The sequence below is a fragment of the Bos grunniens genome, chromosome 20 (genome assembly GCF_055505025.1).
Source record: "Bos grunniens cultivar Pamir isolate PY7600 chromosome 20, Bosgru_T2T1.0, whole genome shotgun sequence".
Lineage (NCBI taxonomy): Eukaryota > Metazoa > Chordata > Mammalia > Artiodactyla > Bovidae > Bos > Bos grunniens.
In genome coordinates, this window is record NC_141184.1 from 2,898,456 (window position 1) to 3,042,634 (window position 144,179).

The following is a 144,179-nucleotide window of genomic DNA, read 5'->3' on the forward strand; positions in this document are numbered from 1 at the left end:
CACACACCCTCCCCTCCAGTCCCGCAATGGCCTTGGGAAGCCAGGCAAGGGAGTCTAGTGTGCAGCCCCACCTAGCTGGCACCATGTTTAAATACCGTAACCATCAGTGACCCCTGGTCAATGGTGGGCTTCCACATGTGGGCATGGGAGAGAGAAAAGAAGACCCCTAGGACTCCTCGTGTGGCCCCCCCATCATCATGCACGTTTCCTGTAGTGGTGGACTCAGGGAGGGCTGAAGGAAGGCCACGCAGGAACCCAGAGAGGAGCAGAGCCCAGAGGTAGTCCGGAGAAGAGGCTGTGCTGGCAAAAATAATTCCGTCTGTTTCTACCGAGATGTGAGTCTTCAAAGACCCTTGACATCCTACCTTACCTTGCTTGGGTCTAAAGCTCCCGTGACCTTAAGTCCGGATTTCCAAGGCCAGGGAGCTAAGGCAGGCAAAGCAGGACATGGTCACCAGGAGGAGCCTTCCCTGTGACGGGGACTCATGGTGACAGGGGGCCGCTGCCCCCAGCACTGCCAACTCCTGGCGTCTCTGCACACACCAGGGCCTCCCGTCTGTGTCCGTCTGTCCACTTCCAGCCTTGAGGGGTCTGCTTATTTAAATATCTTTGTGAAGATGAGATATCAAGGAGTTCTGCCAGCAAACAGACCCTCATGGGCCTTTTCCCCCTTATCCAGCAACAGAGATTCAAGCATGAGCAGAAGTGTCTGAAAAACATTTGTAACGATTTCAAGATCAGGTGCCTTTATTCATGTCATGTTGGAGAAGCTAATGGCCAGGGCAGTGGCCCTGCTTACAAATCCCGCTGCTTTTACTTCCCTGCAAAGTCTTACTTTCTGGTTTAACTGGCAGTCATCTTTGTTTTCGTGGCTTCCCCAGTGGCTTAGACGGTAAAGGATCTGCCTGTGATGCAGGAGACCTGGGTTCCATCCCTGGGTCAGTATGATCCCCTGTGAAAGGGCATGGCAACCCACTCCAGTACTCTTACCTGGAGAATCCCGTGGAGAGAGGAGCCTGGCAGACCACAGCTCGTGGGGTTGCAGAGTCAGTCATGACTGAGCGACTATTCACTTTCTTTCATCGCATTGCAGGCTGTTCCACATTGCCTATGAATGGACGTTTGGGACACTGATGGAAGAAACAGACCGCTGGGCTTCTGTCTCCTCTGCTTGTGCTGTTCTTGCAGAAAGCCCAGCAGTTCTGTCTCCATCAAGAAGGTCAAAGGCTGCAAGGTGGTGAGACTGCCTTCCACAGTCTCTGGCCACCATGGAGACAGGGCTGGAATGTCAGGATATTCCTCCAAGGCTGGCTGGGTTGGGCCCTGGCTGGTGGAGCTGTCAGTCACCTGGAGAACAGAAGAGGTGTGTCCACCCAAGGCTCAGGTGAGACCCAGGAGGCAGGAGAGTCAGCAGCCCTAGGTACAGTGAGGAGGGGAAGACCACAGGAGGCCTGGAAAGAAGGCTTAGCTCTGCAGGGCCCCGGCAGATGCGCCTTCACCTGCAGGGGTGCTCAGGTGTGCCCTGCAGACTTCTTGGTTCCATTTTGTATGGCTCTAGAAAATTGCCTTAAATGTTTTCCAGGTATTAGCAAATAAAAAAAGCAACTCATGAGCAGGAGAATGGGCTGTTTGGTGAGCAGCAAAGATCCCTACACACTCAGAGGAAACCCCTTCTCAGTGTTACCCCCTTGGAGTTACACAGGCAATTTCAAGACCATGGATCAAAGCCATCGGGCAAAGTTACACTGAAATTCATATCCAAACAGGATGTTTTTAACAAACGGTGCTATGTGTCTTCTAGATGCCAAGATAAGGACCACCAAGCGCCATCCACCCACCCTTCTCTACTGAATCATCTGTCAGAGGAAAAGCATATCAGAAAACATCATATATTTTAGGAAAACTTTTATTAAAACACCCAGCAGTTAAAAGTGAAAAAAAGAAAGGTAGTCAATTTCCACTGAACTGAAACGACTTCTTTCTCAAGTGTGATAAGACCAGGACCTTTTGCCCAAAACCCTTACAAAGATTTCCAGTTTCCCATTTTCCCAGGAAAGGATTTCTTGCTTTTACTCAGAATTCCTTGGTTTTATTTTGAAAATTTTAAAAAAGGAGGAGAGGATACTTTCTGAATGAGCACCAAGGCGATTTCATTATCGATTCATATGCCACATGCACACTGCCATTTTAAGTGTGCGGGCTCCGTGGCCTTTTCGGCGACAATTCCAGCATCCTTCCCTCCTCTTCCTCTCTCCTGCCCTAAGGTCTCTGTGGTGTGACAAAGGGGAGACAACATCTCCCTCCCCCAGGTACTGGCCCACTCAGCCTGGTGGCGCCCCCGCCCCCGAGGTCCCGGGGAGGCCAGGCTATCACTTTCTGCCACAAACAGGGTCACCTCTCGGCCGGTTCTCTCCCGAGCCCCGCTGTTTAGAGTGAAGAAGAAGTTCAGAGCTGTTGAATGATGATAGGGGTGGGGAATTAAAAATAAAAAAAAGAAAGGAAGAAAGAAAGAAAGAAATTAAGTGCCAGCAACAACCACAAAATACAAGGTGGAGCGGGTGTGGGAGAAAATGATTCCTGAAGAATGTGAGAAAGATAAATAGGGTCCGGACTTGGTTTCATTGTCAGGAGCACTCTGGGGTTATTTGAAGCTCTTATTTATGCTCTGTAAGCAGAACAATACTGGAGAAGAAATGATTAAATACCGGCTCTGTGAGCCGTAGACGTCTCATTGTGGCGCTGGGCTCGCCACTGGGTGGTTTTGATAAAGGCAATATGAGTTGATAACTGATACAGTTTGCAGGGAGTCATCTGGGGCTGCTGACAGCTCCAGCCCTTTAATAAAATCATTAGAATGTAAATGTTTTTATTGCGGAATAAAGAGCCTCCAGCGAAGTTGACACCGCTCTCCCTCTGCTGAATGGGAGCGCCGATTAGCATTCAAATGATATCATGATGGGCTGGTTATCTTTATTAAAATTTTTCAAATCGAGTCTTCATTTTGCATGATTGAGTTTTAAACAAATGCAATATCCAGTCGGCTGGCGAGCTGGCCTGAACACTCCTGAAATAATTAAAGTGTTCCTTTTCTTTTTTTTTTAAACATGTGTTTCATAAGAAATGAATTGGATTTGCTATTTTAATATGACAATATCTAGTTAGCTTTGCATAAAAACAGGGATGTTATAGCATAATTATTGAAAGTGTACAGCTTTTAAACATATGTTTCATAAGGCCGAATTCAATTTTCTGAAATATGACAATACCAGTAACTGGGTGAAGTGTGAAATCAAGAGATGGTTGATTATTGAGATCAATCCCACAAAAATCTTCCTCGTGGATGGCAGCCCACTGCGCTCATCTATGGTGCTTCCAGAAGAAGGAAGTCTCTTTTCCTTGAACAGTTTCACTGTCCGCAGCTCCGATGGAAGGAAGGGCCTCTGCATGGACTTTGATCACAGGCTCTTGGTCATGGAGGCACTGATTACCCAGAACAAATGAAACCCTCATTAAGATGAAGAGACTCTTGGGGCTGAGAGCAAAATGGTGCTGCTCATGGTGGGATTCCTCTGTTGATGGAGGCAGGGCAGGTCCGTCTCACTTGACATCTCTGGCCGTCCTTTGCCCTAAGTCTGGGCATCCCTTCTCTACCTGACCATTCTTAAAAGTCATATTGTGCTATGGGTGCTCAGTCACTCAGTCATGTCTGATTTTTTGCAATCCTGTGGATAGTAACCTGCCAGACTCCTCTGTTCATGGGGATTCTCCAGGCAAGACTTCTGGAGTGGGTTGCCATTTCCTTCTCCAAGAGATCTTCCCAACCCAGGGATTGGACTCAGGTCTCCCACATTGCAGACAGATTCTTAACAGTCTGAGCCACCAGGGAAGCCACAAGATTTGTTAGCAAGACAACCATGAGTAGTTCTTGGTTATAAAGAGCCAAGACAAAAAAAAATATTCCTTAAAAGTATGACCCTGGAGTAATCGAATATCTTCTAAAAGGGAGATAGCTACAGAGCTCATCTCCTCTGTGTGTGTATGTGTGTGTATGTGTGTATGTCTGTGTATGTGTGTGTGTATGTGTGTGTGTGTGTATGTGTGTGTGTGTGTGTGTGTGTGTGTGTGTGTGTATGCTCAGTTGTGTCTGACTCATTGCGGCCCCATGGACTGTAGCCCACCAGGCTCCTCTGTCCATGGGATTCTCCAGGCAAGAATACTGGAGTGGGTTGACATTTCTACTCTAGGAAATCTCCCCAAACCTGGGGTCGAGTGCACATCTCTGTGTCCCCTGCACTGGCAGGCAGATTATTTACCACTAGCGCCACCTGGGGAACCTTCTCTCCTGTAAGAGAGACCATCTGAAGGCATGCTGTGGGTTGTCTTCAGCATAGCAAGGGGAAAGATAAGACCTTTCCACTTCATGTGAACTGCTTTTGCTATTTTTTAAAAATAAAAACATATATTGAAATAAATTACAACATATTTTGTCAATCTATATTACCATATTAGCAGACTCTGAATTTTGTAATAATATCTTTCTAACCAGGGTATAAATGATGAATGAGATGATTTTATTTAATATGTAAACCCATATTAGTATACCTAATAAGGTCAATATATAAATAATGTTAAGAATTTATTAAAATTGACATTAAGTTCTGAATTTGTATATACACAATGACTTAATATTTCTATGTCATAATTTTAGAACAGAATGTTGAACATTCAGGGCAAATTGAAATGACTCTTTTTCTCACAAAATCACTATTATAGAAAAGTCAGGATAGAAAACAATTATTCTGAAAGGTCATAAGGAAAGGTCCACATTTTGGAGCAGGAACTGTTTTAGAGGAAATATTATTTTCTTGGAAAAGGCAGAACCAAGAATGATCCATAACCTCGACTGGAGAACAGCTGGTGTGTTCAGCTGGGGCTTCCCACCTCACAGAGAGAAAGGCAGGGCCCAGAGGAAGAGGATCCCAGAAGAGATGGGATTCAGCAAGTCCTCTGTGGCCGGGCCCTCAGTGAGGATCCCCCAGCTCGTTAGCAAGTCAAATGGAAACTGAGAAATACAGTTCTGATGTGATAAGTGAAAAATGACCTTCCCTCTAAAAGTCTGACTCTGATGGAGGAAGTAGAAATTGAAGCAGAAGGCAACACTTCAAAATAGGCTGCAGAGGAGTTGCAAAACAGATAAACTCTAATAAAACAGTGTAACACCCATCAGGGATCATCTGGACTGAAAGTCCTTAACCCCAGAGCACTCAGACCCCATGTTCTAGTGTCTGACCATAAAGTGATAAACAAGTAATTCCACTTGGACTTCAGTTCAGTTCAGTCGCTCAGTCGTGTCCAACTCTTTGAGACCCCATGGACTGCAGCACGCCAGGCCTCCCTGTCCATCACCAACTCCCAGAGTCTACCCAAACTCATGTCCATTGAGTTGGTGATGCCATCCAACCATCTCGTCCTCTGTCGTCCCCTTCTCCTCCCACCTTCAATCTTTCCCAGCATCAGGGTCTTTTCGAATGAGTCAGCTCTTCACATCAGGTGGACAAAGTATTGGAGCTTTAGCTTCAATATCAGTCCTTCCAGTGAACACTCAGGACGCTGGGACTTGTTTTCTAAAATAAGACCAGTGACAGTATCCACAATACCTAAGCTCACAGATTCTGAGCCTTCCTTGCCAAAATACCCCCATGAGGAACTCTGGTTCTTCAAGCCTCACATGCAGCCTTTTCTAAAACCTCCTTCTAGCTCCGTGCATATGCCCTGAACATTCAGAGCAAATCAAAATGACTCTTTTTCTCACCAAATCACTATCACAGAAAAGTCAGGATAGAAAACAATTGAAACACGTATAATATCATATATGAAATGAATCGCCAGTCCAGGTTCGATGCATGATACTGGATGCTTGGGGCTGGTGCACTGAGATGACCCAGAGGGATGGTACGGGGAGGGAGGAGGGAGGGGGGTTCGGGATGGGGAACACGTGTATACCTGTGGTGGATTCATGTTGATGTATGGCAAAACCAATACAATATTGTAAAGTAATTAACCTCCAATTAAAATAAATACATTTATATTAAAAAAAAAACACAATTATTCCGAAAGGTAACATACCAATGGTAATTCACTATAGGGGGTCTTTGACTCAAGACCACTGGTGTATGTATGGATCTTATTTTAGGAATCTTGATTCTTTTCATTTACTCAGAGTTTTAGGGGAGCAAATATCTACAAAAAACTGGAATTTAGAAAGCTTCCTCTGATCCATGGGCAAAGAGAATCAGGCATGCCACTGTGCTCCTATAGTACCCTGGCTACTAGGGCCCAAGAAGTAGTGACTCAGTCCCAAACACCTGGCATCGGGAGGGCTGCGCGCCTGGCATCAGGAGGGCCGTGCGCCTGGCATCAGGAGGTCCACGCATCTGGCATCAGGAGAAAGCTAGAGAACCAAGAAAGAGACCCAGGAAAGAAAATTTCCTCCAACAGAAAAGAGGTGCTTGTTCCCTTCAGATTTTTTTTTTTTTTTGCCTTGAAGTACAGTATGCAGGATCTTTGCTCCCTGACCAGGAATTGAACCCATGTACCCTGCATTGTGAATGGACTGCCAGGGAAGTCCCTCTCAGACTATGTTATTTCTTCAAAGGTGAAGGTATCTAGAAAGGATTCACTGTGGTTAACCTGACAACAGAAATCTGAGCCCGCCGTCATCCATGGGTGTGACTTTCTCACGCAATGCTGTGGCTGTGGGCACTGTTCCAGGATCACAAGCTCCCTCCTCTGGAGGTGCCAGAGGAATGGGCAACAGGTCAACTGGCTGAGTCAGAAGGACCATTACGATTCTGGTCAGCAGAGTCTGTGATCATTTTAAACAGTGTCTCCAAATGTTGTTCGTTTCGTGTTTTATTTAAGGGGATGCTGGTGGTTTGATATCTTCTTTACCCTGAGAATGGAAGGATTGGAAGCCACACAAGTGGGCACCTGGCCCTTGAAGGTGGACCTTGAAGGGAGAGGGAACTTATGTGCTTCTGAGCTGGAGGAAAGGCAATCCAGAACTCATTGCAACGTCTCATTTTATTTGTATTTCTTCTGTTAACACACATGATAACCATACATTTGAGGCTAAAAATCAGGAGGTACAGCCATGTACATGATGTATGCACCCCACCCCATTTCCAGGTCTCACAAAAAAGATTCTAATGAGAAAGGCCCATTTCTTCTACCTGAGCCCCAGACGGCCTCCAAACGAGTGTCAGATTTTCCATCTTGATGTCATCAGATGTGGGCAGTCTCAGTAGTGACAACACTAGACAAACTGTCAGGGGAAGGAGGAAGGGATATTTTTTTTTCCCTCTCTAGCAGCTGGACTTAAAAAAGAAGACAGGCATGAAATTTGTGGGTAGATCTGTTTCAACAATGGCAAGAACTACCAATTGTGTAATCCAATTTCAACAGGGGATTTCTCTTTATCTTAATAACTAGTGAAATGGGTGGACTTCAAATTTCATTTCACTTTGGAAACACGCCTGACGTTTTGGAGATGTTTATCCCAAACTCAGCCAGCTATATAAACCTCTCCAGGCCCTAAGATCTTTCTGGGAATTGCACCAAAGCAGATTTTTTTTTTTTTTTTTTGTGAGATTTCTAATACTTCCGGCTTCTGGAACAGTCTCCCTCCTAATCCTTCAGTAATTCAGCCTCTAATCCAGACCAGAAGAAAGAATACAGACCATTCTGGAAAACAAAAATAATGAACCTGTAAGAACCTGTGTCTAAAGTCCAGATAAAGTTTTGAGGAAGTTCTAACTGTCTATAAATCCCACATCTCTTTCTAAACTTCAGTGAAATCCTTTTCCCAGTGTCTCTGGGCTTAAGCCTCACAGCATTAGGAAAAGGATATGTCCCAACATGGCCAGATTCTTCAGAAAAAAAGGAAGGCTCGACTGAGCGACTAATCTGATCTGATCTGATCTGATCTGATGAATAAGCATGAATCTTTACATTCAGGTTGCTATTTTTGCAAAGTGTTTCTTCATCTTCTGCCATCTTTTCCAGTTCCGGAGATGAGTGTTCTATCCAGCTTTCCCGGTTCCCCCGGGAAGTTCACTTTGTCACGTGGAAAGGAATATTAAAAACATATTCTGCATGTCAGTCATTTCTCATGACAGGTTTCATGAGAATTTCAGGTTTCTTTGCCAGAACTGCGCTTAATTTCGAGGTGTTTTCAAGTCTTCGCTGACTTAATTGTGTCCAAAGGCATAAGAATGTTGAAAGTGCAAAGTTGTACAAGTACCAGTGAGGCTGGAGTTTACGTAATTGGAAGCAGCAAGGAAACTGACGGTCCCACAGGACAGGGGTGGATCACTGGGCAACAAGAACAGATCTGAAGGCCAGGCTTGGAGAATGTGAGGCTGTGCCGTCCACCAGATGCTGCGGGAAATGGAGGGGTGTGGACAGAGCCGCCCTCATCACCCCTAGTCAGTTCTGGGAGCCCAGACTATTGAGGGCTATGCTATCCACCTTGTTTCTAGGAGTTGTGGGCTTCCCAGTTGGCACCAGTGGTAAAGAACCTGCCTGCCAGTGCAGGAGACATAACAGATGCAGGTTTGATCTCAGGGGTTGGGAAGATCCCCTGGAGAAGGGAATGGCTACTCACTCCAGTATTCTTGCCTAGAGAATCCATGGACAGAGGAGACTGACAGGCTATGGGGCTGCAGAGAGTCAGACACAACTGAAGCAACTTTGCCCAGAATCCTGGGAGCTGCCAGGGGCCCTGGGGAAGGTCACAGGAGGTCTCCAGGGAGATGAAGCTGGATCGCCTCGGGGAAGCATCCTCCAGGAGGAGAGGCTTAGCTCCAATAAATTCTGACCAGGTGACATTAACAACAGGGCATCTAGGAAGTAGCCTGATACCTTCCCAGTCACGCTGGACCTGCAAAAAAATGCAGTAGATACACACACACATGTCCACATGTACCCATACAAACGGACTCAAGAAAGACCTCTGAGTCACCTAAGTTTAAGAAGAGGTGCCTGAAAATTTGAAGTCTGGCTACTCTTGTTCAGTTGCTCAGTCAAGTCTGACTCTTTGTGGCCCCATGGACTGCAGCATATCAGGCTTCCAAGTCCTTCACCATCTCCCAGCGTTTGCTCAAACTCATGTCCATAGAGTCGATGATGCCATTCAACCATCTCATCCTGTCGCCCCCTTCTCCTCCTGTGAGTCTGGAATGCTTATATATAACAGAAAACTCACCATTTTAATCATTTGGTAGCATCAAGTGTATCCTCATGATCATGCAGCTATCATCACACTCCCCAACCTCTTTGTCTTGCAAAACTGAATCTCTGTCCCCACTAAACGCTAACTCCTCACCCGTGATGCCACAGCCCATGGGGTCCACCTTCTACTTTCCGTCTCTGAATCAGACAACTCTGAGGACCTCACATGGGTGGCATTATGTAGTATTTGTCCTTTTGTGTCCACCTTCCTTCATTTAGTGTAATATTTTCAAGGCTCACTCATATTGCAATATACCTAAGTGATTCATTCCCTTTTAAGGCTGAATAATATCCCAACCCTGAATATTCATTGGAACTCTAATACTTTGGCCACCTGATGCAAAGAACTGACTCACTGGAAAAGACCCTGATACTGGGAAAGATTGAGGGTAGGAGGAGAAGAGGGTGACAGAGGATTATGAGATGGTTGGATGGCATCACTGACTCAATGGACATGAGTTTGAGCAAACTCTGGGAGATAGTGAAGGACAGGGAAGCCTGGTGTGCTGGAGTCCATGGAGTTGGACACCAACTCCTAAGAGCTGGACCCGAGTTAATGACTGAAAAACAAAAACAATATTCTACTGTACGTACATAGCACAATTTGGAACCACTCATCTGTCAGTGGATGCCTGGGTTACTTCCACACTGGGCTATGCTGAGTAATGCAGCTGTGACCACAAAGCTTTACACCCACAGCAAATGTTTGGGCTTACCTCCCTATCCAGGCTCCTCACCTCCCTCTAAGAGGATACCACATCCTGAAGTCACTTGACACCTTTCTCAATAACTTATTGAAATTGTCAACTTATGTATGTATCCATCAATTTGCATAATATTTTGTGTACTTTCAAACAAGCAATCTATTTCCCAGTTTTCCACAAGATTCAGTAAGCACATACTTGTGTTTTAAACAATGAGAAGGAGGAAAAGAAAACCAGTATTTTAGCAAAATTTAGTTGAGTTGAGGTATGATTTCTACTAATGGTGCCCATAATTATTTTTGTTTTTATTTTAATTTCCTCCAACGATCTTTTTTGGTACCAGGGACATAGTAAACTTGAAATTAATTGTGAATAGAAGTTTTCAAAGTATATTTTCTTTTCTTTTTTTTTTTGCAGATCGAGGGTTTCATGCTGAGCCAGGCTCTTTAAGAAGGAAGGCATCAGGGCGGCACGCTGTGAAGACACCCCATTTCAGTTACCGAGATCCTCGCTGCAATCAGAGATCTGAGGCTGAACTCTGCAGGGCTTTCTCTGTCACACATCAACCCATCTGCAGGCTGGGTGTCTGTGGGTTGGCTGTCCAGACACTCCCTGGGTCAGGTGGGCAGTGCCTGTACCATGAGGCAGCCCTGGACTGGGCATCCCGCAGGCAGGTGGGGGAGCAAGACAGGGCAGCCGTGTCAGGGGCTTGGCTCCTCCAAGGAGGCCGCAGTGCTGCTGGAGACCACACGTAGATGGTCACCGTCCAGCCACAGGTCACAGCGAGGCCCAGCCTGGGCGGGGCAAGGAAGCTGTGCTCTTGCCCAGCCATGATCCTGGAGGAAACGGGGGTGGGGGTCGGGCTCAGGAAGGCGGAACAGACAGGGAAAGCGGGACCCGGGACTCCTCCCACCCAGGGAGCCTCCTCCAGTCACCCCTGTGGTCTGCGGTGTGTTTGAGCTTCCTGCAGGTCTGGGTTTCTCCAGAGCAGCCGTGCTCTGCTGTGTGCCAGTGCTTTCAGAGGACTCCCGGATCCCCAGCTTCCATTTATCCTTTCCCTTTCGCTCTCCTTTTTCCTGTCCTTTTTGTGGTTCTCCTGGTTCAGTAAGGTCCCCGAATGATATATGGATAAGTCAAGGGATGTGTATGTCGCATCGGGACAGCGGAAGCCCGATGGTTCTTCCTTGCCATGCCTAGTCAATCTGACCCTGGGAAAAGTCACACAAACAGCCCTCCGAGGATGGCCCCTCGGACACTGGATGTCCAGGAGCCTTATGAGATTCTGGTCCAGAGGTCAAAGAGAAGAACCAGGCATACCGAGTCATGGCTGCAGAGACAAGGACGCTCGGTCCACACCCAGGTCAGTTACAAATAGAGCCAACTCTGCCTGACCCCACCCAAAGAGCCGTTCACTGTCCCTAAAATTCTGCTTCCCAGAAAAAGCCTGCCCTGTCAAGCACCGAACACAACAACATGTGAGCGAGAAAGAAGAGTTTGCTGTTTCATGTTAAAAGGGGCAGATATTCTACTTTTGATTCAGAAAGGAAATGTGCTGAGGGCGAAGTCAGAGTGCAGCTGAAGCAAAGCCTGGGGACAGCTTACGGGATGGGATTTGAACGCGGCTGGAGAATGGAAACAGATGTTGTGCTTCACGAAGGAGGAAAGAAAAAAAAAACGGGCTTGCATTTTGGGTCAAAGCGGCAGCAGGCTAACACCTGGATGGAGGATCTCCAAAAGAAAATGTGCCATTGTGTCTGAACCTGGGAAGGATGCAGCGAGGGGAAAAGATGGCTGATGGTCGCCCAGGGTAACAGGATGCAGGAAAGCCCCGCCCAGTTCCCAGTGGAAGAAAGGACCACGGGCAGCTCCACGCTGTCGCCTGTGATGGGAAGACACATGGGATGAGAGGACCATGGCGGGGCAGCTGGGATGCCCGGTGCATATTTTTTTTAATGCCTGGAGATCCTGGAACATGAACATCCCACTCTCTACCCCACCCGCCAGACCCCAATCTCCAGCCCCACCCCACCCCCGCCCTTGCATATTTAAACTCTCCCCTGCTTGGGCAAGTCAAGCGGCAATTTCTTTTTCAAGTTTGAAAGCTGCTTTGCCTTCACTCATCTGTCACTGCTGTCATCAGGCTCCGAGTGTTTCACCTGCAGCTTGCAATGTGCTGACTCAGGGCCTTTGATCCCAGGCACGTCAAAAGGAGCTTGATCCCGAGAGTAATTTTGCAAAGAAAAGTGTCCCGGGGGAAAGGTTGAGGCTATGCCTCTGTTCTTAACCCTGCTTCCAGAAGGAATTAGAAGCCGGTGCTCCCACTTAGTGTGCCTCTCGGGGGGAAAGAATCCCTTCTGATATCTGAGCAGGATGCAGCGGATGCTTCGGAGATGAACTGGAGCGTCACCACATGGCTGCCAGAGACGCAGCCTGAGTGGCCCAGATGGTGAGCAGATCAGAGCCATCTTCCGGTCTCTCCGTCCATGGCCGCATTTCCTGTGCATCTCTGCTGCCCATCAGTGGGTAGAACTCTTTCTCGAGTGGTGTCTTGGCACGTGGGAGTGAGGTTGAGGCTCTTTGGAGGCCCCTGTTGGCTTTGTGTAAGGCGTGTGAAGCCTTTGCCTGCAAAGCTCTCAGTGGCTGCCTTTGTCCTGCTGGTGTGGAAAGAACCTGTTCTCCATGAAATAAACAAGGGTGATCAAAGCCGGGAGAAGCGAGGCATCTGCCTCCGTTTTGCTCTGCCTCTGCAGGGGGTAACTGAAGACCACCCCAGTACTCTTTCTTGGGAAGCCACATGGACAGAGGAGCCTGGTGGGCTACAGCCCACGGGGCTACGAAGAGTTGGACACAACTTAGTGCCTAAACAATGACAGCAGCAATCGAAGGGCACACATCCCTCAGCTGCGAGGAGAAAGGTCATCTTTCCATCTCTCCCCAGCAGCCCTTGTCAGCTCCTAGCCCAGGGTACCCCATCCCCATAGATAGGAAAATCCTGGGAACCGCTTGGCAGTGCTGACCCCCACCCCCAGCAGAACTGACTTGCTCCTGCAGCCCAGGATCCAGGCCTCATCTAGGCAGCATCCATCACTCAGGAAGGGATCTCAAGGGGTTAGCAGTCATTCTGGACATCAGTTCAACCACATACTCCATTCTTGTATTGAAAACAATAACAAAATGCTCGTGTTGTATCAGCCATGATGACTGAAGCACTTTTTCCCATTTTCTGTATCAAGTCTGGACTCTTCCACGTGGTTCTAGGTTAAAACAGCCATCTGACACATTGGTTGCTGTTGTTCAGTTACTAAGTCATGTGTTCGACTGGTTTTGTTCTTCATTATCTCCTGGAGTTTGCTTAAACTCATGTTCATTGAGTCGGTGACGCTATCTAACTGTCTCATCCTCTGTCGTCCCCTTCTCCTCCTGCCCTCAATCTTTCCCAGCATCAGGGTCTTTCCCAATGAGTCGACTCTTCACATCAGGTGGCCAAAGTATTGGAGCTTCAGTTTCAGTACCCCAGTTCTTCCAATGAATATTCAGGACCGATTTCCTTTAGGATTGACTGGTTTGATCTCCTTGCGGTCCAGGGGACTTTCAAGAGTCTTCATTTGAAAGCATCAATTCTTTGGCCCTCAACCTTTTTTATGGTCCAAGTCTCACATCCACAAATGACTACTGGAAAAAACATAGCTTTGACTATATGGATCTTTGTTAGCAAAGTGATGTCTCTGCTTTTAATATGCTGATAGGGAAGCCTGGTGTGCTGCAGTCCACAAAGAGCTGGACATGACTAAGCTACTATACTGAACAGAACTAGGTTTTCATAGCTTATCTAAGAGCACACTGGTACTCTTAGATAAATCATCTCAGATATCTGAACAACCTAACACATTGAATTTGACTGAAACAAAGAACTGGCTTGCAGCTGGATGGATGGGATCCCAGTATAAATCCGTGGGCCCAGGGACTAAGGCAGGCAGCCCCGTGCAGGACAGCTGACCACTCGCTATGAGATAGACCAGCTCTGGATGCTTCTGCTGGGCCAGCCATGACTCAAAGGCAGCTGCAGTGGTTTTGTGAATGAGGAAAGTGGGCTTAGAGTCTGAGATTCAAGTCCAGACCCACCAGGGTCCAGAAAAAGAGCTAGAGTGTCACCAGCTCCCTGGAGACAATTGCCTGTGTTAGTCTTAAAGACAAAAGGCTGACAGCCTTTCAGGATTAAGTCCGGGCACACTTGCAGCTGTGACTGCCTCCCCATTCTCTCTAACTCAGGTCCCCCCGAAACATATGGGGTACCTGCTAGGAGGAAACGAGGGAAGGGAACGTGCCCTGAGAGGCGTGTGGCCCTGGCAGAAGATTCTGGAAAGAGTGGCCACCAGCCCCCGAGAGCCTGGCCCTGGCCTCACCAGCTCCCACTGTGTCTGCAGGCCACATACCCTCAGCTCCCTGCCTCCCGGGCCCACGGGCCTGGGAGCCCAGGCCTCTCCCAAAACACAGGGGCCAAACCCTGATTATTTTAACCATTAGCCCCAGAGTGTCGGAACACACATTTCATAACAAATAAAATGGTTTAAGATTTAGGGGCTCAAAGTTTTTCTCTCATCAGTTCTTGCAAATCCCAAGCTGTCGCAGATGCAAGGCTCTCAAGAGGGTTCCTTTGACTTAATAACCTTCTGTTTCAGTGGCTTTGCTGACCCCACACTGTACCCCGTTAATTCTCATCCCAACTCCTCTCTTCCTTCCACATGAGGCTGCCTGAGTAGCACCTGGCTGGGGGGAGGTGGGTGCGTGGGTCTTTAGGCTTCACCAACACCGAGAAGAGACAGGGAGCCTTCAAGGGGGAAGCTGACCAAAGACGAACGCTCCCGGTGTCTGGATCCTCCCGCAGAAACAAGGAGCCCCGGTTCTCCCTGGGGTCGCGTGGGTACCACTCACAAGCAGAGCACGAGACCCGCTCCTGGCGGGCCTCGGGTAGCTGGGCTTGGCCACACTCGGTATCTGGTGACCTGCGGGGAAGTGCTCATTTGACCCGAGTCAGGAGTGGCCACAGGAACCCAAGACAAAGAGGAAGGTAAATTGGCAGCCAAACAGCGCAACAGAGCCGCTCACAGCGCTCAAGGGGACTCCAGGGACCAGCCAATCCGAGCGAGAAGAATGGCGCCACTCGGAGCGCAGCAAGATTAATCACCGCGCAATGCAGATGCAGTGCGTTAGGTGAGAAGATAAATGTGTAAAAAGCTGTGTCAAAACCCATGGTGTGGCCCGCACGGCACTTCAGGGTCAGTAATTGAACTTCACTCTAATTATCCTGGGGAGATAATATTAACTTACAGGCGGGCGCGAGCCGGCGAGCCCATAACTCATCACTGGCTGGGCGGCTCATCGCAGTGTGTTATTGAAATATGATGGCTCCATTTTTATCCTGTCATAATGACAACTGATGCGCTTATTTCCTTCCTCTGCGCCTCTAGGGGATGATGAAATAGTAAGCAAACATTCCTTCTGGTGAAGGAGCGGCACTTTATCACGCTGGCCTCAGCTCTGAAAAAGCACTTGCGGACTCAGAACCGATTTCCCCGGAGCAGGAGCTGCCCCTGGGTCGGTCCCCTTGCAAGCCCTGGGGGGTCGGGGGGTGGGTACCACTCTCAGCCACCTTGGCTTCCCTCTCCACTCCAAAGCGTGACTCTCCTACTCATTTCTGGGAATTCTGAAGCATCCAGGCCTCTTTAATTTACGGGTGTTGCAGGGTGGAGTGTTTGGGGAGGAGCAGAGATTTATTAAAAACGGGACTCGGTATTATTGCTCTGTTTACCCGTCAGGCTTCAGAAGTCAACGTCCCCACCCCCCTCTGTATTTGCCACTTTTTTTTTTTAATTTGTTCCCCTTGGTGATATCTTATTTTCATTTGCTTCATAGAGTTGGGCTTGCATCCTGGGACGTGTTCTTCATCAGTGACAAAGGCAGGGATAAAGCCCTCTGCCTCAAACTTTAAGATAAAGTCCCACAAAATTCCAAGGAAACAGTGCTTTTCTGGTTTATTTGGAATAAGACTGAAAGTATATTTTAGCAAATTTGGAAGAGGGGAAATCCATTCTAAAATTCAGAAGTGTTGAGAAGTGGGAGAAACCAGAAGCTCCCTCCTTGGCTCTGGGGAAAGTTGAGGGTAGCTAAGAGTCCGTGGAGACTGACCCCTAAAGAGATGCGTGAGCCGACATTCAGCTCTAATTAGGAAACATACGTGGGTTGGGGCGGCAGGGGCCTTGGTGGAGAGGCTGCTGGGAAGACGAGGTGCTGGGAGAGGCATGGTGGCCCGGCCTCTTTGAAAAGCTGTTCACAAGTAGGAAATTCACGGGGATTTTCTTTCTCAGGGAGATGCTGGTAAATCAAGGCTTTCAGAAGCCCTCCGCCCTCCTTCTGGGGAAGTTTATCCACAGTTCCACTGTTTGCTATTTTAATTGAGAACAGAAAGCCAGTGCAGAAATCAGGATCTCAGGGCAAAAAGGAGGTTTGTCTAAACTCATCTCCACTTGATCCTTACCTGCTGCCCCCTGGAGCAGTGGCGGGGCTCCTCGGGGAGCAGGGTCTGGCCTGCTGCCATTGGTCGGACAGAGGTGGGACTCTCCCCAGGGACCTCTCCCTTGGGGACACGTTTGCTGCCATTGTTTGGTCTTAAAAAGAGACTGCGAGAAAGCTCTTGATGAGGAGAAAATGCAGTTTCATACCGATCGCGGTGCTTTAGTTTCTGTCTTGTGGATCCTAGCCCGGGGTTGCAGGGTGGGGGTGTGAGTGGACTATACAAGATTGAGGGGGCTTTTTTTAAGAGAATTCCCAGGCCAGACCAAGCCGGACGCTGCCCGTGTATTTAGAGCTGCTGGGAAGGCAGCGTGAGCTCAATGACATCGAAAGCTGCTTGGACCCTGGAAGGCATCCATCAGGTTTCATGGTCACTGCAGAAAGAGGCTCTCTGCGCTCCATCATTCCTGTTCCTGGAGTACATGGTCAGAAGGACATCGTTCAGTCACAGTCACCGCGTGTCGGCTTTCACGGGGATGAAGGACTTTCCATGTGTTCCTCTTTGGGTTTTCTGGTCAGCCATCACCTTAGCACAGGGATGAACACACAGAGCAGGGAACCTGGGAGCTGCAGGTGAGACCTGCCAGAAGCTCTAGGCTTCATCCCAGAAAGCAGACGCAAATGCTGGTAGTAACACGGACGGCAGGCTCAGATCAAGAGTCCACGTGCGGATCAGAGAGGCACATCTTTCTGTGAAGGAACAGAAGCCTGGGGGTGAGGGGGCATTTATAACCTGGGTCCATGGCTCCACCCAGGCTGTGGGATTTTGCTTGACATTTGAGTATCAACACTAAGGGAACAGCACTTGAACTTGAACAAATCTACTCACAGGAACTGTCAATTCCACTTAAGCAGCCCAAAGTTATCCCAAATTCTGTTGACTTAAAGTCGCCTTCCCAGTCTCTTAAAGATTATTTTAAAGCATCCGCTTTCTTTAGCGATGTCTCAGGCAGCCAGGAAGACAAAACAGCTCTTTAAAAAGACATCAGGTCCGCATTTACATGAAAGATCATGACAGCCGGGTAAAGCACGACTGTCTGTAAAGCGTTATATATTTTAAAGGTCCTCATAATTTATGTTTCAAAATTTTCTTCCCGCACATTTGCAGTGTATAATGGAAGTTTCCTGTGACGTTTCTAAAGGAGCAGTTCTGATCTGCCAGCTAAATGGTATGCAGTGTTCTATAAATTCCGGTCTGAAATTGGCTCTAATGTGCAAGCATTTCTGAGACAGATTTTTCTCCAAGAAAAACTGAAAGGAAATGTGCAAAGGTATAATCTGTTACGACTGTGTTAAGGATGTGCCTGGAACATTTTTACTCTTGGAGTACTCGGGATAGCAGATAGGAGGACATTTATTTGGCAGTTTATTCTATTAAGTATAGACTTTTTTTTTTAGTTTATATATACTTTAGCCAATGACTTCAGGCTACTTAGTGGGTCATATCGGGCAGTTTGTAACTTAAAATTTTGTTCAAGAAGGGGGTGGCAGAGGATGAGATGGTTAGATAGCATCACTGACTCAATGGATATGAGTCTGAGCAAACTCCAGGAGATAGTGAAGGACAGGGAAGCAACGCATGCTGCAGTCCTTTGGGTCGCCAAGAGTCGGGCGCGACTTGGTGACTAAAGAACAGCAGCAACTAACTGTTAACTGAGATCACGTCCCTGCTCATGTCCTGCCTCCGTCACTGTAGCTGAGGTCAGATCACTGGGGTAAGGGCGTGCTTCAGCCCCCTTGCAGGTAAACACGACCAGGTGGCTAAGTTCCGATGCATAGAGTCAGCGTTGTGCGGCAGCTCTGGGGACTGTCCTTCATGAAGGGGGCTTACGTCCTCCGCATCTCCTACCTCTTGCTTCCTGCTTGCCCCTCGGAGTGATCTGACCACAAGCGTGCCTTCCAGAAATCACGGTGGGCCCAGCCCAGGGCACAAAGGGACCGCCAAGGCCTGCTGTGTACCGTTACCACGCAAGCGTTTGTGGATATCATTTCTTTATCCGGTCCTCTGCCGAGAGGCACTTAGGCTGATCCCACATCTCGGGTCCTGTAAATAAGGCTGCGATAAACATGGGAGTACCATATCTATCTCTTTGAGATCAGGGTTTCATTTCCTTTGGACATAGACCCAGAAGTGGGATAAGTTAGACACAATCAATGTAACCAGTATGGAGAGGGAAGGGAGAGGGCTATAAAGGGCGGGGGAATAAGAGTTACAAGCTCTTAGGTATGAAATTAGCTCAGCTGGAATTCCATCACCTCCACTATCAAATCCAGGAGACAGTGAAGGGCAGGGGAGCCTGGTATGTTGTAGTTCCTGTGATCACAAAGAGTCAGACATGACTTAGCCACTGAACCACAACATAAACAACAAGATATAACATAAGTTTCAAAGATACATTATACAACATGGGGAACGCAGCTAATATTTCGTAAGGACTGACTGCAAATGGACTATAAACTTCAAACATATAAATCACTATAGTGTACACTTGTAACTTGTAAAATATTGTATAGAAACTATACTTCAACTAAAAATTTTAAAAAGAGAAAGTTAATAAATTAACCTATACATTTTTTTTAAGTGCAGAACCCAAATTCCCCCAGTCTAAAGAAACTGATCGTTAAGCGTGATGTGCCTTCCTTGACCTGGACAGGCTTCAGGAGGCAGTGCGGTCCCCAGCTGAGCTCCTGACAGGTCCAGGTAACATCCGAAATGTGTGAATAAGATGCCAGCAACCTCACCTGTCTCCAGCAGGAATATCACACTGTGTTCTACAACGCTCTTGCCCATCTTCGTGATGCCGCCTACAACGGATTATTTTCTTCCCATGTTTTTCCCATTGAATAGGTTCTTGGAGGTGGACTGGCCATGGTTCACTGAGCGTCAGCACCCTGCTTCCGATTTATTAGCCAAATTTGCGATAGCAAGAAATAGAGGGATGCGCACACTTCCCAGGCGGTACTAGTGGTAAAGAACCCACCTGCCAATGCAGGAGACATAAGAGACTAGGGTTTGGTCCCTGAGTCAGGAAGATCTCCTGGAGTAGGAAATGGCAACCCACTCCAGTATTTTTGCCTGGGAAATCCCATGGACATAGCAGCCTGGTAGGCTAAAGTCCAAGGGGTTGCAAAAAGTTGGACACAACCGAAGTGACTTAGCACGCACATATACACACGCCCAAACATTTATGTTTGTTGATAATTGTACAGATTTTCTACATCTGTTTTCAATTCTTTCACAGCCAAAATTTTAGCAAAGCTCTCATCTGTAAACATCCAAGAGAAAAATCCAAGTTTATGGGTGGGGTCAGGAATCAGGACGTGGCTGAAGGTCCCTGTGAACAGGGGCGAGGTCGCCTCTGCTGCTCTGTCTATAGCTCCGGGCCCTAGGCAGGTACACAGCAGGTTCCTGGGAGATCTCAGTTCAGTGAATGAAGGCACGGCTTGATGAACCACTCAGCCACTCTGCTGAGCTCATCATGCATTAGAAAGCGTGTAGGGAAATACTTAGATGGGTTGGCCTGACCAGGCTTCAGTGAGGTTGCTTGAGTGGCATCCTACTGCCTAGGTGGCAACTGTTCCAAACGCAAAAGCAAACGCAGGTTTAGGCATTTCTGTACCCTCATTTGGGCTACCCAGGTGGCTCAGTGTTATAGAGCCCACCTATAGAGCAGGACACCCGACCTGGGTGTGATCCCTGGGTGGGGACGATCCCCTGGAGGAGGGGCTGGCTACCCACTCTGGTATTCTTACCTAGAGAAGCCCATGGACAGAGGAGCCTGGTGGGCTACAATTTATGGGTCACAAAGAGTCAGACACGACTCAGCTGCCATAACTTCTCAATTTACCCTCTTTTAACTGAATGCATGATTGGCACTAGATTCTGGGACCTCTCTCAGACAGATGTTGAAGTCACTTTGTTACAAATTCATAAAATGCAAGATCTTGCCATCATTCAGTTCAGTCCCACGCAGTCACTCAGTCATAGTCATCTCTCTGTGAACCCATGGCCTGTAGCACCAGGCCTCCTTGTCCATCACCAACTCCTGAAGTTCACTCAACTCATGTCCATTGAGTCAGTGATTCCATCCAACCATCTCATCCTCTGTTGTCCCCTTCTCCTCTTGCCTTCAATCTTTCCCAGCATCAGGGTCTTTTCAAATGAGTCAGTTCTTTGAATCAGGTGGCCAAGGTATTGGAGTTTCAGCTTCAGCATCAGTCCTTCCAATGAGTATTCAGGATTAATTTCCTTTAGGATGGACTGGTTGGATCACCTTGCAGTCCAAGGGACTCTCAGCAGTCTCTTACAACACCACAGTTCAAAAGCATCAATTCTTCAGTGCTTCTGTCGTTAAGCGAATTCAAATGTAGAACCATCCCTCTTTTACCTTTCCCCAGTGTGCCAAATATTGAGAAAATAATTATCCTAAAATTGTTATAATTATTTAGAAACCACAATGAAACTAGAAAATGACATGACAGTTCAGGAGAAAAAATGTAGCTTGAAAATTGGCATTTAACAATGACAAATAGCTTTCCATTAAAATTAATTCTATTAATCTACAAAAATGTGTTATATGTCAATTATATGCTCCATTAAACTTTCTCAAAGGTAAGAATATCCAATCCAATGAATATCTCAAAATCAGTTAGAAAAATAAAATAAAAATATAAAGTGAAGAGTGCATGAAGCAACATTTACAATGTTTACAGCACAGCTCAGTTGGTAAAGAATTTGCCTGCAGTGCAGGAGACCCAAGTTCGATTCCTGGGTCGGGAAGAATCCCTGGAGAAGGGATAGGCTACCCACTCCAGTATTCTTGGGCTTCCCTGGTGGCTCAGCTGGTTAAGAATCTGCCTGCAATGTGGGATATCTAGGTTCAATCCCTGGGTTGGGAAGATCCCCTGGAGAAGGGAAAGGCTACCCACTCCAGTATTCTGGCCTGGAGAATTCCATGGACTGTATAGTCCATGGGATCACAAAGAGTTGGACACCACTGACTGACTTTCACTTTCAGCCACTCTTAAATATGGCCCAGTCACTCAAAGCAAAGCACTCTTGAAGAAGTTATGGGTCACACAGGAGAAGTGCAGCTGTGGTCCTTGCTTGGAATTTGTACTCTGTTGAGTAGGGAGAGGAGACCCCAAGATGAATTTTGGAACAAGAAATGCTTGATGCCAAAAGACAGTTACGGATAAAGTCTTGGGAAGATTTGATGAGCACGAGCTGAGACTGTCAGGACTTCTGTAAGCAACCTCGAGGGTGAAGGTTAAGGGTTCACAGAGCAATCAGAACCCGAGGTAAACCTTGAAGGAAGGGAAAGGTTTAGACACAGACACGGGGCTGATGAAGATCATAGACAAAGGCTCAGACTGTGGACTAAACTGGTTCCCAGAAGCAGGGTCAGAGGCAAGAGTTTGGGGTGTGGCCCCAGGAGGAACCAATCAGAAAGGGAGGAAGGAAGAGGGGATTCATTACCAGGAAACCAGGGGGGCGCTGCTGGGGGCACTGAGAGGTCAGGAGGGCGATCCCCTGGGGAAGGGAGCCAGGGTTCCCCTCTGACTCCGTCTGGTTACAGGACAGGGGCCGGGTACGGCTCCCGGGTGCTAATTACACCGCACGTCCAGCTTCCCTGGGCCCTGCAGACAGAGAAGGTCCTTGGGCAGACTGTGCCCAAGGCAAGAACAAGCTCCACTTAAGAGACGAGCTGGTGCAGAGGGGCAACAGGCAGGGCATCCGTGGGGGCGGCAGCAGCCATGAACAGAAACAAAATCCAAGTCTTTGGGAAGATTCCCTTGTGGAAAGAATATGGAAAATGACTTTTTAAAAGTAAGGGGAATTTTTCGTTATTGTTTTTAGATGAAGACACATAATTCTGGGGATGGCCATCTTTTCTGTCTTTATGGTTTGCCTGGAACTCAGATTGTATGTTACTAGAAATGTTAACAGTATAAGAAAAATCAACAGAATCTAGAGAAGTTCCCAGACTCCAAACTCTGTATATCATCGAGAGTATATAATGTAAGGATTACCAGGTTCGGAAAAGCACAGGGGATAAGGATCCATCATTGGAAAAGAATCCACAGCATCCCCACAGAAGACGGAGATGTTGGAAAGAGCAGATAGAGATGCTGAAAGACCGATTGCGCTTATGTTCAGGCATTCACGGGGAAAGGTAGACAGAACGGGAAAGCAGAGAAGGAATCTTAGCAGAGAAATGTAAACTGTTCTGGCAAGGAGTCAAATGCTTTCTGGGGACCTAGAAATCAACGCTTGGCAACACAGAATTAATCACTCATTTTCCAACAGACACTTAGCCCAAGTCTGTTTAATGCCGAGCATTACTGGGGACCGCGAGACACAGAGATATCGGATGGTTTGCACTCTGGTGGGAAGGCAGCTAATACATAACCACATAAATATAAAGTACAATGTCAGGCAATAATTACGTGTGCCGTAGGAAAAATAAACAGGGGTGAAGGGATAGAGGTTTTCAAGGGATGCTATTCCAAATCTCAGTTTCCTGGAGGCAGAACAAGCCTTCCCTCCCAGGTCCATCAGGCTGGCGCGGCAGGAAGGGCAGAAAAAGCCACAGACAGAGCTGGCGACAGAGGACCGGCTCCTGACTTACTGCTGAGCCATGGAGTGGAGGGTCCCCATCGTCTCCACCCCCAAGGCCCGTTTTCCTCTCCTCTCCTCCCCGGCTGGCTGGGACAGAGGCCATGTCCTGTCCCCCGTCAGGAGGGGAAGGCTTGGGGGAAGCCAGCCAAGGTGGGTCACATGCGCTGCAAAGCCAGTAAGGGGAAAGCAGGTGGAGGGAAACATGGATGTGCCACACGGCGACCAGGAACGGGAGGGCCAAGTTCTCTAATCAAAGGACGGATGTGTTAGTTTGCAAGAAGTAAAGTCAAGGTCATTTACTTCGGTGTCATTGCAAACATTTTTTTCTTTCTTTTTTTCCCCCTTTTTTCTTAATGAGGAACAGGTGTAGGCATTCGGAAGGAAATTCGTCCTTATGGTGTCTGACTCATCGCAGAGTCGGACATGACTGAGTGACTAACACTAACAGTACTCGTCCTTATGGCGAAAAGAGACGTCAGTTTCAAGCATTGTGCAGTGAAGTGGGCTAAGCCAAGAACCGAAGTGTCTCCTCCCTTCTCAGGAGACCCAATTTTTCCTCCCCTCTCTTCCCTGCCCCCTCCGCACTGTGAGCCCCTCTCCAACACACAAGCACATGTAGGGCCTCCTATCACTGAAGCCCGAAATTGTGCAAGAGGTGAGGCCAGTTGGTGGAGATCAGTTGCTGCCCAAAAGGTCAAATATCGGGGGAACGGGGCTTAGACACCAAGAAGGGGAAAGAGGAAAGGGAAGGAGGCTGGGCAGGAAAGAATCACCTGGATTTGACCACAGTGTCTACAGTCTTCAGACACCTCAGAGCATCCACAGTCTTGCCCAGGCTCCAGAACACGTGAGCAGAGCCGTCTCTGGAGGGGGATGGCGTCCCCATCCCAACCTCAGCATCAAATGCCGGTGTTGGGGAGGAAACACAGAGATTCACCTTCTGGACTTGGTCCTTCATGGAGAACAGCAAGAGAATGTCTGTGGGACAGAGAATAGAGAGTCATGTGAGTAATTTAATAGAGCCCCCCATGTGTCAGCTGCACTCCACTCCCCGGGGACAAGGCATCACCTGGAGCTCAACTTCAGGTGCGACTCGCAGAAGCCAGCCCCACACAGCCAGACCTCTGCTGTGCGCAGCTGTGCACGACGCCCCCACCTGGGCTCTGCTAAGGACCAGGGGAGCTGGCTCACCTCACAAGGCCGTCAGGCAATGCCAGCCAGCTCAGGGCAGCGGTTGCCGGGGGCAGGGGGGTGTTGGGGGCAGGATGCTGAGGGCAGGGTTGGGACGAGGAGGGGGCTTCCCGGAATGCTCGCAGCAGCAGAGGTGAAAAGCAGCTCCTTTTTGTGAGCAGGGACTGAGATACCAAGCAAGGACTCTCACAACAGGCCGGGAAGCAGACAGGTTTCCTCACACAACTTACTGGAGGAGGGTGGGAAAAAAAATGATCTTGCTCTTTGGGAAGGCCTGGGAACTAAGCAGCATGGCCCCGAAGCTTGCATTCATTGAGTCAACTGATAACGACAGAGATCTGACATGAATTGTTTTGCAGAATTAATGAAATGGTGGGCAGCGGAGCCGGCAGGGCAGGGGGTGCTCCTGGTTCACCCCTGGGCAGGAGTGACTGTCGCAAAGGCCACTGATGCTGAGTGCTGTCGTGCCGTGTCAGACATGTCAGACAGGCCCTCTGAACTTGAACCCCGATACCCAGCCAGCCTCCCCCACTCACTGGATGAAACAACCTAAAACCCGGCCGCACCTGGTTCCCTGCAGGAGTTCCTTCACGAGGGACGCAGGAAGCGCCATCCTACGTCCTGAGCGTCGCCTGGCATCCTCCAGGGTCAGTGTTGGTCAGTGTCACCCGAGTCACATGCAGGCTCAGCATCTCGGCCTCAGAGTACAAGGCCACGGCCGGCTTCACGGGCCTCATGCTAGAGGGTCAGTATTGTTCTCTCTTTTTTTTTTAACCTTAAACAAAATCTTGAACTTTTCATTTTGTACTAGGTATAGCTGATTAACAATGTTGGGATAATTTCAGGTGGACAGCAAAGGGACTCAGCCACACACATACATGGATCCATTCTCCCCCAGGCCTCTGTCTCCTCCAGGCTGCCATGTAACACTGAGTAGAATTCCCTGAGCCATACAGTGGGGCTTCCCTGGTGGCTCAGCTGGTAAAGAATCCGCCTGCAGTGCGGGAGACCTGGGTTCAATCCCTGGGTTGGGAAGATCCCCTGGAGAAGGGAATGGCTACCCACTCCAGTATTCTGACCTGGAGAATTCTACAGATTGTACAGTCCATGCAAAGAGTTGGACACGACTGAGTGACTTTCACTTCACATGCCATAGGTCTTTGTTGGTTATCCATTTTATACAGCAGAGTGTACACATCCACCCCAAATTCCCTATCTATCCCTTGTCCTCAGTAACCATGAGTTTGTTCTCTAAGTCTATGAGTCTCTTTGTGTTTTGAGAGTTAATTTGTAACGTGTCTTTTTAGATTCCCCATAGAAGGGACGCCTTTGGATACTTCTCTTCTCTGACTCACTTCCCTCAGTATGACACTCTAGGTCCACTATGTTGTACGGATGGCTGGAATCTCTGCATTATCCTGAGGGCCCAGTGTCGATTAGTGTCATCTGGCTCCCACTCCAAGGTCAGTACTGGTTTGTACCCACAGTCTTTAGGTGAGAATTCCTCTTTTCATTTGCCTGTCTGATTGCAGCCTTGAGGGAATGACTTACATAATTTTAAAACCTGTAGTGAAGTCTACTTGGAATCCACGAGTGCAGAGCGATTAATAGAACTCTCTCACCCATTAAGGACTATGAGGGATTTGAAGTTTGCTTGGACCTGCCTGTTGAAGGTGAGTTAAAATGACGGAGGAGAAAGAAAAGATTGTAAAACAGAAGAAAAGGCATTGGAATCTTAGATGACCATGTTATCTTGTCTGCCTGGGGTGACTGAAGAATTACCAGTGGTAGGAAACCCAAAACAGTCTTGGCGGGGAGATCCCCAAGTCTCCCCATGAGCCTCTGGCCTGCAGAGGCCAGCATGCGATGCAATACCAGCTCTCGCAGAAGGAAAACCCCATCCTGGGGCCAGCCTTCCGCTCTGCTTTCTCCCTGATGTAAGAAGTTCTCTGTAGTCCTTAAAGTATTGTTTTACATCTCTCTAGTTACTTTCGTAGGAATGGAACCTACCTACTTAGCAATCTGAATTGCTGAATTCAATCAGCAATCAGGCTGAGTCAGTGTTAAACCAATTTGGTGTTACTGAGGGTTCTTGACTCATCATATCCCCATGCACCCTGTTCTATTCCCCACCACGGATCAAACCCAGGTCCTGCATTGCAGGAAGATTCTTTAATGTCTGAGCCGTCAGGGAAGCCCTATGAATACCGTAGAATTTATGAAAAGGAGTTGCTCTGCTTCAAACCGTGAAGTCACAAAACAAGAAAGAGTGCTAGAAAATACGGCTTTTATTATCCGGTTCCACATATGCTTCATCCCATCTTAATCAGACTGGTCCGCGTACAAAGTGGCGTCACACTGACCTGTCAGCCACAGCCTGATGGTGTGCGAGGAACCAGCACACGTTTAATCCGGGGTCCCAGGGTGCTGCCTGGCTGGGGTAAGCAACGCAGCCTGCCTGTCTCAGTCAAGTTCTTTAGATAAGGGGGTGTTCCAAGGGTTAACTGTGCCAGGTGGAACACAGCACCCACAAAGCCTGCAGACTCCACCTGCAGGGCAGGGGGAGCACTCAGTGGATGGTGCTGTGGTGGCTGGAGGCTGGGTGCTCCTCTAGCACCAGAAGTGTGGTCGAGAGCTGTGCACTTCAGTGGGGTTAGATCCTGCACTACCCTCCTCCCTGCCGACCTAGTGCACTGACGTCTGTTTAAACTGGGTCCCCCTGCCTCACTGGCCCACTGTGCTCAGGACTGAGGCCATATAGTCCCAGGCCATCCCTGCTGAAGACTGAGTGAGTGAATGAATGCAGGAAGACTCACTTCCTATAGCTTTGAATTTGTAACTTTCGTGCACCATTCACTTTCCACAACAGAATCTCCTGTCGCTGTAACACCCCTTCCAAGCCGCATTTTGTTTTAGATTTCAGAAGACTGTTGTTAAGTCGTTCAGTTGTATCCATGATCCCATGGACTGCAGCAAACCAGGCTTCCCTGTCCTTCATCGTCTCCTGGAGTTTGCTCAAACTCATGTCCATTGAGTCAGTGATGCCATCCAACTACCTCATCCTCTGTCACCCCCTTCTCCTCCTGTCCTCAATCTTTCCCAGCCTTAGGGTCTTTTCTAATGAGTCAGCTCTTCGCACCAGGTGACCAGAATATTGGAGTTCCAGCTTTACATCAGTCCTTCCAATGAGTAATTCAGGGTTGGTTTCCTTTGAGATGGACTGTTTTGATCTCCTTGCTGTCCAAAGGACTCTCAAAAGTCTTCTCCAACCACTGTTCAAAAGCATCAGTTCTTTGGTGTTCAGCCTTCATTATGGTCCAATTCTCACATCTATACATGATTACTGGAAAAAACATAGCTTTGACTATACAAACCTTTGTTGGCAAAGTGATATTTCTGCTTTTTAATATCTCCATATTTTGAAATGTCTTTGTGACATTATGGAATAGGCGGGACCAAAAGGAAGACAATGAGGTGCCTTCACACTGGTTACTAAGCGCACTCAGACCTCTCGGATCTCACTCGTTTCACACTGGTTACTAAGCGCACTCAGACCTCTCGGATCTCACTCGTTTCACACTGGTTACTAAGCGCACTCAGACCTCTCGGATCTCACTCGTTTCACACTGGTTACTAAGCGCACTCAGACCTCTCGGATCTCACTTGTTGTTGTTCATTCCCGCAGTTGTGTCCAACTCTTCCTGATCCCAGGGACTGCAGCACACCAGGCTGCCACGTCCTTCACCATCTCCCAGAGCTTGATCAAACTCATGTCCATCGAGCTGGTGATGGCATACAACCATTTCATCCTCTGTCATCCCCTTCTCCTCTTGTCTTCAATTTTTCCCAGCATCAGGGTCTTTTCAAATGAGTCAGCTCTTCTTATCATTGGAATGCATCATATCACAATGCATTGGACCTTCAACATCAGTTCTTCCAATGAATATTCAGGAATGATTTCCTTTAGGATGGACTGGTTGGATCTCCTTGCAGTCCAAGGGACTCTCAAGAGTCTTCTCCAACACCACAGTTCAAAAGCATCAATTCTTTGACACTCAGCTTTCTTTATAGTCCAACTCTCACATCCATACATGACTACCGGAAAGTCATAGCTTTGACTAGATGGACCTTTGTTGGCAAAGCAATGTCTTTGCTTTTTAATATGCTGTCTAGGTTTGTCATAGATTTTCTTCCAAGGGGCAAGTGTCTTTTAATTTCATGGCTGTAGGCATCATCTGGAGTGATTTTGGATCCCAAGAAATGAAAGTCTGTCACTGTTTCCACTGTTTCCCCATCTATTTCCCATGAAGTGCTGGGACCCAATGCTCTGATCATTTTTTGAATGTGGAGTTTTAAGCCACTTTTTTCACTCTCCTCTTTCACTTTCATCAAGAGACTCTTTAGTTGCTTTCTGACCTCAGAGGACTCAGAAAAGAAGAAAAATGTTACAGTTGAGTAAAACATTGTTTTATTCCCACCCATTCTAATTTTTGAAAAGTTTCTGGCAGTATCTTTGAAAAATATACTCACATCCTAAACAAAGCTCTGAAAAAAACTAGTAACCCAATATGACTGAGAGCAGCCTGGATATTAAATGCCAAATATACAGGTTAATTATGGGAATCCTGACAAAACCTTAAACTGTGCTTGGAGAGGGGAGGGAAGACTGCTTTTTTTTGACATGAAAATGGCTCAGAAGTCTTGACTCTGTCAAATCACAGATGCTCTGAATGGCCTGGAACACATATGCCCTTAGTAATTCTCCTGTGGCACTGGGGGGCTTGCTTTTTTCAAGTTTAAATACTGCTGGTTTTTCAGACATGGTATAAATTTTGTTTTCCACCTTTGCTGCTGTTCAGTGACTAAGTCATGGTCAACTCCTTGTGACCTCATGAACTACAGCATACCTGGTTTCCCTGTTATTGCTATCACCCTGAGTTTGTTCAAATTCATGTCCTTTGGGTCAGTGATGCCATCCAACTATCTCATCCTCGGTTGCCCCCCTTTTCCTCCTGCCTTCAATCTTTGCCAGCATCAGGGTCTTTTCCAATGAATTGATTTTTCACATCAAGTGGACAGAGTATTGAAAGTTTAGCTTCATCAGTCCTTGAAATGAATATTCAGGGTTGATTCCAAAACTACCGTATCCGCTGTTACCCTAGGTTGTACGGACTGGTTTCGTTAAACACTGTATCCTGACAAACGATGAAGCACTTGTTAGGACCTGGTTTTCTTTGTGACCCTGTGTCATATTAGCCAAATACATCACCAGATGCATCGGGGCCCAGGTGCCTGTCAGGGCACAGGCCCAGGTGACTCCCCTGGACTGAGTCACTTACCACTGCTGTTGTTGCTAGAAATACCTCAGCATCACACATCTCTGCAGTGAGGCGGCTTAACATTGCTTTGCAAAGTAAATGGCCATTTTTGTGTGTAAAACTGCCATCAACAGGGCAGCCTGTGACCCAGTCTTACTAACCAATGCTCTCTAGCAATCAGACAGCCTTAGGATTGTTTCAGTGAAGCGGAAAAAGTGGGGATTCTGTCCACTTATTATTGCAGTTTGAAAAACTTACGTGTGAAATGTCAAATAGCCTGTGCTACATTCCTCATCCTTATGTCCAACACACATCCGCGTGACAATTCACTTAATTTCAGGAGTGTATTCTTCTGTTCCTGGAATCGAGTAATTTCAACAATTAGCTCCACAAATGACTAATTTGGGGTCTCCAAAGAGAGAGATGGAGCAGAGATTTACTGGGCATCCTGAGATCTAAACAACAAGTCCAACAGGCATTTTTAAAGTCCGTAAATCTAATTAGAGTGTGTGCACACTTTACTATTCACAATAGTCAAGACATGGGAACAACCTAAATGGAGGGATAGATAAAAGATGCAGTGTATATATATACATAAACTGGTATAAATGTATATGCAGTAAAAAAATATATATATGAAAGTGTATGAGAGTGTTGGTCATTTTAGGATTAAACCCTATTTATATATGTCTCTCTCTCTATATATATATACACACACACACATATGAAAGTGTTAGTTGCTCAGTTGTGTCTGATTCTTTGTGACCCCATGGACTGTAGTTCACCAGGCTCCTCTGTCCATGGAATTTTCCAGGTAGGAATACTGGAGTGGGTTGCCATTTCCTTCTCCAGGGATCTTCTCAACCCAGGAATTGAACTTGAGTTTCTCATATTGCAGGCAGATTCTTAACATCTGAGCTACCAGGGAATCTCCTATATATATATTATTATTTTAATATTTGTATTTATTATATATTTTCACGACTCGGAAACTGAACTGTAACAACAACTATATATAATGGAATATTACTCAGCCATGGAAAAAAATGAAAAAATGCCATTTTCAGCAACATGGATAGGACTAGAGACTATCATGCTAAATGAAGCAAGTCAAAGAGAAAGACAAAAACTGCATGATATCATGTGGATCTAAAATAGGACACAACCGAACTTATTAGTGAAGCAGAAACAGACTCAGGGACACAGATAATGTGGACTTGTGGTGACCAAGAGGGAGGGGCTTCCGAGCGGAATGTGGTTAGCAGATGTAAGCTACTACATACAGAACAGATCAATAACACGGCATAGGGAACGATATTCAATATTTTGTGATAAACCGTAATGGAAAAGAAAAAAATATATATGTATATATACATAACTGCATCACTTTGCTGTATAGCAGAAATTAATACAACGTTAATCACCTATGCTTTAATAAAACGAGAAGGAAGCTTCAGTCCAATAAAAAGGAAGAACACTTCTATGTTAAAGTACAAAGAAAAGAACGTGTGCACTTTTTGAAGCTTGGAAGTCTGAATAATGAAGACTCATCTTGTGACTCTTTAGCAAGTGGACTCGTGGATTTGCCAGGTGAAGCTGGTGACAGAGGATTCCCTCCTCACTCCTCTGAGGGGATGAGTGAGAGATGGGCCAGGAGGAAGGAGGCACTCCCTTGCACGGTGCTGGCCCAGCGTCAGGACAGTGGCGCAAACACCCACATCTGAGCTTCCTTCTGCGGTGTAGAGACGCAGGGCTAATGGGTCCCTTCCCTCTCTCAGCATCCTGGGGGAAGCAGAGGGCCCTGCACACCATCTTCCTGTCCTGTCTCGTCCTCACTGCTTCACAGTGTCTTTGCAGCCTCTTTTTTAAATTAATTTTTTATTGAAGGATAATTGCTTTATGGAATCTTGCTGTTTTCTGTCAAACCTCAACATGAATCAGCCATAGGTATACATATATCCCCTCCCTTTTGAAACTCCCTCCCATCTTCCTCCCCTCTTTGCAACTTCTCATTGCAATCTCATCTGTGGCACTTGAAGGAAATGCAAATTAAAACCTAAGTGTTTTTGACACTGCCATGTAGCTTCCTCGCATTTTATACATCGTGGAGGCTGACTCACTTCATTCAGCAGAACTAAACATGACTTAGAGATGAGGAGACTGGCCTCGGAAACCAGGATGGAGAGATGAAGGAGCACTTCTCGATGTGCCTCTTCGAGGACATGTCAGAAGTCAGCATCTGTGTCTTGACCCATCATTTGAGCACCCATCGCTGAAAATTCTGGAACCTGCATTTTAGAGAATGGGTTTATTGTTCTTGCTGTTCAATCACTAAGTCGTGTCTGACTCTGTGACTCTATGGACTGCAGCATGCTAGGCTTCCCTGTCCTTCACTATCTGCTGGAGTTTGCTCAAAATCATGTCCATTAAGTCAATGATGCCATCCAACCATCTCATCCTCTGTCTCCTCCTTCTTCTCCACCTTCTCTGCCCTCATGCTTTCCCAGCATCAAGGTTTTGCCAGTGAGTTGGCTCTTCACATCAGTTGGCCAAAGTATTGGAGCTTCAGCTTTAGAACCAGTCCTGCTAATGAATATTCAGGGTTGATTTCCTTTGGGATTGAATGTTTTGATCTCCTGGCAGTCCAAGGGGCTCTCAAGAGTCTTCTCCAGCACCACAGATTGAAAGCATCAGTTCTTTGGTGCTCAGCCTTCTTTATGGTCCAGTTCTCACATCCACACATGACTATAGCTTTGACTGTACAGACCTTTGTCCCCAAAGTGATGTGTGTCTGCTTTTTAATATGCTGTCTAGGTTTGTCGTAGCTCTTCTTCCAAGGAGCAATTGTCTTTTAATTTCGTGGCTGCAGTCACCATCCACGGGGATTTTGGAGTCCAAGAAAATGAAATCTGACACTTTTTGGAGACTTTCCCCATGTAAGAGAGTGGGTTTAACTAGGAACCCATAGATAATGATTCAGTCCTTTCACATCTGGAAGTCTGTAGCATTTTCAGAGGTGAGCTATGTCCTTGAACAAAGAAAGCGAATCATCTGTGACCACAGGATGTGTTTCTTCTCCTGGAGATAAGGTGAGTCTTTGAGCACCAAGGCTCTGTTGGGTCCTGAGCCCGCTGGGCTCCTGGAGGCCCTGACATCTGGGTCAGTCACATTGTGTGACATCAGGTCAGCTCTCTGGTGATGGGGAGAGCAGTACCGCCCCTCCAAACAAGGGCCATAATATGAAATAGAAACAGCTCCTTCATTTCATATAAAGCTTTTACACTATAGGCTGGGGAATGCGTTTTATTAGTTTATTACCCACCTGGCACTTCAGACAGCCTCACCCCCTGTACCGCAGACAGCAATTAAACAGGAAACTCTCCGAGGATCACTTTAAGAAATGAATGTTCGGATGCAGATAAATGAAGGTGAGATAAATAAATGTTATGCATATACAGCCCTGCGTGTGTGTGTGTGTGTCCTTTCCTAACGCATGGACATGTGCAGATGTGCACACACAAAATACGTTTTAAAATGAAATGGCGTGGGACTCATCTTGGGGTCAGCATGCCAGTTTCCTTCTGTGAACTCTTGAGGCAAAGGCAATAATGTGATTGTATGGCTTATACTTTAGGGATGAGTGATTTGCCTGTTTATAAGGATAGGCGAATCACGTGTTCTATGCCAGTGCCCCGCCTCACTTCAGGGGCTTTCTGCCCATAGAGGGGAACCCGCCCAGCTTAAAGACATGGATCTAGACACTGGGACCCACACCCTTGGGCTTCCCTGGTGGCTCAGGTGGTACAGAATCTGCCTGCAATGCAGGATGCCCAGGCCTGATCCCAGGGTTGGTAAGATTCTCTGGAGAAGGAATGACAACCCACGCCAGGATTCTTGCCTGGAGAATTCCATGGACAGAGGAGACTAGAGGGCTACAGTCCATGGGGTCACAAAGAGTCAGACAGGACTGAGCGACACTCACTTTCCCCACCCACATGCTCAGTACGAGGAAGGCTGGTGCGGCACTCACGTGGTCCATGAACCTCTCCCAGGCTAGAAAATGCTTCTGATGTCTAGGATTTCTCTGCAATTTCATGATACGTTAAGCTAGAATTTCAGAAAGGAGAAAATAAAATAGATTTACTATGTGCTATAATTGGGCCCAGCTTTCAACCCCTTACTTCTGAGAATGAATAGCATGTATCTTTCCCAGTGAAACTAAGGATAAAACCCAGACCTCCTGAAACATCAGTTCCTCCTTTTACCTGAACTGAAGTTCACCTTTCTCCCCCAGGCTGTTATTCCAGAAAGGAGTATTGATCAAACGGTTTTAGTACCAAATTGGTTCACTCAACTCTAGAGACATAAGAGTTGCATCTCTATGAAAAACACCAAACTCTCATGAATTAAATGCATTTTTATGCAAAAGTATAATTACTATGAAAAAAGCCCAAATGAAAGTAGTTTTGTGTCTTTGCTGTATTTTTTCTTAGACAATCTCAATAAATTAAGTCATTATTTAAAAGTCCTATTTTTAATGTAAGAATTTTATCTATTCTCCATCGCTAAAACTTATTTACATTATTTATAAATGAATTTCAAAGGTATTTTACTTTGCAGGGCTAAAAAAATACTCAAAACAATTATCCCCCAGGTATAGTTTCTGAATATTATTCTATAAATAAATTTATATTTATTAATATTTTCCATAGCTAATAGTTACTTTTAGAGAACTTCTTTTAATAGTAGCTATTATTAGCAATAGGAAAAAAAGTTGAAAATTAAGAGTTTTTTTTTTTCTGAGAATTTCTATGTAAAATATGTACATACATTTATGAATTAACTCAGGTGAAACCCTGACTGGAAACACAGGGGACGTTTTTATGCCTTCTTTAGTTCTTTTCATTCAGTGAGGAGTCGTTTTTCATATTGCTTTGGGGATGAAAGAGAGAAAGAGATGAAGGAAAGAGATGGAGTGAGAGGGTGGAGAGGGGAAGAGTGATCAATGGGGGTGAAGCGATTGAAAAACGGCCAGTTGACGAGCTTATCTTTCTGGGTATGCAGAATGGAGTAGACGCGATCACGGCCGTATTTCACTCACGTCGGGATTACTCAGATTGCTTCAAAAGCCTGAGGCTCCTGTAGTGAAGCTGCCTTGCATCGGGTGGTTGCAGGACCACCTGCCCAGGCGAGGATGGTTTGGGTGGAAGCTGCTCAGATTTACCATCATCCCATCTAAAGAGCTGGAAGGAGGTGTTAACCACTCTCCAGACATTTTCCACAGAAGGGAACTTCCGGGACCAGCTTGCTTTGCTCCAGCTATGAGGTACATGGGCCAGCAATGGCCTCAAAGATTAGCTCCTCGGAGAGCTCACAGAAACCCAGATGAAATGGCCTGTGGGAATTCAGCGCCTCCCATGGAGCCCAGGACGGACGCGTGTGGATGAAAACATCTGTATTTGTGGTGGACGAGAAGGAAGTAGGCAGTAGCGGGCCGGCAATACCAGCCCTGGGGCCTGCCTGGGCTGAGGTCCCCCCAGGGGAGGTTCGTGGGGAAGGCTTCTGACTCTGTTTCTTCTCTGCACCCCCTGCTCCCACTTCTAATCCTGCTTCCTCTCTGTCTTCCTCTCCCTCTCCCCATCCCCCTTCTAAGTCCTCCGTCTCTTCTTCTTCTTCCCTCCTCTCCTCTCTTGGGCTCCTCCGTCCAATTCTTTAAACTCGAATTTAGAAAAAAAGAATCGTGAAAGGGCGGATAAGTGTTTGTAAAAATGCCCTCCTTCAATCTGGGGAGGGGGGACGCTTGGTCCATTTGCTCACGCTCTGCCATGTTGTGCCCTTTCCGGAAGCTCTAACACCCGCACCTGATGCTGTCCCCGCCGTGCTGAGTCCCTGCACGTCACCGGACAGGTAGGTGACGGGTCGGTGGTGGGTAGATACGGTGAGGGCCTCCCCAGCGGCCCTATCTAGGAATACACTACAGTTTAGCAAAACAAGCCCATGAAACACTCTCGACTATAAGCAAATGCAGTCTTAAAATACTTTAGTTCTATAATCCCATAAATTACCATCTAGTATAATGATGAAAATTAAATGGTGAACCATAGTTAATATGTATTTACCAATTTGTAAGTAAAAAGGTATGGATCCATTGCAGTGTCACAGCTTTCACTCAATAATAGACTGCTAACCCATAGCTCTGACGAAATCCATATCTATCTCATTTCCATAATGTTTTCCAATGATTTCAGGAGCAAGAACAGTGACAATGTCAGTGTTTTTCTTTTTTTCAGATAATGTGCAATCAGTATTTCCTAGATTATATAATATATTCTAAGTGTGATCCTTCCAACACATGTATACCTGTGGCAGATTCATTTGGATATTTGGCAAAACTAATACAATTATGTAAAGTTTAAAAATAAAATAAAATTAAAAAAAATAAAAAAATTGTCTACATTGGGATTTTTTCAAATATGTAGATGGAAAAGAGTGGGACCAATGTATCTTATTCAGAAGAAACACTGAAGTGGAATGTGGTATTGACATAGAGACTATGCCTTTCTACCCAGTTAGGGAAGGGGTGTAGACATTTTATAGGAAAGGAAAAAAAATTCACATGATTCGTTGCTAACTGTGGAAGTCTTGTTGAATTTTATTTAGTCCAGAACTCTAATAAATTGGAGTCCATTTAAAATTAGTGAAATCGTTATCTTTCTCTAGCTGACTTACTTAACGTATATGATAATGTCTAGGTCCATCTGTGCACGTGTGATGAGCTGCTTCAATAGTGTCAGACTCTTTGCAACCTCATGGACTGTAGCCCACCAGGCTCCTCCATCCATGGGATTCTCCAGGCAAGAATATTGGAGTGGGATGCCATTTCCTCCTCCAGGGGATCTTCCTGACCCAGTGATCGAACCCTTGTCTCTGGTATCTCCTGCATTGCAGGTGGATTCTTTACCCACTGATCTACCCGGGAAGACCCTAGATCCATCCATCTTAAGTCAAGTGACAGTATTTCATGATTTTTATGGCTGAGTAGTATCCCACTGTGTACGTGCACCACATGTGTACCCATTCACCTGCTGGCGGACACTTAGGTTGCTTCCATGTAAACAGTGCTGCAATGAAATGAACACTGGGGCGCGTGTGTCTTTCTGAATGATGGTTTTCTCTAGATATATGCCTACAAGTGGGATTCCTGGTCACACCGTAGTTCTACTTTTTTAAAGCCGCCTCCATACTGTGCCCCATAGTAGCTGCACCAGTTTACATCCCCACCAGAAGTGTAGGAGGATTCCCCTTTTCTCCACTCCTTCTCCAGTATTTGTTGTTTGTAGACCTCAGCGCATGCAGCTCAATATTGCAAAAGAAAATCCAATCAAAAAATGAGCTGAAGATCTAAGTAGACATTTCTCCAAACCGTTTCCCTACATCTTGTGTGTTGAAGCCCTGACTTCCCATATGGCTGGACTTGGTGATGGGCTCTCTCAGGAGGGAATTTGGCTTAGAGGTGGGCCCTGATTCTATGGGCTTCCCAGGTCGCACTGCTGGTAAAGAACCCACTAGCCAATGCAGGAGACACAGTAGACGGTTGTTCGATCTCTTGGTCAGGAAGATCCCCTGGAGAAGGAAATGGCAACCCACCCCAGTATTCTTGCCTGGAGAATCCCATAAACAGAGGAGCCTGGTAGACTACAGTCCATGGAGTAGCAAAGAATTGGACACGACTGAAGAACTTACACACACGCACTGATCCTGTAGAATTAGTGTGCTTGTAAGAAGAGAAGAGCGCTCTCTCTCCAGGCCCCCAAGGACAGGCCCTGAGAAGGCACAGTGAGAAGCTGGCAGTCTGAAAGCCAGGGAGAGAGCCATCTTCAGAAACCCAACTGCAGTGGAACCTAGATCTGGGCCACTAGTCTGTAGAACTGTGAGCACGTGGGTTTCTGTTGTTCGAGCCGTTCCGTCTGAGGCGTTTTTTATGGCAACCCGAGCAGCCCAGTATAGTGAACATCCACACTGTTATTCTTGCTGCTTACCCGTCCCTTGCCCTGGGGCGTAAGACCATCGTTGGCAGAGATCTGAATCTTATCTGCTAATCGACGAATCCCCAGCATCAAGATCCCCTGGACGAGGAAATGGCAACCCACTCCAGTGTTCTTGCCTGGGAAATCCTATGGACAGAGGAGCCCAGTGGGCTACAGTCCATGGGGTCATGAAGAGTCAGACACGACTGACTAACACGCACAATCATTGTTTATTCATTTTTCTTTACTTTCAAAAATAAATGATTGTGAGTTCCCTGTGAGGGAGGCTGTGGGGGGACTTTTCTGTGATGATGAGTGGGAACAGGTGAGCAGGGCCCTATGCAGGTGACCTCGGAAGACAGGAGCAGAGGGCAGGCAGGCGAGGGCTGCGGTCACTCTGGTCAGCACCCTTTTGGTCCAGCTAATAAATGAAGGCCTGCCTTCCAGACACAGACAGAAGGCTGAGAGGTGAGGAAGGGGCCCTTCAGCCCCGCCCAGGTCTCAGGAGGGCTGCCCAGAGGGGCACCTGACCCTTTAGTGATAGGTACAGATGGTGACATATCGTCACACGCAATCAACAAACCCCCAAAAGCAAGGGTGCTGACCAGCACGTCCCCAGGAAAGGTGGTCTCCAGAGGAGTTTTACTACATTCTGAACCTGAGTCTTCCAAGACAACCAGAACTTTACAGACAGACCAAATCTGTGCTACAGACGGAAATCGCCACCATGACCCCCGTTAGTGGTAAACGGGTGGAACCTCAGCATACAGCTGTCTTCCCCCATAATAATTACCTCATTTCAGCAGTAATGGCCGTTCCCCTGCATGTCCCTGCGATTTTTGTCCTGGGGGCTTGTCGGTGTCCATTACTTGGTTAGTATCGTCATGGCCACTCGAGCACTGCACTTCTCAGGAATGGCCTTTGGCTGCCAGAGCTTAGTGACTATTGATTTCCTAGCTGGATGAGGCTGGGGAGGGAAGAGAGGAACTGTGAGTCTGACTCATCACCACGTACTGCTGAGGCAGAGACTCTGAAGCTCACGCCAGGCTCGCACAGCCTCTGCCCTTCTCCGGGTAGAGGAAACTTAGGAGCTTGTGGCCAGAGCCCCAGAGTGCCCACGTGGTGCCGCCGCATCAGCCTGAGTGGTTTGGAGGTGGGAGTGACTGCGGCTGGGGCTCTCAGAGGGGCGGCTGCGTAGAGCCAGGGAAACGGGGAGCTCAGGAGAGCTTGAGACTGTTGATCACCTGTGGTTGTCTGTGACCAGCGCCGGCTGGTGCAACTCGCACCGACCATCCAAGGAACGTCCCATCACTTGACGTATCTGCTTTGAAGAGGGGCTTCCTGTAGATGTGTGGACGTCACACTCGTCTGAAGGGCCTGGAATTGTGGACTTCCCTCCAGTCTCAAGCACAAGTACAACACTAACAGAGCTAAGACAAGCTGTTTATCCTTTGAGACCTTGCGTTCACTCCTTCACGTAAACGCCACACGGAAGGTGTCAGTACTGTGCGGTTGTTCAGAGGAAGAAACTGACGACCTCGTGACAAATACTGGACACAGATCCAGAATGTTCCATCCCTCTCCCTTGTGTACTGGGGCCGGGAGTGTGGTGAAGGCAGAGCTGGTTGCCTCATGCTCCTGGATAAAAGCTGTCGTGTGGCACAGCTGAGCTGACAGCGCAGCGCCAAGGCTGGGGCGCTGCTGCAGCCTGCCTGCCTCTGGCTCGTCCACGCTCGGCCCGGAATTTCCCTGCTGGGGGCTCGGCAACCGTATTGGAAAATGGAAGAGCGTCTATGGAGAAGGAGAGGAAACTGAGCTGAAGTCGCTCAGTCGTGGTCCGACCCCATGGACTGTAGCCTGTCAGGCTCCTCAGTCCATGGAGTTTTCCAGGCAAGAGTACTGGAGTGGGTTTCTATTCCCTTCTCCAGGGAATCTTCCCAACCCAGGGATCAAACCCAGGTCTCCTACACTGCAGACAGACACTTTACTGTCTGAGCCACCAGGGAAGGAGAGAACATACCCACATTTGTTCAAATGGGTGGAAACCTCTGCCCCACCAGGAGGCAGGCAGGGCAGAGTCCTCGTGTGTCATTGGGAACCTGTGAAGGGCTGGCCTCTAAAGTCCGAGGAGAATTCTCCATCACATGCTGATTTCCTCCACAATGACAGTGCTCAGGATTTTAAAAACGCAGTGTGCAGACTACATGTTTCACTCGGCGTGAAAATAGCACATGTGAGAGGGGTACAGCCCATCTCCGGTCAGAAGAGCGTACGTAGGGAATCAAGACGCAATAGTGGGAGATGCATAGACACTGAGGCCCGTTAACCCAGGCCCATGGGCAGACGGTGAAGGCCAGTGGTGCGGAGCTGTGAGAGTGGGCTTCAAGGTCGGGGGTGAGACCAGCTCCCTTGTCTGGTGGGTTTCTACCAGACGCCCAGGGAACTAAAGCGTGTGTGACTGACAGGATGAGAAGCAGGGGCTGGCCAGCCACACCCCAGCCCACCCCACACCCTGGGTGAGCTCTGAGTGTTCCAGAAGCCTGCCATCAGGAGGGCAGTAAGCACAGAGCTCGGGGATGTGGGCCTGGGGGGCGCGGCAGGCTCCCCCGCTTCCCGATTGACCTGCCGACATCCCAGCTGTCTTGGCAGAGACTGGGAGCCATTCGAGGCTGGACGGAACGCGTCTGTCTGAGACGGGAGCAAGCCCAGCCTGAGCAAGCCTTTAAAAGACGCCCACGGCAGCCAGGGCTACACCCACCCCTCGATGTGCCATCACAGTCACTGATGAGGAAAGTCGTTCTGACATGTTCAAGATCCTTGACATCCAGTCTCCTCTTGGGTCCTGAGGCATTTGCTCCTAGGAGGGGGAGAGAGACACTGACGCAGCCAGGATGACATAAAGCAGGACCTTCCTGGGGCATAAATCTCCACAAGAAGCTGGGGCGAATTCACTGGGTTTCATCACAGGGCTTTTTTCACTTTTTAAAACCCCTGTTACTTTCATGATTAAGGTGCTTTCTCCTGACCTTGGGGCCAGTCAGGAATCAGTATGTAGCTTTACAATGATTTCAGCTTCAAAACATTTGACCTTTGAATATGCTCATCATTTATCCTATTATGCAAAGACCTTCCCAACTTCATGACACATGACTCTGGGGCTGACTACTAGGCAAGCACTCGTAGGATAAAGAGGAAGAGAAAGATTAAGGCCCGATGGCATTAGCAGTAATCAGACTGAAATATTTCTCACTGAACTCTAGTCCATCATAAACAACACGCTGTAGTTAACTGTGGAAGGAGGAGGGTGAAAATATTCAACATCCACAAAAACAGAAGGGCTGAAGGTACTAAAATACCTGTTCTGTTAATTATCTAAGAAGCCACTGTTTTCCATAAGATACTGTTTAAAATATGGTAATGATGACCTTACGTGCAAGACAGCAAAAGAGACACAGATATGAAGAACAGACTTTTGGACTCTGGGAGAAGGCAAGCGTGGGATGATTTGAGTGAATAGCATTGAAACGTGTGTATTACCTTATGTGAAATGAATGACCGGTCCAAGTTGGATGGATGTAACAGCACTCAAAGCCAGTGCACTGGGATGACCCAGAGGGATGGGATGGGGAGGGAGGTGGGAGGGGGTTCAGGATGGGGGACACATGTACACCCATTGCAGATTCATGGTAATGTGTGGCTAAGAAATCTAGCTGGCATGTAGAAGGCACTCAAGAAACCTGTGCTGATTTTGATGACCTTCTGGATGACCTTCTTACTAAATGCATATCTTGCTGCTGGAGACAAGACATACACTGTCCCCAACAGGTAACTGCTTACTAGCTCTGTTACATAGAACAAAGTTAATCAATCATAGCATTCAAGTTCATTCATATTTACCAGTGGCCAGATACACCCAATCACCCTCAAACTGAAGGAAAAAGTCTACAGTTGGCAGTTTAATAAATCTCAGTGCTCCGTCGCTCAGCTTTGCGACCCTGTGGACTGTAGCCCTCCAGGCTCCTTTGTCCATGGGGTTTCCCAGACAAGAACACTGGAGTGGGTTCCAATTTCCTTCTCCAGAGGACACTCCTAACCGTGGGATCAAACCCACATCTGCTTGGCAGGCAGGTTCTTTAACCACTGCACTGCCTGGGAAGCCGTTATAAACCTTAACTACCAGATTTTCTGAAGTTGTTCTTCGCTTCCGATCTATCAGAATTTTCTCCAGGAGGATACGTTCACATACAAATCAGCTTGTTAAATTAACACGTTGCCTCAGAAGACAACTGGATCCTCAGACCAGACTCCAGAGGGAAGGTGGGTGTGAGGGGTCCTGAGGGGTGAGGAGACCCAACGCCACCCTGAATGTTCTGGGGGGAAATGGGTGCCTTGACTTCCCTGAAAAGTGAAGGGTGAGGAAACCCATCAACCTTGGGGGAAAATAGGATTTGTGAAAGGCTAAGCCCAGCTGGTAGGTGGGGAGGCTGATTTAAGAAGCCAGCCAGCCTGCGGTGGAAGAGAAAAAATTGTGAGGAATAAAATCATACTGAAAGGTCACTGGGATATGAAAGAAGGGAGGGGCTCATTTTTTTTTTTTTTGGAATGGTTCAAATTCCTGAAACAGAGTGACCCATCAGAGGATACTGCCAAATACCAAGTCTAAGCCACCACATCACCATGAGTCAGGAGTGGAGTCACTGTGAATACCGATCATCTCCATTTTCCTTTCCTGACCTTCAACGTTTGCTTGTTTACGATCTTTTTTTTTTTTTTCTGATCACCTGAGCTAGTGAAAATGAAAATGTGCAGAGCAGCATTAAGTCATATTTTCCTCACGAACATCACATGGAGATTGCTGTGATAACAGGTGAAGCCAAGATTGAAAACTGATCGGAAAAATGCAACCAAAAATACCACATCTGCACAAAACACTTTAAAATGCCAAACATTTCCCGGAGACCCAATAATTGAAAAATAGAGTACAAAAGACATCTGTCATGATGTTTTTAAAGATGAAACATTTGCAATCCCATTCCGATCTGTGTCTGCGGTTGGGCATCCCTTAGTCTGAAGCCAGGAGAGGCAGAATACACCTTTATATTAACAGAATTCGACTTTTTAAGATCATCGCCTCTACTATTTCATTTCTTTATAAATTTTGACTGTATATTGGACTAAATTGATTCACAGTGTTGTGCACAACATTTCAGTTGTGCAACACAATTTCAGGTGTGCAACAAAATGATTCAGTCCTACTTACACACGTGTCTATTGTTTTTCAATTCTTTTCCCATTTAGGTTATTGCAGACTAGTGAGCAGAGTACCCTGTGCTATGCCCAAGGTCCTTGTTTAAACTCACCACAGTATTGCTACATGTCATTCTCAGCATTGAGAGCAGTGAGCCCCCAGGAGGGCACATCCTGGGATGCCCAGTGGAGTCCAGCCTTGGACAAAATAGCAGCAGAACCAGTAAGAGATGAACCACGTGTCTCTGAAATGGTGTCAGTGGGGACGAAGTGCACACCACTTCTTAGGCAAAGGTTGGCAGGGAGTGTAGGTTCTCAGCCAGCCCCGAGCCTTTTTCTCCTCCAGGTCCATCCAGGGTGAACATCTCATGTTAGTCCAGGCACTGGCTTTGCCTCTCAGGTGTTTGTTGGAAAGATTGCTGTCCAGGTAGAGGGTCATGGACTCTTTAAAATCAAGTCTCCACCTTGCCTCACATTCATATTCTTTTATTAAGTTGATTTATCCCAGTGGTTCTTGCAAAGGCAGTTCTGACCAGTACTGCGGCCACTATTATGGGGTTGGATTGCTCCTCCGGAAGAAGCGCTAACCTCCCAAGCCCCAGTGCTCTGACCTTATTTGGAAGTAGGGTCTATGCAGATGATATAGTTATGATGGGGTCATTACTCTGGGTCCCTTATCCAGTAGGTCTGGTGTCCCCATGAGAATGGGAAATTTGGGTCCAGACATGCGCACAGGGAGGATGTCACACAAAAATTGGAGCTCTACAGCCACGAGCCAGGGGACCCCATGGGTGGCCAGCAAACCAGCAGAAGCCAGACTGGGGTTAGGTCCTCCACAGAGCCTTCAGCCTGGCACGCCCTGTAGACACCTTGACCTGGGACTGTGGGCCCTAGAACTATGGGAGGATAAGCTTACGTGGGACTTGTTAACTAATAGCCACCCCAGGGAACAGCTGCCATGCTGTGTGAGAAAACTCACTTCTAGTGTTAGACGGCTTCATCCTGTGAGGAGAGTGTCCTTGGGACACCCCAGCTGTTTTGGCCTGCTGACTATGACCTGCACCCAGGATGGGAGCGAAAACTCAATAAGCTGATCGAACCTGTCTCGGGGCGTGTGCTCAGTCACTTTAGTCGTATCCGACTGTTTGCGACCCTGTGGGCTGTATAGCCCGCCAGGCTCCTCCATCCATGGGATTCTCCAGGCATGAATACTGGAGTGGGTTGCCATGCCCTTCTTCACCCTGTCTTGGGATCACTGGTCAAACCCCTCAACTTCCCAGGAAGTCTGTATGGAACAGAAACACCACCGAATCCCTCCTTCTCATCCAGAAAGAGCCCCTAATGGCCTCAGCATCATTCACCTTCCATAGCACCGGGGACACCAGCCTCCTGAGAAACTCAGTCCCCACATTAGATCCTAAGAGAAGGAGGGCTTTCACTTGCTGGAAAGCACCTCTGGCTCGTGAAAGGTCACTGTTGTGCGGTCACCTTCAGAGGGCGGTCGAGTTGCCATAAGCAGAGAGGACACCGGTAGGGGGTGGGGGTTCTCGGGGCGCTGAAGGACCTCGACTGTGGGGGCTTTTCTTAAACTGCAGGATGCACACACAGCACTCCTCCCGGCCCAGAATTTGTCAACAAGGTCCATGACAGGCAAGCTGGGAGGTCTCACTTCATTCATAATTGAGGGTTACTTGATTGTAAAGTCATGTTTGAGACTCACACATGAGAGGATGGGTTCCAAAGCTCCGAATCCCTTTAGGGCGCCATCTCTGACTGTCCTCAGCCAGGGAGATGAGTGTGACATCTGTAAACTTCGGGACGCACATGTGTCCATGTACAGGAATGTCAGGGTGTGGCAAGCTCTCGCTGCCCCATGATCAGGACTTGTCAACCAGGCCCTTATTCTGTGGAGTTTTAGCTGTAGGGAGGGGAGCAGAGCTATGGTGAATAAATTCCAGGGCTTTCTGTGTAAGAACAATACAGATTTTGTTAAAAATTATCTTCGAAGGCAGAATATGAGCCTCTTGCATTTTGCAAATAAGATGTCACGCCCGTTTAGAAGCAGCTAAGACCTACTAGCAGGGTCGTTCAGATCAAAAATCAGCCTCTCTGATTGCTCTTGCAGCTACCTAATTGAAAGAACTAAATTCAATTTCCTTAAAATGTACTGTCTGGGGTTGATCACCTCTCTCATATTTTAAAAATGTTTATGAACTCAAACAGTGGGTTCAAGCAAATCTGAAATCATGCCACTGAAGTCTGGCTGAGAAGCCAGGCTGAAAATATTTCTCCTCCGCCAGCTGTTAGGTGAGACCTGGATAATAAAGAATAAAGTCAATGTCATGGAGCGCCCCAAGGGGCCCAGGTCCTGGCCAGCCCGATGCTGTGCTCGCTCTGCTGTCCGTTAGCCGTCCCACCATCTATCTTTCTAGAGCACTTGCATGATGCTGAGAAAGGAGAATGTTAGTCACTCAGTTATGTCTGACTCCTTCTGACCCCATGGACTGTAGCCACCAGGCTCTTCTGTCCATGGAATTCTCCAAGTAAGAATCCTGGAGTGGGTTGCCATTCCCTTCTCTGGGGGATCTTCCTGACCCAGGGTTTGAACCCGGGTCTCCTGCACTTCAGGCAGATTTTTCTTTAAACCATCCAAGCCGCCAGGGAAGCCTGCATGATGCAGAAACACCTCATCAATTCCAAGGATGCTTCCAGAGGAAGGAAGGCATTGCCATGGCATTCACCTGGTTGGCCCAGCGTTGCATGGTTCAGTCCCTAAGTACTTGGGACGACATGGCCATCATTCACATATGCTTCTCCCATCACTCTGACCATTGTGCAGCTCTTATCCTATTTCCAAACCACACCCTGTGTTGATCTGACTCTGTTGCTCAAAGAAGCAAACAATGAACTTGGAGAAGCAAAAGTCCACCCCACTTTTAGAAGATATACACAGTCCCAGGAAGATGGTCTGTAGATGACCGGTTGCCTGTATGAGTTCCACATCCACAAGATGATGCTTGTTTGAATACAGTCCACATGGGTATCTAGAAGGTCTGGCTTATATGCTTCTTTACTTTTAAAATATTTAACTAAGTATCCCCCCTCCTTTTTTTTCTTCTGTAAAGTATAAAAAATACACTATTGAAAATGAAAGTCACTCAGTTGTGTCCTACTCTTTGAGATCCCATGGACTATACAGTCCATGGGATTCTCCATGCCAGAATACAGGAGTGGGTAGCTATTCACTTCTCCAGGGAAACTTCCCAACCCAGAGAACGAACCCAGGTCTCCCACATTGCAGGTGGATTCTTCACCAGCTGAGCCACCAGGGAAGCCCAAGAATACTGGAGTGGGTAGCCTATCACTTCAGGGGATCTTCCCAACCCAGGGATTGGACTAGGGTCTTCGGCATTGCAGGCAGATTCTTTACCATCTGAGCTGCCAGGGGAAGTCCTATATAGTATTAAGTCTCTGTATAAATAACTGTCACTTGGGGCATCTCTTAGTGGAGTCCAGTTAAGTTGCTATATTGGTAAATTCTTTTCCAATTTTGCTTGAAAACTATGCATATTTAAACAAATTTGTAATAGTACATATGTGGGAAACTGCATTTTTTCCCTTTTCTTGTGTTTCTCCCATTTTCCTTCTCCTCTCCCTTCATTTATTTCCCCTCGAACTAATGCATCTGTATGTTTCCTTTACTGTGTAAAGCTAGCACAGGGCTTAACTTACTATGTTGTAGCTTCCATCGGTCAGAAGTCTAGGGACAGCCCAACTGAGCTCTCTGCTGAGGCAGTGAAGTGAGGTCGCTCAGTCATGTCTGACTCTTTGCAACCCTATGGACTGTAGCCTGCCAGGCTCCTCCATCCATAGAATTTTCCAGGCAAGAGTACTAGAGTGGATTGCCATTTCCTTCTCCAGGGGATCTTCCCTACCCAGGGATTGAACCCAGGTCTTCCTCATTGCAGGCAGATGCTTTACCATCTGCTGAGGAAGGTCTTCCAAAATTAGAATCCAGATGCTGGCTGGGCTGCATTCTCATCTGGAGGCTTGACTGGGGAAGGATCTAATTCTAAGAACCTTAGGTTCCTGGCAGGGTCCACTTTCTTTTGGCTGTAGCATTCATGGCAGATGCTTCTTCTAAGCCAGAGAAGGAAAGTCTTCATGGCTTCAAATGTCTCACGTCTGGACCTGCCATAAAAGGATGTATCTGATTAGGCCTGGTCCTGCCAGAATGATCACCTTTTGATTAACATCAAGTCAAAACCAGGGGCCTTACTTATGATGCAAACATCCCTTCAGTTGTACCATTGTCATTGTTCAGTTGCTAATTCACGTCCAACTCTTTGCGACACTGTGGACTCCAGGCTCCCCTGCCCTTCACTGTTTTCCAGAGTTGGCTCAAATTCATGTTCATTTAATCAATGATGCATCTAACCATCTCATCCTCTACACCCCCTTCTCCTTTTGCCTTCGATCTTTCCCAGCATCAGGGTCTTCTCCAATGAGTCAGCTCTTTGCATCAGGTGGCCAAATTATCAGAGCTTCAGCCTCAGCATCAGTCGCTTCAGTGAATATTCAGGGTTGATTTCCTTTAGGATTTACTAGTTTGATCTCCTTGCTGTTCAAGGGACTCTCAAGCATCTTCTCTAGCACTACGATTTGAAAGAATCAATTCTTCGGCACTCAGCTTTCTTTATGGTGCAACTCTCACATCCATATATGACTACTGGAGAAACCATAGCTTTGACTAGATGGACCTTTGTCAGCAAAGTGCTATCTCTGTTTTTTAATATGCTGTCTGGGTTTACCATATGATGTAACACCATCAGGCATGGTAGTCAATTGCCTTTGCCATATGTTATCAGTTAGAAGTGAGTTCAGGCCCACACTCGCTCAGAGAAAAGGGGTCTCATGAAGACACGGGACAGCCTGCCACGTGTGGTCTTCCATGTGTGCCGTGTGTGCACAGAATCCCTCATGTACAGACGTGTTGGCTCACACACAGGCAACACCCTTATCAGTCACCAGTGGCATCCACACGACTCAAGGGCTTTTCACTGAAACACCCACAAACTTGGCCCGAGGACTCTGGACCCCCAGGCAGGCAGCCAGAAGGGAAGGGGCTTTAGTGTTGGCCATTGCTGACAGGAGCTGATGGGTGGGTGCCCTGGTCCCCCCCACCCCACCTTTGTTGGTGACGACACAGGCTCATTCCTCTGCCCTGCAGCTCCCAGCAGAGCTGAGCCCTATTCTCCAGAGGCAGCACCCTTGACGGTGTGTCTTGACTGGCTCTTCCCATCCCTGCGCACTGCCGTACTCTCCTACATGACCATCTCCCAGAGAAGATGCCTGTTTCACAGTCCTGACTCAGCTCTGCATTTGGAGCTCATGCAACACAGGTGTTACCTCTCTGCAGCTGGGTGCTCGGAGTATACCCTTGGCATGGCAATATCACATTCCTAGGACTGCCATAACACACGTCACAGACCCAGGGCTCAAACAGCAGAAACACGCCATTAGACAGCTCAAGAGCCCAGGAGGCCAAGAGGAAGTGCAGGCCAGGCTGGCTCCCTCTGACCCTGTGCAGGAGGCTCCGCTGCGGCCCCCCTGCCGGCATCCTTGGTGTCCATCCAGTCTGCATGTAGATGCACCTCTGCTTTCGTCTTCACAGGCATTCTCCCTGTGTGTCTGTGTTCAGATTTCACCTTTTAAAATAAAGACAAAGCAGCTCATTCAACAAACAGATTGAAAGAAACCTGAGCAAACATGGAGTCTCCTGACTCTGGCTGTGAAGAAGCAACTCAAGCCAAGATAGCCCTCCCTCAAGAAGCAAGTAGGAAACAGGACCAAATACTCAGGTCTCCTTCCTACCCCAGGAGAATCCCCGTTCTCCAGGTCACCAACACAGGTACTCCTTTTTCTTCACATGTAGGTGCACAGCCATCCCAGAAGAAAACACCAACCACCCACTAACAGCAGAACTACCAAAAACAGTTAAGATTCTCTTTGCCCAGCTTTTGCAGGAAGAGCCAAGTTTCTGTGATTTCCAATCTCTTCATATGATGGTTTACTCATGTCTGACTCTTGTGATCCCATGGACTGCAGCCCTCCAGGCTCCTCTGTCCACAGTGTGTTCCAGGCAGGAATACTGGAGTGGGTTGCCATTTCCCTCCCCAGCCTCTTCATATGATAGTTTCTCTATTTTTGGCGCTGCCACCAACTATATACACAGCTGAGTTATAGAATCCCTGAGTTATAGAAAGTTTGCTTTTTCTTTTGCTTTCTAGGAATTGCTTTTACCATTTCGTGAATCACATTCACGGTTGGGAAGTTGTCTCTAAGCAAACGTGCCCCTTTCCTCTTCACATTGTGTTTTCACTCACTTACAGCTAACCCTGTGTACTGATTATGATTTACCAGCTCATTATTTTAACATAACAGATGGATGCATGTGTATGTATTCATATACTATATATAATTTAAGGGAAACCCAAGAATACTGGAGTGAGTAGCCTATCCCTTCTCCAGGGGATCTTCCCAACCCAGGAATCGAACTGGGGTCTCCTGCATTGCAGGCAGATTCTTTACCAACTGGGCTATCAGGGAAGCCCCATATAATGTATAAAAGTCTATGTATTTTTTGTCAGTCTCCCACCTGTCAGTCATCTACCTCTGTTTGTCTATCATCTATTAATATATCAGTCTACTCCTATCTACCTCTATTATCTATCCATTTATCTATTGTCTCTCTATAGTCCAGGGTTTGTAGTGTAGGGACATTGCTGGACAATACCTGATGCTTCTCCCAGGAGCTGCACAATTTTGCACTGAATTGGTAATAATTGAAAGTGCCTGTTTCCATAGTATTATCATCTGAGTTTGCTGTCAAATTTCTGGAGACTTGCCAATGTCATAGTGCTAAAGATTTCCGCTGGAGTTTTGATTTATGTTTCTCTAATCATGAGTGAAGTTAATGTCTCTCCATAGGACTAAACACTACCTGCATTCTTTGACTATGATCTGTCTGTTCCTTTGCATAGCCCATTTCTCCAGAGAGATTGTTTACACATTTAAGAAGCTCTGTGCATATTAGAGTGTTCTTGCCTGGAGAACTGCATGGACAGAGGCGTCTGGCAGGCCCAGAGTCAGACACAATAGTGACTGAGCATGCGTGCACATGCTGGCAAATGATTTTCTACTTTATAATTGTTTTTTATTTTTATCCTGTTTATATATTTTTTACAAAGATGTTTTTCCAAGAGGTTTTTTTTTTAATGTCCCCAGATACACCAATCATCCACTTTCAAGTTTTACAAATATTTACCTGTGTTTTCTTTCACTATTTATATGGTTTCATTTCTCTTCATAGATCTCTGGTATAATTAGAATTTATCCTGGTGTGTGATGAGGGTTCAGCCATGAACTTGACGCTTACTCCTTGGAAGTAAAGCTATGGCAAACCCAGACAGCATATTAAAAACAGAGACATCGCTTTGCCAACAATGTTCTATATAGTTAAGGCTATAGTTTTTACAGTAGTCATATACAGATGTGAGAGCTGGGCCACAAAGAAGGCTGAGTACTGAAGAACTTATGCTTTCAAACTTTGGTGCTTGAGAAGACTTGAGAGTCCCTTGGACTGTAAGGAGATCAAACCAGTCAATCCTAAAGGAAATCAACCATGAATATTCATTGGAGGGACTGATGCTGAAGCTGAAACTCCAATACTTTGGTCACTTGATGTGAAGACTCACTGGAAAATAACCAATGAGTTATTGGAAACGGACTCATTGGAAAATAACCTGATACTGGGAAAGATTGAAGGCAAAAGGAGAAGGGCATGACAGAGGATGTGATGGTTATGTAGCATCACCGACTCAACAGACATGAGTTTGCGCAAACTCTGGGAGATGGTGAAGGACAGGGAAGCCTGGTGTGCTGCAGTCCATGGGGTCTCAGACAGTTGGACAGGACTTAGCTACTGATCAACAACAACATGATGAGATAAACTGATCCAATAGAATCTTTTTCAACCTGATGGTTTATCCCACTACTGTAACGCCAGTTATTAAAAAGTTCAATTTTTCCTACCTATTTAAAATGGCAACTTTATCATATAATTTACTTTGCCACACAATTGTCCCAACTTCTGGGCATTCCCTTCTCATTCATTCATGTGTTTATACATCCATGCGTGTCATCCCTCTTGTTCTCATGCACTGAGGTTCTGTTTATTTTAATAGAAATAAGTTGATTCACAATGTTTCAAGTGTACAGAAAAGTGATACAGTTTATATATATATATATATATATATATGTTCTTTTTCATTGGAGAAGGAAATGGCAACCCACTCCAGTGTTCTTGCCTGGAGAATCCCAGAGACAGAGGAGCCTGATGGGCTGCCATCATCTACAGGGTCGCACAGAGTCGGACACGACTGAAGCGACTTAGCAGCAGCAGCAGCATGTTCTTTTTCAGATTTTTTCCATTTTAAGTTATTACAAGATGTTGAATACAGTTTCCTGTGCTATAAAGTAGGTTCTTGTTGATTACCTATTATATATATGTATACAATATTATATATATATCCTAATCCCAAATTCTCACGTTATCCCTCCCTGCTTCCCCCTTTGCCAACCATCTGCTGGTTTTCTTCATTTTTGAGTCTGTTTCTGTTTCCTACATAAGCTCATTTGTATCATTTTTAATTTCTGCATGTAAGCGGTATCAGACGATACTTGTCTTTGACATTTCATTTCAGTATGATCATCTCTAGGTACACCCGTGTAGCTGCATCGGTGTCCTTTCACTCTTTCCGTGGCTGCGTAGTCCTCCACTGTGTGTCTGCACATCTTGCCCATCGCCTGCTGATAGACTAGGTCGCTGAGGGCCTGTGTGTCTACACTGTGTTATGAAATCCTTGCTCGTATTTAATATTGTTCTTCTGGCTATTCTTCTTGGTTTTTTTCTTCTAAATGAACTTTAAAATCCACTTGCTTCCTTTGGAAGAATGAAACCCTTGATATCATAGCTGCAATTAGGTTAAATTCCCAGCTTCATCTGGAGAGCACCCATGTATATGTCTGCGAGATTCCCCAGGTGGAACATGATGTCACGTCAGGTTGGTCTAGGTTTCCTTTCCTGTCTTTTTTTTTTTTTTTAATTTTAGTACATTTCTCTGCTTGTCTAATTTCAGCATAGAAGGCAAAGTGAACATTTCAAATATGAATTATGTCTTGGCATCTCTCTGCTCAAAACTTTCCAATAATAAATGATTCATGTCACTCAGAACAAACACCAAACTCTCTCAGGAGCTCCACAACCATAGTAATTATTCTGACCACCCCATAAGTTCTAGAACCTCCTTTACTCCCACCCCCACTGCCTTCCATGTCCCCACCTCAAGCTTCGGGCTTCCCTCTCATTCTCTCAGCATCACCGCCCCCCAGCCAGGTACACACTTCTGAGTCTTGCCAACTGCTGTCTGCTCATGAGGTCTCCCTGCCCACCTGTGTTCAAGGGAAGTCTTCCTCACTCTGAACCACCCATCCTCCTTCCAAGACCTAGTATTTTCTATAACTGATGTCACCTGATAAGTACATAATTTCACATTTACTGATGAGTCAATGCTTTATGTTGAATTAAAGTTGTTCTCACTGGTAAACCCCCTGCAGCAGAGCTTCAGCTAACACATGGTAAGTATTCCGCAAATGTCCATCATACCATCCAGTGCACAATTAACCTGGAAGACAGCAGCTCTCTGTTCACTCAATCTTTTCTGAGAATCTATTGGAAATACAAAATACTCCTTTGTGGCTCCCTGACGAACACAGGAGGACTTGGCCGCTCGAAGGGTACCAGGGCCTCACGTGTGGCTTCTGTTTTCTCTCTCATTGTCCCCACCTGCCTCTCCCTGACCTGGGTATGGATATCTATGGCAGGTTTAGAGATTAGCATTTTTAAGTTGTTACGTGGAGAATCCCATGCCCGTTTGTCTTGGGCCAGCCCGTCACTGAGAAATGTCACTGTTGAATCTGATAAATGGCAACTCGTTCTGGAAATAAATCCAGACTCAGACATAATAATCAGACCTCCGAGGTGAATTAAAAGTATTTTAATGCTAGGGAAGGCAGACTCCGTCTCACTGAAGTTTTCCTTTTGTGCTGTGAGAAGGCCATCTACACCCGCCCTCCACTCATGCACAGTACACAAACCCCACACTCATGTGTGCACACATGCACACATGTCACATACACGGACACCTCACGTACACACAGCACACAGACTCACCATGCTGACCTGGGCCCCTGCAAGGTGGGGCACTTCCTATGTGCCTGTTCACCCCACCATCCTCTGTGCCCCTTAAAAACAATTAGTATCTTATGTGAAGAAATCAACTCCATTAAGCACTTACTCAAAATCTGAAACGTCTGAGCATCATTTGAGTGTGTGCTGTTAAAATTTTATTTCTACAATACAAGGAACTCGTCAATTTTATGGACACTATTAACTACACAGGAAATAAAGAGACAAAGTCCATTTAGGCAGTAGAAAAAGCACAGATTTATAAACTCCCTTATTTTCTTAGAGAATATCAAAGAAGAAAATCACAGTTTGGAGGAGGTTGCAAAGAAAGATCGCCGTTTTCAGAGATGTGTTTTCTGTATGGGGGGGGTCTGACGTCAGTGAGAGATACATGTGTTGGCTCCAGTTGTTCAATACAAGCTTCGCTGGCTGCAAGGATCAAGTTGGTTGACTTCAAAGCCTCAGATCCTGTCCCCATAACCAACATCAGAGGCAGAAGTTCACATAGGAAGCCATATATTCTCCTTATCATAAATCCTGGTGTAGGATATAAAGACCACAAGGCACAATGTGCTTGAGCTCTTCTGCATCATCTGCGTCTCACCCACAACTCAAGGCTCTCACGAACCAAAGCAGAAGACGATCCTGGGACCACAGAGCATCCCTCCGCCACCTCTCCCCAGCCGCACACCTGGCGTCCTTCCCTGTGGGGAGAGAGGAGCAGGCTGCCAGGGCAGCAAGAACACATCTCAGGTCAATGTCCTCTGTGTCTTCTCGGTTCTCTCTTCCAGCCCCTTTGAAGAGGCTTTCAGGAAATGCATGGTGTTGTCAGGTGCCATCATTTTGCTTGTGGCCGTCCGCATATTCAGACCCAGTTCAGGGACTCTTGTATTGACAACCAGGGCCTTGTACTTGGTTCACATCGTGGAACCTGGGGTCCCACGGTCTATGATGTAACATATATTTTCATCTTCTGATGTGCTTCTTCTCACAAAGACAAGAAAAGCACATTTCTAGCTCCAACTCCAATCCACTCTCTGCCTTGTACTCAATAGAGAGACTGGCCTTTAAGACTGGGAATAAATGATCGACCTTCAAGGGAGAGGATTTGCACAAAGCAGCAATGACATAACTAACTGACTCGCCCTGGCTGATCAGCACCCATCAATATACAGCTGCTCCTAAATCTCGAGCTGGAAATTGAGAGCAGCAATATCTTTAGGATAATTATCTTCCTCTCTCTTATGAAAGCAGAAATGTGGGCAACTTGAGAGCTACCCCAGGGCTACAGAGCTAACATTTCCAGATGGGATACAGTGGGCCACCCCTGCATCCTCCCCCTACCCTGCTCCAAACATGTGCAGTTGAGTGCCAAGTTCTGAAGCCTTCCTATTCTTATAACTTTATGCTCTTTTGAAAAGAACACATTTGCCATTTACAATAGCAAGCTGCTTAGAGCAGATCATCTGTTTGGGGAGTGCTGTTTCAAAGTGTATCTTAGTTTTGTGTCCACAGTCCTGATGCCCCAGTTAGTGGTGATCCAGGAGCTTTAATGGAGGCCTGATAAAGCTTCCTGCTGACATGCTTCAGAAAAAAACTAAGATCATGGCATCTGGTCCCATCACTTCATGGAAAATAGATGGGGAACAAATTGAAACAGTGACAGACTTTATTTCCTTGGGCTCCAAAATCACCACGGACAGCAACTGCAGCCATGCAATTAAAAAACACTTGCTCCTTGGAAGATAATAAACCCAGACAGCATATTAAAGAGCAGAGCCATCACTTTGCCAACAAATGTCTGTCAAAGCTATGATTTTTGCAGTAGTGATGCATGGATGTGAGAGTTGGACCATAAAGAAGGCTGAGTGCTGAAGAATGAATGCTTTTGACCTGCGGTGCTGAAGAAGACTCTTGCGAGTCCCTTGGATAGTAAGGAGATCAAGCCAGTCAATCCTAAAAGAAATTAACCCTGAATATGCATTGGAAGGACTGATGCTGAAGCTGAAGCTCCAATACTTTGGCTACCTGATGTGAAACTGATTCATTGGAAAAGACCCTAATGCTGGAAAAGATTGAGGGCAGGAGGAGAAGGGGATTTCAGAGGATAAGATGGTTGGATGGCATCACCAACTCAATGGACATGAATCAGAGTAGACTCTAGGAGACAGTGAAGGACAGGGAGGTCTGGGGTGGTGCAGTTCATGGGGTCACAAAGAGTCAGACACGACTGAGTGGCTGAATCACAGAGCCTGGTGCTGCTTGCAGGGCAGCCAAGAGCTCCTTGGAGGAAAGGGTCTCCCCTAATCCTCTGCTTCCATCATTCAGGATTTTAGGGCTGGACTGGTGGTCTGTGGCAGTTGTGCAAGCTTCCCTGGTGGCTCAAATGGTAGAGAATCCACCTGCAATGCAGGAGACCCAGGTTCAAATCCCTGGCTCTGGAAGATCCCCTGGAAAAGGAAATGGCAACCCACTCCAGTATTCTGGCCTGGGGAATCCCATGGACAGAGGAGCCTGGCAGGACACAGTCCATTGGATCACAAAGAGTCAGACACTACTGAATGACTAACATACTTTCTGGTAACCTGTGAAGGTGCTGTTGGGACTATATTGCAAGAAAGGCCTCCAGTCCCAGGAGCTTCCCAGTGAAACCTTATCTGCTGACTTGGACTCGCTACCAACCTGGATGGTGAGGAGGTGACCATGACTGGGTCATGCCCCCTCTCCCCTCTGCTCCTGGGGTTATGACCTGAGGGGGCGTCCATTGACTCTATCTGGAAGCTGAGTGTGGGAGCTCACAAGGCCTTATCCAGGGTCCTGAAAACCTGACCGGCATGAGTCAGTGGCCAGCAAAGACCCCATGAGGCAGGTCAGCTGAGGACTCAGGGAGATCCTGTGTTGCAGGCAATGTGCCCGCTGCACCCAAATACTGTGAGGGTGCTGTTCCTTCAGGCTGAGCAAATCCCCCAGACCCCCAGCCCTTCTGAAGCAAAACGTGACCCCCTCCTCAGAGAGTGGTGTTACCACCCCGCCCCCCCCCACTTCACCAGTGACATGGGACATCCAGTTATGGCCCATTTGCCAGATCGCTGGCCTGAGTCTCGGCCCCCTCCTCCCTGTACACATGTCAACCTGTCCTGCGATTTCTGAGTTCCTAATGGGAATCATGTTTTCATAGAGTGCCCCTCAATCGTTCCTTCCTGGTTTTCTACAAAGTGGTCAGCACATGTGTCTCCCATTTTCCTATTTGCGTTTCTGACAGGGGTCCCTTCTGCTGTGAGGTGAGCATGCAGGTGACCAGGTAACTCAGGGGCCTGTGGAGTGGATGGGAGCTTCCAGATCCTGCAAGATGAGCAGAGTTTCCCATGAGCGGGCAATGCCACAGAGTGCTTTTGATCAGTTCTTTTGCCTATTCATGGCCCTAGAGCTGGCTACAGAATTTGTCTTACGAGCCTGACACTAATGTGCTAGGTGTATTTCATCACCACTAATAGGAAGTGAGCACCCAGCGATTCTGCATCACACCAGCCTGACACAGGCACACGTTGATTTTGACATGTTTTCTTACAAACACCTGGTTTTCATGAATGAACGGATATAATGGTGGCCAGGAGGGCCACTGTGGGGGACTGCCTGCCCTTCCAGCTCTGTGAACAAGTGTCTCCTGCCGGGAGGTCAAGCCCCTTCAGGTGAGGGACGCCCTACCTGTCAGCACAGACCCAATTCATCTTTTCAAGGGCTATCCGGAATTAGGTGATTTGACTTTTTTTAAAGCACAAAATGAAACCTTCACAGATTTAGGGTAGAGAGGGCCTGATCGTTTCCTTATGAAGACTGGCCGATGCTATCAATGCAGGTAAGATGAAGTCAGATCAAAGGAGCTCATGGTTTTGCTATTTGTTATGCCCTCCTACACCCACTGGCTGTGAGCCTTGGGCCTCTTAAAATGCTCCTGTCAGGAGGGTGTCACAGCCAATGTGGTGTAGACATGGTGGATTTTCTGCTTTGTTTTGTTTTACTTCATTTTTTTTTTTTCACTTTTGCTTACAAATGCCTCATTTGTAAGTTTCCATCCATCTTGGGTGAACACAGTGCACACCTGGAGACCCCACAGAGACTGAACCAGACCTGCCTTTGAGTGTTTGTCTTCTGGAGAGGTACAGGTCAGCAGTGGCCTGCCACAGGGACAGGGGCTCTGGGTGCAGCAGACCTGGGTGCTGCATAAGCCCTCCTGGAGGTGATCGCCATCAACCCCACTATAGAGCCTCCAGAACTTACAAAGGACTGGGGAAACAGACTCTTGGAGGACACAAAAATAAAATGTTGTGTGGCCAGAACCCAGGAGAAAGGAGCAGTGAGTCCACGTGAGACTCACCCAGACTTGCCTGTGAGTGTCCAGGAGTCTCGGCCGGATGCCTGGGTCAGCAGTGGCCAGCTGCAGGGCTGGGGACAGAGTGTGGCACTGCGTGCATGGGACCTTTTGAAGGAGGTTGCCATTTTCTTCATTACCTCCACCATAGTTTGGCCTCAGGTCAAACAACAGAGGGAACACAGCCCTACCCATCAAAAGAAAATTGGATTAAAGATTTACTGAGCATAGCCCTGCCCATCAGAACAAGACCCAGTTTCCTCCAGTCAGTCTCTCCCATCAGGAAACTTCTATAAGCCTCTTACCCATATATGTCAGAGGGCAGACAGAATGAAAACCACAATCACAGAAAACCAATCAAACTGATTACATGGACCACAGCCTTGTCTAACTCAGTGAAACTATGAGCCATGCTGTGTAGGGCCACCCAAGACGGACAGGACACGGTGGAGAGGTCTGACAAAAGGTGATCCACTGGAGAAGGGAATGGCAAACCACTTCAGTTTTCTTGCCTTGAGAACCCCAAGAACAATATGAAAAGGCAAAAGGATAGGACACTGAAAGAGAACTCCCCAGGTCAGAAGGTGCCCAATATGCTACTGGAGAAGAGTAGAGAAATAATTCCAGAAAGAATGGAGAGAGATGGAGCCAAAGCAAAAACAATGTCCAGTTGTTGATGTGACTAGTAATGAAAGTAAAATCTGATGCTGTAAGAACAATACTGCATAGGAACCTGGAATGTAGGTCTATGAATCAAGGTAAATTTGAAGTGGTCAAATAGGAGATGGCAAGAGCTAACATCAACATTTTAGGAATCAGTGAACTAAAATGAACTGGAAAGAGCAAATTTAAATCAGATGACCATTATACCAGGGGCAGGAACCATTTGAAGAAAGGGAGTAGCCCTCATACTCAAAAAAGGACTCTGAAATGCAGTTCTTGGGTGTAATCTCAAAAATGACAGGATGATCTCTGTTAGTTTCCAAAGGAAACCATTCAATATCACACTAATCCAAGTCTATGCCCTAACCAGTAATGCTGAAGAAGCTGAAGTTGAATGGCTCTATGAAGACCTACAAGACCTCCTAGAACTAACACCCAAAAAAGATGTCCTTTTCATCATAGGGGACTGGAATGCAAAAGTAGGAAGTCAAGAGATATCTGGAGTAACAGGCAAATTTGGCCTTGGAGTACAAAATGAAACAGGGCAAAGGCTAACAGAGTTTTGCCAAGAGAATACATTGGTCATAGCAAACACGCTTTTCCAACAACAAAATAGAAGACTCTACTCATGGGCATCACCAGATGGTCAATACGGAAACCAGACTGATTACATTCTTTGCAGCCAAAGATGGAAAAGCTCTTCACAATCGACAAAAACAAGACTGGGAGCTGACTGTGGCTCAGATCATGAACTCCTTATAGACAAATTCAGACTTAAATTGAAGAAAGTAGGGAAAATCACTAGACTGTTGAGGTATGACTTGAATCAAATCCCTTTATACAAATCCTGGAAATGACAAATAGATTCAAGGGATTAGATTAGGTCTGATAGACAGAGTGCCTGAAGAACTATGGACAGAGTTTCCTGACTTTGTACAGGAGTCAGTGATCAAGACCATCCTCAAGAAAAAGAAATACAAAAAACAAAAATGGTTATCTGAGGAGGCCTTACAAATAGCTGAGAAAAGAAGAAAAGTTAAAGGAAAAGGAGAAAAGCAAAATGTATTCAGTTGAATGCAGATTCCAAAGAATCGCAAGGAGAGATTTAAAAAAAAAGCCTTCCTCAGTGATCAGTGCAAAGAAATAGAGGAAAACAATAGAATGGAAAAGATTAAAGATCTCTACAGGAAAATTAGAGATACCAAGGGAACATTTCATGCAAAGATGGGCACAATAAAGGACAGAAACGATATGGACCTAACAAAAGCAAAAGATATTAAGAAGAGGTGGCAAGAATACACAGAAGAACTGTACAAAAAAGATCTTCATGACCCAGATAACCACGCTGGTGTGATCATCTACCTATGGCCAGACATCCTGGAGTGCAAAGTCAAGTGGGCCTTAGAAAGCATCACTACGAACAAAGCTAGTGAAGGTGATGGAATTCCAGCTGAGCTATTTCAAATCCTAAAATATAATGCTGTAAAAGTGTTGCACTCAATATGACAGCAAATTTTGAAAACTCAGCAGTGGCCGCAGGACTGGAAAAGGTCAGTTTTCATTCCAATCCCAGAAAGGCAATGCCAAGGAATGTTCAAACTACCACACAATTGCACTCATCTCACAAGCTAGCAAAATAATTCTCAACATTCTCCAAGTCAGGCTTCAAAAGAACATGAACCATGAAGTTTCAGATGTTCAAACTGGATTTAGACACAGCAGAGAAACAAAAAATCAAATTGCCAACATCCGTTGGATCATTGAGAAAGCAACAGAGTTCCAGAAAAACATCTATTTCTACTTTATTGACTATGCCAAAGCCTTTGACTGTGGATCACAACAAACTGTGGGAAATTCTTCAAGAAATGGGAATACCATACCACCTGACCTGCCTTCTGAGAAATCTGTATGCAGGTCAAGAAGCAACAGTTAGAACTGGACATGTAACAACATTCTGGTTTCAATTTGGAAAAGGAGTACGTCAAATCTGTCTATTGTCACCCTGCTTATTTAACTTATATGCAGAGTACATCAGGCAAAAGAACAGGCTAGATGAAGCATAAGCTAGAATCAAGCTTTCCAGGAGAAATATCAATAACCTCAGATATGCAGATGACACCACCCTTATGGCAGAAAGTGAAGAGGAACTGAGAAGCCTCTTGATGAAAGTGAAGGAGAAGAGTGAAAAAGTTGACTTAAAGCTCAGCATTCAGAAAACTAAGATCATTGCATCCGGTGCCATCGCTTCATGGCAAATAGATAGGAAAACAGTGGAAACAGTGGCAGACTTTATTTTTGGGGGGCTCCAAAGTCGCTGCAGATGGTGACTGAAGCCATGAAATTAAAAGAGACTTGCTCCATGGAAGAAAAACTATGACAAAGCTAGAGAGCATATTAAAAAGCAGAGACATTATTTTGCTGACAAAGGTCTGTCTAGTCAAAGCTATGGTTTTTGCAGTAGTTATGTATGGATGTGAGAGTTGGACCTTCAAGAAACCTGAGCCCTGAAAAATTGATGGTTTTGAACTGTGGTGTTGGAGAAGACTCTTGAGAGTCCCTTGAACTGCAAGAATATCAAACAAGTCCATCCTAAAGGAAATCAGCCCTGAATATTCATTGGAAGGACTAATGCTGAAACTCCAATACTTTGGCACCTGATGCAAAGAACTGACTCATTCAAAAAGATCCTGATATTGGGAAAGATTGAAGGTAGGAGGAGAAGGGGATGGCAGAGGATGAGATGGTTGGATGGTATCACTGATTCAAAGGACATGAGTTTGAGCAAGCTCCAGGAGTTTGTGATCAACAGGGAGGCCTGGAGTGCTGCAGCCCATAGGGTTGCAAAGAGTCGCAGACGACTGAGTAACTGAACTGAACTGAAAACATCATGGACTTTCTTGGGGCCCAGATCCTCACCTCTATGTTCGCATGTTCAGTGAAGGGAGAAGGAGGAACCTAATGATGGGTTTTAATGGATGAATTAACAACTTGGACTGCTTAATCTCGCTTATGTTTTACAACAACTAGTTATCCTAGCAAGCACAAACCATCATGCATGTTTCAAACTCTAAACCTGCTATTTGGAGGATGACTATTCGAATAATTGAATAGTCCAGAAGAATTAGAGCCCAGATAACTGTCATTCTGGCGGCTTTGGTTGTGAACCTGCCATGAAATCCCCCTTGTTTCTTGCTGAGGGCAGACCATGCAGTAGGCACAAGCATGTGATTTGAATTCTGATTCCAGACTTTCCTGTATCTGTAGTGGTGGGTCAGTTATTAACTTGTTCACTTTGTCAATACATTGATCTTTAAATTGGGTAATATAATGCTCAGGTTCTCTGTGGGAACTAAATGAAGAAGAAATATAAAACTCTTAGCACAATTCCTGGTGTCTCTGGGATAAATGGTAACTGCTGTCATGACCATAATAATTGCTGTGTTAATCTTGGGATTTTTCTTCTTCCTTTTCTTTTCCTCCTGTTTCCGGTGTGCAGAGTAGAATCTGGAAAGAGTGAGGGGGAAGGACTTTCCCCATTTGATTTGGAGCCCAGAATGCCATACGATCTTCATTTTACCTCTGCTCAACTGTTAGAGAAAAGTGTTCTCGTACAGCAGAGTCTAAAGGAAGAAAGCAACCTTTCTATAGAAGAGACAAGAGTCTGATGTTAGGGCAAAAGTGCTGGAGAAAAGGAGTTTCTCCTACTTATTTCCTGAAATAAAAGAGTATGGACTTGCAGGTAACAGTTAACGGTCAACATCATTACTTTTCAGTGTAAGAACGTGCTTAACCTGGAAGCCTCCAGGTACTCCTGAGCGAGCACTTAGGGACTTCTGCCCAGCCCCTAGGGATGACCGGGTGCCACGTCCACCTGGTCGGATTCTGCTGGGTCAGGGTACCCTCGAGGAGCTCAGCCTTAGCCAGGGGCCCTGAGCCCATCAAACGCAGATCCCTGGATTCACACCAAGGTCCACAGAGGCTGGAAAAATCTTAGGAGACTCTTCCTTTTCCTCTTTGTTGACCTTGAGCATCTCATACTCACCCAGCATTTCTGATATTTCGTGAGAGAATGTCAGACTGTCTTTTCTGCAGTTTCTTGGAGAGCATGAACTTAGAGCAAATTGAAGGATTTTTCTGTCTCCATCTCAACGCTTGCTTGACTCGTGAAGAACTCTTTGCGGCTAAGTCTCATGTTCACAGTTCCTGCAGCATTTTACATCTCTGGACCCAGAGATGAGCCATGATCTAGAATTCAGTTCACTGTATGTTTAATTTATAATAAGGGCAGGGGATGGTCCTGATGTCCTTCCATCACTTTTTCCTTTTTTTAAAATATGTATTTATTTTTTATTTTTGGCTGCACTGGGTCTTTGCTGCTCACAGGTTTTCCTACTTGTGATGAGTGGGGGCTGCTCTTCACGGTGGTATGCAGGCTTAGTCATGCAGAAGCTCATGGCATCTTCCCAGACCAGGGGTCCAATCTGTGTCCTCCGCATTGGCAGGAGGATTCTTAACCACTGGACTGCCGTGGAAGTCTCCATCGCTTTTCTTCAACAGATGTTCTCTGTCATAGTCTGGAGCACAGGTCCATGCAGGTATAATGCACTGCTTTTCAGTCCTTTGCACGGAGGGTGTGGGCCAGAGCACTGCACCATGACCCAGCATGTAGCCTTCGGGAGGTCACCTTCCTTCTGCATCTGAGCTTCTGCTCCAGGCTGAGTGAGCAAAGACAGACGTGGAAGGCCCTTTGAGGAGGCCACGGTGACCGCATTTGAGTCCATTTATGATTCTGGATTGCTCTTGGCAGGAAAGCTATGACAAACCCAGACAACATACTCCAAAGCAGAGACATCACTTTGCCAACAAAGATCCGTCTTATCAAAGTTATGGTTTTTCCAGTGGTCATGTATGGATGTGAGAGCTGGACCGTAAAGAAGGCAGAGCATCAGAGAATTGATGCTTTTGAAATGTGGTGTTGGAGAAGACTCTTAAGAGTCCCTTGGACTGCAAGGAGACCAAATCAGTGAATCTTAACGGAAATCAATCCTGAATATTCCTTGGGAGGACTGATGCTGATGTTCCAATCCTTTGGTCACCTGAGGCAAAGAGCTGACTCATTGGAAAAGACCCTGATGCTGGGAAATATTGAAGGCAGGATGAGAAGGGGGCAACAGAGAACGAGATGGTTAGATAGCGTCACCAATTCAATGGACATGAACTTGGGCAAATTCCGGGAGCCAGTGAGGGACAGGGAACCCTGGCTTGGTGAAGTTCATGGGTCACAAAGAGTCAATCATGACTTGGCAACTGGACAACAACAAATGATTCCAGAAACTGGTGTAAAGAAAATGTCCTGTCTTATTGAAAAATGAAGATAACGATCAATCAGCAAATTTTCAGTATATTAAAATAATTGTTAGAATATCTCAGAAAGCCAATACCTCTTATCAGGGCAAAAATAAAGACATTACCACATGTCTCCAAACTCCAGCCTGAGGGTCTGACCTCCATCTCTATTGTCCACTCAATGGAGAGAGGATCAAGACAGCTGCTCTTGAGTCAGAGACCCAAGGATACTGCTCAGAGACCTCAGCCAGAGAAGCTGACGGCTGAAGAGTTCTTCCAGAGTGGTGACAGCTGGCCTCCTATTGTCCCTGAGGTCCCTGAGACCGCAGCCTGAGGCGGTCGTTTGGCTTGAAGGCGGCAGAGCTACAGGTAACAAAGATCTTGGGCTCTTTGCTCTGGGAACCATACAGCACATAGCTAAGTATGGTCTGTGGAGTTGAAGATGCCCTTGACCTCTGTCTGCTGAGTGGGTGTCTCTCTCTCCCTCATTTTGGATCTTCATTTGCATCAGAAAGACACACAGTCAGACAGAAAACCGGAAGCACTGAAGAAGTGAAAGGCATTCAGTCGTGTCTGATTCTTTGAGACCCGATGGGATGTAGCACTCCAGGCTCCTCTGTCTGTTGGAATTTTCCAGGGAAGAATACTATAGAGTGGGTAACCATTCCTTTCTCCAGTGGATTTTCCTGACCCAGGGATCAAATCCAGGTCTCCTGCAACGCAGGTAGATTTTTTACCATCTAAGCCACCAGGTAAGCCCAACATTGTTCAAATTCAAGCATTTCACGCTTTAATTTAGGGTCATCTGAAGAGGACAAGAGGACATTTCAGATCTCACATCTGTGCAAGCTCAGGGCATTCATTGTAACTTCTTATTTAACTGCTGGCACGATTTAAAACCTGGGCAACATGTGTATACCTGTGGCGGATTCATGTTGATGTATGGTAAAACCAATACAATATTGTAAAGTAATTAACCTCCAATTAAAATAAATAAATTTATATTAAAAAAATAAATAAAACCTGGGTCTTTATGAACCACCCTCTTTCTGCTGCATCTTGCTTTGGTGTGTGAGTTTTTCCATATAAAGCAGGCTTGTCTGGCTCCAGCTTAAGTTGCCAGGGATGACATAAAGTGAGGGGAGGCTGGAGCAGTCCTGTGTTACTTATATTTGTGCTTTAATTGATCAGGCTTGAATGTCTAAAAGCAACTCTGCACTTAAAAACATTCACTGTATAAAATACATTCATCCTTTTCTATTGTATTGACATTTCTCTTGAGTTGGTTATCCAGACCCACTTGCCTTGTTGAGCTTCTCCTGACCAATTCTGAGCAGCAATTCTGCTCACCAACTTCTGCACAGAGGGTCTTGGAAAAGACACCCTGAGATTAATAAGAAAGACACACAGATGAAAAATCGAAAGCACTGAACCTTGCTAAACAGCTCTGAGTTCCGAACCAGCTCTCGGTTTTCCTGTATTCATGCTGGAGTGCCAGTTTCCTATGTCCTATGAAAGAAAAGAATCAAATCACTACCTTCCTATTTTCAATGGACTCAGAAACTAGCAATGTCTTCTAATTTCTGGGGAAATTGACATGCTGGCATTTGAAGGGCTTTGCATATAGGACGAACTTGGTCTAGAGATGAGTCATCATCGCCTGAGCTCCAGACTCATTATCCTGGCTTTAACCACCGCCCCCCACCCCCCGCTCCTACTCTGAAAATGAGAACGAAAAGAGTATAATAACAGTCATAATTATCTCATAGGCTTAACTGAAATGGTATACATATACAGCTGAGCACAATGCCTGACTTGTAGAAAACACCCTAAAAGTAAGGGTAACAATGAAATGAATCTTGAAAGGCATGACTTATTGCTTTTCTTAATCCGGTTAAGTCTGGCTCAAGCTGCATTCTCCAGGGTGGCCCTGAACATAGTTTTGCTCCTCCTGAGAGCATCCTCTCCTTTTTAAGGTGACACAGGAGGTCTTGAGACGCATGGAATATTCCAGAAGGAGGTCCCTCTCCCACTATTTCTCTGCTTTGTTAGCACATCATGCCTCTGATGGACTCCAGGAGGAGTCAGGAAGTAGAACCCTGCTCCCTTATATGAAAGGACAGCCAGGCTCCCATGAGTGAAGATCAGCTGGTGACCCTAGCCTGGAGCCTGTCTTGTGGCCAACACCTCAAGCCTGGAGACTGTGGATGTTGGACTGAAGAAAGGAGGCAGTGGTGCATTGACTGGCTGGAGTCTTTTGATGGAGAGGGTGGGGAAGTTAATGTACTTTTTCTATTAGAAAGATGAGAAAGGTAAGAACTCAGAAGAGTTCAGCATTCCAGCTCAGGGCTCCTCCCCCACCCCCCAACTGAATCAGAACTAAGACCCTCTCCTGACACCAGTCTAGTGATGGTCCTGCTCTGCACGTCACCTGCTCTTTTGCTAAACCTGCTCTCTATGAGGTCATGTGAACCATTCACTGAGATGTTGGGTGGGGGGACAGGAAAGAAATTTTAGCTTGGAAAGAGCTCAGACTAGCCATCGCAAAACAAATGCAGGGTCAGGAACAGGTGAGGTATTGACTTTGAATGAAAGGAAAGCATCAGAGGCCAAAGATTTCTGTTCAGCCAGAAAGACATTTCTCATCAGGCCTGGATCTGGAAGCATTTACTTCCCCTCTGACATCCCCTCCAAGTTTTTCAGAAGGAACAGCTTTGTGCAGCCCAGCAGGGCCAAAAGAGCTACTCAGTAGAGAAAAAGGGCACCGAGAGGAACAGGCAGACCCCATGTGAGCCCCCGTCCTTGCTGGGAGCTGTCCGGAGAGTCTGTCACCGCGCCTGCAGGAGCAGATCACGGGCAGCAGGAGCCAGAGCCACCTTGGAAGAAGTCTCTGTATAAGAAGCAAATGTTGCTTGGGGTGCACCCCTGAGATGTAGAGGATGATTCACAACTGGAAAACCAGCCGCCAGCGTGTGGATGAAGGCTGATGCTCGGTAAGCCAGAGCGAGGTGGAGAAAGAGGAGGACACAGGCAGACCCAGAGCGGAGATCCACTTTTTCCTTCACCTGGGTGCCTCTTCACAGAGAGTTGTGCTGGTTTCTAAGAGAAAAGACACTTGCAGCTTTTATGACTGCTTCCCTGTGCCTGAGGGTTTCCGTGTACTAGTATTCGAGCCCCTGAGAGTGAGCATCCTTCTTCCAGGGTTGGCTTCAGCCCACCCTTTAACATGCTGGACTCTGATTCATTCTGCAGATAAGCCTGAGCATCCTCAAATATACTTTTTAAGAAGCTTGCTGAAGTGGGGTTGATTCAAACATACTTTTCATTATTGGCTTTCTCCTTTTGGTGGCATGTCTGTCAGAGCTGGTACTCAAAAAGCTGCTTAGGTTTTCTGAGCAGAAGCCTGTATGGGGCGGATCATGTATGTGTGGTCCTGGGGGCAGACTTGGAGATGCCACCCCCCCCTTGCCCTGGGGTGGCTCCAGCTCCACGGCACTGGCAGCGCCACCCCTCCAGATGTGGAGCTTTTCACTGCTCACTGTGCTTGGTCTGAACTCCTATTACTCACCCTTATCTGCCTTTCCTGAAGTCAGTTAGGCATGTCAGTTACACATGTCTTTGCGACCCCATGGACTGTAGCCTGCCAGGCTCCTCTGTCCATGGGATTCTCCAGACAAGGATATGAGAGTGGGTTGCCATTCCCTTCTCTGGGGGAACGTCTTGACCCTGGAGAGACTGAACCTGGGTCTCCCGCATTACAGGTAAATTTCTTTATTTTACTATCTGTGCCACCAGGGAAGCCCTCCTTCCATTAAAAATGTCCTTCTATACTTGCAGTAAAAAAGAAAAAAAAAAAAGCAGCTCACTAGGTAGGTGAGTAGTGTTGGTGTTTCAGAACTAAAATAAAAACTATACTTAAAATATGAGAAAACAACACACGCCAGCTCTGAAAGGCAGAGTACCGAAAGGAGAACTTGGTGAAAGTGCCTATTGGATGAAATGAGGGACGTAAGGCATCAGTGCAAAGTGTGCGAAGAGCTTGTATGCTGAGTGTATGTTATATGTTGGAAGAAAAGCAATATAGCCCACGAGGAATATAAGAGCTTTGGGGTGGAACAACCGGGGTCATACATGGGCCACGGCAAAGACAAGCACACAGGGAAGCCCGTTCTGGCCTGCATCCCACCTGGCCAGTGGTCCAGTGGCCCTTAATCTCCATTTTGGTGACGCAGAGTCACCTTGGACTCAGAGTGGCCAAGAGGAACGTACCACTCTTCACTGTCTCGTAGATCTCCAGATAACTCCTCCCCGAGACTCCCCGTCCAGCTGCCAGCTGTTCACATGCGTTTCCTTCTCTCCACCTTCTCTCCCCATTTACTGCCCAAGTTCGGCTTCCTCGCATCCTTTCACCTGGTTCATAGCACCGGCCTCTCTGGTCTTCCTGACTCCAGCCTTGCTTCTCCCTGAACCTGCCAGTGCGGCCAAGGTGATGTTTACCTGCAACATTATCCCTTCCCTGCTGATGTCCTCACATGGACCCCCTCACCTGCAGAGGTGTGAAGTCTCCCACTTGGGTTATAGGACCCTTCATTTTCTGAACTGAATTTGCTTTTCCAATCTCAACTGTGAACTCTCTCTGACTGCTGACCCCTCTCCAGTCCCTACGCTCAACAGGTCATCTCCTCCCCATCCTTAGATTTTCAGCTTCTCTGGTCCTTACCCTCACCTGTGTGCTCCATGTACATGCGTGTATCCCAGCCCCTCATGTCTCACCAAGTGATGACTCTCCATTCACTCCAACCCCACCAGACACTAGTCCTGGAGAACAGGGACTGTGTGTTGCTGATGACTTAAACAGGGAGAAAAGCAAATGCAGACAGTTATTCGGAGTTGGGACCAGTTGGAAAGCTCATCATCAAGGGAGGACTGAGTCTGGAAGGGAGACGGAGAATCCTAGAGGAAGGTGGACACAGACCGTCTCCATATCCAGGATGGATCGGGAAAGCAGAGCAAAGCCAGCCAATGGGAGCGGCAGCAGCAACGGAGACACCGGGAGGATCTTCTCTGCCTCAACGTTCCCCAGTGCAGCGCCACTGGGCTTCATTACAAAGAATCAAGTAGACCTACACTCTCTGGGTTGAGATCCTTGACAAAGGTTTTCTCTTCCCAATGCAGCACACACATGTGTAAACACACATACGTGCATTCACACATAATTACACAGATGCTCATCCACAAACATCACACGCTTACATGTGCATGAGCGTCCTCAGTCGTGTCTGACTCTTTGCAACCCCAACAACTGCAGCCACCAGGCTCCTCTGTCCATGGGCTTCTCCAGGCAAGAATACTGGAGTGGGTTGCCATTTCCTTGTCCAGGGGATCTTCTCGACCCAGGGATCGAACCCGGGTCTCCTGCATTAGAAGGCAGATTCTTTACCACTGAGCCACCAGGGAAGCCCACAGGCTCACACACAATTTCCCAAACAGTAGAGAGATGTCGTTACTGGAAATAAGGCTTTTCACTTTCTGAAACGAAGAGCTGTCTTACCCTCACAGCTCCTCACATAGAGACCTTGTCTGCACAGTTACCCGTTGGCTAAAGTCCTCTGCCTGTGTGCTCTGAGCTCAGCTGAAGTGACGTCCATGTGACCTCATTGAATACCGTGATAATTGTGTATTTCTGATGTTATCATCAAGTTTTCAAATGGCACATTGCCAGCTGGGAAGCATGCAATACCCCCAAGCACAGAGGTTCGCTCTGAAAACTCCAGTGACCTGTTAAAAGGCATGTTCTAGAGGAGCCGGTTGTTAGAGAAATTCAGCAATGAGTGTCTCCAGCACATGGAGCGAGTGTGACGTAACAAGTTCAGGTGTCGGCTTGCAGAGAAAGGCAGGTTGAATCACACAAGCGCAACGTCCTCTCTGCACGGGACACGGCCTCTCCTGAAGGCTGGAGCTCGGTTTTCTGCACCAGAACACAAGCAGTGATGAATGAGTTGGCAAGGGTTCTAAGAGGGGGTCCGGGGAGCCGGGCCTGCTTACTGTGAGGGTGAGATGCTGAGAATGACGCTTAGGGCTGCGAGCCTGCTCCTCTGAGGATGAGGGCAGCTGCTCGCTGTCTTCAGGGGGTGAAAGGGAGACAGGGGCGGAAATGGGCTTTAACTCCATCATAAGGTAATAATTTGAGATATAAGGCACTTCCGCAGCTGGAAGGGGTTACCAAGCAAAGGGACAGAATCTCCCTTCCTCAAGGTCTTTAAAAATAAGTCCTGTCCAACTTTGTTAAGGTTTGGGTGTTCCTCTGAGCTCAGAGTGGAAGATCTAGCCCAGAAATTCACCTTGTCCGCGTCCATGAATGTCAATCTGAATTCTCACATAGTATTTTCTTTTTCTTCCCCTTCCTCTCTCACATCCTTCCTCGTTTTTTCATTTTATTTACAAAACTAAAATGTATTCTTTCAGTGTAGAGCTCTGTGTCCTGACAAATGTATGCAATCGTGTAACCGCTATCACAGCAGGACTATGGACCATTTCTCCTTCTGATTTTACATTATTTTCCCTACTAATACTGGTTTCCATTTCCTCTATACAGACTCGCAAAGGTTTAACAAAATCTGTGAGAGATTACCACCAAATTGCCTTCTCCAACCCCATTTCTTCAACAAGCAATATACTGTGTAACACTGCTCTCTTTCAGTCACTGAGGCATATCTGACTCTGTGACCCCAGGGGCTGCAACATGGCAGCCTTCCCTGTCCTTCACCGTCTCTCGGAGCTCACTCAAACTCATGTCCACTGAGTCAGTGGTGTCATCCAACCGCCTCATCCCCCATCACCCTTTCCCCTCCTTCCTTCACTCTGTCCCAGCATCAGGTTCTTCTCTAACGAGTCAGCTCTTCAAATAAGGCCCCAAAGTATTGGGCCCTCAGCTTCAGTCCTTCCAGTGGACGTTCAGGGTTGATTTCCTTTAGGACTGACTGGTTTGATCTCCTTTCCGCCCGCCTTTCAAGAGGCTCTTTAGTTCTTCTTCACTTTCTGTCGTAAGTGTGGTGTCATCTGTGTATCTAGGTTATGGATTTTTCTCCCGCCAATCTTGATTCCAGTTTGTACTTCATCCAGCCCAGCATTTCTCATGATGTACTCTGCATAGAAGTTAAATGAGCAGGGTTACAATATACAGACTTGACATACTCCTTTCCCGATTTGGAACCAGTCTGTTGTTCCATGTCCAGTTCTAACTGTTATCTCTTGACCTGCATACAGATTTCTCGGAAGGCAGGTCGGATGGTCTGTTATTCCCATCTCTTGTGTGGTGCAGTCTATGGGCTCGCAAAGAGTCAGACATGACTGAGCGACTGAACTGAACTGAAATATGAAACGTGTATATATATATATATATATATATATATCTTATGTATATTTATAGAGAATTTATTTTTGTATATCTGTATACATAGAGAGAGCTTCCCTGATAGCTCAGTTGATAAAGAATCCACCTGCAATGCAAAAGACCCTGGTTCAGTTCCTGGGTTGGGACAATTCCCTGGAGAAGGGATAGGCTACCCACTTCAGTGTTCTTGGGCTTCCCTGGTGGCTCAGCTGGTAAAGAATCCACCTACAATGGGGGAGATCTGGGTTTGATCCCTGGGTTGGGAAGATCCCCTTGTAAAGGGACAGGCTACCCACTCCAGCATTCTGGCCTGGAGAATTCCATGGATAGTCCATGGGTTGCAAAGGGTTGAACACGAATGAGTGACTTTCCCTATAATAGAGAGAGAGAGACAAAGATGTAGAGGGACAGACGCTTCCATCGGCCTCATTTTCTCTGGATTTGAGGTGTAAAGCAACGGTAATTTATTTATTTTTTTTTTTATTTTTGCACACACACTTTATTATTTACAGACATTTACCTAATGGAAGCTTCATGAGAGGTAGTCTTTTTTTTTTTTTTCAATTTTATGTAATTTTCTTTTTTTTTTTTTTTTTTTGCCAAATATCAAAATGAATCCACCACAGGTCAAAGCTGGTGAGTCTGCTTTACTCGTGTTCTGTGACAGAAAGTACTAAGCTGACCTGACTGTCTGGGCAAGATGGGGATGGGAAATGAAGAAGAATCCCGGAAGAACCACCTTCCTAACGGAAAGCATTCGGATTAGAACGGTAAGGGTGTAGGGCGGTGACCAGACAGGAGACTCATGCGGCCATATGAGTCTCAAGGCAGTTTTTTGTGGGTTTTTGTTTGTTTGTTTTGTTTTGTTTTTTTTTTTAGCACATTTCCCCACCTCCCCTGCCCGGTGAGTGGGAAGCCCTTCTTGACTTATGAGAACGGTGGGTACAGCCTGGAATGATGACAACCCCTGACCCCCAGAGTGGACTTGGAGAATCATGTGTCTTCGAGGGTGAGGCTTTGTGTCGCTGAATTCACAGATGACTTCCAAGTGGCTTGAATTCGCATGATGAGAAAGTGTGCAGTGTGGGTCCCCAGGAGGACTGACCCTGTTTGGTCAGAGACTGGGGCTCAGAGGGACAGGACGGAGCTGAGAAGTGGCCGTTGGCCCTGCCTCTGGCCCTCCCGTGCTGAGTCCAGAAGGGCTGCAGGAGGCGACACCTGAATAAAGACAACAGCCCAACAGAGATGCGAGCAGGCGCAAAGGAAACCGTCCTTGTCCCTTGATGAGAGGAGCACAGTTCCCGGAGGACACAGGCATCTTAAGAAGGTTCATCACAGGCAGGACCCAGAGGAGACCGGAAAGCACCAGCTGGAGACTCAGCGTCCTGCAGGGTCCCCGCCAAGCTGGCCGGATACCAGCATTTCCACACTTCCTGGAGGGTCACGAGAAGGCTCAGCGTGGGGGGACTGGACAAGGGTGTCCAGCCAGGCTGAGTGGTCTTTATCAACAGGTATTGAGTAAGACTCTGGGAGACCCTGGTTCTCAGAACAAATATCTTGCGGACAGAGGCTGCCCCAAGCCAGGAAGGAAGGGCTCATGCCCCAGGAGGGACAGAGACCACAGAGGGGCTACCGGGCTGCAGAACCACCATGCAGGTTGGGGTGATGCACGGCTGGAGAAGCGAGATCAGCACAGCAGGGGTGGGAGGTGGAGAAGGGCCAGGGCAGTCACATGTGCAGTGAGGGGCACTGGAGCTTTGCTGAGTTCTGAGGCTGCACGTCTGATTTCAGGACAATGGGGTTCACAGGCTCAAGTTAAGGTTAAGTTAGACAAGGCTAGGCATATGCAAAGTACATATGTGATCAGGTTCAGACATTTGGTCCTTGGCTTGATTGTTATGATCCACAATCAGAAACCCATGGCTCTAATCACAGTCACTGTAATTCAAATGCCTTCTCCCCTCCCTCCTGTCTTTCTTCAGAAAAGGGAGTTTTGAGTCCATTAGATGGACTAAAATCTCTCCTTCCCTATCCTCTCCTCTTCTGGGCCTGGACCATTTCTTATTTATCTTATTCTTCCCAAACTATATCTCCCCATCTTTTTTTTTTTTTATATATAAAGTTTCAATCAGCCCATTTTGCCAAAGTCAGAAGAACAAATACATATTTATACTCACACACTTATATCTGAAGCACACATGGATGCACAGATACACATTGCGTGCGTTATTTCATAAAGTTAGGTTTTAGCAGTAAGAAAATGAATGCGTTGAACTTAAGTCTTTCTTTGGAAAGCACATTTCTCAAAGGGCTATTGTTCAGTTTTGCAGACCATCCTCCACACCACCCAGGCCCAGCCCTGGGCCCTGGATAGCCCGCTCCCTGGGGTGGCTCAGAGCCCTGACTGCCGGCGCCCTTCTGCAGCCCCTGGCCCGCCCCAGGGGGTCCCAAGCAGCGGTCTCCACAGCTCCCTGTCCTCACGGTGAGGAGGTGAGGAACCTCCTGATGGCTGAAGCTCCGCGCTCACACTGGGATTTTCCAGCTGAGACGCTTGGTTTTCTTTGGCTCACTCAGCCTGTCAGTCTCAAATTAGACCTCCTTGAAGTGCACGGGGTGGATTTCTGTGCAGGGTGGACGCTAAAAAAAGCTCCCCTCCCCCCGTGGAATGTGGTATCTGCAGTTCTGGTTGCTGTTGGTGAGCCACAGAGGTGGAGACTCGACTCCCAGATCATTGCTCCATCCCCCAGGGCTTGGACGTTGAGGGGAAAGGTTCTTCCTGCCCCAAGCGAGGCCACATTTTCTCAGACCCTGCCTGGTCCAGAAGAATAGGGAATCTGAGAAGGGATGGGGGGATTAGTCTGGTGTGGAGTCAGTGTTGATCTTCCTCACCTGCCCTTAACTAGTCTTTGCCTCGCTGAAATACATTTCTATTAAATTTTAATCAAAAGCACAAAAACAGATTGCTTGTCATAGGAAAGACTGAACCTTACTGTAAGCTTTCATTGCCTGGCTGATCTTACTGATGCTAGCAATTTGAGATAAGCTGGATTCCTTGAGACGCACAGAACTGCAGGAGGGCTAATTGTCATCTACAGGCGATGGGTTGGAGAGGGTGAATTCATTTCACTGTTATTAGGACCCTTCGGAAATAGCAACCCACTCCAGTGTTCTTGCCTGGAGAGTCCCGGGAACGGCAGAACCCAGCGGGCTGCTGTCTATGGGGTTGCACAGAGTCGGACACGACTGAAGTGACTTAGCATATAGGGTTTACTGACGAACTCCTGTCCGTTTACTGGGGGTTGTATCCATACAACATTTCAGGGAGAGGGAGCTGGCTGATGACAAGAGCTTTAAAATTTGCATTTGGTCTTCTCTGGATGGGCTCCCCAGGTGGCTCAGTGGCAAAGAATGCAGCTGCAGGAGATGCAGGTTAGACCTCTGGGTCGGGAAGGACCCCTGGAGAAGAGAATGGTAACCCACTCCAGTATTCTTGCGTGGAGAATTCCAAGGACAGAGGAGCCTGGTAGGCTACAGTCCATGGGATGGCAAAAGCGTCAGATACAACTGAAGCGACTGAGCCCCCATGCTTCTCAGGGCGGTCTTATGTAGTCATTCTGAAGTTTTCAGGGTAGAATTAAACAGCGTGTGCAATGCACTTCTGGCTTCAGGTGACCCAACAATATTAACTCCTGGCTTATTTTCATGAAGGGTAAACATAAATAGCTAATGTGGGTTGAGGCAGTTACCTTTAAATGGATATTTAAAGAAACATCCCATGTCTGTGCACTGGACCTGTCATTCCATCCTCAATGGTTTCTTCTACAAGCTTTTATGCTTTCCACTTCTCATGCTTATCCTCAAAGATGCTCCGAAATAGCTGAGTGATTGAAGCCTACTAACATCCTAGCCTAAGAGTGATTAGAAAACAGTGAAATAGGGAAGGATGTATTACCTCTTATGGGATTATAAAAGATAAAATTTTATTTATTTTAAAGCAATACATTGTTCTTTGTAAAAACACATTCTTATTTTCTACTTCACAATATCTATTATACAATAATTTTATAAGAAAATGATTAATAAATATTTTTATTTTTGTACTTAGCAAGACTGGGGGAATGATCAAGGCTAGTATTTCTCTGACCTTCAACCTTGATATTCCCCTCAACCTTGAACTATTATTTATAGATCTCTAAGACCAGCTTTCTGCTTGGTCCTCACTGGATACAAGTGTGTGTCCCTTCAAAAACAGTAGGACACATACAGTAAAAAAGAACATCTTATGTGTAAGGGCTAGAAAAAGGAGAAATAAGGGATAACCACTTTTAAATTTGTAACATCTTCCAGCCCCTGTGATGATTTCCTGCAGCTGTTTTGGAGCACAACTCCAGTAGAGTCCGTGGCATTCAAGCTTCTTTAGTGCTACCATCTAGACTTCTGAAAAATATTTCCTTCTGCTTTTTAATTACTTTACTTTTTAATTAATTTACTCTAATGGCCATCAGGTGACAGATTACCAAAATCGTTGGGATTATTCTTTGTAATTTCAAGTGTGTGTTTTCATTTTTAGGACAAAACTACATCGATTTTTGTTCTAAGTGAGAAGCAGATCTAGAGAGAGGAAAAACAAACCAGGAAGAAGGAATTGCCTTGAACCTTCCCTGTGGGAACAAGGTCAAGCTTCACTGGTCCATAGACCACAGACGTGGCCTCATTTCTCCCCAGTGATGCTATAGTTTTAATTTAGGCTCTCAGATCACAGTGTCAGACCAGGAGCATCACAAGGGGCATCAGAAATGTGCCCAGGTCTGTGACATCCAAAAGTAGAGACAGCTGGTCCAGCAAGCGTTCTGTGTGCCCCAACGGGAAGAACCTGTCTCACAGGTAAGGAGATGCTATGGGCTCCATGTATCCCCCACATTCACAGGTTCCGTCCTGACCGCAGCACCTCAGAATGTGACTGTGTTTGGAGCCAGGGTCTTGAAAGAGGTGAGCATGCTTAGTAAAGTTCAGTCAGGTGGGCCTTCAGCCAACAGGACTGGTGTCCTTACAAGCAGAGGAGGTCAGGACACAGACATGTGTAGAGGGACGGCCGCATGAGGGTGCAGGGAGACGATGGCCTCCTACATGCCAAGGAGGCAGTCCTCCAAGGAAACCAGCTCTGCCCACAACTTGATCTCGGACTGTCAGCCTCCAGAATTGTGAAAAAATAACTTTCTCCAGTTTATGGTACTTGGTTACAGAGGCTGTAGGAAACTAATACAATCATGGAGGTAACAAACTAAAAAAAAAAAAGAAAGAAAGAAAAACATGCACACAGTCCAAGTGAGTGCTGGCCAGTTCACCTGAAGAATATTCCAGGAAAAACGTCTGCATGGGCTTCCCGCCACACTAGGTCACCAAACCCCACCATGTAGATGACGCATGTGCTTCTCCATGTGTAGAGCATGATACTCAATTCTTTGTGTAGTTGCTAAGTCATGTCTGACGGACTGTAGCCCACCAGGCTCCTCGGTCCATGGGATTTTCCAGGCAAGAATACTGGAGTGGGTTGCCACTTCCTTCTCCAGGAGACCTTCCTGACCCAGGGATCAAACCTGTGTCTCCTGCATTGTAGGCATATTCTTTGCCACTGACTGGGCTCCAGTCACTCCCTCTGGGGTGTGCTTGTGTGTGTGTAGGTGGGGGTGGGGCCTGTGAGTGGATGCTCCATGGGAAATGTGTGTTGTATGTATGTATGTGGGTTTACTTCCCACCTGGGAAGCCTAATTGAATTCTTGCTGCTGCTGCTGCTAAGTCACTTCAGTCGTGTCCGACTCCACGAGACCCCATAGACGGCAGCCCACCAGGCTCCCCCGTCCCTGGGATTCTCCAAGACTAATAATAAGCTACTACAGTTTTCACGTAGGAATGAATGTTTCTGATGATCTGTAATGATTGTAGAATATCTTTGGCTGCTACCTCACCTGTGGCACTTCTCTTATGATGCGAGAGATGATTGGAGGGACAGGGTACCCCAGAGCTGCTTCTACTCTGGTTCCCACATTAGTCTGAGTTTTGGCTCATTTTAGACAAAGGAGAATATGTGGTCCCGTTAGAACCTGTGCTCAGGCTGCCTGAAGACAGAATGTAACCCATCCACCTTTCTAAGCAATGCCCCCTCCACCTTCCACACCCATTTCCACCACACACACCTTCCAGCACTGACACACGTACACCCACACACATACACACAACACAGAGTTCCCATGGACTCTCCACTCACAGGCCCCAGCCCCGCCTACACACACACACACACACACACCCCAGATGGAGTGACTGGAGCACAGTCCTGATGTCCATCAAAACCTAGAGCCCAATGCTTTCTTGGGGCTCCTCTCTCCCTCAGGGAGGTTTCTGATGGAAGTGCAAACATAGCAACCAACTCTTGCGTTCACACATGTGACTTTCAAAAAGGATATTTAAAAACCATTCCAAGACTTGACTCTGCATGGCTGTCCGTGGAAACCTCCTTAGATGATGTGGATCTGAGTGGGTGCTGCTTGCCTGAGTTCTGGAACTCCTTGGGATATTCTGGTAGAATCCAAGGCCAGGGGACACCCCCACAGCAGCATCTTCATTTATAGATGCAGTTGAGTGTCCCCTGAAAATGGTCAAAATGAGTTTTGCATCATAGTTAAGTTAGGTTTAAAAATATTTATGCGTGTGTTATCTATAAGCCTGAAAACTTCGCAGGGCAGATATTGGTATCTCTATTACGGCAAGTTAATTCCCAGTGAAATTAAGCAAATTCCCCAAGGCCACACAGCTGGAGGTGTTAACTCAGGACTCAGATCTGCGTCTGTTTGATCCTCCCATGGACCTACCCTTGTTATTCCAGTGCTTCAGGATGACCTAACACACAGTGCTGGGAGGATCAACAGCACTTGTGAAATCCCCCAACAGAATCCTACAACTTGGCAAATTCTGAGTCAGAATGTTTGAAGGACTGATTCACTGTTTAGAAAACAAAGACATAAAGACACAGATTCTTATCTTCTTAAGAGTTCATTTTGGAAACTCAGAAGCTCAGGCTTGATACTGTTAACTTAAGAGGGTTTCCCCCTACCTCTCAAATTGCGGCTGTAACGTTAGTCAAATTCCTTAATAATGTGCTTAGGAACTCTTTAAGGTGGAAAGAAAAAAAAAAAAGCTTTTCATGTTGCTAATTATGATCCCTGTACATTTCTGATTCATGCAGAAGATTTTATGGCTAAACCGACCCAAGAGTAATGTAGATAATAAGACCTGAGATCCATTGTTCACATGTTTGTAACTCTCATAGTCTGAGATTGTTGGTAAATTGCCCAAAAAGAGGGAAATGCTTTAAAGTGGAATGGCAGTAGGATAAAGTCAGACCATTTATATTTGTGTTATCTTTTTCCTTCCGGACACAGTTCAAGATGCGTGAATTGGATACATGCCAAGATACTTTGAAATTCAAAGATTTTTTAAAAATAAAGGAAGCTTTTATTTGGATTGGGTTTACAGTGGACCCTTGATCTAATCCTTTGCCTGCTTCTGAAATCTGTCAGAGTGAAAGCTCACATTTTCCTGCTCTGACTCAGGGCTGTTGGTCTGTCTTCATAATTCTAATACTTTATTTCACTTCCTCTCCACAGCCTCACAGAGCAAAGTAAATAAAAATAAACAAATAGACAAAACACACCAAGTTTATTTGGGCTTATCTTGGTTCACTGAAAATTGCATTCAGAAGGGGCCATTCCACCTGGGCACAGAGCTTCTGGTGTGGGAAACCACAGATTCCCATGTAAGGGGATCCCCCAGCTTAGCATCACGCATCCGTCAGCACCTTTTCAGGCTGCTCTATGGAACCCGAGAGACAGGTAACAGTACCCGTCGGCTGTGGGATGCGCACCCCCAGAAGGGCTGGCCGATGGGGTTTCAGGTTTGGGCCGAGGGGAATCACTCATTCCCAGGTCAGCAGAGAGAAACCCAACAGGAGACACAGAACAGGGAGAAACACACCCTGAGGCCACTTCTGTCACTGACCTTCACCAAATTCAGATCCGCTCAAAGGTCGAGTCTGGAGTTAAACACCTAGTCGTCCCAACAAGAACTTAATCTAGCTGGTTTCCTGTTTATTGATTTTGAACAGACAGAGGGAAAAATGAAGCAACTACATCTTAAGGGAGAACAAACAAGCAGAGGCTTTTATTTCACTCAAGTGAAAACGGTGTCCTACACCCCTGGAGAAACACCACTGTTCCAGGGAGGGCTCTTGGAAACTCTCGGTGACGCCAGAAAGTCTTTCTCCTGCGTCTTACAGTTAAAATTCTAGAATGGAAGGATACAGGATCATATTTCATGGCTGCGGGGATTATTGTAATCAAATCCCTTTGGGCTGAGCTTCCCTTTTGCAGCCCCACAAACGCAACCTACTCGGTGTCTTTGTATTCCTGGGCAACCTTGTGCTGCCTCAGCGGACTGACCCAGGCCTGTGATCATTCCAAGTGCTGCCTCAGGGATTCCCAGGGGAGAAGCCTGGAGGAACGGACCGGGGCGGGTCTTCCAGAAAGTCCTTTGACCATTGCCTCTTGTTTCTTGTTGACTCATTTCAGCACAAGAAATGAGCTGGTGAGCCTCACACTTCCACCTGTTGCTGTAAAATTGACCCATGTGTGGAGAAATGAGGAATTTTATTTTAAAACCGACTGGTCATGACGCACGCCTGCATACGTGTGCATTAAAACCTTCAGAGAACCTGATCTTCCTGGTAATCTGTCCTCACAATCATGACTCAGTGTCAGAAGGCTGTCCTGACCTGACTCCTCCCGCCGCCACTGAAGCCCTTCCCTCCTGCTGCACTGGGTCACACTAACACCAGCAGGCCCCCAGCAACCCTTGGGGAGTGTTCGTATTTTTTTTAGACATAGACTTTCATTTTACTCTTTGCTTCCTTATTTTATCAACTTAATTATTGACTAATTTTGTTGACGTATAGCTGCTGCACAATACCACGCACGCCACAGATGCCGCCTGACAGGATGCGATAAGAACACAGCATCGCTTCTGAAATTTGGGGGGTTTTGGTGGCTGTTTTTATAAGGGCTGATTTTATAACCAGTTGATTTTTATAACCAAATTTATCTTTAACTGAAGGATAATTGCTTTACAATATTGCACTGGTTTCTGCCAAACATTCGCATGAACCAGCCAAGGGGAAACCTATGTCCCCTGTATGTTTTTTTTTTTTTTTTTTAATTTAATTTTTTATTTTATTTTTTAACTTTACAATATTGTATTGGTTTTGCCATACATCAACATGCATCCACCACAGGTATACACGTGTCCTAAATGAAGGTACTGAACATCTCTCAGTCCCTTGTCTTCACGGGAACTGCCGGCCCTCTGTAACGCTCTTCTGGGGCAGCATCCGCGTCTTCCCACCTGAGACGGAGGCGGCCTCAGGCTGGCGCCCCAGGTGCTCCATACACCAGGGCTACGGGCCCGGGAGATTCCTAAGCAGCAGTCATCGGAACTCCGGACCACGCACACAGTTTGAGCCACTGAATTAAGACTTTAGAGAGAGTGAAGATGAATAGAATTCAGACCCTAAGCGGATCCAGGGACGAGGGGGTGTTGTCCGCAAGGCCGGATCTCCTGCCTTAAGAGAACATCTGGAATGCTCCATGCCTGGGGGGAGGTCAGCACCACCCACTGCCCCTGCTCTAGTGATGGACAGACTCCTCCCTGGGTTCACCCGGCATCACGGCAGGGAGATGGAATCCAGCTCTCCAGGCTCGCAGAGCTGGTGTGGACACGGCAGCATCTCCTCGACCAGTCAACGGGCTGTTAGTAGAGGACCCACAAGGGCAGGCTTCCCTGGACTCCTGAAAGGGAGATGGGTCAGACCCCCATCCCAGAAGGGCTCCTGAGAGGGCTCCCCAGAAGGACAGCTTCTGGAGAGCTGGGGAGTGGCCGGGATAGTGGGAGTTCCTGAGGTGAAGGGAGAGGGATGGCTTAAGTTTTAACATGTGCTGTGCTAAGTCACTTCAGTCGTGTCAGACTCTTTGTGACCCGTAGACTGTAGCCTGCCAGGCTCCTCTGTCCATGGGATTCTCCAGGCAAGAATGCTGGAGTGGGTTGCCATGGCCATCTCCAGGGGATCTTCCCGACCCAGGGATCAAACCCACGTTCAATCTTTATATATTTATATTATAGATATGTTATATTATATATATATATCTTTGCCATAGATATATTTATATTATCAACATGTTATATTATATACATCTTTAACATAGATACATACTATATCATATATTATATAGTCTATATTTTATGTATTATGTTTTATATCATATATTATAGAATAATACAATTATATATAATGTGTGTATTATATATAGAATATATATAGCTTGGTCCATGTTTTTCTTACAGTTTTTTAGATTACAAATGTTCCTGGACTTTGGTTTAGAATGAGGCAAGCAGGCTTGGACATCCAAGATTAATTAGAAAGCAGTCAAACCAGGCAGGCGGCACCAGGGGACCCGGGTCATCTAGTGCAGGCGCTGGTCCCCAGGCGGGAGGAACTCACGCTCCAGTCTTGGTCCAGGTCCCCAGAATGCTGTCGAGACAGGAGGTCACAGCTGTGTCAAGGCTTCTGTTCAGAAGAGCACAGGTGAAAAGCCCTGTTTCTGCTGATACCATCCAGGCCAAAATCCAGCACTACAGGAGACAAACTGGAAACCCAAAGAACTGATTTGCAAATTAGCAAGCAGAGGGGTAGGCTGAGGACCAGAACTTGTAACTGTTTCTGGACACATCTGCCATTTCTGGACACTGTTCTTCACAAGAGGAAAAAGTGAGACCTGTGTGTGCATATAGACACAGCAAAGTGAGAAGAGCCGATCAACTCCAGGGTGGGGCTTTAGAGTTCAGAGAATTTTGCAGAAGAAATCTCTTCCATGGAGTGAACACCCTTTCTGAAGACTGGGAGGTGTGGATTGAACCAGCCATAACCCTGCATTTTTCAGCAGCAGACAGCAGTGGATCCCCCCTGATTACAGGCTCAAGACACTGGAGCATGTCCAAGACGCAGTGAATGGGGAGGGTTCCAGAATTAGGGGCTGATGACTCCCAACTCTCATTATCCTTGTCTGATCTTAACTTGCCTGTGCCCTGAAAACCTTAAAGAGACGATTTTTAAATAGTCTACTTGGCACTCCTTCTGTAAAACTTCTTAAGTACCCATTATAATATGTATGAAAGCACATAAAACCTACCACTATTAACGGCAATTATTGACGATCTACTTGTATTTTGACTCTATCTCCTACCTCCCCCTTCAAGACAAAGGAACGCTTGAGACAAAGATCTGTGTGCAAATGACTTTTAGACAAATATCCCCGGGAGAGATCAAAACCAACAGAGTACTGTTTACCCCAGGATCCAGTCCTGACCCTTTATCTGTCAAATCCTGTGACAGCAAGGTATATAGAGCCAGAGGCAGTCATAAAGACAACTACTGGCCCAGACAGGTGTCAGGGTGATGATGCTCTTCACAGCAGGAGATGTTGGGGGGGTTTGCAAACCTCACAGGTGTCTTCCCCAGCCTTCCTGTCCCTGCTGGAAGCACTGAGAGAGCGTCCCCCGCCCAGAGTCTACTCAGTGACGGTGGGACCCCAGGAGGCAGTGTCAGGGCTTACGTCTGGAGATAGTTACCATCCTTACTGGCCGAGACACATTTTGGGCAAATCAGATAGTGAAACAAGCCTTGTTCTGTTGAAACTGAAAGTGTTAATCACTCAATCAAGTCAGACTCTGTGGGGCCCCATAGACTGTAGCCCACCAGGCTCCTCTGTCCATGTGATTCTCCAGGTAAGAATACTGGAGTTTGTAGCCACTCCCTTCTCCAGGGCATCTTCCTGACCCATGGATTGGGCCTCCTGCATCACAGGCAGATTCTTTACCATCTGAGCCACCAGGGAAGCCCCTCGTTCTGATGAGTGTTTGTCAAGTGATGAGGCCACGTTCGTCTGCTAAGGCTGTCATAACAAAGTACCACGGACCATGTGTTTTAAACAATAGAAATGTGCTCCCAGTTCTGGAGGCCAGAGAACAAGGTGTCAGCAAGACCAGTTCCTTCTGAGCCTCTGCCGACTGTTGGTGCTTCACCAGCAACCCTTGGGGCTCCTTGCCGGCATTCTCCCTCCACGCATGTCTGTGTTCAAATTTCCCCTATTTCAATAGGACAGGATAGCTGTCCTATTGAATGAACCCCCCTCAATGACCTGATCTTAATTACTTACACCTGCAGTGACCCTATTGCCAAATAAAGGCCATTTTTCGGTACCGGCAAGAAGGACCCGCATCTGGAGGCACTCAACTGCACCCGTGCTAGACGCCCCCATCCCTTGGGGTCTCTGTGCAGGTACAATGAGCTGGTTTCCAGGGCAGGGAGCATGGAACTAGTACCAAGTACAAGCTGCCTGGAGTTTGCCATCAGAGGAGCCGCTTCTGGACCTCGACACTTGAACCTTTGTGTGAGCTTTCAGTTGATTTCCCAGACTCTGGAGGAACTTAATAACGGAGGCAGTGAGCTATTCATTACTTATTCAATTACTCCGATTGTTGAGCATCCCTTGGATAGCAAGGAGATTCAATCAGTCCATCCTAAAGGAAATCAGTCCTGAATATTCATTGGAAGGACTGATGTTGAAACTGAAGCTCCAGTCTTTTGGTCATCTGATGCAAAGAGCTGACTCATTGGAAAAGACCCTGATGCTGGGAAAGATTGAGGGCAAGAGGAGAAGGGGGTGACAGAAAATGAGATGGTTGGATGGCATCATGGATCCAATGGCCATGAGTTTGAGCAAACTCTGGGAGATGGTGAAGGATAGGGAAGCCTGGCTTGCTACAGGCCATGGGGTCACAAAGAGTTGGATACAACTGAGCAACTGAACATCGACAACAAAATTAAATTACTTGATCAAGGGTATTAAATTATAGACTTGTATCCATTTAGTTTCTGAAAAAGAGAAACCTACATCTTTCCTTCAATGTATCCAGGAAACATCTAAAAACACATGCATAAATGAGAACTTGAAGAAAACGCTGGTCAATTCCAAATGGCAGAAGCTTTTCAGCAGCTCTTCTTCACCTCATGGCTGTGAAACCATGACTCATTTTAAAATGAATAAGCAACTAACAGGAGAATTTACAATCATGCTTCTGAGAGTCTAACATTGATTGAACGTGATTTTTGTTGCTGCCGTTTATTTATTTTTGGTTTCTCTGGGTCTTCATTGCTGGACATGAGCTTTCTTCTGTTTTGGCAAGCACAGTCTAGTCTCTCGGTGCGGTGCACGAGTGTCTCACTGCAGTGGCTTCTCTCCTTGTGGGGCCCAGGCCCTAGGTGTGCAGCCCGAGGGGTATGGGCTTCAGTAATTGTGGTGTGTGGCTCAGTTCCCTGACATGCGGAATTGTCCCCGACCAGGGATCGAACCCACGTCCCCGCATTGCCAGGCTCTGGACCACCAGGGAAGTGCCTATTTGAACATGTTTAACAGCCTTAGAGCACAAGCCTGGTGAATAACCCGGGGGAAAAGCACAAGCCTGGTGAATAACCCGGGGGAAAAGCACAAGCCTGGTGAATAACCCGGGGGGAAAGCACAAGCCTGGTGAATAACCCGGGGGAAAAGCACAAGCCTGGTGAATAACCCGGGGGGAAAGCACAAGCCTGGTGAATAACCCGGGGGAAAAGCACAAGCCTGGTGAATAACCAGGGGGAAAAGCACAAGCCTGGTGAATAACCCGGGGGAAAAGCACAAGCCTGGTGAATAACCCGGGGGAAAAGCACAAGCCTGGTGAATAACCAGGGGGAGAAGCACAAGCCTGGTGAATAACCCGGGGGAGAAGCACAAGCCTGGTGAATAACCCGGGGGAGAAGCACAAGCCTGGTGAATAACCCGGGGGAGAAGCACAAGCCTGGTGAATAACCCGGGGGAGAAGCACAAGCCTGGTGAATAACCCGGGGGAGAAGCACAAGCCTGGTGAATAACCCGGGGGAGAAGCACAAGCCTGGTGAATAACCCGGGGGAGAAGCACAAGCCTGGTGAATAACCCGGGGGGAAAGCACAAGCCTGGTGAATAACCCGGGGGGAAAGCACAAGCCTGGTGAATAACCCGGGGGGAAAGCACAAGCCTGGTGAATAACCCGGGGGGAAAGCACAAGCCTGGTGAATAACCAGGGGGAAAAGCACAAGACTGGTGAATAACCATGGGGAAAAGCACAAGCCTGGTGAATAACCCGGGGGAAAAGCACAAGCCTGGTGAATAACCAGGGGGAAAAGCACAAGCCTGGTGAATAACCCGGGGGAAAAGCACAAGCCTGGTGAATAACCCGGGGGGAAAGCACAAGCCTGGTGAATAACCCGGGGGAGAAGCACAAGCCTGGTGAATAACCCGGGGGAGAAGCACAAGCCTGGTGAATAACCAGGGGGAGAAGCACAAGCCTGGTGAATAACCCGGGGGAGAAGCACAAGCCTGGTGAATAACCAGGGGGAGAAGCACAAGCCTGGTGAATAACCAGGGGGAGAAGCACAAGCCTGGTGAATAACCCGGGGGAGAAGCACAAGCCTGGTGAATAACCCGGGGGAAAAGCACAAGCCTGGTGAATAACCAGGGGGAGAAGCACAAGCCTGGTGAATAACCAGGGGGAGAAGCACAAGCCTGGTGAATAACCCGGGGGAGAAGCACAAGCCTGGTGAATAACCCGGGGGAGAAGCACAAGCCTGGTGAATAACCCGGGGGAGAAGCACAAGCCTGGTGAATAACCCGGGGGAGAAGCACAAGCCTGGTGAATAACCAGGGGGAGAAGCACAAGCCTGGTGAATAACCCGGGGGAGAAGCACAAGCCTGGTGAATAACCCGGGGGAGAAGCACAAGCCTGGTGAATAACCCGGGGGAGAAGCACAAGCCTGGTGAATAACCCGGGGGAGAAGCACAAGCCTGGTGAATAACCCGGGGGAGAAGCACAAGCCTGGTGAATAACCAGGGGGAAAAGCACAAGCCTGGTGAATAACCCGGGGGAAAAGCACAAGCCTGGTGAATAACCCGGGGGAGAAGCACAAGCCTGGTGAATAACCAGGGGGAGAAGCACAAGCCTGGTGAATAACCAGGGGGAGAAGCACAAGCCTGGTGAATAACCCGGGGGAAAAGCACAAGCCTGGTGAATAACCAGGTGGAAAAGCACAAGACTGGTGAATAACCAGGGGGAAAAGCACAAGCCTGGTGAATAACCCGGGGGAAAAGCACAAGCCTGGTGAATAACCAGGGGGAAAAGCACAAGCCTGGTGAATAACCCGGGGGAAAAGCACAAGCCTGGTGAATAACCAGGGGGAAAAGCACAAGCCTGGTGAATAACCAGGGGGAAAAGCACAAGCCTGGTGAATAACCAGGGGGAAAAGCACAAGCCTGGTGAATAACCAGGGGGAAAAGCACAAGCCTGGTGAATAACCAGGGGGAAAAGCACAAGCCTGGTGAATAACCAGGGGGAAAAGCACAAGCCTGGTGAATAACCAGGGGCACTCTTTAGGGAAATGAAGGGGCCCTGCGTAGGAAGGAGGGCCAAGTAGCTGAGACGTTGGTTGTGTAGCAAAGCAACATACCCAGGATGTGGACCCCAGAGAGTGAGCCCTCCTGCCTCATTCAGAGACCGAGTCACATGTGAATGCGAGAAATTCTTGGCCTCAACTTTATTGCAGAATAAAGACATGCAGCTGGATTTATTTAAGATTCTTTCTGGGGCTCCGAATCTCTCAGGCCTCTCAAAACCAGCCAGGGTCAAGTATGGCAAACACAGGGGCAAGCTCTGTCTTTTCTCTACAGTTGCCCCTACCATTGAGCAGGGGGCACCCATTAGGCATATACGTTTTTGTTGCCTCAGGTGCTGACCATGGTCAGGTAACTATTTCTGAGCAGTATAAACACTACACAAGGGAGAGAAGCAGACTGCTCTCCGGCCAGAATAAAACCAGCTGATGTCAAGCGGTTTAGGTGGGGTTCAGGAAGCAGAGAAGTTCAGGAAAGAGTGTGCTTTTAGACTCGATTCTGGAGCTTTTCCTTAAAGAGGCTAAGTTAGTCCATTCAAAGCACTTGTGAGTCTGGAATTCAGATTGCATTACAGAATGAAAATAATGAAAACGATACCTGTGTCAGAGAAATTAAGCGTTTCTATCAAAATATCAACTCAAATTTAAGACACCACATTGTATGTTCCCTGTTGACATACTCAAAGAAAAAACAATATCCATTTCCCTTATGTTTTATTAAATTTTTAAGTTATTAAATTGTGGATACGTATCATTTTACAGCTTATCAAAGGTCCTGTGAAACAGCAATTAAACAGTGTGCACTGTTCTGCCAGCTTCTGAGGTCGAAGCAGCAAGAAAAAGTTGGAAAATAGTTTCTCGTGCTTAGGATTCAGCACCCGGATCAAGCTGAGGCATTGCAACGATCGTTGACTTAGAAGCAGGTCCTGTTACAGGCATGCTCCTCCAGAAACGAGTCACGGAAGCACTCCTTCGGATGCCAAGGGAAAACATGGCCTGGGTTCCTTTCTGCTTCTCCAGAACTATGTTTGGAGGGATTGAGAGATGCTATACAAGAGGCAGGGGTGGTAACAAATAAAAAGATAAACGTGTACTTACTCATCGAATTACAGCATTGATCTAGTCTGTATTCACAATGCATTGAGTATTAACATATGAGAAAAACATTAGAGCAAGGTATTTATTAGAAGAAATATAAATAAAACAGCAACAAGTTGTTCAAGTTAGCTACAAGCAATTTAGCATCGTTGCCCTGAACACAAAAATAACATGAAAGAAATGTAGTCATTGTGTTAAACAAATGTCAATAGTATAAAGGAAACTGAAAGTTCATGGAGAGAGATTAAAAATACCTCTCTTATGTTGATGGAAAAAACGCATGGATGGTCCTGCCTGAAGCTAAGATACGATCGCACAATGTGTTCACCATACATTTTCCACATGCAAGAGAGCAGGATGCATATTTCAGAGTTAGGTTTAAAAGACAGGAAACAGAAACAAGCAACTGGGAGCACATCACCAGTGGAACTTCGGGGGTGACAAAGCTAAAGATGACCTTGACCTTTGATGACCTTGACCTTTGACTGCCAGAACAGCTAGGCAGTAGGAGCAACTTTCTGCTTTTTACTTTGTGTATCTGTTTTTTACTTATTGTCATTAATTAGGAGATAAATTTGAGTAATTTGACACTGTGGGAAGACATGCATACTGAGATCAAAAGATTTTAAATATTTTTCAAGGGTTTCTTTTTAAAATGAATAGCTTGAGTTTAAATAACTTAAAAAAAAAATGTCTTTGCCTGCTAAGTCGATTCAGTCACGTCCAACTCTTTGTGACCCTATGGACTGTAGCCCTCGAGGCTCCTCTGTCCATAGGATTCTTCAGGCAAGAACACTGGAGTGGGCTGCCATGCCCTCCAGGGGACCTTCCTGACACAGGGATGGAGCCTGCGTCTCCTGCGGCTTCTGCGTTGCAGGCAGATTCTCTACCCCTGAGCCACCAGGAAAACCCAGAAGTGTCCTTACGTACTATCTTTTTAAAGACTTTTCTCCTTATCCTAATCAGTTCAGGCCGCTCTAACAGAGTATCACAGTCTGAGCAGCTCAAGCAGCAGACTTTACATTCTCAGCTCTGGAGGTTAGAAGTCTGGAGTTGAACAGGGCTTGGTTCTGGGGAGGGCTCTCTCTGTGTCCGCTTACCTTGGAGAGATTACAGTAAGTAACAGAACTTACTAATTACAATAAGTCCCCTAATATGAATGAGTTCTGTTCTGAAAGAGTGCTTGTAAGTCCAACAAAGTTAGCCTAGACACCCAACACAGAACAGCTACGTGGTACTGTACTGCGATAGGTTTATAATACTTTTCACACGAATAATATGTAAAAAACAACGACATGCAAAAGAAAAAAAATTTGAATCTTACAGTGCAGTGAACTTGGAAAGTACAGTATTAATTGTAACAGCTGGCACTCGGGCTGGCATCCGTGAACAGGCAAGAAAAGTGACTGACTGGGGAGGTGGGAGAGGGCAGAGCTGAGGGGTCGTCAGCAATGGGAGACGCAGCGCCAGCTGCAGCGTCACGCACGCCTGACGCTGACGGACTGCGCGCTCGCATCGCTAAAAGGTCACAACTTGAAGGCTCTTTTGTAGGGGACTTACTCTCTAATGGTGTTGATCCCGTCACAGGGGCCCAAATCTCATGACCTCATCTAAAGCTGGTCACCTCCCAAGCCCCCACCTCCCAAGTCCATCACACTGGGGTTAGGGCTTCAGTATACAGGTTTGGGGCGGACACACTGAAGTGCATAATGTGATTACTGCAGAATCTGGGAAACTGGAGCAAAACATAGTTGTATTCTATAGCCTTGATTGGCATTGGTTAAGAGTTGGATTCTAGCTTGACTTGGTCACCGTGGGGGTCTGCGGTGAAGTTCATTCATCTCTTTTGAATAGACTTCTTCTGGAGCCCAGCCCCGCCCCTCATTTACATAATGCAGGCTTTTTCTCCTTACACCTGCGGAGTCCAGTAAAGGCCATAGGGCCAGTGAAGTCTAAAGTGGTCACCTGTGGGTTTCACAGGAAATATTTGCTGACCCTGGAGAGTTTTACTGTCCACTGAGGTGAAGACTCAGGACAAAGTACACAACGGATTTCTAAGACTTAGTGCGGAAAAGAATGTAAAATCATAAGTTAATAAGGTTCTGTGTCAACTGGATCTTGAAATGATGATATGTTGGGTATATTGGTTTATATAATACACTATTAAACTCAGTCTCACCCATTCACTTTTATTTTTATGCAGCTTCAAGAAGAATGAACACAGCACACGTGGCTTGCATTTGCAGCTCCTGCTACATTTCTAGCCCTGGTCCAGAGAAACTTTAAGCTGTTTTTTAACAGGAAGACTGCATTCTCAGCTCTGATTCCAGAATGAGCCCTTGAGTTGTAAAAACTGGGAAACATTTTCATTTTCTGTTCTTGACAAAATTGCTTAATCTTGCTAAATCTGAATATAGATAATTGGATCGTAGTAAATTCTGATTTGGTGGTATTACATTGTGGATTTTTCACCCTGGCCCTGGAATCAGTTCAGTTCAGTCGCTCAGCCGTGTCCGACTCTTTGTGACCCCATGGACTGCAGCACACCAGGCTTCCCTGTCCATCACCAACTCCCCGAGTTTACCCAAACTCATGTCCATCGAGTTGGTGATACCATCCAACCATCTCATCCTCTGTTGTCCCCTTCTCTTCATGCCTTCAATCTTTCCCAGCATCAGTGTCTTTTCAAATGAGTCAGCTCTTCACATCAGGTGGCCAAAGTATTGGAGTTTCAGTTTCAACATCAGTCCTTCCAATGAATATTCAGGGTTGATTTCCTTTAGGATGGCCTGGTTTGATCTCCTTGCAGTCCAAGGGACTCTCAAGTGTCTTCTCCAACACCACAGTTCAAAATCATCAATTCTTCAGTGCTCAGCTTTCTTTATAATCAAACTCTCACATCCATACATGACTACTGGAAAAACCATAGCCTTTATGAAACGGACCTTTGTTGGCAAAGTATTGTCTCTGCTTTTTAATATGCTGTCCAGGTTGGTCATAACTTTTCTCCCAAGGAGTAAACATCTTTTAATTTCATGGCTGCAAGTCACCATCTGCAGTGATTTTGGAGCCCCCCGCCCCGCCACCAAAATAAAGTCTGCCATTGTTTCCACTGTTTCTCCATCTATTTGCCATGAAGTGATGGGACCAGATGCTGTGATTTTAGTTTTCTGAATGTTAAGCTTTAAGCCAACTTTTTCACTCTCCTCTTTCACTTTCATCAAGAGGCCCTTTAGTTCTTCTGTACTTGAACAGTACTGTCCATATAAGTGAACCTGGCCTGAACTGTCGATGTGTCCTGCTGGGGGCCACTCCTCATCGCCTCCCCAACGTCCAGGCCTCCTGCTCTCCCTTCTCCATCCGTCCACAGTCGGGGGAGGGGGTGCTTCTTTACTGTTTGAAAAACTGGAAGGTCGCTTCTGCCCGCCTCCCCACCTGCTTCCTCTCCACCTACCATGGGGAGCAGGGGCGGCCCAGCCCCGACACTGAATGCGAGCTGGCTTGACTTCAGGCCCCTCTCTGCAGTATTCCCTGCCACAACGGCCCTCATCAGGCCCCCAGTGAAGCCCAGGAAGTGATGGAGCAGCCCGGCAGGGAAGTAGGGGCACCCACGGGGCCCGCAGGGAGCAAGGCACCCCCGGGCTGTGTGATTCAGGCACCACTTGCGGTGTGAGACCATTCACACTCTTCTCTTGCCTCTGGATCGTCTGCAGGCCTGGGTGGCTCCCCAAGGCCGCTCTGGCTGAGAAAGAAATCAGGCAGGACTGGAGAAAAGCAAGAGGTATGATGGGGGCCAGAAACTGGACGTGTTTGCGGAAGCACCATCCCAAGAGGGTCAGGTGGGCTCTGGCCCCACTGAGGATGGAGGGGAGTGTGGAAACCAGAGGTGGACCGAGTGCCTGGACTCTGAGACGCAAAGGCGAGGGGCTGAGTCCTGCCCCCAAGGTCGCAGAGGCAAGACCTCGCCCCGAGGCCACACAAGTGGAGCCCAGAACCAAGGTCAGCTCCGAAGCTGACTGAGCCCCTTGGTATCCTTGCCAAAAGCTGCTGATCATCACTACCAAGCTTCCTGACCCCAATTAGACAAGACGCCTACTCCAGTGCTCACCCTATAGCGCTCTAATCACCTAACACCAAACTTCCAGCAGGAATTTTCTTTGTCTTGAGGCTGTAAAAATTAGCTATTAACCCACAAAAACTATCGACTCTCCCTGGTCTGTCAGGAGATCAGCCTGCCGCACTCACAGTGCCCGCTTTATCTCTGGCCTTTGTTCTTAATAAAATCACTGCCTTCTGAAATGCTCTGTCTGGAAATTCTTTTCCTATCCACACTCAAACTGCCTCAGCAGGTGGGAGGGATGAAGAGCAGACAGGCCGTGGATGAGACGGACATTTAACAAGCTACATAAACTCTTTGAAGACCTGAAAAGTGGATGATTGAATTTTGGTTTGTGCAAATTAGATTCCCCACCCAATAGTGGACGCTCTGACTATATTCCTCCAGCATCTCTTCATTGTTGACGTGTAGACTCTGGCCTAAGACCCTGTGGAAAGTGAAAAAGTGTAGCTGCTCAGTCGTGTCTAACTCTTTGGGACCCCATGGACTGTAGCCTGCCAGGTTCCTCTGTCCGAGGAGCTCTCCAGGCAAGAATACTGGAGTGATGAGCCTGTTGCTTCTTCAGGGGATCTTTCCAAACCAGGGATCAAACCCAGGTCTCCCTCATGGCAGGTGGATTCTTTACTGTCTGAGCTACCAGGGAAGACTGAGACCCTGTGGAAGCTTCTTTAAACATGTGTTCTGGCTTCATGTTCTGTCTTCCAGGTTAGAAAGGTGTGATAATTTAAAAACTGTGCAGCATCCCATTGTGGGTCCTGCTAAACCCTTCAGCCTCTGCAAAGCTGCTCTGGGGAGGACCACGCCACCGTCACCTGTGATCACGTTCAATGACAAGTTCAAGGGCAGTTCTGTCGCTGAGTGTGCAGCTCAGCATTTCAAGAATTCAACATTCTTGAATATTTTTCTCTCTAGTAGCCCAGGTTTAGTCTATCCAGCCTTTTACTTTGTTGATACTCACTTTTCAACTTAAAAAAAATGTATTTTAACAAAAATGGAGATCGTTTCATCATGTGTGACAATCAATACAGCAGTTTCACTATTGATGCAAAAAACAATTGGCTCCTGAGACAAGTCACGGGTCTGAGGTCACAGTCAAGGCCATTTTGCTGAGGTCACAGCCTGCAGCCCAAGCCACATGTCCAGGAAAGCTACGGTTCCTGTCCTTGAAACAGGACATCAGCCTGGGTAGTGTGAAGGCACCATGGCCCAGGCGTGTGTTACACACTCACACACACTCACAGGCCGGTATGCTGAAGAACCCAGACATGATGACACACTCCTACTTGTTCACACCCACACGTGGACACACACACACACACTCACAGTACAGTTCATACCACAGACTTGTACCCACACTCATGCCAACAATTACACTCACACATATAGGAAATGCTCAGAGGCACATGGACACACTGACACACTGCTATCACACCGATAAACACAGTTTCAGTCGATAACACAAGTGCATGGACACATACACGCACGCTCACAGACCTGCTGACACAGATGCACGGGTCCCTCCCGGCCAACGCGTCAGACACGCCTGCGGAGTGAAACTTCCCACCCACACAAATCTGCTCACGGACACACCCTAGCACACTCACACACACCTGACACACCCCCGCCATACACTGAGACGCCACTCCCATGGGAGCAGCCTGGGGTCTGCATGCCGGTGTTTTGAGTTTGGGCTCCAGGCAGATTCCAGAGCTTCCGTTCTGACGAGGCGAGCAGACGGGGCCAGTGCAGGTCAGGCCCCAAGATACCTGCTCTGACTCCAGGTTGCCAGAGCGAAGGTTTCTGCAGTCACTCGTGGGCTTTCCTGCTGTGAGACTCGGAACACGAAAACATGCCCCGAGAACCTGAACTCAAGGGGAAGACACAGTGCAGTTAGTCACCAACACCGTGGCTTGGTCCACAGGAGAAGTCAGCACACCTGATCTGCTTTGGTAAAATCGGAACTCTCGAATGGTGTCCAGGCTTTACTCTCCTAAATGTCTGATTCTGTATTTGATTCCGGTACTTTTTCTCTGGAGTAAAGTTAGCCTTGAGGATAGAAAGAAAGATAATGTGTGTGAGAAGTCCCGTAATGTCACCTCCATGGAGCAGGTGCTGAGGGATCCACCCGCTGTACAGATAGAGCGTGGGGGCGGCCACTCAGATAAGCAGCGTCATGCTGCAGGTCCCACAGAGCCCAAGAAGCCCAATGCACGACTATCCTGGTGGGCCTGTTCTGGGTTTGCATGCGTGTGTGCTAAGCTGCTTTAGTCCTGTCCGGCTCTTTGCAGCCCCATGGACTGTAGCCCGCCAGGCTCCTCTGTCCATGGGATTCTCCAGGCAAGAATACTGGAGTGGATTGTCATGCCCTTCGACAGGGGATCCTCCCTACCCAGGGATCAAATCTGCATCTCCTGCATCTTCTGCATCGGCAGGCGGGTTCTTTACCACTACACCACCTGGGAAGCCCATTCTGGATCTACAGTCTTTCGGGTTGAGCTTGGATAAGGCTTCAAGCAATGACGCACATTTATATCAGTTTCTAAGGAAAAATGTCTTACGCACAGCTTGCACCATTTACGGACATTGTCCAAAGAGTCTACCCCTCAAATTTGCTTCAAAATTTCCAGGTGTGTAGAGAAGATAATGAAAGTGGAAAATGTCTAAGTGTTGATGATGTCCTATTTCAGAGGTTGCTGCGGTGCTTGGTCTCCTGGGCGCTCCTTGAATCCTGGGTGTTAACAGCAGATACTCAGGACTTAGCTGGGGCGGGTGCATGCCCAGGGAAAGCAGGCCTGGCAGAACGCCTCCATCCTCCCACCCGGGGCCCTTCACTTCCTGCCTGCCCTTCAGAACTGAAGATCTTCACATGGGAAGCCTTTACCTGGCTACTCTGACTTTGCCCCAGTCACAACTGTAGACCCCAGGAAACTGTTTTGAAGGACCCTGCCCAGCGAGAGCAAAGGTGTGCCCTGCCCCGTGAGAAAGGGGTGACAAGGAACGTAACTAAGATCGCCAAGTAAAACTGACACGTTGTCAGGAAAACTACAAAAACAGAAAAACGGTAACCAAATAAATCAGGCCAAGTGCAGTAAAAGGCATAAAGATTGGGTCCAATCATTCAAAAAGATGTGCAACCTCGCAGGTGACCCAAACATGCAACTTCCAGCAGCAAGGAGATACACGCCGTTGACCTTCACGTGGACAGAAGTTTAAATCGCCACTCCGTCTACAGGTGACGAGAAAGTGGGGAGATGCACAGGGCTGTACACACACGGCTAAAACCTGAGCGTAGTGTGTTGCTGCAGAATCCGCAGCAACCATCACAAGGTAACCCGACATGCCCAGAGGCCCCTCTTTCTGAACCTACCTTACCTAACTTTTGACACATGGACAAAGGTACCGATATAGTGGCAAGGATGGCCATTGCTGGAACTCTCGTAATAGCCAAGAACGTAGAGGAAAGAGCATAACTGATGATCCAAAGGGGAATGAGATATACGATTTCACTCTCAATTACACCTATTGGGAAAAAAAAATGTAACCAGGAAAGGGGTCCAATAATACTATCACACCTTTAAAAAAACAAAAAGGAAACAGTACACTGTTAGTATGTGTCCGGTGTGTTTGCCCGGCTCTTGGCAGGGGAGCTGGCCGGGTGTATACTCGTTTTGGGGGAACAGAACTACAGCTCTCTGCCCGGCAACAGTAACAACACAGGCACCTGTCGTTGGAGGACGCTGCCCTTTGGCAATTCTGAAAGTGCCCTCCTGACATTTTCCCTGTGAGTATCAAACGCTTAAAACTCAGTGTGTAAAAGTCTTTTGGGGCAAAAAGGCACATTCCAACTTACTGAAGCATCCATGATATGTTTACCTACAGTCCCCACTACCTCATTCCAAGAGGAACTGTGTTAACCCTGCAAAGGTAGCTATCAGCTGTAATGAATACTGCAGTTGTGCATGAAATTCAATTTTGGGAACCTGGTGCCTGCATGTTCAGTTGTGCCCAACTCTTTGTGACCCCATGGACAGTAGCCAGGGTCCTCTGACCATGGGATTTCCCAGGCAAAAGTACTGGAGTGAGTTGGCAGCTCCTACTCCAGGGGATCTTCTCTTCCCAACCCAAGGATCAAACCCAGGTCTTCTAGGTCTCCGCATTGGCAGGCGGATTCTCGGCCACCCTGCCACGCGGGTGTCTCCTGTTAATTACGAATCCTCTCCTAGAATGCCTCTGAGATCCTGCTCTGTGTTTTATTTCCTCCTGCTGGTGGACACATCTTCTTTGTGGTGGCTCCACAGTGTGCCTGGTGGGACGTCTTGTTCACCAAAGTCTTTCTACAGGCAACAGTCAACACGACACACTGCCTTCACATAGCTTCTTTCTGAGGAAAGGGTGCTTACCCAGTAGCGTGACACTCTGCAAGTGCCGTTTTCAAGAGTAACATGCGATTGTTCCATAATAATCACACACGCATGCAAAACAAGGCAATGTTCAAAGACCCTATATGTTAACTAACATATGTCAGGGTCAGAACACATTTAATAATTGGCCCAGTCTACCAGTATCAAGCTCTGCACTTTTTCCTCTTTGATTTCCATCATTCTCCTGTAACTTGAGCTTCTCTTAGCTATGTCTGCTTTTGCTGAATGTAGGCAAGTTCACACTCCCCTCAACCCCCGACTGCTGGGCTATGGACAGGTGTCTCTTGCGGCCTCTGCACAGCCGTGTTCTTCACCTTGATGGCCATGCTGCTGCCTGAACCCCAGTCAATGTGCGATGAGCAGAATCATCACCCAGACAGACCAGTAACTTTATCAAAATGAAAATCATTTCTCATCCGGGGAAAGTCCTTTTACTTTAGGAGTTGCCTTTTATTTCAGCTTTCTATCTTTCCAATTGCAATCTATATTAGCGAAATCCTCTTCCTGTGTAAGTTGGTGAGAGATGAAATGCCCTTGGGGAATCCGTCTTATCTACAGAAGGGAAGCATAGGGATGGGGAAACCACTTCCACTTTGGAGTCAGGACACACTTGGGTTGAAGCCCAGAGGGACCACTTTGTGGCTGAGTGAAGCCCAACAGCTCGGCAAGCTCTCTGCTCCCCGGTCTCCACCCTTCAACACGTGGTGATGCCTGCACTGCACACTGTGAGAAGTCCAATAAGGCTGAAAAATGCCTGATGAAGCCAGGCACGCAGGAAGTACTCAGTAGTGGTGTTATTGGATTCTGTGCAGATGGAAACAATAGCATGTTATTTTGATCTTAAAACCAAGCTTGAAGAGATCCTCCTTCCCACCCTGCTGCCTGCTGCCCCTGTGGATGGATTGCTGTACAATGCAGAGAGGGGCTTCAGAGAGAGATGAATAAACCTGTTTGAAGAGTGTCCTGCTGTGTATTGTCTGGGGCAAGACAGGCAAGCTCGCCACATGTCTTCTTTCATCAAAAAGGGAGGGTGTGGGCACTGAGCTTCCTGGGGTTTTGCCACAATGGACGGAACACCTGACGTGTACCCCTCTCAGGGTGTCTCAGGTCCACTGTTCTCAGTCGGAACCTGACTTTGTAAATTAGGGTTCTTTACCACTAGTTTACAAATAAGGGACAGAAAACCCAGTCTCGGTTGTGTGATCATTTTGGCCTCTAGATCCAAGGAGGAGACTGTGGGGGTGCTGGAGAAGAGGATGCTAGGCCCTGGTATGGAGACTTGTGCCCCCCAAAAGGGGTACAGGCAGACAAAGCAGGAAATTTATACAGGGCCTCCCCACAACCTCCAGGGTGGGTTGGCTGCTTCTGGTTCATGGGCCTTGCATCCTGCAGATTCAGCTACTAGAAGAAGATGCAGTGGGCATCTCCCATGAATATTCATTTCTAGGAGGATCGCATCACCAGTCCAGCCGGGGTCCAGTGCCCTCCCATGGAAGACACCTCTGGGAACACAGAACCCACCAGATGTGCCCCAGAGAGGCACACCCAGGCACGATCACAACTCTGAAGCTGCCCTTCTCTTTGCCAGTGTCTCTGGGCACCAAAACGTTGCCTGAAGCTAGAAGCTGGGGTCTCCTAAGCTTAACCATGTCCTTCTCCTCACAGTCTCCAAGAGAGGTTCAACTGGCATTTACGAAGACAATGCAAACAGGCTTTGAGAACAGGTGAATTTACACTATGGAAAGAGCAATGCAACATTTACTGATCAGGAAAAAAGTATAATTAAATACAACAAGTGTTTGGGGTGTTAACTTTCTGAACGTTCTATCAAGAAATGTTGTTATTGCTGTTCAGTTGCTAAGTCACGTCTCGCTCTTCAAACCCATGGACTGCAACACACCAGGCCCCTCTGTCCTCCGCATTTCTTGGGAGTTTGCTCCAGTTCATGTCCATTGAGCCCATGATGCAAACCAACCACCTCATCCTCTGTTGCCTCCTTCTCAAGCCTTCAATCTTTCCCAGCATCAGGGTCTTTTCCAGTGAGTTGGTTCTTCACAGCAGATGGCCAAAGGATTGCAGCTTCAGCTTCAGTTTCAGTCCTTCCAATGAATCTTCAGGGTTGAGTACTTAAAGGTGCCAACTTCCATCTCTTCATCCTCTGCCTGGATAAAAGAATCTATATTTGCCTAAAAATCCTATGAAAATGAACATTCAGGAGATAACACCTCAAATTCCATATATAACTGACTCTCTTTGTTGCGCACTTTAAGTTAACACAATATTGTAAATCAACTATACTCCAATGTAGAATAAAAGTTTACCAACAATCTTGATGGTCAGTAGAAAAAAAAATCTAGATGAATTGAAACCATACAGAGTACATTCTTTGACCATAATGTATTTAAATTAGAAAACAATGACAAAAAAGATTTACAAACATTCCTTAGACAGTTAATTCTAAGGAAAACATCAATCAAGAAAAATAAATTGACAATATTTAAAATTTTTTAAAAAGAAATGCAGGAAACAGGATTTTTAATTACTGTACTATAAACAGAAAGGGACCAAAGAAAATCACGGTTTGTACAATTACCAGGAGCAGTTAAACGTCCACATGTGCACTGCTCTGCTCAGTGCATTTATAAAACCATGCATACCACGATAGATTTTACCCAGAAATCAGCAAAGTTGCTATATCACAAATGGAATTTCCAGAGCCAGTGGCTCTAATCAAATGTGGAAGTAGTCAAAGTCAATTTTTCATTTGGGGTTTCGGTGGCTCAGTGGTAAAAAATCCACCTGCAATTCAGGAGCTGCAGGAGATGCTAGTTTGATACCTAGCTTAGGAAGATCCCCTGGAGGAGGAAATGGCACCCACTCCAGTGTTCTTGCTGGGAAAGCCCATGGACAGAGGAGCCTGGCGGGCTGCAGTCCCTGGGGTCGCAGAGTTGGACATGACCGAGCACACACCCACAATTTTTATTTATGGAGTATATCATTAATTTGTTGTAAGAATTTTGAGATAATTTTGGACTTCTTTTGGTGGTGGGGGGTGTGCAGCCAGTACATAAAAATCATAATTCTGATTCGATTGTGTTACACCCCATGTGTCTAATTTGTATAGCTGCACATCTGATACATAAAACATTCAATAAGGTTTTCTAGGAAATTTGCCCTTCACCGTATCGATTTCTATCAAAATGATCTCAAACATTGCAAGCTCGACCTTTTCTTCTTTAAAGACAAAATAGTCCCCCAAAGTGACAACATCAAAATGTTATCATGTAGAAAACCCTTTGGTAAGGCATGTATGTGTCATCAGGAAGTAATGGATGAGGGTACCGCCTCAGGAAGCAGAGGCAGCCTCCTGTGCTGGAAGGTGACGGATCCTTAGATGGGAGAAGGTGGATTTCGCGGGCTCGTTCCCGCCATGACCAGCGGCCCCACTTGTGAATTCCTGGAGATCATAGTGTCCCCTCACGAAGGATGTGCCTCCAAGTTTTGCCAATCTTTACCGAAGCTTTTCTAGGACTTTCTTTTGTCAGTAGGATTATTGGTTTTCAGGCTTAATCACTAATATGGCAACCTTAAAACTGTGAAGCGGAGAGACAGAGTAAAGGCTAGAAGCATTGGAATGGCTAAGGTTTGTGACTGCCAGCTGAGCCACTTAGTAAAAGAGAAACCTGGCGTGCCGATGTCCATGTTGATTGTGGCGTATTTGAGCATTAAACACGAACTGCTTATTTACAGGACTAGGATGGAGAAAAGGGAACGAGTGAACTGAAGTAGGACATGGCAGTTAAGGACTGAAAAATCAGTCATCCAGGTAAGTGCTGCTCTAATGGAAACTTTAAGATCAAAATTATGCACAATATCCACGATGCATACATACAGAACGGTAAATAGAGGCAAGGTCACCATCGCTGCTCCGTCCCTTTACGTCAGGCTCCAGGGCGGCTTGGCACGGCGTGGTCTGCAGAGCATGGGTTAGTACATTCGTGAGGACAGATTCTCTGGGACGGGGATTGTCTGGGTCAGAGCCCCTGCTCCCTGTGATCATGGCAGACAGAACAGAGCAGAAGGGGAGAGGGGAGGGGGAGAAGATGTCTGTACAATTTGCTGCTTAATCGTTCAGTCGCGTCCAGCTCTTCAGGATCCCACAGACTGTAGCCCACCAGGCTCCTCTGTCCATGGGATTTCCCTAGCCAGGATACTGGAGTGGGCTGCCATTACCTTCTCCAGGGGATCTTTCCAACTCAGGGATTGAACCCACGTCTCCTGTACCTCCTAAATCAGCAGGGGCATTCTTTACCACTCGCACCATCTGGGAAGCCCATATACCATACAATTATCCCTATATATACATATATATAATATATATTATTTTATTATATCAATGAAGACTGCATTACTATTTATATCATTATTATGTTGTAATATGGGCTTCCCTAATGCCTCAGATGGTAATGAATCTGTCTGCAATGTGGGAAACCAGGGTTTAATACCTGGGTTGATGGGAAGATGCCCTGGAGAAGGGAATGGCTACCCACTCCAGTACCCTTGCCTGGAGAATTCCATGGACAGAGGAGCCTGGTGGGCTACAGTCTATGAGGTCATAAAGAATCGGACATGACTGAGTGAGTATCAGTTTCTCTTCACTTGTAATACATCTTTAGAATTTTATTATAATCTGTTAATAATTGATAATAAAATAAATTATAATAAGTGATTATTTATTTATCATTAATAGACAATAAGATGTATTATCTAAAATATATGCAGATATGTAATGTGTACACACATATGCATGTACACATACATACAAACATTCATGTGTACATGTATGTATTATCTGTTTTTATTTCTGGTACAAGGTTTGTAAGGCAAAGTTAGCTTATGCACATTTTTATGCAGTTTCTTTCAGATACTGGGTTGGTTTCTCCAGTCCTGAGCACCACAGCTCATAAGAGGCTTCCTGGCCTCGTCCCAGCCCCCACCCTGTAAGTCCGGGTGGGCTGCTCAGACTGAGCTCCACGTGCACACGTGTCCACCACCCTATGTGCAGAGGGCCTCAGCTCAGGCCATTTTCCAGGCAAGGTAAGTGCCTGGGAACGTGATTTTCAAAAAGCCAAAGAACTGAGGTGAATCTTCACATCAGACGTCAGACAATGAGTACGGGGAACGTCTCTTAAGGGGTGGGTGTGCACCTTTCAGATGAGAAGCGGTGTGACTTATCCACAGACCAAGGAAAGAAGCGTTGGGAAGTAGACAGGCCCAGCCTGGGGGCCACATCGCAGAAGCGCTTAGAGCCCGATCCAGGAGGGAAGGGGACTTGGTGTCTCAGCGCACGGATGAGCCGAGATTTATGAACAGTGCTGGATCCCAGATGAGCTATTTGCAGGAAAGCCATCACACACGTGTGGTAGAAAGAACTCTCCCAGAAATGGGGCAGATGAGTTCCGCATGTCAGAAAAGTTGTTATTGCAGGACAATTCCTAAAATCCAAGTGAAGTCCCACTCGAGAGGACATGTCTAAAAATAAAAAGTTTAAAGAGAACCCACCTTGTATTGGGGGAACACAACAGAAGAGAAGGGCAATTCACACTGTGGCTCAGTCACCCGAATGACACGGGAAAAAGGACACAGTTCAGGGTTGGGGGCCGGAGATCCCACTTCCAGGCTTCCGCCGGAAGCCTTATTCAGCTAAAACAGTGTATCTGATAACTTTCAGCTTGCTCTACTGACAATTTCATCACAATTTCATCCAGCAATTAGAGAGGGAATCAAAGGCAACTGTGACTCTGGAGTTGATGCAGAGTAGAGCGACTTCACTTTCACTTTTCACTTTCATGCATTGGAGAAGGAAATGGCAACCCACTCCAGTGTCCTTGCCTGGAGAATCCCAGGGACGGGGGAGCCTGGTGTGCTGCCGTCTATGGGGTTGCACAGAGTCAGACACGACTGAAGTGACTTAGCAGCAGCAGCAGCAACTGGATATTGGCTGAAGGGGAAGAGGCAGAAATCTGGGTGGGGGAGCTACTGGTGTTACTGGTCGTCCTGGTGTTACTGCCATCCTGGTGTTTACTGTCCTGCGTGCAGACTCCCTGGGGATGAGATGTGATCTCGCCAAGGGAAGTTAGGCCGGTCTCAGGAGGATGAGCAGGTTGAAAGGTGCACGGAAGTATGATTGTGATGTGCTGTGAGGTTACTTTTAAGAGGGAGAGAGGGGAGGGAGATAGAGAGTGAGCATCCATAATGGACTTTCTGATGAACTCATCTTTCACAAGGACATGTGGAAAAGATTAAAGGGAGGGTTTTTGTATAAGGAACAATGAGAAAGTTAAGATCACATACTTGAAAAATTTTGACAGGAAAATGAATGCTTAGAATGAGCCATGGCTTTCAAAGTTGGTAAAGACAAAACTTGGCTTCTCAGTCCATATTTCAAATCATAAAAAGAAGAGCAATGAAGATTTAGACACACTGCTGGGAGGAGACGCTCTGAAAACAGAATTTTCTAAAACTTTATCAGTGACCTGCAGGGGACATTGTCCTTTAAATATAGCTAATTATAGAGGACTCTTTACACAATAAAGTACAAAAATGGTCATTGAGCACATGCAAAAATGCTCAATTCCGTTAGTCATCAGGGAAATGCAAATTAGTGTACTCCACCTATCAGAATGGCTTTTTGTTTTGTTTTTCGTGATAGCACCAAATGTTTCTATGGAGTAACTAGAACTCTTGTATGTTGCTGGTGGAGATGTAAAAAGTACAACCACTTACTTGAAAATGTTGCCTGCTTCTAATAAAGCATGCAGGGATTCCGTGGTTCAGGAATCCTAAGCTTAGGCGTTTCCTCAAGAGATATGAAAACATATCCACAGAGTATATGTACAAGAAGGTCCGTGGCAGCTTTAACCATCAGAGCAAAAACTAGAAATACAGGGGTTCATCCGCAGGAAAATGGCTCAACGGTGAGGTGTCAACTATGGAATATGCTGGAGGAATGAAAACAGATGAGCCTGAATATCAAGTTCCAAGTCAGGTAAATGTAAATCCAATCAGTGGCTAAAAAAAAAAAAGAAAAGAGAAAGGGCAGAGGCTGCCCTGGAGGATGTGGGGATGGAGGCTGACTGGAAATGGACTTGAGGGTACTTTCTGAGACTGTGTAATTTCTGTATCTCTGTAGGGACTTGGTGACACAGATGCATACGTTTTCCAAAAACTCAGTGAGTAAACACTTAGGATTTGTACTTTTCAGTCTACCTGAGTTTTATATCTTAAACAAAAACCTGTAAATAAATATTAAATTCTAAATACTGAATTCTGCCACTTACCATAAAATGCATTGAAAAAAAAAGCATAGATGAACGGATAAAGACATATGAAGCAAGCACAGTAAAGTGTTCTTCGCAGACTGTACCTTCTGAACATATTGATATTAAAATATCCAACTTTGCTGGATGTTGAATATTATAATAAAACATTGAAAAATATTTATATGAAGGAATGAAGCACATATGTAATAATTCTTTATCAAAGTAACCTGAAGTGTTCTATGCTGGTGTAACGTTTGCTAGCCTAGATATATCATGTACAATGAACTGAGAATTTGTGGATGAAGTCAGGGTCAAGATTGAGGAACGCTAGAGATTCAAATATAGTTCTGGTTGCCAAATAGAACATGAAAGTTTAACGAAAGTCGTATACTATTTAAATTGGCACTTGCCCTGAGTAAAGCTGCCCTCTAACTTCTCATTATCTGTTCCTGGAAAATGAACAGCAGGATGGCAAACTCCGAGGTTGGAGTGAATATTGAAAGAGATGATGTAAGTGAATAGTTGTGCTGTGCTCCGTCATGTCCAACTCTGCGACCCCATGGACTGTAACCCACCAGGCTCCTCTGTCCATGGGATTTCCCAGGCAAGCATACTGGAGTGGGTTGCCATTGCCTCCTCCAGGGGATCGAACCTGAGTCTCTTATGTCTCCTGGATTGGCAGGCGGATTCTTCACTACTAATGCCACCTGGGAATGCTTAAACATGTACATGTAACACAGCAAATAAACACTGTTTGTCATTATTACTATCGCTGTGGATTTGAGTTTGTTTAGAACACAAAGGAGTCAGGAGTAGTCCTGGCCAGCCGCTGGAGGCGACCCAGCGTCCAGGCACACCCACACTCCTCACAGTAGCCCTCCTGAAGCCCCCTGCTCTCTGCCAGTGCATGCCCAACAGGAGCAGAGGGAGGCATATATGAATAATTTACGTTTAAAATGGCAATAAAGAGGTTAACTCGGTATCTTGACATTGAATTTTACAGAAATGAAAATGACTATTGAAATAGCTCCTGAGAGAAGGTTTAACAGAAATGATGGGTAAAGGACTGGTAATTAAGATGAAATACAATGCAAACATGCAAATCAAAGCTGCAGTGAGGTATCACCTCACCCTGGTCAGAATGGCTATCATCAAAATATCTACAAACAGTAAATTCTGGAGAGGGTGTGGAGAAAAGAGAACCCTCTTGCACTGTTGATGGGCATGCAAATTGATAGAGCCACTTTGGAGAACACTATGGAGATTCCTTAAAGCACTAGGAATAAAACCACCACATGACCCAGCAATCCCACCACGAGGCCTATACCCTGAGAAGACCATAACTGGAAAAGACACATTGCCCCAGTGTTCATAGCAGCACTGTTTACAATAATTAGGACTTGGAAGAAACCTAGATGTCTGTTGATATGTGAATGGATAAAGAAGTTGTGGTACATATATATACAATGGAATATTCCTCAACCTTATAAAGAATGTGTTTGAGTCAGTATTAATGAGGTGAATGAACCTAGAACTTGTTATACGGAGTAAGAAAGAGAAAATGATTGTCTATTCCACATATATATGGAGTCTAGAAAGATGGTACTGATGAATCCATTTGCAGGGCATGTGTAGAGACTCAGACACAGAGAACAGACCTGCCCACACAGCAGGGGAAGGACGGGGTGGGCCAAACCCAGAGAGAGAGAGAGAGAGAGAGAGAGAGAGAGAGAGAGAGAGAGTTACATGCATACACGGCCACGTGTGAAACAGATCCTCAGGGGGAAGTTGCTGTGTAATAGTGGGGGGCTCTGAGACCACCTGGAGGGGCAGGACGGTGTGGAGGTGCGGGAGGGAGGAGTTTCAAGAGGAAGGGGACACATGTATACTGACCTGCTGGTTCACATGGTTGCATGGCAGAAACCAATACAACATTCTACAGCAATCATCCTCCAATTAGAAAAAAATAAAGCAGAAGATGAAATTCAGAGGTTTAGTACAATCAGTGAGACCGCATCTTCTACAAAGGTTCATTTCAGCGTGAGCATGAGTCCTCAGGCGTGGAGAACGGCTGCTTCATTTCCAGTGGGATGGAGCAGGACCGTGGTTGTCGCCCCACCCCGTGTCCTCTACTGCCTCTGGCCTGCGGACAATGTTAGTCAACGAATAAGTTTAATCGGAGAAGTGCGAAATGCTGCACCAAAGGAAAACAGTCAAAGGAGACTAAATAATGATAATGTAGCCTTTAAAGTTAGTCCAGGACCTGTAGTTCTTTCTCAAAGACTATAGATAATGTTCTGAGCCCTATCCTGTGAGCCGTCTTATAGATACTAGAACACTCGGTGGAGAAGCTAACTCCATGGTGGCCAGCCTGTACCCACCCAGGACTTGAGCTGCCACAATTCCGAGAACTGCAAAGAAATGGGAAAAAAGGCATCCCGGAACGGAAGATTAACTGTACCTAACACGATGAAGACGATGCTGGTCAGACCTCCGATGACTAACTTGAAGATTACTGCCAGAGCTGACTGTGCCGTTCTGCATGTAACCCCACAGCCCCAGCTCCGTCTACAAAAGCTCTCACCCTGCTGGCCAGTGCGTGCGGGGATTCAGCCACTGAACAGATGTCACCCTTCCCCTCCCAGTTGCCGGCATCTGAAATAAAGCAAACTTACCTTTCCACCAACCTGGCCTGTTTATTGGCTTTTGGGCAGCGAGCAAGAGGACCCTCCCACCCCTGGTGACACCAGCATCTGCTGCCCCAGGTCTGGCCAGCAGGTAGAGACAAGAGGAAGCTCTCCCTGCGGGTCCTCTGCATGAACCCGACTCAAGCGAGGCGGCCGGCGTGTGAATGGCAGTGGATTGGCTCCGTTAAGACAAATGAGCTCTGTCTGCTCTACTTTTTAAAGTATTTGTGGTCTAAGCTGTATCTTCTTTAATATGAATTTTTGCCTTTGTTCTCTGCACAACACATCACTTTTAAGTTATCAGTTCAAGAAAAATGAGTCATTTCCCATTCTCTCAAACCATCCAGGTACTTAATTTTTAAAAGTGGTCATTTTTCCCTTAGAAGGAAAGATGCTCATACAAATGATGCAACTTTGAAAATGACCATTTCACTACGGAGGGTGTCTGTACCCTCTAGTTAACAGGCTGCCCCCGCTTAACAGTGGGGTCCCTTGACTTGGGGCCCCACTGTGTTCTTTCGAGAAAGTTCTCAGGTTGTTGCAAAGAGGAACCTGGGCTGATATCCCCATTCCCAACCAGAAGAGTTTGAAGAAGCCTGTCTCAGTGGGGTGACTCTCCCCACCTTGATAGCAGAGGATACCTGAGGACATTGGAGGCATTGGGCTGTCAGGACTGGGGAGCGGGAGGGAGGCTTCTACCATCTATCTAGTGGGCAGAGTCCTCGGAAGCTGCTGTGTGTGCCCCAGCCAGCTCTAGCCCAATGTGTGAACCGTCCAGGGTGGGAGACCCTGGTCTGGAGGAAGACCAAGCTGCTAACTGAAGGGGCAGCAGAAGATTTGGGATAGAACTTCTGGTTTTAGGGACTGTTCTCCCTGGCATCAGTGAAGATCCTGAGAATGGAATAAAGGTAGTCCCTTCATCACCTTTCCCCCCTCTCAGCTCATGGTATGTATCTTTCTCTTGACAACATGCTTTCACAAATTGGGTCAAAATACCCCCTTCCTTTGCCTTGCTGTGTGTGTGTCAGCTCATCATGTTTATTGATGAAAATGACGTTGCACTGTAATGACAAGGAAAAGGCAGCATCCTCCTGGTCCGTGTAAAGAGTGTGGTTTGAGGTTTTACCTGTGAACAGCCTGTGAACATGCTTTCCTGAAACCTGACCTTTGGTGCTGACCCCGGCTCTCTGCCTTTCCTCTGGGTTGTCTTCCTTTCAAACTGACTCAAAGAATCATTTTTCCCCACTCTGGGGTTTTCATGAAAACCTTTCATTTTTTAAAATTCTGTGCATTTTCTCCCACATTTATTCGTGTTGTGATTACTTTTCACAACTTCCTGTGAATATTACCTTTTGGGCAAAATAGGGAAGCAGATCTTTTTGAACAAGCACCTCCACTAGGGCACTACATTGCAAACATGAACTGTCCATACATGCACCTACATGTGTGAGTCGGCTTTACGTGTGTGTACATATACACAACCTGCACACACGGGTCCTTAACTTATATGTTTAAAAATATGTTTTCCTCCTACTTTAAAGATACGTCACTAGAAGAAATAGCTCAGCAGTGTAGCTGGAGTTCAAAGTATTTGAGGGAATGCTTTCAGGGACTTCAAATCAGTGGTAAGAATTTCTGATGAAACACCACAGAACATCTGAGATCAGCTACCAGGAGAAAGATGAACAAATAATCTCCACTGTGGTGAAAAACAAAATGTATATTTTACCCAGGAAGCCACAAGGAAAGTGGATGGAGCCTGCCTCCACCTGCATGGGAAGCTCCTCTGCTGCCCGGGGATGCTGTGTGCACAGACCCCCTGTATTGCTCCCTCATCCAAGGGCAGGTGTCCGGTCCCTCATATGGGAGCCCCGTGCCTGGGCTGGCAGCTTCCCCTTTGGCTCAGCTCCACATTTAAAAGATTCCTTAGAGGCATAGAGTTTTAAGAGCTGGAAGAGCTCACAGACACCAGTTTCTTGGGTTTACAGATAAAAGCCTTGCTGTGAATTGAAAGGACACAACTTACCCAAGGACCACTGCTTGGTACTCACAGAAATGTGCTCTACACCCAGACGGCTAGATTTCAGTCGAGACTTCTTTACACCACAGTAGTCAGGAGAAAAACAATATTTTTTCTCCAGCATTTTAAGATTTCAATTGTTATCACCTCTCTTCCCACTGCACAATCATCAAAATGAGTGTAAGACTCTCCCCTACACAGAGAATTTTCTCTCTATCCTGGTTGTATATGGTGTCTCTCTTCTCTGAATTCTTGTTGCTGTTCAGCCATGTCTGACTCTTTGCGACCCATGGGTTACAGCACACCAGGTTGCCTTTCATCATCTCCCAGAGTTTGCACAAACTCAGGTCCATTGAGTCTGTGATGCCATCCAACCATCTCATCCTCTGTCGTCCCCTTCTCCTCCCACCTTCAATCTTTTCCAGCATCAGGGTCTTTTCCAATAAGCTCTTTGTATCCGTGGCCAAAGTATTGGAGCTTCAGCTTCAGCATCACTTTTTCCAATGAATATTCCGGGTTGATTTCTTTTAGGATTGACTGGTTTGATCTCCTTGTTGTCTAAAGGATTCTCAAGAGTCTTCTCCAGCACTCCAATTTGAAGACATAAATTCTTTGGTGCTTAGGCTTTCTTATTGTCCAGCTCTCACATCTATACATGACTACTGGAAAAACCACAGCTTTGACTATACAGACCTTTATCAGCAAAGTAATAATGTCTCTGCTTTTTAATATACTGTCTAGGTTTGTCGTAGATTTTATTACAAGGAGCAAACGTCTTTTGATTTCATGGCTGCAGTCACCATCTGAAGTGATTTTGGAGCCAAGAAAGTAAAGTCTGTCACTACTTCCACTGCTTCCCCATCTATTTTCCATGAAGTGATGGGACCGGATGCCATGATCTTAGTTTTCTGAATGTTGAGTTTTAAGCCAGATTTTTCATTCTCCCCTTTCCATTCTCATTTTTCACTCTCCTGAATTCTTGTAACATCATCCAATTGTTTCAGTTCAGTTCAGTTCAGTCACTCAGTCGTGTCTGACTCTTTGCAACCCCATGAATTGCAGCACGCCAGGCCACCCTGTCCATCACCAACTCCTGGAGTTCACCCAAACTTATGTCCATCAAGTCGGTGATGCCATCCAACCATCTCATCCTCTGTCATCCCCTTCTCCTCCTGCCCTCAATCTTCCCCAGCATCAGTGTCTTTTCAAATGAGTCAGCTCTTCACATCAGGTGGCCAAAGTATTGAAATTTCAGCTTCAACATCAGTCCTTCCAATGAATATTCAGGGTTGATTTCCTTTAGAATGGACTGATTGATCTCCTTGCAGCCCAAGGGACTCTCAAGTGTCTTCTCCAACATCACAGTTCAAAAGCATCAATTCTTTGGCGCTCAGCTTTCTTCACAGTCCAACTCTCACATCCATACATGACCACTGGAAAAATCATAGCCTTGACTAGATGGCCCTTGTTGGCAAAGTAATGTCTGCTTTTGAATATGCTATCTAGGCTGGTCATAACTTTCCTTCCAAGGAGTAAGCGTCTTTTAATTTCATGGCTGCAATCACCATCTGCAGTGATTTCCAATTCTTTAGGTGATCATAAACGTATATTCTGTATGCTGTCTTCCCAAAAATATCCTTGTGGGAAGGATTCTTAAGCTTCTTTTATCTTCACTATAATTTCTAGATGCATCAACAGTAAAAGTATATAAACACGACAATCAAAGATAGTACGTAAATGTATTTGTGACTTTCACTTAAAAATCTCCGTTAAGGGACTTCTCTGGTGGCCCAGTGGTTAACAATCTGCCTTGCAAGCAGGAAATGAGGGTTCACTTCCAGATTGGGGAACTAAGATCCCTCTTTGCTCCATCAACTAAGCCCGTGAGCCACATCTACCGGGCCCCCGGGCCACTAACAGAGCCCATGCACCACAATGGAGGGTCCTACCTGATACAACCAAGGCCCTGTGTGCTGCAAGTAAGATCTAGTGTAGCCAGATTTACAAAATAATAATTAAAAATTGAAAATAAAATCTTAGTTAACAGACTCTTGACTTGACTTTTTCTTTCTTTCTTTTTTTGTTATTTGCTGACTTAAAACAGGCATTGACAATCTAGATTTGTGACTATCATAGTTGATCTTTTCTGAAAATTTCTAGAGATGATTAGTAAACCTGTATAGCTCTCTCTAGTTCACTTAATATTTTAACCTATACAGACTTTCCTTTATAGTTCTTTCTCTTTTAAGAGAATCTCCCTTTACTTGGAAAATTCTATTTCTTATCAATTATCTGTGTCTTTGTGTACAAGTGATAAGCTTTCTTTTGTAAAAAGGAGGGGTCCTTAAGAAGCCAAAAATTTTCTACATTAAGTATATATATAACTACAAGATTTTTAAGAGGTTGCTTTGTATATTTTCAGAAAATACTTCCTAGATTTAAATTTATTATTAATAAATCTGGCATAACTCTGCACACCCACAGGTACCTAAGAAAACATTGTACAGTGTTGAATGTCATCACAGTGCTTGGACTCAGTTATAAAAACCCTCACAGAATTGATCCTAAATGGCAAAAGTTGGAATTAATTTTCATTAAATATAGATTTCAGATTTTAACACAAGGCTTATTAATATCTTGGAATTATGTACTAATCAATAAAATAAGCAATGTGATTATAGACACAATTAGAAAATCAGTAATATCATTAAAAAATAACTATGCATTTCATTTAAAAAAGACAAAGAGTTTCAAAGAAGGGAAGGGGCCTTTCAGAAGAGTCTTTCCAAAATTCAAGATGCATTAAAGCATTGAAAATAAAATTAGTATTATTACCATACACAGTTGACTATAAAATATCATTAATTGATTCCATTAGTTGAATAGCAGTGTTTTAGAATGAATAAAAATCACTGCCCTCTGAGATATACAGGTTGATAAGGCAAAGCCTGAACTCAGAACCTTTAAAATGTGTAAAACCAACCAACAAGCAGAAAACTAGAGAAACCATGTGCTACCAACACAGGAAGTCGTGCAAAAGCATATTTTGCTGAAAGCTCACATCCATGAGATCTACATCAACATTCACAGACTAGGTGGAGAACACAAGTGAACGGGAAGAAAGGTGTGTCAGGGAGGCAGCAAAACTGTATTAGCATTATGAGAACAATGATGAAGCTGCATTATGAAAACACTGAACTCAACTTTTCCTAAACCATATTGGAAAACCGAGGCACAGAAGCACCCAGGACCAACCAGCTAATAAAGGGTGAGTGGTGCTGAACACTCACCCCTCATTCCACAGAGCTGTTCTGTGATTCGACACCCAAGGAGGAGCCTTTGATGAAGAACCTCAGGTGTGTTACTGCTTTTTGTTTTATCGCTTTCTTTGCTGATTAATCCAAAGTGAAAGTGTTAGTCACTCAGTCATGTCCAACTCTTTGCAACCCCATGGACTGCAGTTCACCAGGCTCCTCTGTCCATGGGATTCTCCAGGCAAGAATACTGGAGTGGGTTGCCGTGCCCTCCTCCAGGCGATCTTCCTGACCCCGGGATCGAACCTGGGTCTCCTGCACTGCAGGTTGATTCTTTACCATGTAAGCCACGAGGGAAGCCCAAATTAATCCAAGCACATAATCAATTCGATAAACATAGAATAGGACTATATGCATCATTGTACTTTATAAGTGTTCATGTTGGAGTTTTGCTTTTTTCACTGCTGTTTTCATCCAATGGGCAAGTTTTCCATTTCCACACAGGTGACTGGCCATGGTATTCATGTAGTTGCCGAAACTGGAGTATTGAGCTGGTTTGGGGTCCGCAGGGGCCTCGTGGTTTGGTAGACGTTCACCTCTGTGAGAGCGGGCGAGGTCCCCACGGAGATGCCGGCTTCTCCTGTCCTTGGCTCTCCCGCTGCAGCCCGCAGTCCCGGGCACCCTCTCAAGGTGCAGTGGCAGACATGTCACCGCCACAGACTGAGCTGGCCCCCCGCCGTTTGGAGACTAGCCATAAATAAACAGCCTGTAAAAACTTTTGAGAGATTTATAAAACTTTCACTTATGTGATTTCATCGATTGGATAATTGAGGGCAGAGCACACGGACATACTTGGAAGTCTGAGTGATCCTCTTGGAATATTTATACTGATTAAACAAACCAGATAGCTTAAAAATCCCTTCTATAGTTCATATTTTTATATACAATCTCATTTCTTGAGACACATAAAAGTCTACTTACAGTGGCAATGATTTTGTGAGTTGAAAAAACATTCAATGGTAAAAAAATGTTTGTAACAGCTCAGTCAATAGACTGTTGAAAGTCAAAGATGAATGGTATTTTGGGGAAAGAATTGGCTTGAACTTAGAAGTGCAACTTTGTCAAATAACCAATTAATATGACGATTTGACAAAGTTAGGGGAAGTCGTGTGCAGTTGTGTATGGTACAATGTTCCCACCCAAGAGAAGGAAACTTGTACTCTAATGAGAAAAGAAGACCAATTAAAAAGAAAGGAAAGCTTTCAAGACCCAAAATGTTTAGTCTACATACTAATGTTTAGGCTCCACAGTGCCCAAGCAAATGTGTCTCCTCCAAGGGAATAAATCTTGGGAATGGCCCTCCCACCAGTCAATGGGGCACAGACTATGAGAACCTCTTTAATTTATGGGGAGAAATGATTGTCCTTTCAAGTTTGCATGAGACAGCATGACAAGGAAATAAATGCATGATGAGGAGGAAATCCACGGGGTGGGCATGTGGATTCTACGCCCCTCGGCCTTGGATCACAAGGACCAGATGTCTCATGGACACAACGACAGGGACCCTGAAGCTCGTTTTTCCAAACAACCTCAGGCCAGGCTCACCTCTTGCTCCCTCTGTTTCCTTATCCCCATGACCCTGGAGATGCGTCTTCCTGGTTCAGAAGGAAGAGCATCAATTCTTAGAGGGGGGTGCAATGTCAGAGATTATCAACTCCTCCCAAAATCGTCATTTGCTTGTTCTCTAATAAACACTTCTGCAAAGGGCTGTTCATAAATGGCCTCATGTAATATGCCGATCCCTAATACTTCCTTTTCTGAAACAAGTTTTTTGTTTTGTAAGCTTTTTGTTTTGTATTGGGGTATAGCTGATTAATAAACAACGTTGTGATACTTTCAGGTGAACAGAAAGGACTCAGGCATAATATACATACATGTATCCCTTCTCCCCCAACTCCCCTCCCACTCAGACAGCTGCATAACATTGACTAGAGTTCCTTGTGCTGTACAGCAGATCTTTGTTGGTTATCCATTTTAAATATAGCACTTTATACATGTCCATCCTAAATTCTCTAACTATTTGGTACCCACTCCAAAACCATAAGCTCATTCTCAAAATCTGTGTGTCTATTGCTGTTTCTTAAGTTCATTTGCGTCATTTCTTTTTAGATTCCACATATATGTGATGTCATAACAAAGGACAGAAAGGTCATGGGCCTAACAGAAGCAGAAGATATTAAGAAGAGGTGGCAAGAATACATAGAAGAACTGTACAAAAAACATCTTGAAGACCCAAATAATCATGATGGTGTGATCACTCATCTAGAGCCAGATATTCTGGAATGCAAAGTCAAGTGGGCCTTAGGAAGTATCACTACGAACAAAGCTAGTGGAGGTGATGGAATTCCTGTTGAGCTATTTAAAATCCTAAAAGATGATGCTGTGAAAGTGCTGCACTCAATATGCCAGCAAATTTGGAAAACTCAGCAGTGGCCACAGGACTGGAAAAGGTCAGTTTTCATTCCAATCCCAAAGAAAGGCAATGCCAAAGAATGCTCAAACTACCACACAATTGCACTCATCTCATACGCTAGGAAAGTAATGCTCAAAATTCTCCAAGCCAGGCTTTAACAGTATGTGAACCATGAACTTCCAGATGTTCAAGCTAGGTTTAGAAAAGGCAGAGGAACCAGAGATCAAATTGCCAACATCCGTTGGATCATTGAAAAAGCAAGAGCATTCCAGAAAAACATCTACTTCTGCCTTATTGACTATGCCAAACAAAGCCTTTGACTGTGTGGATCACAACAAACTGTGGAAAATTCTGAAAGAGATGGGATGCAGACCACCTGACCTGCCTCCTGAGCAATCTGTACGCAGGTCCGGAAGCAACAGTTAGAATTGGACATGGAACAACAGACTGGTTCCAAATTGGGAAAGGAGTGCATCAAGGCTGTATATTGTCACCCTGCTTCTTTAACTTATATGCAGAGTACATCATGAGGAACGCTGGGATGGGTGAAGTACAAGCTGAAATAAAGGTTGCAGGGAGAAATATCAATAACCTCATATATACAGATGACATCAGCCTTACGGCAGAAAACAAAGAACTAAAGAGCCTCTTGAAAGTGAAAAAGGAGAGTGAAAAAGTTGGCTTAAAACTCAACATTCAGAAAACTAAGATCATGGCATCTGGGCCCATCACTTCATAGGAAATAGATGGGGAAACAGTGGAAACAGTGAGAGACTTTATTTGGGGGTGGGGGGGCTCTAAAATCACTGCAGATGGTGACTGCAGTCATGAAATTAAAAGATGCTTGCTTGTTGGAAGAAAATTTATGATCAACCTAGACACCATGTTAAAAAGCAGAGACGTTACTTTGCCAACAAAGGTCGGTCTAATCAAAGCTATGGTTTTTCCAGTAGTCATGTACAGATGTGTATAAAGAAAGCTGAGTGCCAAAGAATTGATGCTTTTGAACTGTGGTGTTGGAGAAGACTCTTCAGAGTCCCTTGGACAACAAGGGGATCCAACCAGTCCATCCTAAGGGAAATCAGTACTGAATATTCATTGGAAGGACTGATGCTGAAGCTGAAACTCCAATACTTTGGCCACCTGATGTGAAGAATGGACTCATTTGAAAAGACCCTGATGCTGGGAAAGATTGAAGGCAGGAAGAGAAGGGGATGACAGAGGATGAGATGGTTGGATGGCGTCACCAATTCAATGGACATGAGTTTGAGTAACTCCGGGAGTTGGTGATGGACAGGGAGGCCTGGCGGGCTGCAGTCCATGGGGTCGCAAAGAGTCAGACATGACTGAGCAACTGAACTGAACTGACTATGCTATTTCTCCTTCTGTGTCTGACCTACTTCACTCAATATGACACTCTCTACATTCATCCATGTCCCTGCACATGGCATTATTTTATTATTTTAATGGCTGAGTAATATCCCATTATATAAATATAAATGTATATTATATTATCATATATTATACCACATTGTGTGCGTGTGTGTATACACCTTATCGACTTTATCTATCCCTCCGGGTGGAAATCAAGGTTGCTTCCATGGAATATCTGGGTGCATGTTTCTTTTTGGATCACGTTTTTCCGCAGATAAACACCCAAGAGTGGGCCGGCAGGTCATATTTAGCTCTATTTTTAGTTCTTTAAGGAAACTCCATACTTTTCTCCATAGTGGTTGCACCAATTTGCTTTCCCACCAACAGTGTAGGAAGGTTCCCTTCTCGCCACATTCTCTCCAATATTTATTATTTGTGGATTTTTTGATGATGATCATTCTGACTGGCGTGAGGTGATGTCTCTTCTGAAGTTTTTGATGAACTTCACACTGCAATTTGGGTTTTCTTTTCAACAAAGTAAGAATTTAATCTTTAATCAGTCTTGTCTTTTCTTCTTCATTAAGATGCAGCATTTACATGTGGAATTTACACTAAAATGTGGCTGCACCTCAGAGATGAAGGACACGGAAATCCATGAGTGCGTTAATGAGTCAGCATGTGTTTATCGAGGGCCAATGTGAACCTGATTTAGGGTGCTGCTCACAACTGATTCCTCTCTCCAGATGGCAACTGTAACACAGCACAACAAACTCCTGGTTTCTCCCCTCCAGAGGAGAAATCCAGCAGTGGCACCTGGCGAACATGAATTCTGGAGGAAAACGGAATGGTGCTTAGTCATTCATTCGTGTCTGACACTTTGCAACCTCCTGAACTGTGGCGTTCCAGGCTCTTCTGTCCATGACACTTCCCAGGCAAGAATACTGGAATGTGTAGCTATTCCCTTCTCCAGGGGATCTTCCGAATACAGGGATCGAACACATGGCTCCTGTGGCTCCTGCATTGGCAGGTGGATTCTTTACCACTAGCGCCACCTGGGAAAGCTCTGGAAGCAAGTGAAATTGAAAGTCACTCAGTTGTGTCTGACTCTTTGTGACTCCATGGACTACACAGTCCAAGGAATTCTCCAGGCTAGAATACTGGAGTGGGTAGACTTTCCCTTCTCCAGGGGATCTTCTCAACCCAGGGATCGAACCCAGGTCTCCCACATTGCAGGCAGACTCTAAACCAGCTGAGCCACCAGGGAAGCCCCTGGAAGCAAAGATCATAACATCAAACCCAGGCTCTGCCATCTGTTACCATGTGACTCTGGCCAAGTTACGTAATCGCTTTTCCTCAGTCTTCTCATCTATATATTGGGTATAACAGTAGAGCGTTGGTAGGACTTCATGGGAGGAAAACACATGAATTACTGCTTCCTGGCATAGCAGCTGCATCATGACCATCACAGACATTTATCAACAATCTGACCTGGGAGAAGGTAGGGAGGGAGGAAGAGAAGGGAAAAGTCCTACAGAAGTTGGAGCCTGAGGCTTCGCCCTGAAAGGCCAGCAGGAGTGAGCTTGTACAGGGTGGGGCGAGAGGCAGGAGAGGGTAAAAAGCCGGGCTCGAATAGTGAGTGATGGAAGGGCAGGAACTCCATCACTGCCTTGTCTGGTGTGGCTGCGAGTGGGCAGTGAGGACCTCACCTGCCCCACCACAGCCTCGACCCCCACCGCCCGGAGTCCACACAGTGACAGAGGAGGCAGAGCCCCTTCACGACATCAGTAATGCCAAGTCATTGAGGGAGACGATTTTCCTTCTTGGATCTCTTAACTGAGAATAAATCATAACAACAAATGTCCACCATGAATCCAGCAATACACTAAAATACATTGTAATTAATTGCCAAAGCATCTTTGTGCAGTATTCGAGTGGCATGTTTTGTAAAGTGGAAACGACATGCTTTCACACAGGCTTACGCATCTCTGGACCAACACGTTTCCCCGGGGAGACGCAGAGGTGAGGAGGGATTTGAAACAGAGGTGTGCGACCTGCCGGGATTTATACTTCAGGTGGACGACCCTGGTTGCTCGTGGTCAGATGTGTGGACAGAACCTGGGTTAGGGGATCTCCTGGGATCCAGCAGGGTTCGGGGTGGGGGGAGCCTGCAGGTCACCGCACAGAGCTTGGGTGGGTGGAAGAGAATGAGACGTGTCTACAGTGATGCGTGACGTCTCCAGCCATAACACGTCACCCTCTTCCTGACATCTGCAGCGTGCTCTTATCTAGAGCGCAGCATGGAGACTCCTGGGAATGCAAGCATCTCTCCAGCACCGTCCCCTCGAGGAAAGTCTCCCAGGGACCCCAGCTACCAGTGTCCTGCTGGGCTTTCCTTCGAGTCCCTTTTCGGTATGGGGTGTCCTGCATGTGACGGATTTACTCTGTTGCTCTCAGCTTACCCACTTCATTGTCCAGCAGGAAGCCTCTTTGTCTGTCTTGCTCACAGATGTTCTGGGCTGGGTTGTGTCCTGCAAATTCACAGGCTGAAGCCCTAACCCCCAGCACCTCAGCACATGACTGTGTTTGGAGATGGGGGCTCTACAGAGGTAAAGATGGTGAAATGAGGTCATTAGGGGGACTGAGTCCAATCTGAGCAGTGTCCTTGTAAGAAGAAATCAGGACGCAGAGAGGCACAGAGGGAAGACCACGTGAGGATGTGGGGAGAAGACAGCCCCCCACAGGCCAAGGAGGGAGGCCTCAGAGGAAACCAACCCTGCTCGCACCTCGATCCCAGACTTCCAGCTTCGGGGACGGAAACACAATACGTTCCTGCTGTTTAAGCCTGTGATAAGCTTTCTTGAGCTGACTCATTTGAAAAGACCCTGGTGCTGGGAAAGATTGAAGGCGGGAAGAGAAGGGGACGACAGAGGATGAGATGGTTGGATGGCATCACCAACTCAATGGACATGAGTTTGAGTGAACTCCCGGAGTTGGTGATGGACAGAGAGGCCTGGCGTGCTGCAGTCCACGGGGTCGCAAAGAATTGGACACGACTGAGCGACTGAACTGGACTGAACTGAAGGTTTCTCAGAAAGGAAAACACTCTGGGATTGGAACAGGGTGATCAACCTGCCACAAAAGCGGCAAAGACTTGTTTTTACCACCTTTAAATAGATTATTAAAAGATGAAAAAAAAGAGAAACTTCAGATTGACACATTTGAAAAATCTAACCCTCTCCAAAATTTAATGAGAGGATTATGTTCTTTTTTAAAAATAAGTGACACAGCTGTCAAGCGAACATATATGCACACATATAGATACATTGGTATATTCTTTGTTACTTTTTACTTATATATTTTAAATTATTTCTTTTCTAGATAATTTTCAAATTTGTCTTTTTTTTCTACCACCTGCACCGCATCCTTTTTCTTCCTCAAAGGCAAATATATAATCAATTCAAGTGTGATATCTTCAACGTATATAAAATGAGGCAGGAACTGTCTGCATAAATTGCATCATCCCCTCTATGCCAAGAGACAAGAAAGGAGGGTGTCCCAAGCACAAACACATGGTAACTGTTGTTAGTTTTGAAGAAGTGACGCTAAAGGATGCAAACCATCCCCATGAGATGAAGTGCAGAAAGCAAGCAGTCAGAAATACATGTGATTATTAAACTCAAAGAAAGCAATAAACCTTTCATAATATTAAAGTCATCAAACCCAGAAAAAATCACTTTAAATATTAAATGTCATCACAGCCTTACTAAATTAGGACCCTATCCATAGGTGCCCACAGAGAATATTGGCAAAGTCACACCTCCTGAGTTTTGCTGGTGTTGATGTAAACTGTGACCAGCACTCGGTTGGCACTCAATTCCCATGAGCCCATCTCGTAGTAATCCACACCTTTGCAAGAGAGGCCTCGCTCCAGGGTGATCAGGGTCCATGGATTACGAGCTGTGGGTTCCAGGCGTGCTCTCGTGGCTGAACGAGCAGACTCCGCCTCCCTTTCTTCAGCCAAACCTGTGTGACCACATCTGGTCTCCTTCCTGCTTTCTGACACCTCAGCAAGTGAGGCAGGGGCCGGGTAGATGGACAGCATTTGTCAAAGCAGCGACTGACCAGCCTCCTCCTGCTGCCGGGCGTCTGCGCCTCTGTTCTTGAGAATATCCTGCCTGTCCTCTCATCCTCGACCCTGGTTCCCCAGCCCCTGGAGATCATTTGAGTCCCCCAGGTCTGTCCAATCCATGTGTTTCTCAAGTTACCCGGGACCAGTCTCTGTGGTTTCCAGCCAAGAAATCCAGCTGAAAAATAGATGTAGACAAAGAGCGGTAAAAATGCCTGTGAGGAGTCTCTGTAATGGGTTATTTCTCAGTCTTAAAACCTGGCTTCCTTGCTGCCCACCTCCTGCCCAGATGGCCCCTTCTCCACCCCACTCCACCCTGGGAACAGGGAATAGCTGCCCTGTGGCTCACTGGTGGTCTCAGCATCACGTGCAAGCCTCCTAAGAGTGAACACCCACACTCTGGGGCTTTGTTGTCCAGGGAAAGGGGGTGGGGCTGTGCAGGAATCCTTTGGGTGCATCCATCATACTCTTCTTGCCAAAGTGCGCTGTGTGATTACCCTTGTCCGGCAGCCACGTCTGCTCTCAGTTCAGGATTTTCTTCAGACCAGCTGACTCTTCTCAAGCGTCGGCCAGAGCTCTCTGGGTTCCAAGTTACACAGACACACCATAAATTAGTTTAAGGGGGGAACGATCATGTGTTTTTGGTAGGGGAGGCTCGTTTCATCTCAGATTACTAGGAAATCCGAAGTGGAAACGGACTGGGTTGCAGCATGATGCTGAAGTCCCAGTGGGGACACGTAACCAGGACCTTTTCCTTCCCCACTCCCAGCCCTGCACTCCCTGGCCACAGAGCAAGCTCACACACAAGGCTGAAACGTAGGACCTGTCTGCCCTCAGATTTTGAAAAATGCTAGGAGTCTGTGTGGAGAAGGCAGTGGCACCCACTCCAGTACTCTTGCCTGGAAAATCCCATGGACGGAGAAGCCTGGTGGGCTGTAGTCCATGGGGTCGCGAAGAGTCAGACACGACTGAGCGACTTCACTTTCACTTTTCACTTTCATGCATTGGAGGAGGAAATGGGGCAACCCACTCCGGTGTTCTTGCCTGGAGAATCCCAGGGACGGGGGAGCCTGGTGGGCTGTTGTCTATGGAGTCACACAGAGTCAGACACGACTGAAGCGACTTAGCAGCAGCAGCAGCAGCAGGAGTCTGTACAGCAGCACACTTCTCCAAACATCACCGGCTTCAGCTGCTTAACAAGTCCCAGGAGCAGCAAGAAAGGCTCAGAGGCTGCACTCAGAGCACAAGCCGGCGGAGGGTCATCTAGGGAGGACTGTCTGTCCTCTGTCCTCTGTCCTCTGTCTGTCCCTGCCACCTCTCTGTAGAGAGGGCAATGTCGATTACCATCTGCCCCTTAGAAAGGAATCGCAGCTTCGTGGTGAGTGTTGTTAATGACCTAAACCACAACGGCAGCAAGGAACACACCTAGATACCACTTTGTAAGGCATTGACTCCATTGGAAGTACTATATTTTATGCCAAGGATTTGTGTAGAGTAGCCAAAAGTGGCCTCCTTCTTGGGGGCTGTGGATCTGCAAACATGCAGGGAGAAGCTTCAGGGAGAAACACTCGTTCCTTAGACAGTGTGCCCTTATATGTTTGGTAACATTGCACCATGTCAGAGCCAATGGGTGTAATGTGATAAACATTGTCATATCTTGCATGCTAATTCACTGTAGCCCACTAGGATCCTCTGTTCATGAGATTTTCAAGCCATAATACTGGAGTGGGTTGCCATGATGTGGTACATATATACAATGGAATATTACTCTCCCATCAAAAAGAATGAAATAATGCCATCTGGAGCAACATGAATAGACATAGATAATACCATACTAAGTGAAGTAAGTCAGACAGAGAAAGACAAATATCATTTTATATTACCCATATATGGAAAATAATTTAAAAAAAAAGATACAAATGAATTTATTTACAAAGCAGAAGAGGACATCTAAACATAGAAAACAAACTTACGGTAGCCAAAATGTTAATATCGGGGGTATGAAGCGAGAACTTGTGATGAACACACATACCACTACATGTAAAATAGATATCCAATACAGTTCTGGCACGGTCAGCTCTGCTCAGTATTCTGTGATAGCCTATATGAGAAAAGAATCTAAAAAAAAGAGTAAATACAGGCACACGTGTAACTGAATCACTTTGCTGTACACCTGAAACTAACACAGCATTGGAAATTAACTCTACTTCAATGAAATTAAAATATGAATAAAGAAACGTTCAACTTTGAGCAATGGCCTGAAGCACAGATGAACTGGGAAAAGTTTGGCTGATGTCAATATCTTTCCAGACGTGACTCCACTGAGAATGTTTGCCAGAGCTCTCCAGTCCTCACAGTTAGTTCCTCTGGCTCCACCACGGGTAGTATGTGTGCACATGTGTGTGTGACGTCAAGATACAGAAATCCTCGAATCTAAATTGCATAAAATCTTAATTATATGTCTTCTGTGTATTACTGTTTTTACTTGCTTTCAACCTCTTAACTGAGTGATTCCTAATTCCTACACTTTGGATTTGAGACCTGATGAAAGAAATATTTCACTGTATGCAGTGGTTTTGAAAAATGTCTATTTAAGTCCTCATATCAGACTCAGATTTGCTCAAACACTACTTTCTGCCTCTTTGTATGTCAAATGAGTCTCCCTTTGTAGGTTACTTTTAGTTTTTAAATCACCTTCACATGCCTATTCCCTTTATTTTTAATTCAGATAATACTTTTAAGTACAAAAAAATTCAAAGAATGAGATTACCAAAAGCATTGTTTCCACTATTCAGAATTAATGACACTGCCTGTTACATTTTTTCCCCCTAAATCTTTTAAGCAAAAACTTGGACTGAAAGATAGAAACCCACAAACCATTCCTCCCTTTCCATGATGAGGGTGAGGGGTGGGAGGAGGTGCTGGAGAATGAAATGAAAGAAGAAAGAAAACTGAACTCTGATCAACTCCTGGGCATATCCACCTTTCTTCTTCTCCTTTACTCTGCCTCCGGCATCATCGTGTTCTCCTAAAGCTTTCGGACCAGGTGAGGGGCGGAGGCAGTGATGAGTGATGAGCTTTCCCCTCGCCCCACCGCTGGTGCCCGAGACCACAGCGATCACAGCTTACATGAGTCTGGAGAGAACCATACAAAACATGAAACTCAATTTATTTCCCCTTGGTTTCTCTTTATTTTCAGCAGTCAGTATTCTCACCTGGGAAATCCCACGGACAGAGGAGCCTGGTAGGTTACAGTCCCTGGGGGCCACAAAGAGTTGGAGATGGCTGAGACAAATTAGCAGTCGCACGGGGATTCCTTAATGGGGTTCCAACTCCTGAATGTACCAGAGAGATGGGCGCACACGCCTTGTTCCCCCACAAATCTGCAGATCAAAATCTGGGAAAGGGCCATCGAGTCCACTACGGGAATAATGCCAGAGAATCTGGAAGGTGGAAGGACACTTAGCCCCAGCTGTGGGTGTCGCAGGGAACGTGGCCTCTGGTGAGAATTCAACGGGCTGTCCTCCAAGACGTGATAATCATTTTCCCCATGAGTGCAGCAAAGAAAGGAAAGAAGTGATGAGAGCTAGCCTTCCCAGGGAGACTGGTCCTCCTGCCGAACACGTGTTGCAGAACCAGCCGTCAGGTGGGCAGGAGGGGGCGGGGGAGCAGAGATTTCTGGTGCAGGAGATGGCGGAAGGTTTGTGAATTTGAGCCCGTGTTCCCGTGTTCTCCTCGCCTCAGTGGGCTGACGTTTTGAGACCACAGTGACTCCCACAAAGGGGAGGAAGGGGCCTGCAGGGTGTCTGGGACCTCCCTGGCTCAGCGTGAACGGTGGGTACATTGCACGTGCCCAGCTCTGGACTAAACTGCAGACGCCCACTCCCACCGCTCAGAGCAGTCACACTGACCCTAAGGAAGACAGCAAAAGAAAACGCTGCCAGCGGGGGACAGTGGATGTTTCAGTGCCCTGAGGCTGGCTTAAAGTCGCACAGTCTGCCCAGCTCATATGCGCATGTGGTTTGCTGACCTTTCATCTCAGCTGATTACTCACTCCTGTGGTTCCTCTAAGCACCAACAATGTCAAGACCCACGTCTGTGTCTGTTTCCTCAAAATCCGAGTGAGTAATTGAAATTGGCCCTACTGTTTTTTAACTTTCTGTGGGGAGCCCAGCCCAGCAGCCCATCTGGTGTGGAAATTTTTGAAAGACACGGAAGGTACATTATTCTTAGCCAAAGGATTTCTCTTGGAATTTGAAATTGCTCTCAGTCTTTCATCCTTGCTTCCTGCGGCCTCCTCGGTCCCCATGTTGTGACCAGATGCCCCAGAGACACTCAGAGACTGTTTCCCCTTGGCTTCGCGTTGGGGCCACAGAAAGGCTTCAGTAACACATGGAGTTTATTCGCAATAACATTCCAGCCTATCGTATACAGTAAAAATAAAATGGAAGTTGGTAGATGGCAGATCCAGTCGTTTCACTCTCCGCACCTGGTGGTGGTGTTTGGCCTCTAAGTCCTGTCTAGCTCTTTGTGACCCTGTGGACTGTAGCCCGCCAGGCTCCTCTGTCCATGGATTTTCCCAGGCAAGAATACCGAAATGTGTTGCCATTTCCTTCTCCAAGGGATCTTCCCAACCGAGGGATTGAACCAGAGTCTCCTGCGTTGCGGGGAAATTCGTTACCATCGAGCCACCAGTGGTGCTAAAGAGAGGTGACAGAAATATCTCAGGCACAAACATCTCAGTTGTTTTAAGTGGGGACCCAGGACACCTTGGCCACCCCCAGAGCGGTCGTATGTGAAAGCTGGTGTTTACATCTACATTTTTTATGATGTGGATGATATGGTCTATGAGATGACTCTTCTGCACTTTGTGTGAGAGAGATTTTGCTTTCTCTCATCAAACTCATTGCCTGCCTTTCTTTACCACTCAGCTTCGATTCTAAATTTTAATAAGGCTAATGATATGTTATGAGTTCATTTGATGACAGACCTCATATATATGTGCAGATTATTTTCATAAATTTCCTACAGTTGAAATATATCAGAACCTATATAGTATCACACATAGCACGATACAAATTATGATCATTTATAATTTAAGTGTTGCGATGGACAAAAACATTTTATAGACATTAGTGAACATTATTAAAGATGTTTTACCTGTTGTATTTCTGAAAAAAATCCGATGGTATTATCTGATTATAATCACTGTAGATACTCCATGTATAAATCCAGCACTGATTCTTTAACCAGATTGATATTCAAACTGTGCAGAAAGCTTTCCGCTAATGAGGAGAATTTTAAATGCTGAAGTTCTACTTTATACACAATGTCTTCCCGACTTGAATAGTAGTAACATGGAGTTCAGGTCGTTCTGATGATGCTTATGACTGTGACTCTCCACCTCTGTGACTCCACCTACAGAAAAATCTTTGAATGAGCCACAGCCATCCATGACTTGTCTAAGGCTCTGAAGTGGACCACACACTCCGTCTCCAGCAGCAGGCAGAGGCTGAAGAAATCCTTGGCCTTGGCCCTTTCCTACCTTTCAGCCCCATAAGCATGTACTGAATTCCATCTGCCGTCAAGTACCATAATGAAGTGCCAGGGACTCCAAGCCCAGGCCCTTGTTCCTCCTCTGGGGCACATCTTCCAGGATGCACTTTCTGCTTCTGCTCACCCTTCCCTGTCAATCCATCTCCATTTAGTTCCCCTGCTGTCTCTTGCTCACGTTAACTTTTCCCAGGATAATCTTCACATCCCAGAGCCTCCATGAGATTATCTAAAGAGCTTCTCACATCCACAGCTACACATAACAAGGAGAAACAGAAAGTAGAAACAACCACCATCCATAATTAAATCCAATGCAGAGTGAGTCATATATGTATCAGATAGGTTTCTTCAGCGTGAATTTGCCATAGATGAAAGTCTTCACTTGGTCATATGTGAGCAGTTGTTGTGGCCAAAAACATATGAAAACAGACAAGAAACTATTTTGTAAGAATGGTGTCATTTCAACATATCAGTGCAATTGCTTTTGTATTAGAGCTCCTACTGGTTACTTCCCTACTACTTAGTAAATATTATTAGCCTTTTACTAAATTAGCACTTTTCTGTATTTATTGATTGATTGATTTTTATTAATTTATTTTCAGTCAGTCAATTCAGTCCCTCCTCTATGTCCGACTCTTTGTGACCCCATGGACTGCAGCACGCCAGGCTTCCCTGTCCATCACCAAATCCCAGGACTTGATCAGATTCATGTCCATCGAGTTGGTGATGACATCCAACGATCTCATCCTCTGTCATCCCCTTCTCCTCCTGCCCCCAATCCCTCCCAGCATCAGGGTCTTTTCCAATGAGTCAGCTCTTCACATCAGGTGACCAAAGTATTGGAGTTTCAGCTTCAACACCAGTCCTTCCAATGAACACCCAGGACTGATTTTCCTTAGGATGGACTGGTTGGATCCCCTTGCAGTCCAAGGGACTCTGAAGAGTCTTCTCCAACACCACAGTTCAAAAGCATCAATTCTTCTGCACTCAGCTTTCTTTATAGTCCAACTCTCACATCCATATAGGACCACTGGAAAAACCACAGCCTTGACTAGATGGACCTTTGTTGACTAAGTAATGTGTCTGCTTTTTAATATTCTGTCTAGGTTGGTCATAACTTTCCTTCCAAGGAGTAAGGATCTTTTAATTCAGTGTTGACTGGAGGATCTCAATCTCCATTTATCACCCCTCCGTGTTTCAACTGAAGACCCTGGAGCCTTGGCAGTCATGGCTTATGGATGCAGTGTAAAACATCCTGTCTAAGTGACGTCCCTACTTCCTTCAGCCCCAAGACCTACCCTCTGTTGCACACTGAGAAAAGACTAAGCTGACAGTTACAACAGAATGTGAGCAGTTTGAATGTGATCAGAAGAAATGGCGAGTATATCCAAAACCCAGACCACTTTTGTTCATGAGTGACCTGTTTGGACTCCCAAGCCACCTCCGTGGACCAGGATTTTGTCACTTCACTGTTACCATTTTTAGCTTAGTCTTTTGTGGATCTGACTGTTTGATGATCCTGATTTCCTCCAGGCTGTAATGGCACTTACGCCAATGGCAGTGGTGACTGTACATGTATGAGGCCAGGAGCTCCGCAGCCTCTTGCCTGCGGTTCACATCAGTCTTGGCTGAAGGCATTGTCACTGTCTCCGTCTCAGAGGCCAATAATGAAAATAAAAACTTAGAGTCACCTCATGTTATTAGGCACATCTGGCCTCCAGCAAATCAGCACTGAATATTAATTGGAAGGACTGATGCTGAAGCTGAAGCTCCAATATTTTGGCCACCTAATGCAAAGAGTCCACTCCTTGGAAAAGCCCCCGATGCTGGGAAAGATGTTAAGGCAAAGGAGAAGGGTGCCGTAGAGGACAGGATGGTGAGATAACCTCACTGGCTCAATGAAGAGGAATTGGAGCAAACTCCAGGAGAGGGTGGAGGACAGAGGAGCCTGGCATGCATGGGGCTGCAAAGAGCTGGACATGACTTAGTGACTGAACAACAGCAACCGTCTCCAAAGAAGCTCAACAAGAGAAATCGTTATTATTTTCCACCACTTTGTCTAATACATTTTCAGTGGCTGATTCTCCCTGGTCGTGTGACCTTCAGTGGGAACGGCCCATCCATCATGCTTTGAACTTTTCATCCTGTCTCATGCTCATTTCATCTTTGCAAGGAAACCTTTGTCCACAGCCCTGTTTACGACTCACGAGGGAGCTGCAATCTGTACCTCCAAAGCTCATGTGAGGCTCAGGTTTGGGGGGAAAGAGCACGAGCTAAGCACCTCCAGAATCAAGTGCACTTGGTTGTGGAGAAAACACATCCACCGTTTTCTCCATCATCACCTTGGGTGATAAAAACTCTCTGCTTTCAATAGAAATCAAATACTGCATGTGCAATAGTGACTTTCTAACAGGGATCTGAGAAATGTCCATAAAACTGTATGGACTTTGCATTTCTTTACATCAATAGAGAGAGTGAAATTAGACCTGATAATTTTGTTTGGTATAATATAAAGCCTAGCCTGTAAACATTGGTCACCAGCTCATCTAAGTTTCTAAGTGGAGAACAAAGTCCTCAGGCTTTTGCTGCTGGGGAAATAGTCTTTGAGCAAATTCTTGCAGCTTCATTGTGTCTTCCAGAAGCAGGAATTAAAAGCATTTAGTAGCAGACAAATAACCAAACACACAAAAATCTTATCCAAATGTTAGAATAAAATAAATGTCCTAATCACGCCCCATTTTTTAAATTAATTACTGACTTGGAAATGCATTTTTCTGATGGTCTGGCTATAAATGCAGGTGTTCAAATATTCAGCCCGAAGATGGTATTGGAGATGGTTGTTGCCAGAGGGAGAGTGGGCCTCTGTTGATAACTCCATCTTGTCTGCTGCACTTTAGAAATGGAACAAAATTACTCTAGAAAATATTTATTTTTCTTCAAATTAGTGCAAAAATGTGGATAGAACATGGGCCTTGAAGAATACATAGAATCTTATTTAATATGATTGTCACAGGCTGGTAAGATGATGTGCCATTTCTGATTCTTTGTGAAATCTTTCTATTTGTAAATAAAATTATTTGTAACTTATAAAAATTGTAGAAATGGCTAATAGAACACTTACATTATATGTTCATTAACTCATTTTTAGTGCCAGCCTTTTGGGGGATTAGATTTAGTTCTTTCCCCAAAGTTCAGTAATGTACCACCATAAAAAATATCTATGGGTGAGTGATTTTCAATTGACTCATGAACATCCCAGGTTCATGCATTAAGCAAGAAGCAAGGAGTACGTTTTCACACAGAATCTAGGGAGAACAGGAATGACAGAGCCAATAAAATCAAGTAGGATGTGTCTGAGAAAGTTCTTCTCAGGAAAACAGCTTCTCTGAATTTCAGCAAATAGTCGCAGTGAAGAGACGTGTATGAATGGAAAGTGTGACTCGCTGAAGCACTTTGGGATACCGGCCCTGGCCTGGCCCAGCCTCACAGAGGGTGAGCAGAGCCTTCAGAAGGGGACCAGCCACCTCTGGAGCCCTGATATAGGAGGAGCTTGGCGTGGACGTGGCATCGAAAGACCGAAGGAGCACAGGCCAACGAGGTTGGCAAAGCAGAGGGGAGTGAGGTCGGCGAGGCGAGCAGGGCCACACCCTCAGGGGATTCCTTTGACCCAACAGTACCTATTTTATCCTGAAAAGGGGACGAAAAGGAGAAAACACAAATTCTCCCAAAGTAGGAAGATCCTGGGGCTTCCCAGGTGGCACCAGGGGTAAAGAACCTGCCTGCCAATGCATGAGACATTAGAGACACCAGTTCGATCCCTGGATTGGGAAGATCCTCTGGAGGAGGGCATGGCAACCCACTCCAATGTTCTTGCCTGGAGAATCTCATGGGCAGAGAGGAGCTTGGTGGGCTACAGTTCATGGGGTCCCTGAGCACACACACACAAGAGAAACCCCTCTAATTTGAGGACGCACCCTGCTCTCAGAGGCTACAGCATCAGCCCGGCTCCCTAAGTGATGAAGCCCTTCGTGATTCAGCTGCAAAGACTGCAGGATGAGAAGGGGGACTTGACAGCAACTCAACCGACACGACCTCAGCCGGGCAATCAAGGTCAGCCCCAGCCGTGAAAAGTCACAGGGAGAGCACGGACCTCTGATACCGCGTGATGAGATGGCACTTTACCTTCCTGGTTTAAAGCCCATAACCCCAGACTAATCATGAGAAAACCATCAGACAAATCCCCACTGAGAGGCGCTCTATAAAACATGTGACCACTGCTCCTCAAGACTGTCAAGGTCGTGGAGACTCAGAAACTGCCACAGCCCAGGAGAGTCTAGGGAGACCAGATGCCTGAATGTTATGTGTATGTGATGTGGGGAAAAGCTTTGTGATTTCTACTATTTCATTAAAATGGAGAGTGATTTATAAAAATGGTTATGTGACCTTTCATCACAAAGAGCGCTGGGAAGAAGTGATTCAGGATTCCGGGAGAGCAGCCGAGGAGTGGGAGCTTCAGCACCACGGCCACTGCTGGACAAGGAGGTTGCCTCCCGTGGCTCTGGCCCATGTGTTTCAGGGTCCTTATCCCAGCACCATCCTGGTGGGGTGGCCAGGAGCAGGCGTTCCTCCTGACTCAGTCATCCTGCTGCTGCTTTGAAGCAAACGTTTCTTCCAGAGGCAAAGTGAGTTCCTGGGATTAAAGTTAAATCCAGGAGAATTGCAAGGGACTTAGTTGCCACTTGTGAAAACAAGTCCCGGAGACAAGGGCTCTCTGAGTCCCCCGGGTCTGCAGCACAAGTCCATCAGAACCTTCCAACACCTGAACACAAAAACACCAGTATTATCAAAGTTCAGAAATCTCTTAACCTAAATCTTTCAACGAGCAGAAATATTATCATCTTTATGCCCATCCCAGTGAGGAAACTGGAAGGTCATCAAATATTTTCAAGATCACACAATGAGTGCATTTCAGGATGGCCCGAGAGCTTAGATGTTTCAGGCTCAAAAGACAGTTTTAAAAGCTATACTGCCCTGCCCCCTCTCGCTGAAAAGGGATCCTGTCTCTGGGACTTGACAGTGTTCTTGGGTTTCTGTCAATTTAAATTTAACTTTGTTCTGGCTTCTAAAGTACTCAGACAGACACTTGCCAGATGGGCAATATAAAAATAAAAGCAGAACTAGCTAGAAAACTGTGATAGGTCCCTTTGTGGAATAAAGACTATAATCTTTTATTTATTAAGATGTTATGTTAAATATTTGAAGAGATCAACATTCAATTTTTAAAAATCTGTTGAGTTTGAAATGAGCTCCTGGTTTGTGAATATCGAAGGAAATAACATCAGAACATCTACTGTATCTTTTGGAGAGAATGGTTATTTACCTATTACTTGTAAAACAGTTTTCCATAGAAATTAAATGTAGTAAGCTGAATGTGATGGAATTCCAGCTGAGCTATTTTAAATCCTAAAAGATGATGCTGATGGAATTCCAACTGAGCTATTTCAAATCCTAAAGATGATGCTGTTAAAGTGCCGTACTCAATATGCCAGAAAATTTGGAAAACTCAGCAGTGGCCACAGGACTAGAAAAGGTAAGTTTTCAATCCAGTTCTAAAGAAAGACAAAGCCAAAGAATGTTCGAACTACCGCACAATTGCACTCGTCTCACACACCAGCAAAGTAATGCTCAAAATTCTCCAAGCTAGGCTTCAACAGTACGTGAACCAAGAACTTCCAGATGTTCAAGTTGGATTTAGAATAGGCAGAGGAACCAGAAATCAAACTAACATCCAGAGGATCATAGAAAAAGCAAGAGAATTCCAGAAGAACTTCTGCTTGGTTGACTATGCCAGAGTCTTTGACTGTGAATCACAACAAACTGGAAAGTTCTTCAAGAGATGGGACTACCAGACTGCCTTACCTGCCTCCTGAGAAATCTGTATGCAGGTCAAGAAGCAACAGTTAGAACTGGACATGGAACAACAGACTGGTTCCAAATCAGGAAAGGAGTACATCAAGACTTTATATTGTCACTGTGCTTATTTAACTTATATGCAAAGTACATCATGTGAAATACCAAGAAGGATGAAGCAAAAGCTGGAATCAAGATTACCAGGGAAATATCAATAACCTCAGAAATGCAGATGAAACAACCCTTATGGCAGAAAGTGAAGAGGAACTAAAGAGTCTCTTGATGAAAGTGAAAGAGGAGAGTGAGAAAGCTGGTTTAAAACTCAACATTCAAAAAACAAAGATCATGGCATCCAGTCCCATCACTTCAAGGCAAATAGATGGGGAAACAATGGAAACAGTGACAAACTTTATTTTCTTGGGCTCAGAATCACTGCGGATGGTGACTGCAGCCATGAAATTAAAAGACACTTTTTCCTTGGAAGAAAAGCTATGACAAACCTAGACAGCATATTAGAAAGAAGAGACATTATACTTTACTGACAAAGGTCTGTATAGTCAAGGTACGGTTTTCCAGTAGTCATGTATGGATATGAGAGTTGTACCATAAAGAAAGTTGAGAGCCAAAGACTTGATGCTTTTGAACTGTGATGTTGGAGAAGACTCTTGAGAGTCTCTTGGACTGCAAGGAGATCCAACCAGTCCATCTTAAAGGAGATCAGTCTTGAATATTCATTGGAAGGCCTGATGCTGAAGCTGAAGGTCCAGTACCTTGGCCACTTAATGCAAAGAACTGACTCATTGGAAAAGACCCTGATGCAGGGCAAGATTGAAGGCAGGAGGAGAAGGGGATGACAGAGGGTGAGATGGTTGGATGGCATGGCTGATTCCATGGACATGAGTCTCAGCAAGCTCCAGGAGTGGGTGATGGACCGGGAAGCCTGGCAGGCTACCGTCTATGGAGTTGCAAAGAGTCAGACATAACGTTGAATGACAGCACATAACGTAATGAAGCAGACTCTATATTCTCAGCTCTTGAACCAAGTGTAGACTTTGGACGTGGAAGGGATGTTACAGAACCACCAAGCATAGCCATGAGGAGTCCTTGAAGCTTCTAGCTCTTGAAACCAGACTGCCATGAAAGGAAGCCCAGGCTGTTCTTCAGGAGCCACTGGTCCATCGAGGCTGACAGGTGAGTGAGCCATCCCGAGCCGTCTAGTCTCAGAGGAGCCACCAGATGTGTGACCCCAGGTGACATCAGCCGACAAACTCTCCAGCAAACCCCGTCCCCAATTCCTAACCTGAAAACCCATATGCAAATAAAGTAGCCATTTTTAACTAAAATTTCGTTTTAATGCATTACAGAGCAACAGATAACTGATACATGAAGAGGCCATGACAATGTGTAAGGTGCACATTTGTAAGTTATGATTATTGACTGATATGTACAGAAGTAGAAAGATATCAGATTTACAAAGGCTTTAACTTTTCACAGCAGGATAAGCTTATAAACCACCCCCCCCCACTTTATGCCTTATTTTTTCACCAGTAACTGAGGCTCAGATGGATAGAATGATCAACTTAGTTGTTTAATCCTTCTTTAGTGAGAGAAATGCAAAAAAAAACACAAAAAACCAACTTGACTCTGGAATTTGGTCGTGTCAGAAGGGTAGTTGTGGACCTTTTGAAATCAATTGAGGACAATTCAGATCACATGGGTTGATATGGTGGTGGCCTCAAGAGAGATGAATGGAGTCCTGCAAAGTAATTGACAACAGTGGGTTGCTGCTGCTGCTGCTGCTAAATTGCTTCAGTCGTGTCGGCCCCATAGACGGCAGCCCACCAGGCTCCCCCGTCCCTGGGATTCTCCAGGCAAGAACACTGGAGTGGGTTGCCATTGCCTTCTCCAATGCAGGAAAGTGAAAAGTGAAAGTGAAGTCGCTCAGTCATGTCTGACTCTTAGCGACCCCATGGACTGCAGCCTACCAGGCTCCTCCATCCATGGGATTTTCCAGGCAAGAGTACTGGAGTGGGGTACCATTGCCTTCTCCAAACAGTGGGTTAGGGTCCCATGATTTGAAAAAGAGGAATTTGAGATATTTCATGTTTTAAAAGAAGTGTTTCCCAAGGCATAAGAAGTATGTATCTCAGAGGGAAGGAAATACAGATTCTAGGTCAGCAAGATGATGAAAATGAGAATTACTCCTGGCTCAACTTGGCACGATGGTTTGTTACTCCTGAAACCTTGGGCACCTGTGATGTAGGACATGAAGGAAGAGGCCCACATTCTGTACTGTCTTGATCTCTGCTGCCCCCGATCTGATTGTTCTTGACAGCAAGTCCTTCCTCACTTACTCGAGTGGGTACATGTCCAGCCAGACCACCCTGCCTACCCAGAGGACCAGAAGCACCTCCTGTGTGTACTTGAGCAGTGGCATCAGCTGCCCGTCCCTCACAGGATTATCCAGCAAGTCACCCACGAGGGCACCTAATCCCCTTGTTACTAGAAAGCCTGCCTCTTGCTGCTTTGTTCTGTCCCAGCACAACCTTCCTCTGGGCTGTGAGCCTGGTGTCCTTCCCTGGACTGTGAGTACATGTCACCAATACACCACAGCCATTCTCACCCGTCCAGTACTGAGTGTGGTGTGTCCATCCACTCCCCCGTTTCTCTAGGGTGGGGATCCTTCCCTCATCAGGGTGGCAAAGGAGAGGTGAGAAAACCAGGACCCCCAACAGAGGGCTGATAAAAGGACTATGTTCCCACCAAGGCACCTGGATGGCCAGCCTGGGTCAGCCCAATGCCCTTGGGGAGTCAAGCTGCTTGACATTGAAATGGCACAAGCCTAAACTGTTCATGCAGGCAGGCTGGTCACTTACAGCCAACATGACAGGCACAGATCAGAACCTGGTACCCTCATTGCTTGAGAGTAGATACGAGGAAACACCCTTTTTTCTGGACTGTGTAAATTCTCTGGGATCTTGGAAAGTTGTGGTGAAGAATGCAATCTAAGTCATTGACTGGATGTGAAATCTATGAATGTATCTGCCTCCTAAATCCATACTGGTTACGGTACTAATTGTTCTACTCATCTTGCAACTTGATAAGAAAATAATGTCCAGACCATGAATGTGCTGCTGCTGCTGCTGCTAAGTCGCTTCAGTCGTGTCCGACTCTGTGCAGCCCCATAGATGGCAGCCCACCAGGCTCCCCCATCCCTGGGATTCTCCAGGCAAGAACACTGGAGTGGGTTGCCATTTCCTTCTCCAATGCGTGAAAGTGAAAAGTGAAAGTGAAGTCGTTCAGTCGTGTCCGACTCCTAGCGACCCCATGAACTGCAGCCTACCATGCGCTCCTCCATCCATGGGATTTTCCAGGCAAGAATACTGGAGTGGGCTGCCATTGTCTTCTCTGATCAATGTACTGAGAAGCTGTTTTATAAATGTGGAGGTGACCTGGTCTGTTCCTCTAGGCAGGCTTTACACCTGATCACCAGGAACCCCCAGGGGCCTCCTGCATACCTGTGCCATCATCTTGGCTCCCCTGCCTGGCTGGATTTCTCATATGGGCTCATGATAAATGCCTATGGAAAATGATTGCAAATGAACACAAGCATTGCTTCTTCCTGGGGGCAGGGGGCAGCTACTCCAAACTAGCATAGCAGGCAGCACTGGGTCTAGGCAATGCTTTACAACTGTATCTAAGTTCTTGACTTTCACTTAAAACTCAGGCCACCCCTTTCTTCTGTGCTCCAGCAAAGGAGAATAGCCAGTGTGTCTGCCTCTCCTTCGAGGGGTGTACTTCTCCATGGGATTCCCATGCCTTGGTTGACTTGTCACATAACTCTCTTATGGCCTAAGTGAAATTTAGGGTTTTGTAGAATAACTGCCTTCTTCTTCTTAAGTTGGAAGCAAAGTTCTGTATTCCTTTCTATGTTATATGTGGAAGTCAAAGCCAACCCTGATTTTAATCGACTGCTAGAGTGCTAGTACTTACAGCATAGCAGACATCCAATAGATGGATGTTTAATAAGGGAAGCAATTAAAAAAAAACATTTTATGTAAACACATTGTCATTGTGTTCTATTTGATTATTTAGAAATTGGATACTAAGCATGATCAATATTTGTAAGAGTAAACACCAGTATAATATACAGCGTGAATCTTTTATCATATATTTACCAAAGGAACCCAACTTTAGTTCTGAACAAAAGACAAACAAGACATAAAACAAAATAGAAAACTGCTGCTTATTAAGTTGAGAGCTTTGCAAAGGAGGTAAAATAAGCTCTCTCATTGCCAAGGTTCTGTACAATGGTTGAGAACCTCCAATGGTTCCACATGAAATTCTATCAGATTTAGATATCCTAGATCTAGATCTAAATCCTAGATTTAGATATTTAGATATCTAAATATCCTAGATATCCTAATCAATGGTGCCCACAGAATGGGCTGAGAGAACAGAATGGTGGGAACAAATGAGAACACTCCAGGTGCATGGTGTAAGAAGAAAAAATTAGTGACCAGCTGGAGAAAAGTATCGAATTGTTTTATAAGCAGTTGAGGACATGTACAATTACCACCAGTGCCACAAAACTGGCATTCACTAAAATCCAGTGTTCTGTTCACTTTGAAATAATGTGTCAAGATTTACTAACTTTTGTCTGTATTGTAATAATATGGATTAAACTGTAAGCTGGTGGTTTAGTTGCTAAGTCATGTCCAACCCTTGTGACCCCATGGACTGTAGCCCGCCAGGCTCCTCTGCCTATGGGGTTTTCCAGGCAAGAATACTGGAGTGGGTTGCCATTTCCTTCTCCAGGGAATCTTCCAGGCCCAGGAATTGAACCCAGGTTTCCTGCATTGCCAGCGGATTCTTTACCAACAGAGCTGCAAGGGAAGCCCTCAAATGCAAGTTAGTTGGTTTTAGTGTAAATGTCGTGTGTGCTATAGACTTGCCCTTGTGAAATTTGCTGTGTTTCAGGCTTAATGATGTCTTCTCTCCTGTGTTAACATTTCTCTTTTTTCCCCTTTATTTTCTCATAGGCCAACTTCCAGAGAGAATATACTTAGGACAGCATCTCCAAAATATTTAAATTGTTTAAAATTCTTAACACGTAATGGGTGTAACAAAATACTTTTGTCTTTAAAATGTCAGCTTTAAAGAGACAAGAACACAAAAGTATGTGTTTACCAATGGATCATACCAAAAAAATGTTTCTCAGTTAGCAAACTGCCTTTGATCTTAAAGGCTCAACTATTTTCATAAAGAAGTTTTATATCTTAGATATCGTCTTTATCATTTGGAAGGTATTCGCAACCCAGGGTTTACATCAGAAATGCAGTGTACCTAGTAAAATGTATAAATTTGACGTGGAATATAGGGCTAGATTGGAAACAAAGGAAAGGGGGTGATAGGGCATGAGATGGTTGGATGGCATCACTGACTCCACAGACGTGAACTTGGACATGCTGCAGTCCACGGGGGTCGCAGAGTCGGACATGACTGAGCGACTGAACAACAACAGAGCTAGGACTTTTCCCCTCCCTTTGTGTGGTGCCTGTGAATCCATGATGACATGAGACTGCACAAGCTTCAGTTCAAGGAGTACTGGTCTTAGAATTCTTATGGTCAAATCATCTACTTGCTGTAGAACCATTTCTTATTCAGGGTCACCCCCCGCCACGTTCCCTTCTCTGATGTAGGACTGCTGGGAGGGTTAGGAGACACAGCACTTGTGAACACAATGCGTGGATTGCTATGCAATTTTGGACATGTATTATTAAAATATAAATGAACAGTACACGGTAGGGAAAGAATGCTTATTTTAAAAGAGCTCTTTGTTATGTGGCAGTTATAAAATATATCTCTTTTCTTAACCCAATCCTTTGTTTGAACTCAAGCACATTCCAGTAGATGTTGGTGGTTTGCTTCAGTACTTGATGGGAGAGGAAAGATGGAATTTGGTGAAAACTGCTCTTGTAGTGAGACCTAGAGAGCATATGTGTCTGAATGTTTTGCCAATCTATGCAGCCAATAACACCTGCTCTATCTTTTCTTAATTTCTTCATTTATAAGCAGTAAAAGTTTGCTTGTAATTTTCCCTCTCCTCCTTTCTCTAGCGCAGAACCCTGAATCACTATCTTCTTTGGTGATGCTGCTCTTTAATCACGCTCCCCTTGTAACGTGTCCCTCACCTGAGGAGTCGTGCCCGTTCCCACTGGTGCCATCTTGCCCAGATGATCCCTTGATGTTAGTCTTTTGAATTTCTGACCTAGGATGGGAATCTGATACTTATCCCACTCTTAGCTATAATAGAATGCTTTTTCTTCACTTTCTCACACTATGTTCTTTTTTCCTGAGATTGCTTTGGCAATGCAGAGTCTTTTGTGGTTCCATAGATATTTTAGGATTATTTGTAATATCTTTGTGGAAAAAAAAAGTCGTGGGTATTTTGATAGGGTTTGCATTGAATCTATAGATTGTTTTGAGTAGTATAGCCATTGTAGTAATATTCTTTCAATCCAAGAACATGGATTATCTTTCCATTTTTGGTATCATCTGCAATTCCATCACCAGTGTTTTTATAGTTTTCAGAGTATAGGTCTTTCACCTCTTTTTGAAAGTGTATTCCTAGGTTCTTTACTCTTTTTGATGCAATTTTAATGTTTCTTCTTTTTTTTTTAACTTTTTCTTCCTAATAGTTCAATATCAATGTATAGAAAAGTAACAGATTTCGGTATAGTATCTTGTATCCTTCAAACTTACAGAATTCATTTACTCTAATAGGTTTTATGTAGAGAATTCAAGGTTAGGGTTACAGATACAGAGTATCATGTTAATGACAGTTGTATATCTTTCCTTCCATTTTGGATGATTTTTCTTGTCTGATTGTTGTGCTAGGAATTCTGACACTGTGTTGAATAGAAGTGGTGGTAGTGGACATCCTCATCTTGTGAGTCTCCTCTAAGTGTAAAGGAAGTAAGAATTTGCAGGAAAGGGAAATCCGACTAGAAAAGAAATATGTATTAAGGACTAAGGACCAACCACATAAATAAGTGGTATGATGATTAAAGGCAAAAAAAATTGTAAAAGCAACTATAACTACAATAAATAGTTAAGGGATAAACATGGAAATATAAAATATAGCATCAAAGACACAAAATTTGGGGAGAGGTGTAAAAACATAGATCTTTTAGGATATGTCACAACTTAATTGACTACCAACTTAAAACGAGGACATACAGCTGTAGGTCAACATATGTGAATCTCAAGGTAACCACAAATAGAAAACCTACACTAGATACAAAAATCTAAGAAGAAAATAACACAAGCATACGACTAAAGAAAATCGTCAAACCGCAAGGGAAGAAACAAAAAGATAAAAGCATGAATTCTTTTGTCTGATTACTCAGTGCTCATGCTGGAAAACAGAGTGGTAAAGAGGGTCATGGAAACCAAGCGTTGAGGGTAGGAATCACGTGAAACAAAATGCTCAGCTCTTCAGGAGCCCAGCGCTGGTGTTGCGTGCATTTGAGCCGTGACCATCAGTATTGGGGTGGGAACATGTTATGATAGTTTTCATGACATTGTGGAGTACAAATTGTGTGGCCTCTGAAAAGGTGTGACGGGTGTGACCTTAGGCTGCCCCCACCATCACATGAGCATGTGGCTTGAAGCAGCCAGAGATGGTAATGGGACCCTCCCTCTTTGTTCCCCTCAGCATAGATTTTTTTTCTCTTTTTTTCAGTCTTGTGTACTATGGTGATGTTTTGTGGGCTCAAAGTGGCTCTTGATGAAGACTTCATCCTTCAAAGCTTCCTGCTAGTACCAAAGCAACACAAGAAATTCAAACTCAGGACCTATTTTCACATACAATACTGTTACGTGAAACTCATCTATGATAAGATGTACTTTGAAACTTATGTTAGGTGAATGAAGCAATCTAACACTCAAGGCAAGAGAATATTTGGCCCCTCAGGGTGGTTAGCAGTGGGAGAAGTTGAATACGTTTAAAGTTAGACATTCTGCTTGACACAAATGGGAATGGATATTGATATCTTCTGGTTCATGCTTTGCAAGAAAAAGACAATGGACCAGAGAGGACAAAATTCATTTCTGTAATGATTTTTCTGTGCTTGTGCATATTTTTGCATGTTGAGTTCATACTGTAATTTTCCCAAGAATGTGATTCAGAATAAGAAGAGGAGAAAAGGAGGAAGGGGTGGGGGGGAGAAAGGAGAAGATGTCGTCTGATTCAGAATAAGAAAAGGAGAAGGAGAAAAGGAGGAAGGCGGGGAGAAAGGAGAAGATGTCATCTGATTCAGAATAAGAAGAGGAGAAGGAGAAAAGGAGGAGGGGGTGGGGGAGAAAGGAGAAGATGTCATCTGATTCAGAATAAGAAGAGGAGAAGGAGAAAAGGAGGAAGGGGGTGGGGAGAAAGGAGAAGATGTCATCACCCATGGAATTTGTCCCGGGTGGAGGGACTTGAGTCCTCGATGGGAGTCACTCAAGAGGTGCGCCATGCAGACGCCTCTGCGGCAGAAAGCAAAGGGAATGGTCTTGACTTCTCGCCCCACTTGTCACAGTCGTCCTGTCGCTGCCTGTTTGAATGGCCTGTTCTTCCATATTTACTCTTTGTCACGCTTTGGCTGGGTCTGGCGTTCCTCACAGTGACAAAGAGAATCTACCACAGTGGGAATTAATCTCCGTGGGGCAATGACATTGAACACAGACTTGATCCTGTTAGCCACAGAAACCCAGGACAGGATGTGGAAGAAAATGGACGTGCCCATTTTCCTGGATAACTACTGACCTCCAATCTTGTTTAAAACTGAAAGAGAAACTAAAGAGACAATGAATTAAATGAAAAACATAGCTGTTATGAAGCAAAAGCATTCTGCCTAAGAGAACTCCATGCTCCAAAGTTGGCTTTACATTTCTGTCCTTTAAAAAGATCAGTGAGAGCACCTATCAATTGCTCTATTTCCTGTTCATAGTCTCAGTATCTCTGTGTGCTTGCTGAATCCATTTTAGTCAATTTATTTATCTTCCCTACTGCCCTATTTTATATCCTTTTTGGGGTCTGTTCTTATGAGATTGTACAAACATCTGCTGTAAACAATCCCCATGAGGAGGAGAAGGTCTGATATCTGAGCATCTGACTACACTCAGAAAGTGCGGAGAAGAAACAGAGACGTTCACTCATCTACAGCTTTGATCCCCTCTGGGAGCTGGGGTTCCATTGCTTTTATAACATTAATTGTGGAGAGAAAAAAATCATCCTTATGAAGCATATTTCTAAGAAAAATCACAATGCATGTAGACAGCTCCTATTAACTAAGTCACCATTAATAGCACTTGCGCATTTAGCAGGACAAAATTGTCATATGTGATTATCGTGAAGTGTTTTATAACATGCTGTAGGTTTCCAATTAATCACTGCAGCCTCCTCTACATCTTAGTAAGCAATTCGTTATCTCCCCTATGGCTTACCATATTCCCTGAATTTCTAAGGGCTCTGGGGGTTTAAACAAAAGCCCAAGGAGAGAACGCTGAGTACCATTAACTCATTTATCAGTTTTACTCTTCATATTTCTGACATCTCCCATAAAGTGGGCTCTAAGCAACTTCATGTGCGACTATCCCAGGACTCCCTGGATGCAACGAGTTATCATGATTACTGTTGAGTGAAGATCAATCTTTCTCCAACTTGGCTAAATTAGATGGACACACATTAGGTCCACGCTTGAGCATCAGTGGCTCCATTTCTTAGTGATTTATTTCTATCTCACAGTCAGTTCAAGAGCCTGGACTAAAGATGGATCTGGACACTGTTCACTCTGGATCTTGGAATAGAATTTCCATCCTGGAGGGCTACCCACCAGGGTTCTCAACCAATTTTAATTTAAACCCTCAAAACATAAAATATAGGCTCACACCCTCTTTCCCCAGACAATAGGCCAATACCTGCGTGAGAAACATCCCTGGGAGACCCACTAGTCTCTAAGCTCACTCTCTGGAAGTAGGTGGACCCAGTGACTTTTAGGTGACTTAAGGCTTTAGAACATGGCTTTCTAAGCACTCCGTGGCGTTTCAATGCTCACAAGGTGAGTTTACTGTGCCATGCTGATGAGTGCGCTGTGTGCTTAGCCACTCAGCTGCATCTGACTCTTTACGACCCCATGGACTGCAGCCCACCAGACCCCTCTGTCCATGGGATTTCTCAGGCAAGAGTAATGGAATGGGTTGCCATTTCATCCAGGAGATCTTCCCAACCCAGGGATTGAGCCCGTATCTCCTGTGTTTCCTGCATTACAGGCAGATTCTTTACCTGTTGAGCCATGCTTTTGAGTTCAGTTCAGTTTAGTTCAGTCTCTCAGTCGTGTCCAGCTCTTTGCTGGACTGCAAAACAGTTGCATCCTGTCCATCACCAACTCCTGGAGTTTACTCAAACTCATGCCCATTGAATCGGTGATGCTATCCAACCATCTCATCCTCTGTCATCCCCTCTCCTGCCTTCAATCTTTCCCAGCATCAGGGTCTTTTACAATGAGTCAGCTCTTCACATCAGGTGGCCGAAGTATTGGAGTTTCAGCTTCAGCATCAGTCCTTCAAATGAATATTCAGGACTGATTTCCTTTAGGATGGACTGGTTGGATCTCCTTGCAGTCCAAGGGACTCTCAAGAGTCTTCTCCAACACCACAGTTTGAAAGCATCATTTCTTCAGCGTTCAGCTTTCTTTATAGTCCAACTCTCACATCCATACATGACTACTGGAAAAACCATAGCCTTGACTAGATGGACCTTTGTTGGCAAAGTAATGTCTCTGCTTTTTAACATGCTGTCTAGGTTGGTCATAGCTTTCCTTTCAAGGAGTAAGCATCTTTTAATTTCATGGCTGCAGTCACCGTCTGCAGTGAATTTTGGAGATGCTTTTGGATTTTGGAATGCTTTTGAGAGAAGGGAGCAAACGCACAGGTGTCTTAAAGCACAGGAGGAGGAGCAGGCCGTGCAGATTCAGGGTGGAGAGCTCAGGTGTGCTTGCACTCATCTCACCTGTTGACGAAGTCATCAGGTAGGAACGACTGGCTGCAGGATTTGTGGGATGAAACATTCTATGAGACGGAAGGAAAAAAATGTCTGGCACTCTCCTTACTCAAGAGCATGAGCAAAGTCTTGAAATAAGGAGGTCGTTATAGTCTCTTTTGTTCTTCTTTTTTTTTTAAGGAACAGTTGGCTTAGGTCAATTTTATTCTTAAAACTTGACAGAAAAAATTATTACAAAATCTGCTTTAGTAATTTATTTCCCTCTATTTTATACCATATTTCATTAAGATATGCCTTCTAGCCTTTATCCCAAATTTTATCTATTATAATTTACATGTGCTTCCACTGAATACATAGATGAGGGAAATGAAATAGCCCCAGCCAAAATGTTTTTCTGGCAGAGATAGCTTAAAAAAAGCAAAAACCAGGTTTAAAGACACTTGATTTAGGAAGTCCTTAGAAAGTAGCATTGTGCTCTTCTGCATGGCTAAAAAATAGCTGGGAAGTTGTTTGCACATCTTAGCAGACACTGTTGGTAGCCTAGAGTCTAGTAATCATTTTTTTGTGCTCAAGAAGCTTGTGTTTCGTTAATGTCACTGTTTTGTCAGTTTACTAGAAGGGAAATAGATAATAAAGTTGAGATGATGATGTTATTTTTAAATATCATTGTTTCATATACATAAGTATACATTTAAAAAATAAACTGTATCATATCTCTAAAAAGTGGATTAGTAGTGTTTGAAATCTGCATCCAGTACTCAAAAGTTAGCCTTAAGGCATAAGACCTGTCCTCAGGGAATCTCTGGACCTCACATCTGCTCCTCTCCCCTCATTTACTCTTGTCTGATCTCACTGACCTTCCTGCTGTTCCTGCATCACTCCCATTGCACTCCCACTCTACACCTTGCTGTTTGCATTGCCTAGAATTTTCTTCCATCTCTCTGATGGCTCCCTCCCTTCTCCATCAAATCTCTCTGCTCAAATGTCACTCAGGTAGGAGTTCCCTCACAACTTTATCTAAAATATTAGCCTCCATCACTCTCCAACCTCCTTGTCCGCTTCATTTTTCTTCACAGCACTTACCCTTCATATTAATAGCATCTCACAGTAAGATCTACAAAGGCAGAGAATTTGTGCTTCATTCAGAAAGAGTGAATAAATGACTCCTTCCATGACAATCATATGTCTATCTTGCTATTAACTTTTTTTAAATTTAATTTTATTTTTAAACTTTACAATATTGTATTGGTTTTGCCATATATCAACATGAATCCGCCACTTTTAAAAATTGTAAAAATAAAACACAAATGCCAAAAAAAAAGTGAATGTGGCACCAGCCACCTTCTGTGAGTTTATGATGCACATTTCTGCTCATCTCCTCAACTCTGCTAAATGCTGGCACTCTGGTGGCTTGAGCCTGACTCTGGAGAGAGTGTGTGTGTCAGAGAAATCAGCAAATGTTAACAATCAGGGCATGTTTTCTTCTTTTTTAGGAAGCAAGGAATGAAACACTTCTCAACATACAATGGTTGTTTACTGCTTACCTAAGATGATTTAGAGTTATGCTTATTGAGTAAATGAATGTGAAAGAGAAGGCAAAAGTAGAGATTTAAGAAGTAAGTCTCTTTATCAGATAATAAAAATTGTAGCAGCATCGACATGTTTATGATTAAGGATACAAGATTCTGAACGAATGTAATTAGACATAAAATAAATTCAGAGATGCTGAAAGCTTCTACAATCATTTAATATACAAAGATCATGTCACAATACTATTCCCAAAAGAACATTTTTTTAAAGACAGTTTCATGAATAACAAGCAGTTGCTTGTTTATTTTGAAAGCAAAATTTCTCAGCTGTCTATGAACATACAGCTGATACTCTCAATAGAATTTGTAAATAGAAAACTCTTAGACAAGTTTGTTAAATATCTATTTGATAATGATATTGACTTAAATTGCTCATGTATTACTCACAATAGATTGTATGAAATCAAGAATTGAATTATTAATACTAAAAACAAATATAAATATAAATTTCATAAATATATGGAATGTAAATGGCTAACTCTTCAGTAAAAGAAATAAGTATTATGCTGTAATAATAT